The sequence below is a fragment of the Theropithecus gelada genome, chromosome 15 (genome assembly GCF_003255815.1).
Source record: "Theropithecus gelada isolate Dixy chromosome 15, Tgel_1.0, whole genome shotgun sequence".
NCBI lineage: Eukaryota > Metazoa > Chordata > Mammalia > Primates > Cercopithecidae > Theropithecus > Theropithecus gelada.
Genome location: NC_037683.1, coordinates 4,743,718 through 4,882,561, shown reverse-complemented (window position 1 = coordinate 4,882,561; position 138,844 = coordinate 4,743,718). Strand labels below are relative to the sequence as shown.

General features: G+C 55.8%; 3 protein-coding genes across 5 annotated transcripts; 1 reads left to right on the top strand and 2 right to left on the bottom strand.

Moving 5' to 3' along the window:
* Nucleotides 1-21,402: 21,402 nt before the first annotated feature.
* Nucleotides 21,403-32,558, bottom strand: MYMK (myomaker, myoblast fusion factor). Its single transcript, XM_025360451.1, has 6 exons — nt 32,328-32,558; nt 27,857-27,971; nt 26,558-26,706; nt 23,213-23,329; nt 22,063-22,483; nt 21,403-21,730 (listed from the first exon to the last, which is right to left on the bottom strand). The coding sequence occupies exons 1-5, from the start codon at nt 32,460-32,462 to the stop codon at nt 22,334-22,336; spliced, it is 666 nt and encodes a 221-aa protein (XP_025216236.1). The 5' UTR covers nt 32,463-32,558; the 3' UTR covers nt 21,403-21,730; nt 22,063-22,333.
* A 7,288-nt stretch (nt 32,559-39,846) lies between these two features.
* On the top strand, nt 39,847-83,010 carry ADAMTSL2 (ADAMTS like 2). Of its 3 annotated transcripts, none has more exons than XM_025359865.1 (19): nt 39,847-40,242; nt 44,204-44,443; nt 45,056-45,198; nt 46,003-46,078; nt 47,411-47,513; nt 48,234-48,379; nt 48,514-48,637; nt 52,482-52,562; nt 55,127-55,302; nt 63,287-63,644; nt 64,499-64,871; nt 70,110-70,207; nt 74,348-74,474; nt 75,687-75,900; nt 76,014-76,169; nt 76,804-76,974; nt 77,724-77,900; nt 81,325-81,469; nt 82,238-83,010. In XM_025359865.1, the coding sequence occupies exons 2-19, from the start codon at nt 44,354-44,356 to the stop codon at nt 82,354-82,356; spliced, it is 2,877 nt and encodes a 958-aa protein (XP_025215650.1). In that variant the 5' UTR covers nt 39,847-40,242; nt 44,204-44,353; the 3' UTR covers nt 82,357-83,010. The 3 variants fall into 3 exon arrangements, with proteins under 3 accessions (XP_025215650.1, XP_025215649.1, XP_025215651.1); XM_025359864.1 differs by lacking the exon at nt 39,847-40,242 and adding an exon at nt 42,482-42,546; XM_025359866.1 differs by lacking the exon at nt 39,847-40,242 and adding an exon at nt 42,498-42,546 and having other exon boundaries at nt 44,353-44,443.
* Nucleotides 83,011-84,554: 1,544 nt separating this feature from the next.
* Nucleotides 84,555-119,470, bottom strand: FAM163B (family with sequence similarity 163 member B). The gene is made up of 3 exons (XM_025360078.1): nt 118,691-119,470; nt 87,637-87,752; nt 84,555-86,936 (listed from the first exon to the last, which is right to left on the bottom strand). Exons 2-3 carry the CDS (start codon nt 87,727-87,729, stop codon nt 86,529-86,531), a joined length of 501 nt encoding a protein of 166 aa, XP_025215863.1. The 5' UTR covers nt 87,730-87,752; nt 118,691-119,470; the 3' UTR covers nt 84,555-86,528.
* Between the last annotated feature and the right edge of the window lie 19,374 nt (nt 119,471-138,844).

Sequence of the window (138,844 nt, the reverse complement as noted above, 5' to 3'; positions counted from 1 at the left end):
GCCCTGCAGGTCATGGGTAAGGGGTGGTGCTGGAGTTTGTACCCTGGCACTTCCATTCCAGAGTCACTGCCAGGACCTTAAGCCATTCTGGAGCCCCCCAGGCTTCATGGCAGTGGCTTGCTACGCAGGCCGTGGCCAGGGTGAGGGGTGCCTGGGGCGAAGGGACATGTCACCTGGGGGCCTGGGTTGCCTGACCTGCTGGGGGCCCCTTGTTGCTCAGCTACTGTCTTGGGGTCACGGCTCCTGGCCACTCTGCTCGCTTGCAGTTCCTGGGAGCCTGCAGACGTCATGTTCTGGGGCCTGAAGGGCCAGCAAGGCCCTGGGTGAATGGGGCGGTCCAGGGCCAGGGCTTATGCTCACACGCCTGTGTGCATTCCCACACTTCAGCAAAGCAACGCCGCCTCCTATCCGACAGGCTCAGGGTGGCCCTTCCTGGGTATTGTCACCACGTCCACTTGTGCATCAAACATTTTTGAGGAAGCTCAGGCCCAGCTTCATACCAGGCACTGAGATGGGGGGCAACCCTGCCTTGAGGGAACCCCAGGTCCAGAAGGGAGACAAACTGAAAACCATCACATCTTCAACAGGCTGGGGCAGGGCAGAGGGGCACAGGCCCCCGGACACAGGAGAGCCCGGGCAGGGCAGAGGAGCACAGGTCCCCGGCCACAGGAGAGCCAGGGCAGGGCAGAGGGGCAGAGGCACCGAGACACACGAGAGCCGAGGCAGGGCAGAGGGACACAGGCACCCAGACACAGGAGAGCCGGGGCAGGGCAGAGGGGCAGAGGCACCGAGATACACGAGAGCCCAGGCAGGGCAGAGGGGCACAGGCCCCCGGACACAGGAGAGCCGGGGCAGGGCAGAGGGGCACAGGTCCCCGGACACAGGAGAGCCGGGGCAGGGCAGAGGGGCACAGGCCCCCGGACACAGGAGAGCCGGGGCAGGGCAGAGGGACACAGTCCCCCGGACACAGGAGAGCGGGGACAGGCTGCTTCCTGGAGGAGGTGACGCCTGAGCTCAGTGAAAACACAAGTGTGGGTCCAGCCAGGGGATTGGGTTATACAGGGCGAAGCTGCCCCAGGTACTTGGGAGGGAGGTGACCTTGGGTGGGTGTTGGGGCTGTTGGCGGCAGGTGCACCTGCCCTGGTGCCTGCCAAGGCAGAGCCCAGGCTGGGTGGCTCAGTGCTGGCCTGGGTGTGGACGATGCTTGCAGGGGCCGTGTGGGTGTCTGTGTGTGTGTGCCCACTGCGTGTCTCGTGTACCTGTGTCCACACGGCCAGGGTCCAGCTTCCAGCTGGTCCTGTCGCCCTAGTTGCCACATGTATTGTAATTACATCTGGGATTTCAGGGGAAGGAGGAGATGGGGTGCCTGCCTGCCTCCTAAAATGTTGGAAGGCTTCATCTTGGAAGAATGGGAATATCTGCCTGATCATATCAACACAGAAGCCCGGCTCCTCCTGCAGATAACGAGTGGGGTTTGCTTCTCGTGCCTGGAGGATGGGTACAGGGTTCTGCTGTCCTGAAAGGGACAGACCTGCAGGCTCAGTTGTAGAGCGGGGGCTGGAAAGCTTGCAGGGGTGTCCCACCCCCATGGCTGGGACACGAACTGACCTTGAACTCACCCAGCCCCGGCCTCCCCTGTGTCCCCCAGGCTGGCGGCCTCACGCTGTGGCTATGTGGCCTTTTCTCTTCCAGCTCCTGGCCCTGTTTTCCTGGGTCCTGTGTGGGCAGGGGCCTTATGAATGCACCATCCAAGTGGAAAAGATGGGCTCACCACACGAACGCAGCTTCCAGACACCTCCAGCTGTGTCTCCTCAGGACCCCTGCACAGAGGTCTGACAGCCCTGGCCTGGGCAGAACATGGCCTCAGTGTGCTCCTGTGGACCCTAGTGGGAGCCCCAGGAACCGTGGTGATGGGGTGAGTCGGGCGAAGTTCTTGGCTGTTGCTTGTGGCCCATCTATGCCTGCGGTTGGACGCCCTTCAGGGCCAGAGCAGGCGCCTCAGTGTGCAGACACTGCCTGGCTCTCTTTCTGTTTTCTTCATCTGGGTTCTGTTGGGACAACAATCAGGGGGGTCTCGTTCTGTCTGTGCAATGGGCCTCACCTAGCGAGAAGCCCCAAGGACCCCCAGGGGATGGTGAGCCTGTGTGTACAAGTGTGTGCACTCAAGTAAGCTCATGCGTGTGTGTGTGCTCGTGTGAGTGTGTGCTTGTGTGAGCTCATGTGTGTGTGCGCTTGTGTGTGTGTGCTTGAGCTTATGTGTGTGTGAGCTTATGTATGTGTGTGCATGTGCTCATGTATGTGCGTGAGCTTGTGTGTGTGTGTGTGTTAGCTTACGTGTCATGTGTGTGCTTATGTTGTGTGTGTGTGCATGAGCTTATGTGTGCGTGTATGTGTGTGAGCTTAGGTGTCGTGTGTGCTTGTGTTGTGTGCTGTGTGTGTGAGCTTTGTGTGTGTGAGCTTGTGTGTGTGTGAGCTGTGTGTGTGTGAGCTTTGTGTGTGTGTGCATGAGCTTGTGTGTGTGCGTGTGCTCGTGTGTGTGTGTGAGCTTGTGTGTCGTGTGCACATATGCTTATGTGTCGTGTGTGTGCTTGTGTCGTGTGTTGTGTGTGTGAGCTTGTGTGTGTGTGTGTGCTTGTGTGTGTGACCTTATGTGTTGTGTGTCATGTGTGCTTATGTGTCATGTGTCGTGTGTGTGTGCCTGAGCTTTGTGTGTGCATGAGCTTTGTGTGTGAGCTGTGTGTGTGTGTGTGTGAGCTTTGTGTGTATGATGAGCTTGTGTGTGTGAGAGCTTGTGTTTTGGGTGGGCTTATGTGTCACGTGTCGTGTGTGTGTGCATGAGCTTTGTGTGTGTGTGCGTGAGCTTGTGTGTGTGACCTTGTGTGTGTGCATGAGCTTGTGTGTGTGAGCTTGTGTGTGTGTGTGAGAGCTTGTGTGTGTGCATGAGCTTGTGTCATGTGTGCGTGAGCTTTGTGTGTGTGGTGTGTGTGAGCTTGTGTGTGTGTGTGAGCTTGTGTGTGTGTGTGAGCTTTGTGTTTGTGTGAACTTGTATGTGTGTGAGCTTGTGTGTGTGTGTGGGCTTGTGTGTTTGTGAGCTTGTGTGTGTGTGTGAGAGCTTGTGTGTTTGTGAGCTTGTGTGTGTGCGTGTGTGCATACGCGTGTGTGCATGTGCACAGCCCCAGAGCCCCACTGCTGGGCACCATCCCCAGTGAGTACCCCAGTGAGCCGGGTTCCGCATTCCATCTGTGGGTGAGGCTAGAGCCATGGTGCTTGTGTTTCATGTGGCCCATCAGGGATGCTGTTGCCTCCACCACTTTGGAGCCCCCAGGGCTCAACCCTCCTGTTGCCTCTTCTCTTTCCACAGATTCCTTCCTATCAGAACAGAAGGCGAGTGCCCGTCGGGCCCCTCTGTTCTTCCTGAGGAATGGAAGTTGTCCCCAGACTGCCTCCCTCCTTCTTTTTGAAAGTCCGGACACGATGTGTCTAAATCAGGCATGCCACGCCTGGGGGTCTGGCCCTGAAATGGCCAGGCAGGTGGTCTTTGGGTCAGTGACACTCTGGCTTTGAAATCTCCCCCAGATGCACTTGGAGCAAGGGGCTCATGGGAAGACCCCTCAGATCTGGGTGGAGCCAGCTCCACACCTCTCTCTGGGTGGCTGATATTTCAAAACTTGTAGCTCTCCAGACGGTGGCTGGGGAGCCTCTCCGCGGCGGGGGCGCGCACCCTCCCTTGGCAGCTTTGCCTGAGCTAGGGAGGTTCCCTGGTGTCTGAGGCTCTGAGAGCCGGGTCCACTGTTGAAGTCAATGCTTTCTCCCGTCTGTCCCGTGTCCATGCACACGTCCATGCACTTACGGTGGTCCTTAGGGTGAGGCAGGAGGAGGCTTCATGGGATTAGACATTTCCACAGTGTCTGCATAAGTTGAGGGTGGCGCTCTCGCTGTTTGGGGCCTCCCGACTCTCCCCCTGAAGCCGGTTGGCCTGAAATGCAGACTCGATGACCTGCAGCCGGCCCCTGGCCTCTGAGAAGCTGAGCTGCTGCTGTGTTGGCCTTTCCTCCATCGGGAGCTGAAATCCACGACTCTCGCCAGCCAGCTGGGGGCTGGGAGTGAAGCAGCGTCCAGGTGTCTGGGAAGGACTCTAGGGCTCTGACTGATGGACTGAGGGTACAGCCCTCCCAGGAGTTCCTGTCCACCCTGTCTCAGCGTGGGCTGACCCGGAGGTCTGGGACGTGACAGGCTTGAAAAATGATGTGGTGATCCTGCCTGGAGGGTGTTCATGAGAGACACATGCTAAGACGTGGCGGGTGGGGGGTTACTTACAGAAGACAGTGCTGTATGATCCTAATTATGCACAAGACAGGGCACAGCGGTCAAGACTGTGGGCACTGGAGCCTGCTGCCAGGGTTCAAGTCCAGCTCTGTCACTTTCCAGATGACCTTGACCTTGGACATGCTGCCAAACAGCCCTGCACTTCAGTGCCTTCAGCTGCCAAATGGGATGATGCTCACACCTGTCACTCAGGGGTATTGCCCAGATTAAATGAGTCAATACGTGGAACAGACTTAGATCACCAGCCCTACGTAAGTGACCACAGAGACAAATGTCTACAGTTTCCGATGATTTTAATGGTCTTCATTTTGTTTATCTGCATGTTTGAATGTTTCTACAACATATACGAATGACTGGAGTAATTTTGAAAAAGGTAGACGGTTGCTTTGAACAAACTTAGAATCATCATTGACCCACGTGTTGCTTGTGGGGTAAAAAAAAAAAGTAAAAATAAAAATAAGAAACATCTGAAAGCTTTCAACCCAACACACGCTGGCGGGGTAGCAGCTGATTGCAGCGCTGAGGTGCTGGAGGGGAGACGGAGTCAGTGGGGCTGGTCCATGGCTCCCTAGGGCTCTGTCAGGTGGGGGAGACACACCTGTAGAGGTGGGATGCTCCCCAAGGTGAGGGCTGAGTGGAGGGAGGGCTCAGAGGAGGGCAACTTGAAGGGGCTAGTGAGGGGCTGTAGAGGAGGTGGACTTTGAGCCAGGTCTTAGAGGACGGGTAAGATTTCGACAGGCAGGGAGCAGAGGCGCACACAAAGGTGTCCAGGTGCAGGGAACAGTGCATATGTGTGTGCGTGTGTGCATTTGTGTGTGCATGCATTTATGTATGTGTGTGCATTCATGTGTGCACGTGCATACAGGAGTGCATGCAGTTGTGTGTGTACATTCATGTGTGTGCTTGCATATGTGTGTGCATTTGTGTGTGTGTGCATACATTATATATACGTGCATTCTTGTGTGCATGCATTCACATGTGCGTGCATGCATTTGTGTGTGTGCATTCATATGCGTGCTTGCATTCGCGTGTGCATGCACACGTGTGTGCATTCAAGTGTGTGCTTGCATTTGTGTGTGTGCACTCATGTCTGTGCTTGCATACAAGTGTGTGAGTGGATTCATGTGTATGCATGAAAATGTGTGTGTTTGTGTGTGTGTGTGCACACGGAAGGAAGAGGTGCATGCTGGGGCTGGAGTTGAGACCTGATGAAAGACAAGGTGGGAGGAGGGCAGGGAGGCCAGCCTGCTGGAAGGTGCCCAGGCTCGGCACAGTGGTGGCAGGAGGGGATGCCTGGTGCTGTAAGAGGTTCTGGAGCTGGGGCTGCAGGTTGAGGCAAATGGAGCCCTGCTGTGCGCAGGGCAGGAGAGCAGTCTCCTTGAATAGCTCTCCCTAACCAGAAGGGAGCCTCGGCTCACGCTGGCATGTGTGGGTCCCGGGACACCCCTCACTGGGTCCCCAGATTCCCCCAAGTGGCTCCGAAGCAGGTTGGTGAGAGCCACAGTGCAGGTTCCAGAAGCTGCAAAGCCCAGCCAGCTGGACCCCTGCCACTCTGGGAGAACACCAGCACCCTGTCCCTGCTGGACAGACAGCACCCAGCTTGGGAAGACCTAAGAGAAAAAGCTTAATGTTCCTCTGGCTGGGCCTGGAGTCGGGGGAGGCTGCTTTGTTAGGCTAGGACGGGGCCAGCTGAGCCCCAGGACACGCTGTCCCCTGGTCTGGCCTCTGGTGTCCGTGCTGGGAATGGCATCTGACCCTGTGTTCCCAGCGGGGCTGGGGCAGTATCTTCAGGACACAGCTGTGCCCAGCTGTTCCCCAAACGACACAGTGCCGAAAGCCTGCCCCCTCCTCTGCCGCTCTGCCGACCATCCGTCACCTTGTGGGGGCCTTTTTGGCGACCCATGACCCTTAGGGTAACAGGACAGAGGCCAAGACCTGCTTGGCTTGCAGAGTTTGGGGAAATGTGGTGACTTCTTAAAGGCCTCGGGGGATATCAGTAGGTAAGAAGGTTTGTCTACAGCCCAGCTCCACGAGATGCCCTACGTTCAGGCTTATGGAGTTAGGGAGGGGCCTGGCTTCCAATGAGACAGATTGTGACTTCCTCATCCAGGGTTACTGGCAGAGAGAAGCCACTGTTACCTTTGCCCTCCCTAACTCCAGGGGTATTTGGCCCAGAAGCTCCTCCCTGAGTCCCTTTTGGAGCATTTGTCTTCAAAGGGAGGAGGAGAACCTGTCAGTTTGTGTTCAAATGTCGGCCAGGCCACAGACTTTGGGAAAGTTGCAAACCTTTGTGCCTCCGGGTTCACGTGGGTTCTGTGAGCTCATTCCTGTGGCTGCCTCCCAGGGGCATATGGGATCTGTCTTGGGGACTTAGTGGAGGGGTCGTGACCTGGAGACCCAGCCTGAATGGCAGTTGTGTGTTCCCTTGGCTGCTGCCTCTGACCCTGACTGCAGGTTCCTCCCAGTGCCTCTGCACACTCCGAGGGGCTCCGAGGCTGGTGCCTCTGCACACTCCGAGGGACTCCGAGGCTGGTGCCTCTGCACACTCCAAGGGGCTCCGAGGCTGGTGCCTCTGCACACTCTGAGGGGCTCCGAGGCATCCTCCACGCGCTCCTGTGCCGGCTCCCCCTGAAATGTACACAGTCTGAAGGCAGGAATGCAGCCCTTCTCATTTGGTGCTGTCTGTGTGATACGGTTTGGATCTGTGTCCCCACCCAAATCTCATCTTGAATTGTAATCCCTGTGTGTCCAGGGAGGGAAAAGATTGGATTGTGGAGGTGGTTTCCCCGACACTGTTCTCCTGATAGTGGGTGAGTCTGATGAGATCTGATGGTTTTAAAAGGGGCAGTTTTTCCTCTGCTCATGCTCACTCTCTCTCCTGCTGCCTTGTGAAGAAGGTGCATGTTTCCCCTCCTACCATGATTGTCAGTTTCCTGAGACCTCCCCAGCCCTGTGGAACTGAGAGTCAATGAAACTTTCTTTGTTTATAAATTACCCAGTCTCAGGTAGTATTTATTTATTTATTTATTTTTAGATAGAGTCTCACTCTGTCACCAGGTGACGTGCAGTGGTGCGATCTTGGCTTACTGCAACCTCCGCCTCCTGGGTTCAAGCGATTCTCCTGCCTCAGCCTCCTGAGTAGCTGGGACTACAGGAGTGTACCACCACACCCAGCAAAGTTTTGTATTTTTTGTAGAGACAGGGTTTCACCATGTTGGCCAGGATGGTCTCGATCTCTTGACCTTGTGATCCGCCCGCCTCAGCCTCCCAAAGTGCTGGGATTACAGGTATGAGCCACTGTACCCGGCCTTAGGTAGTATCTTTATAGCAGTGTGAAAATGGACTAATACAATGTGCAAGGCCTCTAGCTGTGGCTGGCTGGTAGAAGAAGCTCAATAAATGGTGGATGGATGGATGGATGAATTCACTAATTACTGACTCACTTGTTGGGTGTGGTAGAGCATCAGGTCACAGACCTGAGAGCCTGACTTCCAAAGTTTGAATCTGTGATATACTGGTTCCATAATTCTAAGTGATTTGTGTAATGTTTCTATGCCTCAGTTTTCTCATCTGTAAAATAAAGTCAAAAGATTTCTGTTCTTATCAATATGGCCAATTAAGAACCTGTACAAACCCTCCCACTAACAGCAGCTAGAGATTTTGGATAGAATGAAAAATGCCTATCTTGTTGATTATTATCTTGAGCTGACTAGGAAGTGTGGAGTATTCAGGCCAGGATGGAGAAAAGATGGGATCCAGAGAGGAAGGTGGACACTGAAGCTGGCTTTGCTGGGAGGTATGGAAAGATGTGGCCACTGCTCCATCTCTGAAACAAAAAGCTGAACTTATTGCTTGTTAAGCATGGGAGAGCTATAATTGTAAGGCTCAGACTCCCCAAACAAAGTAAACTGCTGGCCTTCATAACATTTCAGGAAGAGTGGAGTTCAGGCATAGGAGGCTTTCAGAAGTGGGAGAGCTTAGGGATTGATTGATCTTTAACAGAGGGAGACTAGTTATTGGAGAGGGGTTATTGCTGGTTGCTTGATCAAAGAAAGTGGTCACTACTAGATTGAGATGGACTTACTGCTGGTGTTTGCTTGTTGCTGTGGCCAGAAAACAGCCTGTCTTTTCTTTTTGAAGTTGGAGAATTGAAATTTTTTATTATCATAGGCAAACCTAAGCATCATTTTTTGACTACTTTTGTGGCTAGAGGTCAAAAGACAAAGCACAGAGCCTGGCCATGCAGGAGAGTCTAGTGGAAGACCATTCCTTCATTATGGGACTGCATGGGCTCCACCTCACTGTCATGGGAAACTAGAAAATCTATTTCCCCATTGGATACGACATCAACACTGCCTGTAGCACACTTTGGTGCCAAGTGGAGGAGGAAAAGCATTCTCTAAGAATTAATAACTATAACCTGACCTTCATGTGTGTGTATGTAGCCTGAATCCACACTTCCTCAATTATCCAAAATAAGGGATTTTAGTTTAAAGGAGTCTCAGATTGGAAGTGCCTCATTTGTTTGACAGCAGTAAATACAATTACTTTCTAAAGGACTCTGCCTTTACCTCAGGCCTCAGAAAATTTCCATAAAGTTCCACAGCAAATGAGCAGTTCAGAGTAAAAAAAAAAATCACTAAATATACAAGAAAGCAAGACACCATGACAGAAAGTCAACAGAAATAACAAGCAGTAGAATCAGATCAGCCAAATATTTAGATACTAAAAATATCAGGACTGGAAAATAAATGTGTTATGGGAGAAATAAAAGAGGATTGAATATATCAATAAAGGACAAGCATACTTGAAAAAGAACCAAGCATATTCTTAGAAATAAAAACATGACAATCAAAATGAAAAACTCAAAAGACAGTTTAACTACAGTTTAGACACAACCAAAGAAGGAACTGATGAACTGAAGGATAAGGCAAAAGAAATTAGGCAAGTTGCACTCCTGAAAGATAAAGAACTGGGAAATACAACCAGGCGCGGTGGCTCAAGCCTGTAATCCCAGCACTTTGGGAGGCCGAGACAGGTGGATCACGAGGTCAGGAGATTGAGACCATCCTGGTTAACACGGTGAAACCCCATCTCTACTAAAAAATACAAAAAACTAGCTGGGCGAGGTGGCGGGCACCTGTAGTCCCAGCTACTCAAGAGGCTGAGGCAGGAGAATGGCGTAAACCCGGGAGGCAGAGCTTGCAGAGAGCTGAGATCCGGCCACTGCACTCCAGCCCGGGCAACAGAGTGAGACTCCATCTCAAAAAAAAAAAAAAAAAAAAAAAAAAGAACATGAGGACTAGCATGCAAATGTAAGCATATTGCTAATTGGACTTCCAGAAAATGGAGAGAGATAGAATAGGGTTAGGGGCAATATTTGAAGAGGATTATGGCTGAAACTATTTCAGATATAATGAAAGATAGCAACCCACAAATTTAAGAAGCCCAATGACTCTCAAGCAAGCCAAAGAAAAAGGATTCCACACCAGTCACATAAGAATAAAAATACAGAACACTGAAGACCAAAAGAAGTCTTATAAAAAGAGCACAAGAGAAAATATAGATTATCTTCAAAGGCAGTTACACTGAGAACTTACTATTCAGGAGCAACAATGGGAGTTAGGAAATAGAGAAATGATGTCTTCAAAATGCTCAGAGCAAACGATTACCAACCTAGAATTCCATATCCAGTGAAAAAATTAAAGTCACAAAAGATTACCCACCTAGAATTCAATAGTCAGTGAAAAAAATAAAGACAACCATAGGCAAATAAAAATCAAGAAGGTGTCCCACAAACAACCCTTGCTTGAGGAAGGTTTTTGTAAAATTAATTTTATTTTTTAAGACAGAATCTCACTCTGTTGCCCAGATGGGAGTGCAGTGGTGCAATCATGGCTCACTGTGGCCTTGAACTCTCAGACTTGGGTGATCCTCCCACATCAGCCTTCTGAGTAGCTGGGATTGCAGGTGTGCACCACCATGCCCAGCTAATTTTTGTATTTTTTGTAGAGATGGGGGTCTCCATATGTTGCCTGGGCTGGTCTCGAACCCCTGGGCTCAGGCAATTCACCCACCTTGGCCTCCCAAAGTGCTGGAATTACAGGTGTGAGCTCACCATGCCCGGCTGCTTGAGGAAGTTTTAAAAGATACGGGCCGGGCACGGTGGCTCACGATTGTAATCCAGCACTTTGGGAGGCCGAGGCGGGCAGATCACGAGGATAGGAGATTGAGACCATCCTGGCTAACATGGTGAAACACAGTCTCTACTACATATACGAAAAATTAGCCGGGCGAGGTGGCGGGCGCCTGTAGTCCCAGCTACTTGGGAGGCTGAGGCAGGAGAATGGTGTGAACCCAGGAGGCAGAGCTTGCAGTGAGCTGAGATCATGCCACTGTGCTTCAGCCTGGGTGACAGAGCAAGACTCCATCTAAAAAAAAAAAAAAAAAAGATATGTTTGAGCCAGAAGGAAAATAACCTCAGATGGAAAAATTGGGGTATAAGAAGAGATGAAAGTCGAACAGATTGTCATATGGGGGCAAATCTAAACAATTATTGGTGGTAAAAATGTCATGTGGTGTCTAAATGAAGATAAAAGAAAAACACAAGGTAATAATGATCTTAAAGTTAGGAGGGAAATAATTGGAATTAAAAGGTTATGTGGTCCTGTGATGTTCAAGGGGAGAGTAAAGATATTAATTTATTACAGACTTTGATGAACTACCACTAAAAGAATGGAATGAGCGTATACATTCTAACCCTTTAAAGGGTTATTATGTATGTTTCCTCCCAGTCTGCTTCTTCATGATGTCTTTTGAAGGGTTAATGTTATAATTTTGATGGTCTAGTTGGTTTTTTCTTTGATGGATCACACTTTTGGTGTCATATTTAAGAAATCTTTGCCTAATCCAAGGCCACAAAGATTTTCTCTTATGTTTTCTGCTAGAAGTTTTTTAGTTTTTGTAGTTAATTTTGGGGTGGGGTGTGAAGAAAAGGTTGAGGTTCACTTTGTTGCCTCGGGACATTCATTTGTTCCAGCATTATTTGTGTTAAAGGCTGTCCTTTGCAGAGTGGGGCATTTCTCTTTTCCTTTCCTTTCTGTTCTTTTCTTTTTTTTCTATTTCCTTCTCCTTCTCCTTCTCCTTCTTCTTCTTCAACTGGATCTTGCTCTGTCACCCAGGCTGGAGTGCTCACTGCACCCTCGACCTCCTGGGCTCAAGCAATCCTTCTGCTTCAGTTTCCTGAGTAGCTGACTCTACAGGTGTGCGCCACCACACCCGGCTAATTTTTCAAATTTATTTTGTAGAGATGGGGTCTCACTATGTTGCCCAGATTGGTCTTAAACTCATGAGCTTAAGCAATCCTCCTACCTCAGCTTCCCAAAGTGCTGAGATTACAGGTGTAAGCCACTGCACTCAGCCTGAGTGGGAGATTTTTACACCTCTCTCTCAGGAGTTGACAGCAAGTAGGCAAATACTTGGTAATGACAGATTTAAGCAGCACCGTCAAGAAGCTTGACTTGACGGACTCACACAGAAGGCCAAGGGCAGGACTACATGGGGCCGTTATGGAAGATGACCACATGCTGGGCCATAGAGGGAGACAGCTGCTGTGAAGGCTTGCCCTCTCGGAGACTGTGCTTTCTGACCGACCTCAGTACTGGTTAGAACAATAATGATGATGGCGATAAAACAGTTTGAAATCCCCCTTATCTGCAAATTAAGGAAGAAGACATCATCATGAATATTAGGAGGGCAGTCATGGTACCTGCCTCACAGGGCAGTTGAGAGACCTAACAGCCGCTATCCAGAAAACACTTCTTAATTTTTAAAATTAATTAATTTATTTATTTATTTTTGAGACGGAGTTTTGCTCTTGTTGCCCAGGTTGGAGTGCAGTGGCGTGATCTCAGCTCACTGCAACCTCCACCTTCCAGATACAAGCGATTCTCCTGCCTCAGCCTCCTTAGTAGCTGGGACTACAGGTGTGCGCCACCACACTCCGCTAATTTTTGTATTTTTAGTAGAGATGGGGTTTCACCTGTTGGCCAGGCTGTTCTTGAACTACTGATCTCGGGTGGTCCACCTGCCTCAGCCTCCCAATGTGCTGGGATTACAGGCGTGAGCCACTGCACGTGGCCCGTATTTTAAAATCATTATTATTTTTGTAGAGACAGGGTATCCTTAGATTACCCAGGCTGGTCTCGAACTCCTGGACTCAAGCACATAAAGCATTTCTAACAGTGTCTGGCAGGCACTGCGAGAGCCAGTGACGGGCGACTCAACCTCCTCTCCCTCCTTCGTGACTCGTTTTCTGATTCATGTACTTGTTACTTGCTGGGTGCTATCTGTGGGATCAGTCAGGCACTTGGCTGCCCAGAATTCTGTCCCAACGCACTGTGATGAGCCCAACAGCCAAGATCCCTGCGTGCTCACAGCTCAGGAGGCAGTGCCTAGGGGCTTGGATGGTCCACAGTGAAGACCTCCACTGGGCCACCCAGTGGCAGAACAGGGCAGGACAAAGGAGGCCGTGAGTGCAGTGGACAGCACATAGGACTCAGAGACCCCAAACCTGGGGCTGCGTCCTGGCTCTGTCAGTGCGGGTTCTCACCTGTGCGGACACTCCGTGGATCCTTGGTTTTCCAGCTGGTGAAATGGGGAAGCCAAGATGACTAAGATGCATGGTGATGAGGAAGTGGTCCCAGGTACGAGAGCCTGGTCCAGGCCCAAAGACCGTGATGGGAGTGATCATGACAGTTGGCAGGACGAAGGCACCACGGGACCCAGCATAGAAGAGCAGGTGTCTGCAGGAGGGACAAGTGGAGCTCTGGGGCCTCTGAGGCTGCCTTCTGTGCTGACATCCTTTGGTTCTGCCATTGTGGTTTCTGGAATGGGCTGGCAGGCCAAGGGCCAGAGAACGCCCCAGTTTCCTCTGCCCCTCCTCTCCCACCTCTGGAAGGCTCAGGCAGCCAGGGCCGGTGGTCTGAGGCTGCAGCTTCCCGGAGCTCCAAGCCAGCAGCAGACGCTTATCAGCCTGCTGTGGTGGGGGCGGGGGGGTGGCGAACTCTGCCCAAACGTCTTCCAGATGTGGCCGCAGCTACTCGATAGCCTGGCTCCAGCCGGGGCTCTAGGCCAGCAGGCTCCTGTTAGCCGAGCTGTTAGGAAAACAAAACCCAACGAAGGCCCAAGGGGCCCAGCTTCTCGGAAGGGAAGGGAGTGATCGGGCAGAAGCCCTGGCCAGGCCCGGCCACTGGCCCTGAGCTTGGGGTGGTCACGGCCGTCTGCTGGCTCCTCGGGGCTCCTCCTGGGGTGAAACTGGGCCCCCTGGGCTAAAGGGGTATCCCTGTGAGCAGGATGCAGCTTTTGTCTCTTTTGCTTCTCCACAGTGTGTGCGGGTGGGGTTGTGGGGGCCATGCCCCTATCACCCTAGACAGGATGGCAGCTTAACAACGTGGTACAGTTTGCTGATGAGACTGAGGGGCCCGTGCACCTCTGCTGCCTTCCTGGCCCCAGGCGGGACTGAACCCAGGCCAGGTTCTCAGTGGCGGGGTGGGTGGGGCTGGTCCTTTCGCTTGTGTTGTTCCCTTGGATGGCCCTGGCAGGATAAGCAGGTGTCACTGCTAGAAGTTTTGGGGGGGTGAAGGGCCTTGCCCAAGGTCACACAGCCCCAGGGTGGGTACTCCAGAGCCAGTTCCTTTCCGGCTCATGGCCTGCTCCCGCCTGCGGCCGGTGCGCAGGTCAGCGGGGTCAAGGCCGTCTTCTGTGGTCACTGACTAACTGTTTTTGCATGTGGACTCGTCAGGGAGGCATAAACCTGCCCTTGCCAAGACAGATATGGAAAAATCCACTCATCCATTCATTTGACAAATATTTGTTAAGTGCCTGCCTACGGCCCGCCAGGCGGAGCGCGGGAACGCGATGCTGATCGAGACACTCCCAGCCTGGGCCGAGCTTCCAGGCTTCATGGGAGCACATCCGCCCCTGGCCTGCTGGGCATGGTCTTGGCCTGTGCAATGTAGGCTGGGCCCTGAGCGACGGCTCTCCCGCCACCCCCGTCGTGCAAAGGCTGCAGGGGAATGAATGACTAGGCAAGTGGGGGTGACCTTGACTCTGTGTGGCTTTAACAAGCAAGCCGGCTGTCCAAAAGCTTTGAGCTATGATTGCTGGCAACAGTTTGCCTCAATATCCCTCCCACACCAGGGCAGCTCCCTCAGGCTGGGGGCCATGGCTGAGAACTGCAGGAGGGACACATGTCCCAGGCACCACCAGTGACCGGTGACTGGACTTTGCACCACGGGAAAACCAGCTGGGGGACTGGTGGGCCCCCAGCGAGCTGCTGATGCCACCTTCGCTCTCCCAGCGCCTCCCTCCTCCCCACACTCCTGCCTGGTGGGCTTGGCTCCCTCCCAGTGGGCAGCAGCCTTCCGGGTCTCTTTCTGCCACTGCCCACCTCTTCATGGAAGCCAGACCCCACTGTCAGGCTCCCCCATCTAAAACCCTCACATCCTCAGGACCTGCCCACGGACGCCCACCTTTGCAGTTCCCAGGCAAACCCCATTAGATCTTTCTCCCTCTCCCTGGTCCATTGGCCCCTTCTCCTTCGGGTCTCCCAGCAGCACCCGCACTGGGCAGCCTTTCTGACCAGCACCTCACTCCCCCGACCCCCTGCAATGGCTCAGTTCTGGGTCTGCCTTCCCCATCAGTCTGTGCGTCATCGGAAGGCAGAGCCCGGGTCTGCTGGACTCGTGTGATTCCTTGGGGTTGGGAAAGCTGTGCGGTACATGGAGACACTCAGGAAGGGGTGACGTTTAAGCTGGACCCTGGGTCCGAGCCCCCTGTTTCCTGCTGTTTCAGGTCAGGTGTTGGGGTGCCACAGAAAGCCCAGGACAGAGCTGGTGATGTGACACAGGGCACGATTCACCTGAGATGGTTGGAGGGGAAGGGTCGCCTGTCAGTACTTCACACGCAAGGCCACACCACGAGGCCAGCCTGCGTCTGCCTCCCAAGTCCTGCTCATGGGCTCAGTTGGCCACAAATCCTCCCCCTTGAGGGAGGGCAGGAGAAAAGCCCAGCAAAGTCACCTTTTTCCTCCGCCTTTGGCCACAGGTGACCATGAACACAGGACAGACACACCCCAGACTCAGTCCATCTCCCTGTCCTGGGACAGAAGCCAGCAACGGACACACGGTCTCCTGCTGGCACCGTTCTCTCCACGTGGGCAGTGGTGGCGTTCTTGCTGCCCCGATGGGAAGGGGACAGCAGATCTGGGGAGGTTCAGGGCACAGGGCCATGGCTAGACTCAGAACCATGGAATGAAGAAGCCATCATAGACATGGCCCGAGAGTTGGGCATCTGCAGGCTCACACGGTTCAGTCCACTTTGCTTTTCTAGTTTCAGTCTCCAACTTCCAACCTTCCTCTTCCAGGCAGCCTTCCTCCCTTACTTTCTCAATCCATAATTAATTCCTGGGCACTTGGTATGAAGCAATTTGTTTCCTTGGCAAATGTGGGTATTTGGTTCCTTAACTGCAGTGAATACTCCCTGATGGTAAGGACAGATACCCCTGTTAAAGTCTAGAGATTTGACTGGGCACGGTGGCTCATGCCTGTAATCCCAGCACTTTGGGAGGCTGAGGCTGGCGGATCATGAGGTCAGGAGTTCGAGACCAGCCAACATAGTGAAACCCCGTCTTTACTAAAAATACAAAAATTAGCCATGCATGGTGGCACACGCCTGTGGTCCCAGCTACTTGGGAGGCTGAGGCAGGAGAATCGCTTGAACCCGGGAGGCAGAGGTTGTGGTGAGCCAAGATTGCGCCACTGCACTCCAGCCTGGGCAACAGAGTGAGACTCAGTCTCAAAAAAAAAAAAAAAAAAAAAATATATATATATATATATACACACACACACACACACATATATGTATATATATATTCATTTTTTTTGCCCTTGACCAATAATAATGAAAATAATAATGATTGCCATAAAAAAAAGTCTTTTAAAAAATACTGTGCTGGATGCTTTGTAGTAAATGTGTCATTTAATCTTAACAGCATCCATACGAGGCAGGCACTATTACAAAAGGGGAAACCAAGGCCAAGAGAATGCAGGGAACTTGCCTGAGCTCATAGAAGGAGAGCTGGGGTCCTGACCCCCACCTGCCCCATCTGCCTCCTGCCTCTTCTGCCCTTTAAACTCCCTTGACACCTTTCCAGCCAGCCAGCCACTGACTTAATTTACTCAAAGGGACCTGCATGGTCGGCAGGGTGGCGGGGCTGAGGCTGCTGTTCCCATTCACAGGTGGGGAATCCGGATGCAGAGCTCGGCAGAAATAGCCCCAAGGTCATCTAGACATGGAGAGGTGGCCTGGCAGGGGGCCCCAGGGCTGCACGCACTCTGCTGCCTCTCACCACCTTAGGCTGCTAGCTTTGGTAACCAGCTCACCGGCAAAGGAGATTTACACCCCGGGGCTTCCTGCCGACTCTGCAGAAACATCCCTTGCCCCCCTCCTCCTCCTCCTCCATGTCCTCCCAGCCAAGCCCCTGCGGCTGAGACCAGGGTGAATTCCTTTCCCGGAGTCCAGTGTGTGCTTGCCCTAACTACAATCCCAGCCCCGACAGCAGGACAGTCTATGAAGTAGATGGGGAGCTGTAAAGCCTTTTTAAAAGGGGCAATAAAAGTTTTGGGTTTCAGATCGTCTTACTGGAGAAGAGAATAACAGAGACAGGAAATTTCAGTAGCAGACACGACAAAGGCCACAGCACGTAGACTGCCCTCAGACAAAAAAACGCCTCCGCTTGTGCAAACAGAGGACGGCCTGGCGGGGGGCCCAAGCACTGCCCCGTGCCGTGCCAGCCTCACACCAGCTGCGGGGAGGTGAAGGTGCCTGTTCTGTTTATGTTGCTGTTAAGTGTTTAGAATCGGTCTCCGCGTTGGTGCTGCCCGAGGTGTGCCGCACTCTCCCCTGAGCTGGGCTCTTGCTATGTGTGCCAGGAGGGGGCACAGGCGTGGGCAGGCCGGGGCCAGGGCATGGGGCTGGGGTGTGGCTGACCCTGGCACTGTGATGGGTGAGGCCCAGACTGCTTCTGCTCCTAGGTTCAGGGAGGCTGTTGCCGGGTGTGTGCCCACCCATCCCCCCAGAGTGGGAAATGATCCAGCCAGGGAAGCACATGGCCATTCAGTCACCAAGAGTCCTCAGAGCTGTCCCATCCCTTTTGTTTCCAGCAGATGCACCGTCCTGTGAAGTAACCACCAGCCACATGGACAGGGCTGCCTGATCAAACAAAAAACTCTGGGTTAAACTCGATTTCAGATACGTGATGAATCATTTTTTGGTGTAGGTGTGTCTCATGCAAGTCTCTCTCCAGTAGCTCACCGGGTTTATGCTATGTGAGCATCTGCTATAGATCTGGAATTGAAACGCAACTGGGCGTCCTGGATTTCATCTGCAATGCCACCCATGTGACTTTTTTATTTTTTTATTTTTTTTTATTTTTAGTAGAGACGGGGTTTCACCGTGTTAGCCAGGATGGTCTTGATCTCCTGACCTCGTGATCTGCCCACCTCGGCCTCCCAAAGTTCGGGGATTACAGGCGTGAGCCACCGTGCCTGGCCAGATCCATGTGACTATTTAAATTTAAACTATTTAAAATGAGCTGACCCGGCGCGGTGGCTCAAGCTTGTAATCCCAGCACTTTGGGAGGCCGAGACAGGCGGATCACAAGGTCAGGAGATCGAGACCATCCTGGCTAACACGGTGAAACCCCGTCTCCACTAAAAAAAAAATACAAAAAACTAGCCAGGCGAAGTGGCGGGCGCCTGTAGTCCCAGCTACTCGGGAGGCTGAGGCAGGAGAATGGCATGAACCCGGGAGGCGGAGCTTGCCGTGAGCCGAGATCCCGCCACTGCACTCCAGCCTGGGCGACAGAGCGAGACTCCGTCTCAAAAAAAATAAATAAAATAAAAATGAGCTAACATTTAAAGATTCAGGTTCTTGGTTGTACCAACCACTTTGCAAATGCCCAGGCACTAGGCGTGTCAGGCAGCCCAGAGCTTCCCCACCACTAAAGCAAGTCCTCTTGGCCAGTGCTATCTGGGGACTCCTAGTGACATCTAGAACTACTTTTCCAAGCACTGGACTCACAGTCTCCGGGTCTCCCGATCAGGGCCGGGGAGAGGGAGTTCTGGCTGGGGCGGCCTTGGAGGCCCTTTCTCAGATTCCAGGGACACGACACCCTTGGGGCTGGTAGACACAGGGATTCAGAGGTGTTTGTATCGGCAGGCCACGATGTTTCTTTCTTGTCATCTTGCAGCATTGGGGTGACCATTCTTGGTGTCAAGGGAGCAGGGTGGCCCCCTCCTGGGTACTCCCTACCTGGCTCCCTGGTCAAAGCCCCCAAGATGTCAAAGTAGGCCATGGTGCCCGAGGCCACGGGAGGGAGACACAGCTGGGGGGACTGGCAAGATCCTGGCACCGTCTCCCACCCAGCAGCCACCATCCCAAGCTGTCTGACATCCCTGGCCCTCGGTGTCCTTATTAGCAAATTGGGCTCAGGACTGTGGCCTGGGGCCCCCGAGGGGTTGCCTGTGTAGAGGAGGGGGCTGCCCCTGTCGGGAGGGGCGAGGCTGGGCCTGGAGCCCGGGAGCCTGCAGCGGTGGGCAGGGACTGAGGGCTGGAGCGCGCCTCCTAATTGTCCGTGACTTACAGACTTGGCCAGGCTCCGGACGGCCTTCGTAAATCGCTGCAGCGAGGAGCCTGCCAGTGTGACCCTTCGTGCTTGGCAGGGCCCTCGCCGCCGCCCTGCTCGGAGTGGCCTGCCGCCTCCAACTTTCCATGTGCTGCTGCTGCGGGGCGGGAAGGGGGGGTGCTGGCTGCTAGCTGTGGCGGGGAGGGAGGTGGGGTGGCCACCGTGCAGGTGCCTGCTTCTGCAGGGATGTCCAGGGCTCTCCAGCTGCGGGGCCCCCAGAGCCTGTCCCCTACAATACCTGGTGTGAGGCTCATGTGGTCTCCACACGGGGCCAGAGGGGAAGACACCGGCTCAAGGACGCCCTGTCTTTTCTCTGTGTATGCAGCGTGTGTGGGTGTATGGAGTGTGTACATGTGTGCACGTGCATGTGTATGTGTGGTGTATGGAGTGTGTACGTGTGTGCACGTGCGTGTGTGTATGTGTGTTGTGTGTGGTGTATGGAGTGTGTACATGTGTGCAGGTGCGTGTGTGTGTGTGGTGTATGGAGTGTGTACATGTGTGCACGTGTGTGTATGTGTGTGGTGTATGGAGTATGTACGTGTGTGCAGGTGCATGTATGTGTGTGGTGTATGGAGTGTGTACGTATGTGCATGTGCGTGTGTATGTATGTGTGGTGTATGGAGTGTGTACATGTGTGCACGTGTGTGTATGTGTGTGGTGTATGTAGTGTGTACGTGTGTGCAGGTGTTTGTGTGTGTGTGTGGTGTATGGAGTGTGTACATGTGTACACGTGTATGTGTGGTGTATACAGTGTGTACATGTGTGCACGTGTGTATGTGTGGTGTGTGTGGTGTATGGAGTGTGTACATGTGTGCATGTGCGTGTATGTGTGGTGTGTGTGGTGTATGGAGTGTGTACATGTGTGCAGGTGTGTGTATATGTGGTGTGTGTGGTGTATGGAGTGTGTACATGTGTGCACGTGCATGTGTGTATGTGTGGTTTATGGAGCGTGTACCTGTGTGCATGTGCGTGTATGTGTGGTGTGTATGTGTGGTGTGTGTGGTGTATGGAGTGTGTACATGTGTGCTCGTGTGTGTGTGGTGTGTATGTGTGGTTTATGGAGTCTGTATATGTGTGCATGCGCATGTATGTGTGGTCTGTGGTGTATGGAGTGTGTACATGTGTGCATGTGTGTGTATCTGTGGTGTGTGTGGTGTATGGAGTGTGTACATGTGTGCACATGAGTGTGTGGTGTATGGAGTGTGTACATGTGTGCATGTGTGTGTATGTCTGGTTTATGGAGTGTGTACATGTGTGCACGTGCATATCTGTGGTGTATGGAGTGTGTACATGTGTGCACGTGCGTGTGTGTATGTGTGGTGTCCTCAGGCGGACTGGAAGCCCACAGAGGCAGCGCCATGACTGCCCCCCAACCCCAGGTCAGGGCACAGAAGTTGGGTGTCTTTGGCCCTATAATGGGGACACACAGGACATGTCCCTGCCCCCCTGTTGGGTGGATGGGCTTGGAGCCCTGGATGCCGGAGCCTCAGCTTGCTCATACCCTGAGGGCTGGGGAGAGAGCACCAGCCGTGGGCTGCCCTGTATTCAAAGAGTCCAGGGCCAGGAAAGGGCTGAGCTTGGCTGTCCTCTGTGCCTGCCCTTCGAGGCCAGGAGGGACGCCGGGTGAGGAAGGGGCAGGCCAGGGACCCCTGAGACTTGGGGGATGCCAGGCTGTCAGGCAGGGCAGCAGATGGGGTCACCAGGCCAGGGAGTCAGAGCAACCGTATGGGGGAGGAGCCTAGAGGGTGGCCCTGTCCCCAGCCCAGGAGTTGAGCCAGCTCTCTCCCAGCCCTGGAGGCGAGCAGGGGGTGACTCTGGGACAAATCACCGCCCTCTTTCCATGGGCAGTGGACCTGGGCAACCACTCCCAAGCCGGTGGCACCGTCTGGAAACACAAACAGGCCCCAGACAGGTGTAGGTAACTTCCTGCCTGACAGATGGGCCTGGAATCGCTGGGTGCCGGGGGACGCAGGTTGTGAGGTGATGTCTGGGACCTGCTGCCACCACCCCCGCAGTCCTTCACAGACAGGACCGCCCACCGCACAGCAGGGAGGCCCAGCCGAGGGAGCCCAGCATTTGGGCCCTGCAGCTTCTGCTCACGGGCACCGCACCCAAACCCATCACCTTTCCACGCTGGGGACGGCGTGCAGGGCTAAAAGCCAGCATGTGGGTGCTGAGGACCAGAAGCGGTGCTCACACCTCCCACACCACCCACTCTAGAGAGGCAGCCCCCGTTCCGGGCCCTGAACAAGCTTTTGGTGGGGGTAGGATGACGCTTGGCTGAGTCTTGTTTTAAGGGTTAGGATGTATATAAAGTGTCTGGGACGCAGTGAGGTTGATACATTGAGGCACTTCTTATTGGTTATAATTATGAAAACGGCTTGATTCAGGGATCCAGCAGAAGGGGTGGGGCCAGACTGGCCTGGGCCAGGGATCCAGCTGGCCCCGCTGGCCCCAGCTTCCTAAATGGGGTTGCTCGGAGCCTGAGGACACAGGACAGAGATGGTGATAGCAGTTCCCAGGAGAAAACTGAAGACATGGGAGCCCCCCCGTCATGGCTGGCACCCAGCTGGGACTCCTGGGCCGCTGGCCAGCAGTGGGGTGGGCTGACGCCAGACCTAGGGCTCCACCAGACACGCCAATGGGTCGTGACAAGACCTGGGAGGAGGCCGGGCGCGGTGGCTCAAGCCTGTAATCCCAGCACTTTGGGAGGCCGAGACGGGCGGATCACAAGGTCAGGAGATCGAGACCATCCTGGCTAACACGGCGAAACCCCGTCTCTACTAAAAACACAAAAAATTAGCCGGGCGAGGTGGCGGCGCCTGTGGTCCCAGCTACTTGGGAGGCTGAGGCAGGAGAATGGCGGGAACCCGGGAGGCGGAGCTTGCAGTGAGCTGAGATCTGGCCACTGCACTCCAGCCTGGGGGACAGAGCGAGACTCCGTCTCAAAAAAAAAAAAAAAAAAAAAAAAAAAAAAAAAAAAAAAAGACCTGGGAGGAGAACATTCTTATCTGTCCAGCTTGGTCCTGCTGCTGTGCACCCCGTCACAACGGAAGAAGCGGGTTCTTAAGAAGCATTTAGTGCAGTGTGATGGGCCCTTCACAGACCCCCGGGGGCCTCTCAGGGTATGCAAGAGATGTTTCTCCTGGATGCTCTGGGGCAGGGAAGGACAGCAGGAGCTGCAGGAGGAGAAACTGTCTGGGACTCTGGCCAAGCGTGAGCTGGGGAGGGCAGGGGCTCAGAGCCGGGCTGGGCGCAGCATCAGACACAAGCACAGCACAGGGTGGAGCAGTCCAGCTTGGCCGGGGCCCCCGGGGCTCCAGCCTTCTTGTTGACCTTGGGCAGCAGCAGAACAAAGGACATGGCCAGGGCACAGTGGTAGAAGCTGTGGACATAGGTGTAGTCCCAGTCCTGCGGGGGGCAGGCGATCAGTCTGGGGCCTCAGCCCCTCCCCAAGGCTCCTCCCTCTGCAAGACCCAGCCGAGCCCCTCAAGGCCCGCGCCTCTTCCTGGGCACTGGGACACCTGCAGGAATCCTCCCCCACGGTCGCGCTCACGGTGGCCTTTCTCTCCACCTAACCCCAGAGCAGTGAAGGCCTGTACCATTCTCCAGGCTGCACTCCTTCCTTCCTCCCCATCCCTTCTCTCTGCTGTCCTTCTCTTCCTCCATCCTTCTCTCCTTCCTACCCTCCCTCCCTTCCTCCATCTCCCCTCTTTTCTCTCCTTATCCCTCTTCCCCTGCTCCTCCCTCCCTTCTCCACTTTCTCCCTCCTTCCTTCCCTGTCTCCTCCCCTCCCTCCCTCCCTCCTCCAGGTGTCGGACACCTGCCCTAGGCATTGGGCACCTGCCCCAGGCCTCTCTCAGGCTGTGCTGCCATCTGAGATGCCAGCTTTCTGTAGGCGGCCAGCTTTGGTCTCTGTGTGGCCTCCAGGTCCACACAGGCCATGGTGCTGGCGGTGCCGGGGACGGCAGTGCCCCCAACATAGCTCTGGGAGGGGTTAGTGAGCAGGGACTAATGCCTGACTTCGGCCTGGGGCTGTCAGAGTCCCCCCAACGTGGGCACAGCCCTGGTTTCCCAGCTGAGCAGAGCCACGCCAAGTGGGCTCTGGGGCACAGGACACCTCCCCGCTGGGCTTGGTACCTCAAAGAAGAAGCGTAGCATCAGGGCCAGCGCCCCGAAGCAGAGGCCGGGGCCTATCTGCTGGGTGTAGACGCTCTTGTCTGGGTACAGGCCCTTCTTCTCCTTCATCTTCTGCAGCTGCGGGGACAGGAGGCCACAGCAAAGCTTTCAGGTCACAGCACTCGGGAACGCCCCTTCCCAAACCAGCCCGAGAGCCGGCCCTGCACAGGCTCACCCCAGCCCTCTCCCGGCAGGAGAGGAGGCTCAGGAGCCTCCTGCCGCACCCAGCCTCAGATGGCTTCTGCTGGACAGGGCCCTTCACGGTGGGACCCACCAGAGACCCCACACTGGATGGCTGGGAAGGGAGCCTCCGGGCCATGTGCCCCGTGAGGACCCCGCTGCCCTCCCGCCTCTTTGGGATGTGACAACGCCACCCTTGCATGTCTCCTCTCTGCCGGAGGGGAGCCCCAGAGGGACTAGACTCCATAATTGCTTACCAAGGAAGGTACTGGACCTGCCAGCCCAGTGTGGCCCATGGGAGTGGCACTTGTGGTGGTCCCTGAGCCACGGACAAGCATCGTTTGCTTTCCTAGTTAAAGGACCTATCTCAGTCCTCATTAGACACACTTGGCCAGCACCGCTTCTCAGGTCCCAGTGCTTAGGAAGGCTCACGTGGCCGTTTCCGCTTAGAGAGGGGTTTGCATTCCGAGGAAGATGCGGGAAGGGTGGGGCCACATCCCTGGGACCCGCCTTGTGTTTTCTAGGCCACTTCACGTGGAGTCTATTTGGGATTTGCAAGGGCAGTTTTTTCCTGGAATGAGGGCGGATTTTTCTCCCTGAGCCTGGTCCCCTCTTGGGAGGGGCTGGGGAACGACAGCCTTGTGGAGGAGGAAGGAGGGAGGGTTGGGTGTTGGCGGCCTCAGAGTGGGGCCAGGCCCATGGGGTACACTCAGGAGGCTTTAGATTTCAGTGGGATAAACTGTCAGACACACAGCGTGTGGCACAAGCGCCTGGGGGTGGGGGCAGCACCCCCTAACTGCACCCATTGCTGAGTGGCCTATGCAAAGAGCACGAAGAGCCTTATGCTGGGTCAGGTCAGGTTTCGCCACCCAGTGAATGATGAATTGATGCCTGGCTTTCCGTTTTCTGGAATTCCACTGCCAACAAGGAATTGGGCACCTGCAGTCGCGCAGTAGCGTGAAGACAGCTGGACCGTGTGACCCTGGCTGCAGTGACCACGGCTGCCAGCCCACCTCGGGCCGGTCCTGCAGTGGTAACACCAGGGAGAAGGGAGGTGCCTGCCCCAGGTCACGCAGCGGGCCTGGCACTATTGAAAGGGCGCCATCACCCAACCCTCCCTCCCTCTTTCTCCAGGACTGTCATTGCTCTACCCCTCCCAAGAGGGGACGAGGCTCAGGGAGAAAAATCCACCCTCATTCCAGGAAACAATTGCCCTTGAAAATCTAAAATAAACTCCACAATAAATGGTCTAGAAAACAACAATTTGAGTCCCAGATGCGGGGAGGTGGGTGGCCCATCTTGGGCTCCTGTGGCCGGATCTGCAGTCTGAGGGCCTTGGCAGTCTCGTGGCTCTTGGTGGGAAACCCACCAGTGAATTCTCTTCTGGCCAATCACAATGCAGCCCAGTTCAGACCTGGCCAAGACCAGCGGGAGGAGCAACCTTCGGGGGCAGAAGGAAGGGAGAGGTGGGTGGCCAGGGCCCAGGGCCCCAGCACGCTCCTTGCCGCCACCCACCTTGGTCCAGGCCACTGATGCCCAGCGCTCCCTCTCTCCCTGCCAGGCAACTCCCAGGGGCCTTCTGGGTCAGCCCAGGGTTAGCTCTGCTTCCTCAAGTTGGAGACAGAAAGCAGATCCTCTGTCTCCTGCTCAAAAAGTCAAGTCCAGCCAGGCACGGTGGCTCACACCTGTAATTCCAGCACTTTGGGAGGCCAAGGCAGGCAGATCACCTGAGGTCAGGAGTTCAGGACCAGCTGGGTCAACATGGTGAAACCTCATCTCTATTAAAAATATAAAACTTAGCTGGGCATGATGGCGGGCGCCTGTAATCCCAGCTACTCAGGAGGCTGATAATCACTTGAACCTGGGAGGCGGAGTTGGCTCCATTGCACTCCAGCCTGGGTGACAAGACAGAAACTCCGTCTCAAAAAAAAAAAAAAAAAAAAGTCAGGTCCTGGCCCAGCCACTGCCCTACCATAATGTTCTGTTAAGTTGCTGAGGCCTCCATGCCTTAGTTTCTTCATAGGCCAAATGGCAAATCAGTTCTGTGCTCCTTGGCTGTGGGGAGGATTGGGACACGTTTTGCAAGCTGCCTGCCAGAACTCGATTGCTCTCCTCACAGCCGTGGGCCCTCCTGCACTGACAGCTGCTCTCTGGCTTGCTGGGTACCCTGTGGTCCTGACTGGGGCTGGCAGTGTGGCTGGGGTGGACCAGGCCAGGTCCTCTCATAGCACTTGAAGCTGGGACCCTGAGACTTCAGGTGGCATCCAAAGAGGTGAAATGTAGCAGACGGATGTTCAGGTAGTGCCTCGGTTGCTGCAGGCCTAGAGGGCAGGCTCAGGCTGAAGCCTGCTGGCCCCCCAGGTCTGCGAGACCCCTGCAAAGGTGAGCTCCCTCCTGTTCTGGGGTCCCAGGAGATGCCCTGGGTCTATTCTGCCCTAGGATCCCTCTTTAGCTTGGGCGAGTTTGAGTGGGGTTTGGTCCTGAGCCAGGAGGGCCTTGATAGGACGGAGGGAGCAGGGAGCACTGAGGACTGTGTGAGGGCCTCATGGGTGCCAGAGCCTCGCTGCTCTGCAAGAGGCTGTCTGTGCTAGAAGCTCTGGCCCAGGCTTCCTCACTGTCATACCACACTCTCCCTCCTGGCTAGAGCCAAGTCAAGGCTCACCCCCTCCAGGAAGTCTTCCCAGATTACCCCAGGCCATTTTCCAAGTTAATGTCGCATCTCTAAAGCAGCTGTAGTAAGAGTGATGATGAGAGTGATAATAAATAGCTCCTATGTGTGGAGCACATTGGAAGCCAGGCTGCATGCCAGAACTTCAGGTGCCTGAACCACCCCATGAGACAGGCAGGGGGCTGTAATGACAACACCTGCTTTACAGGTACGGGCATGGAGGTGAGAGGTTGGGTAACTGGGGCTCAGTCTGGAGCTGGTGAGTACAGACAAGAGTCACCCACTGCACAGCCGGAGCACCTGATGGCCATTTTCTATGTGTTTTCACTGAATTCCTGCATCTACCCATTTGCCTGTGAGGCAGGAGGTAAACGAAGATCCAAGGCAGGAGGAGTCAGACAGGGGAGAGGTGACGGGCCTCCTGGGTCCCCGTTCATGGAGGCTCACACAGTACGCACCCACTTTGCCGCAATGATGAGGATGGCTGTGCCGATGGGGCCTGAGTATACCCCGTAGCCCCAGCGGTCGTGGTAGATCCTCACAGCAATGGTCAGGACGCCGAACATCACAAATGTTGACCTCTTGGGCTCATCGAAGTCGGCCAGTGCTGGAGGGGCCAGGGAGACACTGGGGGAGGTGAGTGGTCCCTCTCGCTCCTCCTGGCTGCCCCCCACCCCGCAGCCCCCAGGAGGCAAACTGTAGGTACCCTCTCTTGGCATTCCCTCAGCCAGCGAGACCCTGAGGCCCAGCCTGGTCATTGAGGAGGTCTGAATTCCAGCCAATTTGAGAGGACAGGCAGCCTGCTGCTTCCCCCATGGACACAGCAGCTTGGATGGTGCTCCCAGCACCTTGTTTTAATAAATAGACCACAGCTAGTTGTGGTGGTTCAGGTCTACAATCTCAGTAGTGCTTTGGGAGGCTGAGACGGGAGGATCGTCTGAGACCAGGAGTTCGAGACCAGCCTGGGCAACATAGCGGGAACCCCATCTCCACAAAAAATTCGGTGGGTGTCGTGGTGCATGCGTGTCATCCCAACTACTTGTGAGGCTGAGGTGGGGGGATGGCTTGAAGCTGTGAGTTCGAGGCTGCAGGGAGCTGTGTTCATGCCACTGCACTCCAGCCCGAGTGGCAGAGTGAGACTCTGTGACTAAAAATCCATAATCACTATGCAAAGTGAATGGGATCGAATCTATCCCATAGGATCGCAGGACAAAGACACTAAGATTCACGGGAAGCAGCGAAGCCCCTCCCAGGCCTGGCTGGATGGCAGGGAGCCTTCAGGTCATGGGGACCTTGCCACAGACAACAGTAAGTGGAAAAAAAACATGGTGGGACAGGGGGCTTATGAACGGTCCTGCCTCCCAGGCTGGATATCACCCGCATGTGCGGATGTCTGTATGAAAGTCTAGGAAGCCAATTCCCTGAGCAGTGAACAGCGGTCCTCCCAGGGACGGAGCGACAGGAGGGAACACTTTCAGTTTTTCCTTTGTCTGCCTCTGCTGCTGAAATGTGTCACAACAAGCTTTTACTAAATGAGTCATTTCAAATGGATATGAAAAATCGGCATCAAGGCATTTAAGAGGTGTATATTCTTTTTCATAGTCACAACCGTGAAACCCCGACAAGGGAAGAGGTTTCTGGGGATGGGAGTGAGTGGGGCTGGAGGGCTGGGACGTGGCTGGTTTGAGGGTGGGCGTGTGGACACTGGGGAGCCGGTCCTCGTCCGCAAGGCTTGGCTGCAGGGGGTGGCCACTCACCCATCAGCGAGACCCACATGCTCAGGGCTGTTCCATAGACGCTGAAGTATTCCAGGATGTCGTGTCGCATGAAGCACAGCACAGACAAGCCGGGTCCGTTGCAGGCATGGTGGAGCTGCCGGAAAACCCACAGGCGGTCACAGCACAAAGAGGCCGGGGCTGGTCCCCGAGCCACGGCCCCCAGAGCGCCAGACCACGTGCTGGCTGCGAGAAGTCACTTCGGGGTGTCACTTAATGACTATGTGCCTCAGTCTCCCCATCTGAAAAATGGGGGTACTGCCGAGCACTCCCGCAGAGGGTGCTGTGGGGATTAATTGGCTCATGCCAGTGAGGTGTTCAGGGGCTGGGGTGTGCCAAGGGTTCACTGAATGTCACCTCAGCAGAATTCGCTCATCTGCACTGGCAGGACTGGGTGGAGACTGAGTGATCACTCAGGTGAAGCCCGCTTAGGTGGGGCGGTCTCCGGGGGAACCCTACATGGCTCTCCCTGGACCTTCAGCATCTGCGTTTCCTAGAAGCACAAAGCAGCGAGTTCATTCGCCAATCTTTGGATGTGAGGCCAGAGCCTCTCTGGGGGCTCCTTTGCTCTTCGGGGGCTCCTGGGACCTTTTCTTGCACACATTACCCCTCTGATGACTGGTCTACACTGCAGCAGCGTTTGCAGGCTCGAGTGGGCATCGGAACACCTGAGGCCTGATTTAGACACAGGTTCTGAGCCCTGCCTGAGAGTTGCTGATTCGGGAGGGCTGGGTTGAACAGAAAAACGTGCATTTTGAACAGATTCCCCGTGGCGCTGCTGCGGCTGGCAGGGCCCACGTTGAAAGCCAGGCTGCAGCTCCTGGTTTCTGTTGTCCTAATGTGGATGAAGATCTCGGAGACCCCCTCGCAGAAGCTGAACACAGCCCCCGAGGCTCGTCCATCCCTGCCCTACACTCTCGTAGTCGCCTCCCCAACACCCACTTTCATGGCAATTTTTAAAGCAAAACGCTTATAAGGGAGTGTTTTCCAAGCAGTCAACTACTTTTCTATGGAAAACAACTCTCTCTCCTTTTGCATTCGCATTTCATCATTTTAGGTAATATTTAATTACATGACATAATTATTTTGACAGGTTCAACTGGCACAAACAAGCCTGGGAACCAGCACGGGGGACTCTTGGTCAGCCCAGCTCAGCAGGAGGAGCAGGCGTGCTGGAAAGCAGCCCGTGTCTGGAGGCGACAGGGACACCACAGACGGAGCGGGGGCCCTGGGTGATCTGGGGAGCGGGCAAGTCGGGGTCAAAGTGGAGTGCTCTTACCAATGGCAATTGTACATGGCCTAAAGGGAAGGTGCACCTAGGAGGCATTAATAGAGATCCAGCATCTAAAACAAGGGAGGAGGCAGTCCTGCTTCTCTCTGTTCTTGTCAGGTTCATCCAGAAGACTATGCTGAGCTGTGTGTGGCGCACCTTTCTTGAAGTGAGACTGGCAAAGACGCGGCTAGAGGAGAGTGACCAGCAGTGGACATGACTGTTTACCTTGGGGACAGGGAAGCTTCAGGAGGGGCCTGATCAAGGTGCTTACACTTCTGTGGGAGACAGGAGTGAGGAGGACTCCGGCCCTAGGCTGTTCTCCTCTTCTCCTGGCTCCCTCCCATCCCCGACCCCAGCCCCATCACCTGCTGTCTGTGCACCTCCCTGGAGCACAGATCGTCAGGTGTGATTAAGGCATTCACTGTGAGATTCCCTTGCCCTGTCAGGAGCAGGAATGGCTCTGTCTGGTCCCAGCTGCATGGACGGCTCCCAGCATAGAGTGTTTGCTGCGTGTGTTCAGGGATGGGGAGGCCAGGCTCTGAGCAGTCTGAAGGAGAGCTGGCTCACCCAGTCTGAAGGAGAGCCTCTGCCACTAGGTCCTTGGCTCCTCCCGATGGTGGGAACTTAGCTCTGTTTGACAGGTGGGGAAAGTGAACTTCAGAGCAGCACTGACTTCCCAAAGAGGTGAAACACAGCAGTGCTTGGCACCCTGCCATCCTGCAGTGCAGGGGCAGACCTGGCCCAGCTGGGGCACTGGCGGGGTGGGTGTGGCTGGGGGCCCGGTGGGTCGGAGCTCAGTCTGACTTCACAGATGCTCCCAGTGGGAGCTCAAGTGAGTAGCTGGCAGGGGGAGCCTCCTCTGTTGTATGGGGATGAGCACACTGTCTCCGTGGGGTTTGCACCCACAGCAAGGCGTCTGGCACAGACATGGAGATTGTCATGGGAGGGGCCTGATGGGAAGGAAAGGGACGCCATGCGGACGGCAGAGCTTTGAGAGGGACTGAGTGTGGCTTTGAGGCCGGAGGACATTTGTCACGAGAGACAGCTGCCCCTGCCACTCTGGATGGGGTAGGGTGGGGCCCTTGAGACCAGTGCAGAGGCAGCTGTGGGGCCAGCCGAGGCCCAGGCAGGGAGGGGTGGCCTGGTGGGTGCTTGTGGTTTGCTGGGCTAGGTCTAACAGGAGTCTTGAGAATAAGACTCCAGCTTTTCTCCCTGTGCTAAGGCCCTGGGACCTGCAGAGAAATCCTGGCTCTGCTCTGGGCCTCGGTCTCTCATCTGTCCAAGAGGCTTCCTAGCCCTAGCCCAGGCTGGAGTCCCAGAGGAGCGAATGCAGTGGCATTTGGGTGAGTCGGGAGCTCTGAAGAGTTTGATCTCACAGTGGCACAAGTGACTCTGCCTCTCTGGGATTCGGTTTCTTCATCTGCCAAACGGGAATCAAGATCCTGGGCTTGCGGGGGAGGTGAATCAGATGCTGTGCACAGAGCCCCGCCCAGTCCCCTACCCTGGGCGCTGGATCTCGAGGTGGAGTCAGAAGCTCCAGGGCATCTGGTTCAACAACGGACCCAGCCTGCCCCAGGCCACTGTCACCCTTAGGAGCGGCACACACTGGAGGGGATGCCTTGCTCCCAGCCCACGCGCACACACTCAACTTCTGCCATTGCAGGCAAAATTGGACTTGACTAATTCAGGATGCAGGCATAACATGTGAATACACACTTGCAAACACATGTGTGAGCTCACGGGCCTCACTCGCTCAGGACTGCCTGTGTGCACTCACATGCACTTGGCATTCTTGCCTATAGAGGCCCTGCTGCTGCAGAAGGAGGCTGTCTGGGGAGAGGAGGTGGAGTTTTCACAGGTTGGGCCCAGCACTGCCCCAAGAAGGAGGCTAGTGGGATGCTTGCCTCCCCGGAGCAGGTGTTGTGCTGGGGATTGGGCTGTCATTGAAGGAGGGGTCTGATGGAAGGTGAGCAACGAAGGTTTCGGGAGAGCAAGAGGTGGGGCACCACTTGTAGGAGTCCAGCAGTGAGGGCATGTTAGCGGAATCAGAAAGACCCAGAGGCAGGAAGGCAGGGGGTACCGAGACACATAAATGATGGCTGAATGGAGAGATGGTAATAGATGAATAGCTCACAGGTAGATGAATGGGTAGATATAGAGATAGATGGAGAGATATACATAGAGAGAAGTTGGAGAGGTGGATAGACACCAGAGAGACACACAGAGAGTCAAGGGACTACAACCAGTGAGGGTGGGATCAAGAGCTTGAGAGAGAGTGAATTCCATGGGAATCGAGTTCCACAAATCAAAAGAGAACCACACAGACAGAGAAAGGAAAAAAAGAGAAACAGAGAAAACTAGACATAGAAAACCAATACGAGAAACACAGAGTGAAAGAGACCCAGAGAGAGAAGACAGGGGACACAGGGGTCCCAGAAACAGGGACCTCAGAAACAAAGACAGATGGGGTTCCAGGTGCTCCACTGAAAGACGGATAAAATCACCCAATGACAGGTACCAGGAAACAGAGAGCAGGAGAGAGCCAGAGAGAGAGAGAGAGAGAGAGAGAGAGACAGCGGAGACAGTCAGCCAGCCAGACATATAAATAGAAAGAGAAAGACGGACCCACAGAGAGAGAAGTAGGCCCCAGAAGAGGGAGAGACCAGCAGGCCCTCCTGAGCCAGGGAAGCTCCAGGATTCTGGAAATCAGACTCACTCACCCCAGCCTTCATACTCCCTAAACCCCACAGACCCTTTCCCAGGCCTGGCTTTCTCCATCCACCTCTGCTCCATCGTGGCCTGTGGGTAGAGCTGGAAGAGAGGTAGGGGGCGGAGGTGGCCCATGGGCAGCCGTGGGGGCATTGATTAGCAGCTGAGAAAAGGGGCACCCTGGAAGGGCTTACTCTCAACTCAATGGCCCTGCTCCACCCCGGGCTTGGTCTCACACAGGCAGTGATCCCAGAGCAACTTCCTGGCACAGATGGGAAAACTGAGGTCCAGAGAGGGGAAGGGACTCCCCCAGTCCTCTCTCTTCAGTCTCCAGACCCCACCTGGGCTTGCTCTTTCATTTTCAAATCACTTCTGCCCATCACTCAATACAAGAACGCTGTGGACAGACAGCCTCTCCTCTATCTCCAAGATGGGGCACGTGCGGGTCTTCCTCCCGGCCCCCAGACTCACCGCCACGAAGAACAGGGTGAAGAGGTAGACCATGGCCTCCATGTGGAACCGCCTCTTGGCCGCGATGCTGACAGTGGGGAGGAAGGCCAGGCTGCTGAGGGTGGGCAGGAGTAGCTTGGCCACCAGCGTCCCCATAGGCCTGGAGGGAAGCACTGGCTGGGGCGGGGTGGGTGCTGGCGCCCTGGGTCCCCAGCACAGGAGCACGAAGGGGGAAGGCCAGCTCCCTTTGGGCAGGGCTCTGATGGCAGCTGCGGGGAGCGCCCACGAGAGGGTTTAAATGCCCTGGACGGAGGCGGGGATGTGCGTGCACATGTCAAGCAACACATGGGGAGGGCTGACAGCTGACGCGCCACGTGACCAGCACTTGTCTCTGATTTTCTCTTTTCTTTTTTTGAGACGGAGTCTCGCCCTGTGGCCCAGGTTGGAGTGCAGTGGTGTGATCTCGGCTCACTGCAACCTCCGCCTCCCGGGTTCATGCCATTCTCCTGCCTCAGCCTCTGGAGTAGCTGGGATGACAAGTGCCCGCCACCACACCCAGCTAATTTTTGTATTTTTAGTAGAGACGGGGTTTCACCGCGTTGGCCAGGCTGGTCTCAAACTCCTGACCTCAGGTGATCCGCCCACCTTGGCCTCTCAAAATGTTGGGATTGCAGGTGTGAGCCACTGCATTTGACCTTCTCTTTCTTTCTCTCTCTCCTTCCTTCCTTCCTTCCTTCTTTCGTTCGTTCGTTCTTCCTTCCTTCCTTCCTGAGGCCAGAGGAGTTAATTCAAGGATTCAAGGAGACTATATTTCTTTTATCTGAGGCAACAACCTTGGGGAAAAGTCCCCAATAGGACAATCCCTGCCTTCCAGACATTTTCCATCCTGGTTCTCCCCCCAGAATGAGAAGCCTGGTGGATGCTGCTGCTTGGGTCACATGTCCATGGGTGGCCTGAGGTGAGAGAACCCAAGATTTCGCCAATTCGAATCATTAAACGGACCTTGTAGATAAATTTCCCACCTTACCAGCCCACATATACTTCTTACTCATCAGCTCTTGCCCCACACAGGTTTCCGTGGTGGCTAGACTAATGAAACTAACATTCTTTTCTACTTGGTTACACTGTTTCACATTATAAGTAAACAACCGAGGACCATCTCTTTCAGTGTTCCAAGCACCAGGCCGGTGCTTGCCCTCTTGGTGTTTTTTCCGTCTTCCATTGACAACAGCTCTTTGGCTGGCCTTCTGGAAATTACCTTCCCTCGTTGTAAGAGGTCTTGGGGGAGCTGTCTGGCAGGGTGCCCCCTATCCCCTGGCCAAGGAATGATGGGTGTGTGTGGTCTGAGCTACCCAGGCAGACTCTCTTTCCCTGGATTGATTAATTGATTTGTTGTTCGCAAAAGAACAGCTTTTACTTCCATTCTCTTTTTTCACTGTGATGTAATTCACATAGGACAAAATGCACAGATTTTACATGTATAGTTTGATGAAAATGCACCTTTGTAACCACCACAGTGTCCATCCTCCCCACCCAGGATATTCTCCTGAGCCCTTTCCAGTGAGCCCCCTGCCGAGGCAGCCACTGATGTGATTTCTGCCCCCATACCTGACTGCCTGTTACAAATAGACCATGGACTCTTTTGGAGCTGGCTTCTTTTGCTCACAATGTAATGTCTATGCGATTTGTCCCTGTCCTACTGGTGGCCAGTCCCTTTGGTTGCTGGTGAGTGGCATCCAGTGTAGTATTCCCGCACCTTTGTTCTCCTGGAAATTAGAATCTGAGGACAGCAAGACCGAGGACTGTCTCAGCACTGGCCACTCCAAGAGAGGCTGCTGGGCCAGTCCTGCCTTGTGAGGCTCGGCTGTTCCACCTTTCCCTCCATGTGGGAGCTCCCACAGACCTTTCCAGAAATCTCTCTTGTCTTAAGTTGGCTGGAGCCCATTTCTGCTGTTTGCAATGAAACGTCTGACTTGATATGTCTCATTCTCCTGCTTAAGACTCTTCTGAGGCCCCCACAGCCCGAAGGGTGAAGTCCAAGTGCTCACAGAGAGCACCAGGCCATCTACGGCCCAGACCCATCCCCCCAGCCCCCATGCACACTCTCAGACGCTGCCTCCTCTCCTCCCAGCCTCCCACCTCCCCTGCAGGGAGGCACTTCCTGCCCCGCCTGTTCTGGTTAATGCCTTGCTCCCTCTGCCTGCAGCCTAGACAGCCAGTCTGTGGGGAAGGCTTCTGTGACGAACAGCACCCGCCCCCCACCGCCCCCAGGGAAAGCTGAGGGGCTCCATGCGGTGCCCTGTATGCCACGTCGTTCCTGACCTAGCACCAGCCACCTCAGCCGAGATGTTGGTGTTGGGTTGTCTGGACTGTGGCCCCCTTGGACTGCAGGATCCAGGGCCCGGGGTTCTGGCTGGCTGGCTCCCTGCCCCGCCCCCGACGCCCAAGCCTGGCACATGGTGGTGTTCAGCACACACTGGCTGAATGAATGACTTTGTTAAAAGAATGAATGAAAGTCCAAGGAGGCGGGGCTGCCGCACACTTCAGTCTGGCCTCTGAGGAGCCCAGTTCCCTCTCCAAATGGGAAAACCAGACCTGCTGTGTGTGCGGCTCTGGTAGGAGGCGCACGATCCCCTGTGGGCCTATCACGGCGGGGGCCCTGATCCTCCTTGATCCTCACCTCTCGGCCCCTCTGCTCCGGCTCGTACTGGGCCCTAGTCCCCAGCCCCTAGCCCAGCTTTCAGTAAGAGTGGAGAAGAGTGCTGAGGAAATACAATTCGATGTCAGGTGCTATGAGAGGCGGTGGAGGAGAGAGCTCTCTGGAGCCATAAACCCCGCTCGAAAGCAGGAAAACATTCCACAGTTGGTTTTGTGCATGAGTGTGTGTGTGTGTTTTTTTGCAGCTGTAAACTCCAGGGCCAGGGCTGTAAGCTTGGGGAAGGGAAAAAGCAAAGGGGGAGGAGGTGGAGAGGGAAGCGGAGCCACACATGTGTTGCAGCGATTAAGGAGAGTGGGGGCCGGGAGGGACAGTCCCAAAGGGGGGAGACAGGTGGCTGGGCCTGGGGCAGCCCGAGGAGCCCCTGCAGAAAGGCTGGAACGTGAGCTGCCCTCTGAGGGAGGTGGTGGAGTGCAGAACGGAGGTGAAGGGGGGGCGGGCTGTGTGTGGCTCCCGTCCGAGCCCTGGCCGCCTGGACGCAGACCAGCTGGCTCTGGGGAAGGCGTCCAGCTCTGAACAGGACTGAAATGACCCTCGGCTCTCCCTGGAGCAGGGGAAGCGATTGGCCTGGGGAGCTGGGAGAGGGGAAGGCAGAGTGGAAAAGCCAGACCGGCTGCTGTGGGGGGTGTCGCCGCCCCAGGAGACACAGGGTGGGGGGCGCAGGATTGGGCCAGGCCAGGAGCTGCTTGACCTGGACAGGCTCTGAGCTAGCACAGACGTGAGCTGGCATCCCTGGTCCTTCCCACCCCGAAACCTCCCATGGCCCCTGCCTGCCAGCCCACCATTCAGGAGTCCCTGGCATCCACCCCACGCTTCACCTGCTCCAGACTTCAGCCAAACCAGATCCCCACAGCCACATGCCCTCCAGGCTCTGGGCCTCTGCATGGCCTTCTGCCAGGAGATCCTCCCCTGGTTCCCTGTGTAGCCTCAGCTTCTCCTGACCCCCCAGAGGGGTGTGGGCTCTCTGTGCTCAGAACCCCCATGGCACTGAATGTGTCTTGAAAACCAATCATGTCCATGGACAGACGGTTGGTTGGCGCTGGCCATGTACCAAGGACTCTTCATACCTTTCTCGTTGGGCCCTTCCAGCAGCCGGGAGGTGGGGTGGAGGCCTCTGTTCTCCCCATTTTACAGAGGAGGAGACTGAGGCCCAGGGAGCAGCAGCAGCCCTCCTGTGCCCAGCAGATGGCAGGCCCCAGTGGGCTCCAACGGGCTGGTCCTGTGCCACGCTGGTGAGTGGGGCCGCCCCGCACTCCCCTTCCCTAGCCCCCACAGCCGCAGGAGCGCCCCTGCTTTATAGAGGCCCTGAAATGCCTGGAATGTCAGGCAGCTCCCGCCTCCCAACAGCTGTCTGTCTGCCCGGCCCAGGAGGACTGGCTGGCAGCTGCATTTGCGTCCTCTACATTTTGAACACCTGACCTACAGCACTAGGTCACCCCAGCGCACAGCAATCCTTGTGCCTGGGCTCTCCGTGGGGCCCACAGAGGCTCCCCCACAATTGTTGGGAGGAGCACAGGCTTTGCTGCCTTCTGCCTGCTCCTCGGGGTCCCCATGCCTGCCTGGACTGCCACTCAGGGTCCTCCCCCGCGCAGGACATGGCTCTGCGTGTGCCTCTTTGGCCAGGGCTGCGATGAGCAATCCAACATCGTCCTCAGCTGCAGGCTGAAGATGAGCAGCACACCACCCCCAGCTTCTGAACACCTGCCAAGTGAGCCAGGTGGGGGGCTCGGCCCATCCTAGCTCTAGGACCTCTGTGTGCCCTTGGCCCTGGGAGCCTCAGTGTCCTCGTCCGCAGAATGGAGCTTGAGGGATGCCTGCCTTTCAGGGTTGCTGCAGGGGCTGAAGAATGCACAGATGTGAACAGCTCAGCTGCCAGCCCGGCCTCTGGCAAGGGCTAATGTCTGTTGTGTGAACCAGGGACTCCTCACCCTCTGAAGCGGGGAGACCCATCTTCCATTTACAGAGACCCAGGAGCTGGGAAAGGGGTTGGGGCTCGAACCTGGGCTTGCCCAAACTGCACATCTGTTACCTGCTCCCCTCTGCAGGGCTGTGGGATGGTGCCTGGCAAATGCCACTCACTGAGTATGACTGAGAGGGCACAGCCACACCTGGGTCAGCAGCAGCCCCAGCACACAGTTTCTTCTGGGGACCTGAACATTCAGCTCCTGGGACCCAGCCTGCCCTTGGGGACAGGACTTGTGGCAGGGTTGCAGCTGGTGGGGATACTGTCGGGGAGCCCTTGTGGACAGGAGACTCTTCTGCAGGCTTGCTGGGAAGCCTTTCACCTTTGCTGTGGTTCCTCCCAGAGCTGTCTCCCAGACAGCAGGGCTCTGCCCGACTCCAGCCCAAGGCCACACCAGGGCTGCTCAGGTCCCTATCTGCTCCAGATCTGGAGACAGAGGAGCCTCTTTCTCCTAGAGTCTCAGACCAGGAATGGCCTAAGCAATCTCTGCTAGTCACAGGCCTGAGCTCCCCCAACTCGAGCTTTCAGCATTGGCCTAACAGAAAACGCCTCCTCAGGGGGAGGAAGAGGAGGAGGAGAAACAAAGTTCTGTGGTCTGGCACCAGCTGGTTACCCCGGGGACTGCAGTCACCTCCTCAGGGCAGGCTCTGATTGGGGGTATAGAGGTACCACCCAGGGTTGTCCATTCACCACCTGTGGGCTGAGCCACGGCAGGGTTGATGTTGGCAGGGAGCACTCCCAGAGGGGAATCGGAGCCCTGTGTGTGTGCTGGGAGGACAGAGAGCAGGCCAGCCCAGACCTGCACCTCTCAGTGAACCAAAGGCTGCTCCTGCCCTCTTTGCAGGCCCTACATCTCTGTTGGTCCCAGCCTGTTGTCTGCCCCAGCTTGCCTCTCTACATGGAAACTTGCCCCTCCTGGGCACTACATCCCTGGGTTTGGCTCTCTTGCCCCTTGCAGGGAAAGGAGAAGCTGAGTCAGGGCTCACAAGGCTCTGGGCTACAGGAACAGCAGTGGAGGCTATTGGGGAGTGTCCCGCTGCTGGTCCTGGTGGGCAGGCTGAGCACGTCCTGCTGCTCTGGGCTCTCCTGGGACCCAGATGCATCCCATCCTGGACCAATGGCAGGCACCCCATCCTAGCCCCAGACATCTCACAGGCACACTCAAGAGACCATCTGAGAAAGTTGGCCAGGCTGAGATGGACCAGGCTGAGAAAGTCCACTCTGGCCTCAGACAGGCGGGGTCCAAGCCTTGGCCTCAGCTTCCTTCTCTGTCTGGGCGTGACAGTGTTACCTGATGTGGCATTGGCAGGATGGAGTATGACAGCAGAGTAGACACAGGCCCTGGGCTACCTGTTGAGCTCAGAGCAAAGCACGTGCAGAGCCCTTCCCTTCTCCACCACCATCCCAGGCCCTTCTCCCGTATGGACTCATTTCAACCTCACGGGAGTCCAGCATAGGGAGTGCCTTCTCACCCCCACTTCACAGGTGAGGAAGCGGAGGCACAGAGAAGTGTCTGCCCTCACCCAAAGTCACCCAGCTGGAGAGAGACAGAGTCAGGATTTGAACCCAAGGAGTCTGGCTCCAGGCACTCCCACGTGACGCCGCCGTTGCCGTGCTATCGGAAGAGCTGCTGCTTCCTATGCTGAGCCTGCACGCTGAGCCTCTAAGACAGGGCCCTTCTCAGTGTCGGGATCCAAGGTCCTGGGTTTCCTGATTCCCCGGCTGTGACACCAGTGGCTGCCCATCCCTGGTCACTGTGGGTGACATGGGAGAAAGAGTTCACTGGCTGGGTGACATCCTCCTGTCCCCAGCAGATGTCCCTGATATGGGGCATCTCTGGAGGTCATGGCCGCGTGCGAGCAGAGCCCCCGAGGGGCTGCCGGGGACTGGGGTTCTTCCAGTTGACCAGCTTTCAGGTGACGCCTCCAGGAGTCCTGGTGCCCAGAAGGGGCCTCAGGGCTGCTGAGGAGAAGAGGGGAGGCAGGAGCCCCCACCTCTGCTTTTGTCTCACTTGTCTCTTGAGTGTGCCTGTAAGATGTCTGGGGCTAAAAAAGGACCTTGACCTTGTGCAACAGACCAGGAAACCAGGCCTGTCAGGGACAAGTGGCCCGAAGTGACCTGGCCAGCCAGTGGTCGTGCATGGACCTGGGACTAGCCAGGGAAGGCGGGGGAGGCTCTTCCCGTATGTCCAGCCCTGGGGGGCCTCAGGGACAGCTGGCTTCTATCCTGGGCCAGGAAGGAAGCTCGGGGAGAGGGATGGCCCTTGGGGTTGCCGAGGCCCCCTCACTCTTCCCCTGGGGCTGCCTTCTGAGTCCTGCTCCTCTTCCTGGCCTGCCAGCCACCTCCCAGCTGGCCACATGGTCCCTTGGTGGCCCCGTCCCAGTTGGGTGTGAGAACTCTGGCAGGGTGTGCCCAGGAGGCTCCTAGGATGTTCTGGGTCCTGGGCTGGCAACAGAGAAGAACCGCAGGATACCAGGGAAGCTGGTATTGGTGGGCCTCTCTCAAGGCCGTGGCCGGCCAGCCCTATCAGTCAGGTGAACCACACTATACACATAAGTTTGCTAGGCCTGCTAGGCCTCTGGGTGCCAGACAGGGGACCCACCTCCCACAGCTTGGGCCACGTCCTTAAACTCCTGAACCTGCCGTGGCCACTTTGTTGTGAGGACAGGCCCTGCTCCCACTGCGGCCGCCTAACATCATCCCAGGGAACCTCCAAAGTGGTCGACCACGGCTCACCGGCCCCTCTGCCCCAAGCCTGCTTCTCCATCCCTCTCTTGTTTTCCCTCGAACCCCACCCTCCCGGGCATGCCCTCCACATATTCCTGCTGTCCTGTTTCTAAGCTCCTCAGATATCTGGAAAACACAAGTGGAGACAATCCCCTTCTTTTTTTTTTTCTTTTTGAGCTGGAGTCTCACTCTTTCGCCCAGGCTGGAGTGCAGTGGTGAGATCTCGGCTCACTGCAACCTCTGCCTCCCAGGTTCAAGCGATTATCCTGCCTCAGCCTTCTGAGTAGCTAGGATTACAGGTGCCCACCACCACACCCAGCTAATGTTTGTATTTTTAGTAGAGACGGGGTTTCACCATGTTGGCCAGGCTGGTCTCGAACTCCTGACCTCCAGTTATCCACCTGCCTCAGCCTTCCAAAGTGCTGGGATTACAGGCATGAGCCACTACGCCTGGCCAACAATCCCCTTCTAAAGGCAGGTGGTGTCTCCAGCACCAGGGCCACACGGCTGCAACAGCCCTGCAAGCGCTGGTGGGTGTGTGCTGAGAGCATCCTACATGAGGGAGGCCATGGGAGGCCAGGAATTTGCAGGCCAAAGAGGGAGCCTGGAGAGTGGAGGACTCACCTCAACAACATTCCTTAAGGGGCAAGGAGTCCCTGGCATCAGGAGCTGCCACAGCACCTGCTACGTGACAGTCATGGCTCCCTCCGGGCCTCAAGTCTGGGGGCTCTGGGGTAAGGGGTGGGGGTGGTGTGGAAGCGTGGCTGGCCAGGGGAGCTGGGGCCTGGAGGGTCACACGCCTGCAGTAGGTCACAGAGCCAGGGGATGGCTGGCCCCACAGACCCGTCTCCCAGGTGGCCAGCCTGCAGCCTGTGCCGTCTTGCTGAGCCAAGAGAAGACACTGGGAGTGTTTGTGTTGGTAGGCTGTGGGGTGCCTCCCAAGGGAAACCATTAGTCACCCTGGCGCTGGCTGGATGTGAGGCCACAAACGCCAGCAGAGCTCAAGGACTGTGCCAAGGGGTGCAAGGCCTGGCGGTCACCAGAAGAGAGAGGAACGGGATGGTAGAGGCTCCCAGAGTGAGTGTGATCCAGTCATGTGAGAGGGACTGTGTGTGTGTGTGCCTGTGTGTGTGTGTGTGTGCTGGGTGACAGGTGCCACCATGTCTGTGCTTCAGCATAGCGACCCCAGGGGGCAGTGTGGGCCTGGGTTAGGGTTAGGGTTAGTCCTGGTTCTGTGACTAGGAGCAGCCACCATGTACCCCAGTGGCCCCAGAGGGGGAACGAGATAAGACGTGCCTGCCCGAGGGTGCCAGGGAGAGGAACTTAAAGAGCCCAGCAGAGGACAGGACCCGACTCCTAGGAGCACTGGCATCCCAGCCTTGCCTGCTGGAGAGGTGACTCGGCCCCCGAACCTCAGTTCCTCCACCTGTGAAATGCAGATCATAAAGGTGGATGCTCACAGCTCTGGGCCTATAGGACAAGCCGGACAGAGGGCAGAGGGTATCATCGCTTTCACTACATTACTGGTGGCTTTCCTTCCCAGCCTTTCTGGTGGCTGGTCAGACACAGGGCAGAACTTTCTCAAGAAGGCAGCTGAAGGAACTCACAAGGTTATTCCAGTGGGGAGGACAGAGGGAAGGAGAAGGGTCTTCCAGGCACCGCTGTGGGCCCAGGACATCTGCTGCATGGAGGCAGGGGCATGGATGAAAAAACACAGATGACCTGATGGAACGGTGCCCCAGCTTCCTCCTCCTCCTCGTTTTGGAGGTGCCTCTGTTTGCCGATGATGGGCTCTAGAGAAGCTGGTGTGCAAAGGCTAGGTGCCCAGCCTTGCTTTAGGAAAACCTCACAAAGTCTGGGGCCTGCCCGGGTTTCCCAGGGGGGCTCTACCGCTCCACCCACTCTGGCTCTGCTCTGTGCCCTGGCTCAGCCGGAACAGGGGCTCGAGCTCCAGGCCTGGCCTGCCAGGGGCTGCCAAGTTGGTGTTGGACATCTGCAGAATCCCTGCGCCTCTCTGCCCTGGCCCTGGCTGCTCTAGCCATCTGGTCAGCAGGCCATGGGCACATCTGTCTCCTCCCTGGAGCCCTTGGTTCACTCTTGCTGGGTCTCTCCCTCAGTCCCTCCACCTGCTTAGGCCCCTGCATCTCAGGAGCTTTCTGAGGCTGGTGACCCGGGCCATGGTGGTCCCGGAAGTTCAGCCTTTCCCTCCGTACAACAGAGCAGTCAGACGGGACGCCTCATACATCCCAGACCCCATTCTCAGGAGCCCCAGGGACAGGGCCCGCTCTGGAGGCAGAAGTCGGACAGGCGGGGCTGGGGCTTTGCCATTGCCAGCCTCCCCGGTAACCTCCGGCCAGCGGCTGCTCCGTCTGGACACCCGACATGTGGTCCCCAGTTCTAGACCCGGGAAGAAGGCCTCCCTGCTCGCCGCTCCTGGGCCGCCGCCGCCGGCAGCAGCCAACAGGCAGCTGGGCCGGTCTGGCCGGGCTCCAGAGGCGCAGAGCGGGTTAAAGTGTGCGCCAGGCCGGCCGGCGCGGGCGGGGGAGCGGCCTGGTGGGAAGTGTGAGTTCCTCCCCGTCTGCCTGACAGCTATAAAGGCGGCCGCCGGCGCAGAGCCGCCACTGGGCTGCGCCCCTCCCGGGAACCCCCTCTCTTGGATGCTCTTTGAAGTGGGAGAGGGAGGCGGCGCGGGGGAGGAGGGGAAGGGGAGAGGGAGGCCGGGCCGCAGCCTCTGCACTCACGCCGCCCCCGCACGCACAGCGCACCTGGCGCCGTCTGCCCTCCGCAGCGCTCGCCCCTTTCTCTGGGAGGACAACCTGCTGACCCGAAGCCAGGTAGGCCACCTCGTCCCATTCCCCCTCACGTTGCAGCGTCCACCAGGCCAGCCCACTGCTCAAAGTGGGTTTGGGGGTAGGACCACCCCGCGCCCTCTGGAGCCGTTACATAACGTGGGGAGGCTTGTGGGGAGGGGTCGGGCCGCAGAGCACGGGGCAGGGTGGCCTCTCAGCACCTAGCCTTGTGCGCCCGAAGCTCTGTGTGCACGGCAGACCTATCTGCTGCCGCCAGCCGCTGCTTTTGGACCCCAGGGAGGGAGGGATCCCTGTGAGCGAGGCCTGGCCAGAAGCCAGCGGTGTCTGGAAGCCTTAATGAAAAGCAAGTGTGAGGCCGGCTGGCACCTGTCTTCAGCCGGCAGGCAGAGGCTGGGGCACCCGTTAGCCAATGGCACAGTGGAGGGGGCTCCTGTGGGTGTGAGGCTGGGAGTACAGGTGGAGGTCTGCAGGGGAGGGAGGTGGGGGGCAGGCGGCGGGGGCAGGGGAGGTCAAGGACTCAGGCTCCCCACTCCAGGGTGCACTGCCGCATCGTCCGGGCTGCAGCGGTGTCCTTGGAGTAGTCCCTGAAAATCTGCAGGTGTCTGGCCTGCAAGGAAACTCTTCAAGTTGGATAGAGGCTGCTGAAGAGGGAGGGGCAGAGCCAGAGTTGGCCTCTGGGCTGGCAGGGGTGAGGGATGACCTCCATTGTTTCTGCCCCTGGAATTGGCCAGGCATGGGGGTCGAGTCCCTGGGTTTGCTGGTGTCCTGCCTTGCTGTGTGGCTTTGAGCAAGTTGGCTCCCGTCTCTGGGCTCCAGGTTATGAGTGCAGGCTGCATGGTTTCTGAAATCCCTTCTCTAACTTGTTGGCCAGTGACACTCAGCACCTGAGCAAGGCCTGGACAGAGGCCATGGCAGATCTCTGTTCTTCCCTTCCACAGGGCAGGGTCCGTGCTGAGGAGGGGGTGGGGAGGGCTGAGGGCCCAGAGGCTGGACAGTCCCTTCCAATGGGCTTGCTTTGACCTCTGGCAGGTGTTTTGAGCCAGGGTACTGGCTGCTGGGAGGAAGTCAGCTGTGTGGCCCTGGACTGCTGACATACTGGCACAAACTATACCTCCTCCTGCCTCGCCCCTCCCGCAATTCCATGTCTCCGGGGATGGGGAGGCGGCATAGGTACCTGGGTTCTGCCTCACCTGAGTGCCGTCTGTTGCTGGATGCTGACTGTGGAGCTGCTCGTCTAGGGCGAGGCTGCATGTTCACCTGGGACCTGGCCAAGCCCATCTCCATGCACTGACCCTCAGCAGCCAGTGGCAGAGGCCATTCTCCTATGAGGCCAGCAAGAGCTGAGCCAGTCGAAATCCCAAGGTGCTCCTGCCAAGGTGCTCCTGCCAAGGGGCTGGACTGAGCCCAGGCCCATCCCTTTGAGCCACAGCCTTTCCCCTCTCCTGGGTCCCCAGACCCCTCAGCCGAGGCTGTCTGTCTCCATAGCAGTTATCTAGGGGGCTCGAGGACTTGGAGGCAAAGCGTGGCATGCTTCCCTGCATGCCCTTGGATCAAGGGTGGCGCAGGCTTAGCACGCACACCACCGCTGGGTGTCTTGCCTGCAGCAGGCATTACTAATCATTCTCCAAGCTCCTTCTTGCTAAGCCTAGACTGGGGTGGGGGGGTTCATCCTTCCCAACAGGGTCTGCCAGGCAACCACGACCAACTAGTCCCAGATAACCTTGAGGCCTGGGCACTGGCTGGGCCCTGAGGGCTCTTCCCAAAGCGTACCCTGGTCATCTGGAAGAGGAGCGGAGCTTGCCTGGTGGTGACAGTGGCCTTGCTTCCTAGGATGGACGGCAGATGGCAATGTTCCTGCTGGACCTGGTCCCTGCTGGTTCTGGCGGTTGTGGCTGGGGACACAGTGTCAACCGGGTCCACGGTGAGTGTGGTGTTGTGGTCTGAGGGCCCATGCCAGTCCCCTCCCCAAGTGCTGTGATCGCTCCCAGATGGACTGGCTTGGAGGGGGCTGTGTGAGCACGTGCCCCAGGTCCCAGAACCCCTCTTGGCTCCTAGAAACTTCTTCCCAGAGCCAGTCAGATCTTTCTCTGAACAGGGCCCCTGGCTACTGTGGAGCCCCTGGTGACTTGGGCAGGAGAGGGCTGAGGGGGCTGAGTACTTCCCTTCCAAGTGAAGGCCCCAGCATGGCCAGTGTGGGCTGTGTCCTGCAGAACACAGATGGGCCCTGAGCTGCTCCAGGGAAAGTGAGGACAGTTAGGTGCAGCCCCAGGAGCTTGCCAAGCCCCCAGGCCATCCTAGACCTCAAGGTCAAAGAGGCCCTCTTTGACCTGTGGTCTACAGTTCCTTGGGGGTTCCCCTCAATGCCACCCAGAAGATCTGAACCCAAGCTGCTGAGTGACCCTGCAGGGGGGTCCAGCCAGGGGGCTGTGTCTTCTAGTCCCGCTGATGGTGATGCCCTCGGGTATGGGGTGGGAGCAGGCTGGTCCTGCTGGGCACTCAAGCCCTCTACCATCTGGGGGTCCCTCTCATCCAGGACAATAGCCCGACATCCAATAGCCTGGAGGCGGGCACGGACGCCACGGCCTTCTGGTGGGGGGAATGGACCAAGTGGACGGCGTGCTCCCGAAGTTGCGGAGGTGGGGTGACATCCCAGGAGCGGCACTGCCTGAAGCAGAGGTGCGAGGTGGGGCACATGGCCCTGAGGGCTGGCATGAGGGCAGGGCAGCGGGCAGGAGAGGGCAGTTGGCCCTTCAGCCTGGTGGCTTCTCCCCCTGGGAGGGTTCTCAGGTTGGGGGCAGCACAGGCTGAGTCCGCCCATCAGCCTCTGCTGGATGCAGCTATGGATGGGCCCCGGCACTGGTGCGCTGGGGTCCTTCATGCTTCAGGGCACCAGGGAAGCCCTTTCATGAGAGGGCAGGAGCCATTTCTAGAGGTCTGTCCTGGAGGCGGAGAAACACTCTGCCTTCTCTTCTGAAGACCTGAGTGAGGGTCTTTAGAGAATGCCAGGGAGCCTCGGGAGAAGCAGAGGACTGGCAGTGAAAGCCTCCACTGCCAGATGGACCCGGCTCCTATCTGACCTGTGCTACTCCCTTGCTGTGTGACCTTGGGCAAGTCACTTAACCTCTCTGGGCATCAGTTTTCTCATCCATGGCATGGAGAGTGTGCTGATCCCACCTCATGCTTCTGAGAACACACGTGTGTGTGCACCTGGGCACAGGCCTGGCACGCAACTCACGTGGTGGTTTCAGTTCTGTGTACGGAGCCCCTGTGCTATGTGCCGCTGATGTAGAAGTGAATCAAATCTCATTCTCCCTCGGCTCTGGTGTGTGGATGGGGTGGGAGCTGAGTAGAGAGGAAGGGAGCCCTCTGGGTCATGGGAATCAGGGGAGATTCTGGACCCCAGTGGCCGTGGGGCCAGCCCAGGCGACATCCCTGAAACTCCTCTGCAGCTCTCACTCCGAGCCTGCATCTTTCTGCCAGGAGGAAGTCCGCCCCAGGCCCCGGGAACAGGACCTGCACGGGCACGTCTAAGCGGTACCAGCTCTGCAGAGTGCAGGTGAGGCCTGGCTTGGGCAGGGGCACCATGGCCTGCTCTCCCCGTCATCATGCAGTTTTCAGGGGGTCTTCCCGGTGGCTCCTGGGCTTCCTGGGCATTCTGTTCTGGGCCTGCACTTCAAGGAGAGCCCAGGAGCAGAGTTGAAGAGAAGGTTGCGGGGGGCCCTGGGCTGGGACGGAGCCATCCACTGTCCAGACCGCTGTCTGTGTGCCCACAAGTGCTCAGCGATGCTGGGACGGGCGGACTCACTGTGCTCCTGGAGCTTCAAGTGCAGCCTCAAGGTTTGGGGTCTCTGGTCGCGGCTCCACTTTACTTATAACATTCCTGCACCTGCTGCTCACAGAGACCCAGCAGTTGCCAGGCTTCCCCGTCCCATGAGACAGTACCCCCCACCCCATAAAGCAGTTCCCTGGGCTGCTCTCGGAGCCCTTCTGCTCCAGCCCCCATCAGCTTCCTTGGGTAGCCGAGGCTGGAGAGGAGGTGTTGACTCTGACCAGGCAGCTCCCAGTGGGGCGTTGGGCAGTTGGAACCTGAACACCTTTCCAAGGACCGTTGGGCGTGAGGCTGGGGCATGTCGAGCTGGGATCTGGGCCTCCCAGAGTGGCTCATGTGGCTTGCCTGGTCAGGGAAGGTGGAGCGGCTGGAGGTTTTTGTGTCTGTGTGTCTCAGGGGGCGTGTGCTCCCGTGCAGGGAGCGAGGGGCTGGAGGGAGGCAGGTAGCCACAGCTTCTGTGTTGGTGACACCTGGTCAGCTGCCCTCCTAGGATGGCGCAACCAGGGGTTGGGGGAAGGGCATTTATGAGCTCCAGCATGAGAGGGACCCAGGTTTGAGCTCTGGCCCCAGCACGACTAAGCTGGGTCCCCCCGAGGACGAGTCTCTTGTCTGCAAGCTGGGTTCCTCTTTATGGAGTCAGGACCACGATCTTCCTGATTCAGGCGGTGCGTGTGGCCACAGACCATGTGCCAGGCACTGTTCCGGCGCCGTGGGCACACAGTCAGGGCCTGCTGAGGATGGGGGCAAGGGGAGCACCCTTGCCAGCCATAGTAGGGTCATGTTCCCTCCGCCGCAAGACTGGGAGAAGGTGTGGTGGGGAATGGGAGGGTTGCGTCTAGAGTAGGCAGAGGGCTGGCGTGGAGGGCGGAGCTGCCCTTCCCTGTGTCCTTGCTCCCTCCGGAGAGTGTGTGGGAGCGAACAGGAGCCTGAGAGGCCACCCCATGGGCCGTGGCCCCCGCACGGCTGTCCCGGCTGCAGCCACTTCCTGCGTAGCCTGGACAAAAATGCCTTTGTCGGGCCGAGTTCCTCCTGGAGCCTCCTTGTCCCCTCACTTCCCAGGAGTGTCCGCCGGACGGGAGGAGCTTCCGCGAGGAGCAGTGCGTCTCCTTCAACTCCCACGTGTACAACGGGCGGACGCACCAGTGGAAGCCTCTGTACCCGGGTACCTGCCGCCCTGGGGACCCACCTTGCAGGGAGCTGACTGAGCTTTGGGGGTGGCCCTTCTGGCACCTGGGACCAAACTCGACGGGTGGGCAGGTGGGGAAATGGAGGTGGTCAGACAAGGAGCCAGGAATGAACCTGGGTCTCCTGAGCCCTGGCCCAGGGGTCTGTCCCCTCCCCGATGACCCATGACATCAACGCAGGACAGATTACAGGGCTGAGTTCCCTGCAGGCCTGACCTCTGAGGGCAATGGTGACTCTCCCACTTACTGGCTCCTGGGCACAGTCAGGAACCAGCCGAGAGGATCCCAAATGGAGATCGCCCACGCGGTCCCATGGAAAGCAAGTAGTTCAGGCAACAGCTTAAATGCTTCATCCTTCTCCTGCTCACCCGCGAGGGCCAGGGCTGGGGTGCCCAGGGCCAGCAGCACAGGGGTGTCGAGTTGGCTCAGACCTCCTGCAGAGGGGGAACCCCAGTGTGGGTCTCAGGCGCTGCTCTCCACTCACAAGAAGGTAGAAGCCGGAACTCACGGGGTGTGGGCTGAGCCAGACAACCCATCAGTTTCTGCCACTGAGACCTGGACAGGTCCCTTCTGTTCTCCAGGCCTGAGTTTCCCCATCTATGCAATGAAAGCTGTCTCAGAGGGAGGAAAAGGGAAGTCCCCTGAATCCGGCATTTCCTGTCCCGCTGAGACCTTCTGTCTTTGTCTCCCTCCACCAGATGACTATGTCCACATCTCCAGCAAACCATGTGACCTGCACTGCACCACCGTGGACGGCCAGCGGCAGCTCATGGTCCCCGCCCGCGACGGCACATCCTGCAAGCTCACCGACCTGCGAGGGGTTTGCGTGTCTGGAAAATGTGAGGTTGTTAAACGTTGTAGCAAAAGTACCGCCGGTCTCACTGTGCTGACTGCCTGCCCGCCTGTGGGAGGCAGTGGCGGCCCCGAGGCCTGGCCACAGCGCCCTCCCAGCAGCCCTCTCCCTCTCCCTTCCTACAGCCCATCGGCTGTGACGGGGTGCTTTTCTCCACCCACACACTGGACAAGTGCGGCGTCTGCCAGGGGGACGGTAGCAGCTGCACCCACGTGACGGGCAACTATCGCAAAGGGAACACCCACCTGGGTAAGGCAGCAGCGTGCCCTGAAGTCCAAGGAGAGCTGAGTCTGGAAATCGGGGGTCCTGAGTGTGCTCCTGTCTGCAGCCTTCTGGGTACCACTGGGCAAGTCTTTCCCCTCTAGAGGCACCGGATTCTGCATGCAGGCCCAGGCGAGCTGGCCCGGTGATGGTAGGCCTCTGTTGGTTTGCAAAAATGGGCAACCCTTTGTTGAGGACCTACTGGGTACCAGTGGACACTTGGCTTGGGGGTCATATTTGCCCTTTGAGACAGCCTGTAGGGAGGTGTTAACGACGCACTTTCTTTTTATTTTTAATTTAATTTTTTTCAGACAGAGTCTTGCTCTGTTGCCCAGGCTGGAGTGCCGTGGCTCGATCTGGGCTCACTGCAGCCTCTACCTCTGCCTCCCAGGTTCGAGCGATTCTCGTTCCTCAGCCTCCCGAGTAGCTGGGACTACAGGCACATGCCACCACACCTGGCTAATTTTTGTATTTTTAGTGGAGACGGGATTTCACCACGTTGGCCAGTCTGGTCTCGAACTCCTGACCTCAAGTGATCCACCCACCTCCGTCTCCCAAAGTGTTGGGGTATAGGCATGAGCCACCATACCCGGCTAACACCACACTTTAAAAAGGGAGAAACTGAGGCCTGAGACGCATTTTCTCTGCAGATATGAGATTTGACTCTGGCATACTGGATTCTGGGGCCTGAGTTTCAGAGGCTCCCTGTCAGCTCCAGGCTGACCCAGCCCAGACCCCCTCCTTCCCTTGGGCAGCACCTGTCCCCTTCCTAAGCTACGGGCATTCAGCCCGATGTTTGTGTCCAGCTCTGTCCCAACCCTCGTGGGGGCGTGGGCGTCTGTGCATGGGACAGCACTTTCTACTTTTGGAGGGATGTCACTTGTAATGCTTGGCATTAGATTGAACACACTTTTGGGTCTGAAGAAAAGCTTGAGGAATGGAACTGGGTTATTGCAACCTCCAGACTGGTGAAGGCAGGGCAGCTTCAGACCCACTTAGTAGACAGGGAAACTGAGGCCCAGAGTGGGAATAATCTATCAAGGTCCCAGCGAGACCAGTCAAGTCTGGATTAGAGCCAGGCCTGTTAGGGCCATGGAGGACCCGGCCGTGTTTTACAGGTTGAGAGAATGACCTTCGCCTGCCACTGAGGGCTAACTGTGGCGTGAGTGTCAGCTCCAGGAGCTGCCAGTGGGAGAGCACTGGAGAGGATGGGGCTTGGACATGGGACCTAGGGACGGGCATGCCGGACTGACAAGGGACAGGGTTGGGGCAGAGCCACCAGGCAGGGGTGTGAGTAATGCGGGCTGGGTGTCCAGCAGGGTGAGGTGGGCAGAGGCCATTTCTTTGGTGGCTTCACTATAGGAGGCGCTAAGGTGTCTGATTTTCCTCCCTTCCTCCCACAAACCTGCTTACACGGCCTCCTGCTGGACCCAGGGCATGCAGAGGGAGTGTGGGCACTGGGGCAGCATGTGTCTTATAGGGCATCTAGTATGTGCCAGGCACTGTGCACACAGTGAGGCCTGAGAGATAGGGCTCACATTCTCGTGGAACTCAGCCTGGGCCCAGGGACTGACGTGCAAACAACGTCCCTCATTCTGCATGCTCACAAGGTAACTCATTCATGCCTGGCAACAGCTCTGCAAGGCTGCCACATTACTGTTGCTGAAATATACAGAAACAGGCAAAGAGAGGCTAAATAACTCATCCAAGGTCACACATCCACAAGAGGCAGAACGGGGCCTGAACCCGGGCAGTCTGCTCCTGGCCTGTAGTCCTCCCAGCTGAGCCACACGCCTTCCCCGGACAAGCTGTGCTTGGTAACCATGCTGGGGGCCGTGGGATGGGCTGGGGTATTAAATGCTCAAGAATCTTGTGAGCTAATCTTGCTAATTTGAAAATTAAAGTACAACAGCCTATATTTAACTACATTATATTTAAAACAAAGTCACCACTTTCTAATCCTTTGACGTCTAGAACTAATTTTTTTTTTTAAGACGGAGTTTTGTTCTTGTTGCCCAGGCTGGAATGCAATGATGTGATCTCGGCTTTCTGCAACCTCTGCCTTCTGGGTTCCAGCGATTCTCCTGCCTCAGCCTCCCAAGTAGCGGGGATTACAGGCTCCCACCATCATGCTCAGCTAATTTTTTTTTTTTTTTTTTTTTTTTCATTTTTAGTAGAAACAGTGTTTCACCATGTTGGCCAGGCTGGTCTCGAACTCCTGACCTCAGGTGATCCACCCGCCTCAGCCTCCCAAAGTGTGTAACTATTTTATCTGTGTGGCAAAAACACCCTATATGGGTGTGCTGCAGCCTCTCTTCCCAATGCCACGCCCAGTGACGTCACGTTGGTGGTGTAAACAAACATAGCTTCAGTCGCTTGCTTCAAGTTTATGTGTTGAAACCCAAAGAAGGGAAAAAAAAGTTTTAAAATGAATTTTGAAGTTAAGCTGCCCAGCCCAGTTATAGTAGCGTGAAACTGGCCACAGCAGGGGTGTTTACACCACGGAAACTGGCCAATGCTACAAGTCACGGCTCCTGTTTCCCCATGTCTCCAAAGAGCCTACTGTTAAACATTTTCCAGAGCACTGCTGTCCGGGAGGGACAGGTCAGGATCTCTGGAGACCTGTAGGTGTGATGGCGTTGGGGGAGGAATGGCAGGCAGGTGCTGGCCTGCGGGAGACACTAACCCCGGCAGGGAGGCCCACGTGGAGTCCTCCACTCCTGGAGGAATCAGGTGAAACAAGCGTCAAACCCCAGGAAACGTCCGACCTGGAGAGCCCCTTCTTTCCTGTCCCGGGGCGTATTAAAATCTCTCCTTCTCCCTAGGCTCCTCCCTCGGCTGCCTGCCAGTAACACCTCTCCTTCTCTCGGCACTTCCCCTCCAGACCCTTGGTTTCTTTCTAGCTGGGAGGACTGCATGGCTGCCTCCCCACGGGCCTGGGGGCCTTGAAGACAGGCTCTGAGCCGGCTGGTATTGTCCGATCTGGACCTCAGCCTGGGGCCTGGCGCTTAGGAAGGGCGTAGGCAGAGCTGGAGATTCTATTTGCAGCTCTCCTTGTCCTTTCTCACCCACGTCTTTGAGTGTAGTGAGCCTTGAAAGTCAACGTGGTGTTGTGACAAGACAGGATTTTAAAATGGCAGTGATAGGCCGGGCGCGGTGGCTCAAGCCTGTAATCCCAGCACTTTGGGAGGCCGAGGCGGGTGGATCACGAGGTCAGGAGATCGAGACCATCCTGGCTAACACCGTGAAACCCCGTCTCTACTAAAAATACAAAAAAACTAGCCGGGCGCGGTGGCGGGCGCCTGTAGTCCCAGCTACTCGGAGGCTGAGGCAGGAGAATGGTGTAAACCCGGGAGGCGGAGCTTGCAGTGAGCCGAGATCGCGCCACTGCACTCCAGCCTGGGTGACACAGCGAGACTCTGTCTCAAAAAAAAAAAAAAAAAAAAAAAAATGGCAGTGATAACGCACGCAGGGAGCTGGGGCTCCATCGGCTGCCCAGGGTCTCCTGGGTGACACATGGCAGAGTGGGACTGAACTCCCAGTGTGCTCCACATCGCTGTGGCCCTCGCTGTCCCTTAGGAGGGGTTGGGGCAAGCACGGGCAAGCCCTCCCGTGGCCTTGGTAGGAAGGGGTGAGCCTGGGCAGGTGCCCAGCTTGGTTGGTCAACCTCTGCAACAGGATGGGTCTGAGCTGAGCTACCCAAGTGGGCGTGGGGGGTGGGTTAGCCTTTAGACAGCCACCACTCACCCTCCAAAAGCTGTGGAGTGGGCGAGCACCATCCAAGGGTGCCTTTCCAATCCAGAGGGGCTCACTGTCATCCATTTGCCTCCAGGTTACTCTCTGGTGACCCACATCCCGGCTGGCGCCCGAGACATCCAGATTGTGGAGAGGAAGAAGTCTGCTGACGTGCTAGGTAGGTGCGCAGCGTCTGAGCTTTTGGTTGTGGGGTATTGTGCATGGCGGAGAAGGGGCGCTTGACCCTGGACCCCTTCCTCCAGGACAGGAATGGGCCAGTGCCGTAGGCATGGCTGCAGGAGCCAGAACTTGAGCCAGCTATGTGGGTGTGGCTGAGGGGCTTACAGGGGAACCAGCTTTACCTCTGTGCGTGGAAGGACCTTGAACTCGGAGCTGCTGGACAATGGGAGGGTGGTGATGTTGGGTAGGGAGCTCCCTGGCACTCAAGAGCCTGGCACAGGCAGAAGCTGGGGGCCGCTGCAGATGAGATCCCTGTGGGGTTCGAGGAGTGAGTCTCAGGAGGTAACGAGGTCAAGGTAGCACTGAGAGGAAGTTGGTGCAGAGGTAGGATTCCGACTCAGGTCTGGGGGCCTCATGCTGATGTTCTTGCCATTAGTCAGTCTCCACTGGGAGGCTGGGCCATGGGAGGGGAGTCCTCTAACCTGAGGATTATGGAGTTATTTCCATGATGGATGGAGTGGTGAGACCCCATTTTGGTGGCAAATTTTGAGTGTAGTGAGCCTTGGTGGCAAATTTTGGAAGGGCCCTCTGTGAAGCTGGATCATTGGCCCAGCAATGTGCCATGTCTGCACCCTTTGGGCCACGGTGGGCAGGTGCTGACGCCTGTGAGCTGCTCTGTGCTCGACCCTGCCCTTCACGGGGCGGGCTGGTGACCCAGGCTATAAGGGGATGTTGTTTTTGGACACAGGTGTAGCCCCAAACCTGATACTACCTGGGCTTACTCCCCCCACTGCCTCCCACTCCTCCTGAGAGCCAGAACTGGTGGGGTGAAGCCGATCTCCTAAGTGGGTGCTGGAAGAGAGGCTTTGCCGAAGGTCTTCAGGCTGGGACCCACTTCGGGTTCTCCTATCCCCTCTCCAGAGCCCAAGGGCCAGCCCTCCGTATGTGCCCTGGGGTCTGAGTGCCCCCACCCCCGCAGGTCTGTGCTGCAGACGCTGGCTCCACCACCCAGCGCCCTGGGGGCTGCTCCCTGGCCTGAACGGGGAGCTGGGCCTCTCGCCAGGCCGGTTGCTTCGTCGCTTGCTTGCTGGGAGAGTGGAGAGGCCAGGAAACTCCACGTTTTCTGAGCTGGCTGCAGAGCTCTCGCTCTTGAAACAGACGCGTGGAAATACCAAGGGTGGCCTCGGAGCACTGGGAAAGCCGTAGGAAGGAAGGTCATTACTGTCAGGAAACAGGTTTTGGACGAGAGCCTCGGATTTAACCCTGCGCATACACCTGGAAACGGGGCCGAGACAGCCAGGCCCCAGCACACTCCCCTCGCAGAACTTGGACTCTAATGTGTGTTATCTTCTGACTTTTCTACGTTAAGGGGGTTTTTCAAGCAGACATGTCCTGCTTGTTGCGTCTGTCTGATAATAAATTAATTGCCCCGGCTCCTCTGTTCATATTGCATCAGGAATTTGGAAGTCGAACTCCTCTTCTCCCGCGGGCCAGTTCCTGGAACTGGCTTTAAGGACACCCTTTGGAAGACAGAGTGTCCCGAGCGCGGAGTCAGCCTCCTCCCCGCGTCCCCAGCCCTGGAGGCCCCCTGCCTCTTCTCACTCTTCATGGCCCCAGGGAGAATCAGTTCCCCCTGAAACCCCACCAACTCTGGGCATTTGTTCCAGTCTGCAGGGGTCACCGGCTTTCATGGGCCATTTGTTTCCATCCTGAGCGTCCATCAGGCTGGAGTCAGGCCCTGGGAGTGCCCACCCACCCGGCCCCAGGAAGAGGGCAGCTGAGATTGTGCCAGGCCATCCTGGCCTGATTGAGCACCTCGGCCAGGTCCGGGTGCACGGGTCAGCATGGCCCTGCCTGCAAGGGCAGCAGGGAGTCTCTGCTCCTATGAAGAGGATGGAGCTGGCCAGCCCAGGGCGATCCCCAGGAAGGGCCTGGTGGTCACCACCCCCCATGCCGGCCAGGCCAGGGCTGCAGCGTCACTCTGTGTGGACGACGGGAGGGGCACCCAGGACTCCTGCTGGTGAAATCGTTCATTCATCCATCTTTTCACTGTGGCTAGCTTCCCTGGTGGACCAGCGGGGGTTCTGTGCTGGCCCATTTCCTGCCCTTTGGGAAGTCCACAGGGAGCTCGGGGCACTAAGGACGAGGCTGGGCCCCTCCCCACCCAACGGTGGAGGGGTTTATGCCCCTATCTAGCTTCATGTGTGCCTTCCACAGGCCACAGGCTGTCCTGCTCCAGACCGCGTCCCTTGGTCGTGGTGCGACCTCATTACTTTGCAGCGCCTCAGCTTCTTCAAAGGCAGCTGTAAATGGGTCCCTAGCCAGCCGTGTTCAGCATCTAGACAAGTCCTTCATTGCTGATTTTAGGCTGAGAGGAATGTGCGTTTGCGCCTCCTCTGCATTCACTGGCCAGACTCTCCATGATGGGAGTTTCCTGTTTCGGGGGCATCTGGGCCGGGGTTCTGGAGGGCAGGGCTGGTGGTGGTGGTTCCCTGAGCCGGTGACACTACCTCCTCCCCCAGCCAGTTTAGCCCTTTGTGACCGGCGGTTTTGCCCTTCCAGCTCTTGCAGACGAAGCTGGCTACTACTTCTTCAACGGCAACTACAAGGTGGACAGCCCCAAGAACTTCAACATCGCAGGCACCGTGGTCAAGTACCGGCGGCCCATGGATGTCTATGAGACCGGAATCGAGTACATCGTGGCACAGGGACCCACCAACCAGGGCCTGAACGTCATGGTGCGTGTGCCGCAGGCCTTGGGGGCCCCTGAGGCCCCGGGCACTGCTTCCCCAGAATCTGGCCACAGGTGGGGGCTTCCAGCCTGTGACACCCCCAGGGCCACTGTGCATGTGCACCTAGCAGCCTCACCACTCTGGGTTGGGCTTCACATTCAATCACTGTTACTCATTCACTTGTTCTTTCACTAACTGCCTCCCCCGTTCATTCATTCACTCAGATTTTGGTTCATTCACAGTCTCCCATTCACTCATCAGTTCATTAATTCATTTACCCGTTCACTTCTCACTCAACCACCCACTCTCTCACCCACTTCTTGAAATCATTCATTCATCCATCCATTCACTGTGGCTAGCTTCCCTGGTGGACCAGCGGGGTCCAGCGGTGGACCAGCGGGGGTTCCGTGCTGCCCATTTCCTGCCCTTTGGGAAGTCCACAGGGAGCTCGGGGCACTAAGGACGACGCTGGACCCCTCCCCACTCTATGGTGGAGGGGTTTATGCCCCTATCTAGCTTCATGCTCCACCCCCCTGGGCACTATGGTGTTTGTGCTGGGTCCTTAGTGCCAGGGCCCAAGGTAGTTCCTGTGGCCCCTGCCCCTCCCCTGACATGGCCTCCCCGGGGCACTCAGGGGTTCTGGGGTGGGGCTCAGGGCCCGAGCAGTGGGCAGGAGAGAATGTGGGCCTGTTATGCCCGGTTTGCCACGAGTTCTCCTATGGCTAGCATCTGGAAATGGAGCCCCTGGTGGATTGGTGCCTCAGCACCGAAAATATGTAAAGGACTTGTCATGTCACCAAAGTCAGGTGACATTGAGATGGGCAGTTGTGGTGGCCATCAAGGCCTACTGGCTTTCCTGGAGGCCGAGGGAATACAGCAGGGATGGAGCCGCGCCCCCTCCCTACCTGAGCTGTTTTGGTTTCCAGATATCACTGTAGTGGGTTTCATTGCCTCACGTTGCAGGTAATGAAATGTAGGCATACAGAGGTGAGTGACTTGAGCAGTCATGGAATTGTAAGTGGCACGACTGGGCTTTGAACCCAGGCCTGCCTGGTGCCAGAGCCTGTTCTTTGTTTAGCTGCTGTGCAGGAGGGGTCTCTAACTGGGGGTGCTTGTCCGTCTCTCCACACTGCTTTTTGGCTGAAGAGCTTTCCTGGTGACCCCGGAATCAAATGCGGGCCACACATCTCTGTGTCTATGCTTACCTGGCCCTGCCTGGAGCTGTGTCTGGAGGTGGACTGGCCACCTGGCTTCGCCTCCTGGCTGTAGGGGCTGTTTTTAGGTCAGGGTCCCCAGAAAATAGACTCTGAGGTGGGGGTTTGCGTGCAAGAGGGCTTGGGGGAAGTGTCAGGAGCGGTCTTGGGAACACTGGTTGGTATGGGCAGGAGGGCATGGGACTAGACAGAGGGGGCAGCTGAGCTGTGATGCAGTTTCAACGGGCTTCGGCCAGTCCCCCGGGGATCGCATTATCTCCAGCTGGGGCAGGAGAGCATCACGTATTGCCAGGTGTAGTTGCCTCTTGTTGAGGGCATGACCTGGGGAGAGACAGCTCCCTCTGGCTGAGGGAAATGCCTGGAGCGGGGCACAGCTGTGAACTGTCGCATGCCCACCCCAGGCAGTTCACCGAAGGGTGAGGTCCGTGGTCCACCCCCGGCACGGCTTGGACCCATGCGCTTTGCATGAGTCTGCCTTGGCAGGGAACAGCTCCTCTAGAATTGCGTTGGTTTCTTTCTTGGGGAGCCTTACAGGAGGAAGTTTGGTGGGCTGAACTGCAGCTGGTGTAGGGGCTGCAACTGACACTCAGTTTCCTCCTTCTGTGACACACTGTATTTCCCCTTAGCCTGAGCTAGCACCTCAGCGGGGCCAGGTGGCTACCTGGTGAGGTGACCCTGGTCTCCATGGCCTTCTCAACCTGAGGCTGCTGGCTTTGTCCAGTTATCATCACAAGGGGCAGGGGGATACCAAGAGATGCCCAGGGTATCAACAGGTGTCACATAGATTCTTTGGCCCCAAGGTCAAACAACGCCTTTCCTACTTTTTTTTTTTTTTTTTTTAATAGAGAGAGGGTCTTTTTTTTTTTTTTTTTTTTTTTTTTGAGATGGAGTCTCGCTCTGTTGCCCAGGCTGGAGTGCAGTGGTGCGATCTCGGCTCACTGCAAGCTCCGCCTCCCGGGTTCACGCCATTCTCCTGCCTCAGCCTCCTGAGTAGCTGGGACTACAGGCGCCCGCCACCACGCCCGGCTAATTTTTTGTATCTTTAGTAGAGATGGGGTTTCACTGTGGTCTCGATCTCCTGACCTTGTGATCCGCCTGCCTCGGCCTCCCAAAGTGCTGGGATTACAGGCGTGAGCCACCGCGCCCGGCATAAGAGAGAGGGTCTTGCTATGTTGTCCAGGCTGGTCTTGAACTCTGAGCCTCAAGTGACCCTCCTGCCTCGGCCTCTCAAAATGCTTGGATTATAGGCGTGAGCCACCTCCCCTGACCTCTCTGCTGTTGATCATCAAGGTCGATCACCCCGCCAGGATGGCCACTTGTTTCCACGCTGCTGGTCTCTTGGTACAAAATGCCCAAACGGACCATGTGTGGCCACAGCCTAGGGCGTAATGAAACTGTTGCTGCATCTTTGGATGGAAACGTTCCCCCTGTGCAAACCAAGGCCTCTAGACCACAGACCCCAGAGCTGCAGGGATGGGGAACACACAGTCCCCAAGTGGTGGCTGGGAATGATCGCTACTGCTACTACCTCTCCTTCGTCCCAGACCCATGTTGTCTACGTACTGGGCACATAGCACCAGGACGACGCACAGGGCCAGAGGGTACAAGAGAGCTGTGTCAGCAAAGGACGCAAGCTCTCCCATCCAAGACCCTTGTCCCCACATCCCCTTTCTAGCTCACAGCTATGGCTGTGTGTGGGGGGCCCTCACGATGAAGTAAAAGCAGAGAAAAATGGCCAAACTCTTTTCAGAGGTGGGTCGGCTTGCCCTGAGGGTGCAAGCTGGAAATGGGCTCTACTTCACTAAAGCCCTATGCAGGGCTGGCCTGGAAAAACAGCAGTGAAGGAAAATCCTTTGATTTATGTGGGTGGTACCTCATGGGGGGATGCTCCACCCTCACAGGTGTGTGGCCTCTCAGCTGGCACCGTGGCTCTCCCTCCATTGCTCCATCAGGCTGGCGTTTCTGGGTGTTGTAGGATACGGCAGGCCCAGTGGATCTCACAGTCGTGTGCCCGTTGTGTCACGTCCTCTGATATAAAGGGGGTCCCTTTGTCCAGTGCCATGTTATTGGTATCCTGCCTCGGTTAATCAGATGCTCTGTGAGCCCTTGGGTGTTAGGGCTGGCTGAGGTTCTGTGGGCAGGAAACGCAACTTTTATTTAGGACCAGATTCGGTGTTTCCCCTTCCAGGATGGAAGCGGTCTGTTGTGATCAGGTTGTCACCCAGTAGCTGAGTGGCCTCCTTGAGAGGCGGTGCTGTTTAGAGGCTTAGTGTTGAGGCCAGAGACTGGACGTTCAGGAATGGAAGGAGCTATGGTGGCTGTGGTGAGTGAGAAGCCGTGATCCTCCACGCTGATTCATTGTGCCTGCAGTGGGGTGACCGATGCCAGCGACTAGCCTGTGTCCAGTGGCAAGGCCATTCTGTCTTCTACTGGGGTGTTTAGTGCCTCTCGCATGGTGATGCTTCCTGGTACAAATTAACAAGTGAAATGAAGACCTCCATTATGCCCACTCCCTAGATCCAGCCACAGGGGCCTCCTCCAGACCTCATGGTCTCCAGCCTTCGGATCTTTCCCATCCAGGCTCCTGACCTGACCAGCCAGCCGAGCCACTTGCCACCGCCCGTGATTCAGTTCATATTCTCATCTCGGGCCACCCTGCCTCCCATCACACCGACGCTCACATCACGTGCGCTGCCTGAAGCCTGTAGAGAAGATTTTCCTTCACTGCCATTTTTCCAGGCCAGCCCTGGATGGGGCTTCAGTGAAGTAGAGCCCATTTCCAGCTTGCACCCTCAGGGCAAGCGGACCCATCTCTGAATCAAGTTTGGCCATTTTTCTCTGCTCTCTCTTCATCACAAGCCCCCGCTCTGCTGCCCACCACCCGCCAGCCGTAGCTGTGAGCTAGAAAGGGGATGTGGGTGCAAGGGTCTTGGATGGGGGAGTTTGGGTCCCTTGCTGACACAGCGCTCTCGTACCCTCTGGCCCTGCCTGTGCCTAACCCTGGTGTAAGACTTCCACCTTATGATGGATTGCTGCTGGCAGAGCTGATAGGACTCATGTTGGAGGCGGCTCTGGCTGCGTGGGTCGCCTGATGTCCCGCAGCCCAAGCGTTCCATCTCTAGTAGGGCCTCACAGCGTGCCAGAAGTTTTTTGCAACTGATGTATATTTATTTGCTGCAGATGGCCTTGCTCCAGAACCACAGGGTTCTATGTTATGCTTTCCCTAAAGGCTTTCCAGAAATTCCGTCTGACATCTTTCCCTACCACAGATATCTCTATTCCTATAGGATCTGCCAGGTCATACTTTCCATGTGGCAGGCTGCTTGCCTCACAGCCTGGACGTGCTGCGGGGCCCCTTCCACTCAGGATTCCACCCAAAGCAGCACCTGTTTTTTTGTTTTGTTTTGTTTTGTTTTTTTGAGATGGAGTCTCACCCTGTTGCCCAGGCTACAGTGCAATGGTGCAATCTCAGCTCCCTGCAACCTCCACCTCCTGGGTTCAAATGATTCTCCTGCCTCAGCCTCCAGAGTAGCTGGGACTACAGGCGTGCACCACCACGCCCAGCTAATTTTAGCATTTTTAGTAGAGACGGGGTTTCGCCATGTTGGCCAGGCTGGTCTCAAACTACTGACCTCATGATCTGTCTGCCTCGGCCTCCCAAAGTGCTGGGATTACAGGCATGAGCCACTGCACCTGTCCAGCAGCAGCTTTTAATGTCACCCAGCAGATGAATTGAACATTCTTGGATGTAGAATATGCTGGCTCCAGAATTATTCTTCGTGGTGGAGGGGATGAGATGACATCAATTTCCCCTTCCTCTCAAAGAGATGTCTGGCGTACCCCAACCCACTGAACCCTGACATTTCCACTAATGTAGGGGGCCGCTGAATGTTCACGGGGTTGAATCTCTGCTCCTCTGAAAGACAGGTGCTTTACCAAGACCTCTAGCGCCAGTGCCTGCTCCTCTGAGCCGCTAAGTATCAGTGCAGAGGACAAAGGTCAAGTTCTTGGAGTGGTCCAGATGCCTTTACAGTGTATTGTAATTGGGAGCGGAAACGTAAGCGTTGCCCTGGGTCAAGACTGTAAACGTGTACAGTTGTCCGCCCCAGGGGAAGGAAATCATTTCTGGTCCACCTTCTTGGCAGGGATAGAAAAGAACATATTTTCCAGATCAGTGGCCACCTAGGATCAACATGAGGCCATGCTCATCCGCTCTAGGAGAGAGAACACAGTGGTCACGCCCTGGCAGTGGAGGGTGCCCGCTTGGTGGAGGATGCAGTACCCATGTAGACTCAGATGGCAGATCCTGCGGGGTCTGTCTGGTTATTGTGGAGGCTAAACTATTGAGTTAAAGGCAGAATGTGGGCCAGGCGCGGTGGCTCATGCCTGTAATCCCACCACTTTAGGAGGCCGAGGCGGGTGGATCATGAAGTCAGGAAATTGAAACCATCCTGTCTAACACATTGAAACCCCATCTCTACTAAAAATACAAAAACAAAATTAGCGGGGCGTGGTGGCGGGCGCCTGTAGTCCCAGCTACTCGGGAGGCTGAGGCAGGAGAATGGCGTGAACCCGGGAGGCGGAGCTTGCAGTGAGCCGATATCATGCCACAGCACTCCAGCCTGGGGGATAGAGCGAGACTCCGTCTCAAAAAAAAAAAAATGCGGAATATGATGGGCTGGCTATGTCTGCCTCATGTAGGTCAGCCCCTGCCTTCTCTGTGCTTCTTTTTTTTTTTTTTGAAACGGAGTCTCGCTCTGTCACCCAGGCTGGAGCGCAGTGGCCGGATCTCGGCTCTCCTGCCTCAGCCTCCCGAGTAGCTAGGACTACAGGTGCCCGCTACCATGCCCGGCTAGTTTCTTGTATTTTTTAGTAGAGACAGGGTTTCACCGTGTTAGCCAGGATGGTCTCGATTTCTTAACCTCATGATCCACCCGTCTCGGCCTCCCAAAGTGCTGGGATTACAGGCTTGAGCCACCATGCCCATCTCTGCTCTCCATGCTTCTAAGTACCATCCTAGTAGCCTGGTAGCATTTCTCCCCACGTTCTCACCAATGTGCTAAATTCTTTGTCATGAGAGGATGCACCCAGCAGTTCCTGAGGGCTGGTCCTGACGTTCTGTTGGTGTATAGTCCCTTCTCCCAGGACTCCCCGGACCGGGTGAGAATGTGACTTAATCCAAGCTATTGCTCTGGTGGCCGGGAGAGAAGGGCAGGCCAAGTCCTGTGGGAGGTCCACGTGGCCGTGAAGGCAGAGGTCTCTGTGTCATCTTCAGGCCGGAGTAGTGCTGGCTTTAACAGGGAGGAATGAGACAGACCCATTTTTTAGGCTCCGAAGGCTTGGGACGTTTGAGATTTGAAGTTTTTCAAGCGTGTTGACTCAGATCCCCACACCCTGAGTCTCAAGGTCCCCCTCTTCTGGTTGGACTCTGTCCTGGGCATAGCAGGCCCAGCAGAGTTGGGAGGAGCACACGCTCTGCTCCTTGGAGGCACCTCTGCCTCTCCCACCTTCCAGTTGCTTGACACGAGGGTGTCTTTCTCTGCTACTGCGCAGACCCTCACCTTTCCGGGCCGTCCTTTCATTCTTGGGGTCCTTTACTTCCACGGTCCTTTACAAATTTTTTTTTTTTTTTTTTTTTTTGAGACAGAGTCTCGCTCTGTCGCCCAGGCTGGAGTGCCGTGGCCATATCTCAGCTCACTGCAAGCTCCGCCTCTCGGGTTCACGCCATTCTCCTGCCTCAGCCTCCCGAGTAGCTGGGACTACAGGCGCCCGCCACCTCGCCCGGCTAGTTTTTTGTATTTTTTAGTAGAGAGGAGGTTTCACCGTGTTAGCCAGGATGGTCTCGATCTCCTGACCTCGTGATCCACCCGTCTCGGCCTCCCAAAGTGCTGGGATTACAGGCTTGAGCCACCGCGCCCGGCCCCTTTACAAGTTTTTAATCCCTACCCCTGCCCCAGCCAACTCTCAAACACTTGAGCTATTACACCAATAGTGCCTTTCCTTTCACTGGCATTCCCTCTCAGTTCCCTAGCGGTGAACCTTTTCACAACAGCATTGTCTTCCGGGGGTCTTCGTGCTCCAGCCACTCCCAGATGGACCCTCATTGCCTCTGCCAGCAGGTGATCCTCTCCAACACCTTATTTTAGAGTCTGCTTCCTAGGCCTCCCTGCTCCTGACACCAGCTGGTTTTGGTTGGAATCTCTGGAAAGAGCAACTCCTAGAGAGAGGGGCAGCAGGGGTCTGCAGAGGGAGAAGCCGGGCTGCCCCGGGATCTTGACAGCGGCCTCAGCCCATCCCACAGGGAGCCCTGGAGCGGGGATGAGCCTTCATTGTTGTCTCGAATTGAGGCAGAGCCTGGGTCTTTGTACTCCCACGCTGGCCCGCGCGGCGGGGCTCTGGGTTGGAGGTTGATGGGAGAAGGACACTAATTACTTAGGATTTCTAGCACGTGGTGAGGAGAAAATGCAAGCCAGGTTTTAGTTGACTTCATTACTTAAATTCTCCACATACAGCCTGCCTCTTGCTACCTGTACCCAGGGCGGGCCATTCCCCCGACCACCCTGCTCCAGCGCCCGCCCTGTTCTCAGGCTTTGACTTGGATGCCCCTGGGGCAGGGATGCTGTGTTGGGCTGGGCCCGCAGTGTCATTCCTGGGGGGACTCAGCTGTGAGTCACACACAGCAGGCAATCCTCCCAGCAGCTCTGTGGGAAGCGGATGGGTGGGGAAGGGGCTGGACAGAGTCAGGAGGGGCTGGGGCCGCACTTCTCTTTCCCTAGGTGTGGAACCAGAATGGCAAAAGCCCCTCCATTACCTTTGAGTACACGCTGCTGCAGCCACCGCACGAGCCGCACGAGCACCGCCCCCAGCCGGTCTACTATGGCTTCTCCGAGCCCGCCTCCGAGAGCGCTGAGAGCCAGGGCCTGGATGGGGCCGGGTTGATGGGCTTCGTCCCACACAACGGCTCCCTCTACGGCCAAGCCTCCTCAGAGCGGCTGGGCCTGGACAACCGGCTGTTCAGCCACCCGGGCCTGGACATGGAGCTGGGCCCGAGTCAGGGCCAGGAGACCAACGAGGTGTGCGAGCAGGCCGGCGGCGGGGCCTGCGAGGGGCCCCCCAGGGGCAAGGGCTTCCGAGGTAACCAGGAGGAGGGAGGCATGGGGGTGGGGCCCGGGAGGCAGCCCAGGGAAGGAGATCTTGGGGAAGGGGTCTCAGGCCCTTTGCAAACCTACAGAGGAGATTCGTAAGAGCTGCCAAGTACCTGCAGATGTCCTCTGGGCAAGCGCAGGTTAAGTACTTGGGATAGGTCCTTCTGTCCATGCATTCTTTGAGGTAGATGTGGTGATCCCCATTTGATGGATGAGGAGACTGAGGCTTAGAAAGAGGAAGTGGCTTGGCCAAGTCGCACAGTCCACCATGGAGGAGCTGGGAGTCAAACCCGGGATGCTCTGATCTCTCGCCCATCCCATCGCTCATACAGCGAGCACCTGCTCTCGCCTCAGCTGAGACACCACAGGGAGCAAAAGCTTCGGGGGCCCCAGGTGCCTCTTGGTTGTGACCGTGTCACTCTGGCCTCTGCCTTTTTCCTCACGGGCCTCCTCCTCTGTGACGGTGTCTCTGTGTGTCCCTTTCTGATAAGGATATTTCTCAGTCCACGATCATTTCATCTCAAGATTCTTAACTCATTATATCTACAATGACCCTATTTCCAAATAAGATCACACTCTGAGGTTGCGGGGGCGGGTTATGAATTTTAGGGGGATGCTAGTCAATCCACTGCAGAAGTCCGTCAGCGAGAGATGGTCCAGGTGCGCTTCGTGCCTCCGTCTTGGCCGAATTTTATCCTCTAGTTGGGCAGAAGCCTGCCTTCTGGAAGCTTCTTGGTTCAGCTCGGTGTTTCCATCGCCCCTCTTCCAGGTCCCCTCCCCAGGGCAGCCCTTGCCCCCAGGGCTGGGGTGCACTCATGATTGAGCCACCTGTCTCCTCTCTAGATCTCAACGTCACAGGGACTCCTCTCGCCGGGGACAAGGATGACCAAGAGGTTGACACCCACTTCGCCTCCCAGGAGTTCTTCTCAGCTAATGCCATCTCCGACCAGCTGCTGGGCACAGGCTCTGACTTGAAGGACTTCACCCTCAATGAGACTGTGAACAGCATCTTTGCACAGGGCGCTCCGAGGAGCTCCCTGGCCGAGAGCTTCTTCGTGGACTATGAGGAGAATGAGGGGGCTGGCGCTTACCTGCTCAACGGGTCCTACCTGGAGCTGAGCAGCGACAGGGTTGCCAACAGCTCCGCCGAGGCCCCATTCCCCAATGTCAGCACCAGCCTGCCCACCTCGGCCGGGAACAGGACTCACAAGGCCAGGTAGGAAGCACTTTCCTGAGCCCTGACCAGGGCCCTCGGGGGCAGGATGGGGCCGAGGCCAGGTAGAAAGTGAGGCCCCACTGTGGGGGGTCTGGCCAGAAGGGCTGGGGTCCTAGAGATAGAGGAGAGAGGGCTCCTTCTTCCTGGGGTTCTCCACTCACTGCCCTGTGGATCTGAGCAGAAAGTCAGAGGCCTGGACTGGAGTGAGTTTTCCCCAAAAGTTACGTCCGTGGATTAGGATCCAGGGCTGAGCCCCTATGTGTGCAGCTGATGCGGGGAAGGGAGGCTGGAAGATAACAGCTTTGAGCACTGCTTGTGAGCCAGGGACAGAGCTCAGCGTTTTATATGCACGGACACATGCCGTTGTCACAACTGCCCTTAGCGGTGGGGTGGCTACTGTGGGCTCAGAGAGGGCTAGCGGTGTATTCGAGGTCCCAGAGCCCGAGGACCTGGGATCCCTGAGTTCTAAGTCTGGACAGTCATGGCATACATGCCTTTAGGAGGAGGCAGAGCTCCAGGCAGCTTCCCAAGTGCAGAGTACCTCAGCCCCAGGCCTCAGCAAGGGCTGGAGAGGATCTGGTGGGTTCCTCCACGACCCTGAAATCAGGGATGAAGAACAAGGTTGGCATTGCAGCTGGCGAGGGCCATGAGAGAGTCCACCCGGGGCCAGGCGTCCAGAGCCAAGGCCGCAGCTGGGGCTACATGGGCAGCCATGTCTGGGGGCACCTGGGCAGTCACAGCCAGGGATGTCTGGACAGTCACAGCTGGGGATGCCTGGGCAGTCACAGCTAGACCTGGGGGAGCCTGAGGTTGGGAGCGTCCCTGGGTCAGGGGCCAGCTGTGAGCAGGGTGACCCCAGACCTGCCATGTCCCTACTGGAGCACAGTCCCTGGTGATAAGCTCCTCCCACCCCCAGACAGAGGGTGGGCCCCCCTTGAAGGTCCCCACACTTTCTCCCAGCAACTCACGTGCACCTGGGAGCTATTTTAAACCGGCGTTGAGTGGGGGTTGGAGGCAGGCATGGGCCCACTGGTATTTGGGTTTATTTTCTGAGGTGCAGCCCAAGCCCCTTGACTTTAGATGCAAGCATGGACTGAACCCGGCCTGGGCCGGGAGTGCTGAGTGGGTCTTCTTGGGACTCAGGGACTGAATTTGATGGGAGATTCAGGGTTCACTCTCGAGGTGATGTGGTTTGGGGCCACCCTTCCACCCATCCAGCCCTGGGACCACAGCAACGAAGCCAGCCTCCCTGGTGAGCCAGGAGTCCCCAGGGGATGCCTGCCCCTTTGCTCAAACCGTTTTCTGAGGCCCCTGAGGTGCCTGGGGCTGCGGGGCACAGGGAGGATGTCCTGGACACTTCTGGCAGGCTCTGGGCAGAACCCTACTTTGCAGATGTGGACAGAGTGGGGCCCGGAGCCTCCTCCAGCTACCCCTCTTCCCGCAGGGGTGGCACAGGGCTGTCTGCTCACCCTTTACCCTGACACGCTCAAAGCCTTGGGTAGGTGGGACCTCTGACTGGTTCTCAGGACTCAGGTGGGGAGTCTGGGCCTTGCTTTGGGTACAATGTCTGAGTCTGATAGGGGACCCTGGGCAAAGGACGGGAGGGACGGACCCAGACAGTGCCTGCCCGTGGGAATGGCACTGCTCAAGGCTACCAGTCTGTCTGCGTCTTCAGCGTGGGCCCTCCTCACCTCCCAGGGCGGTCCAGGGCATTACCTGGTATTCCGTGTGTGGGGCACACGGTAAGGCCTCCCGTAACCAGAAGCTATTAGTAGAAAACTGAGCCTCCAAGTGGCAGCAGTTGGGGGGGGCACCTTTCAGGACCCATTGCCTGGGTCAGGGAGGCCAGCTCTCTGCCAGTCAGAGCCCTCTGAAAAGGTTTATCAGGGTGGCTCCAAGACCTCACTGTGGAATTTGGCTTAAGGCATGGACACCATGTGAGTCGAGCGTCTCTGTCTTCCTCTGGGCCTCAGTTTCCCCATCTCTCATTGAGGGGCTTGTCAGGGGGTGCCCTTAGGGCCCACCAGGTCAAATATTCAGTGATCCTTAGGCCAGGGTCATGGCACAAGCTTTCTGATCGTCAAGCCGCTTTGTAAAGAGTCTCTCCCGCCCCATCTTGGTTGACTCTTACCCTCCCCTCCTAGCCCCCGCCCCAGGATATATTGAATTTCCAGCGCCTGTCAGGGGCCTCAAGGATTGATCAACTAGGTTGTCAGCCCTCAGAAAGTTCCCGAGTGCCGAGATGCCGCTGCCTCCCCGACCGGCCTGCCATCAAAGGATGCTGCCGCCCAGGGACCAAAGGTGGCCTGGGGAGATAAAGGGCAGAGGGATGCAGCAGGGGAAACCACCAGGGCCAAAATAGCCACGTCTCGGCCGCGTTGTCCAAACACAGGAAGTCGTGTCTGCTCAGAGAAGGCAAAATCAAAGGGGCAGCCCAGAAAGGAAAGGCTATTTTCATCTTTCCAGAAAAGCTTCAAACAATCAAGGGAGGGGCCCCTGTCACCAGACTCCGACTTTGGGAACAAGCGTCTGAGACACAGAGACGCGGAGTCCTTCTCCGAAGCCTTAGGGGGAGAGAAGAAGAGAGCATTTTCTGGCTTGCATATAAACAAACACGGTGGCTTCAGAGCTTCTCCTGCCTGGGGAGCCCGTGAGCCTGTGTCTGCCCAGGCAGCTGGGCGAAGGACCCCGAGGAGTGACAGGCGGTCTGGTGGTGACTCCACGGGCGTCACCAGCCCCAGTCTAGCAGCTCTGACTTTCACAGCTGAGAGGGGCAGTGTCTTCCTTCCAGATGGAGGAGAGCGATGGGTTGGTGCTTCAGCGATTTCCTGGGTGTTCCATTTTCTTGTGCTACTTCCAAGAACGGAACCTGCTAGGCGTTGCATTGTTGTGCAAATATATGCAGGGTTATGTTCGAGAGTTGCATCTGCTATGCCCCACACGTGCTGCTGCGAAGAGTGTGTGGGCAGCCCCTCCAGAAATACCTTTGGTGCTTAAAATCCAAAGGGTTATTTTGAACCAGGCCCGCTCTCTCTTGAGTCAGGCATGAGTCATGCTGCCTGCTGGCTCAGAGCGTGTAATTAGATAAAGATGGCGGATCGCCTCCATGGGTGGGGTGGAGAGGCATGGGTTGGATCTTTTCGTTTCTTTTTGTTCTCGGGGAGAATTTAAAGCTGTTGAAAGTAGGTAGGGACCTGGTCAGCACAGTTTAGTGTTTTCTGAATCAAACATTAAGGGTTGGTCTTCCAGGTTCTCCCTTCCCTAAAAGGACTTACTCATCCCGATCTGGGTGCTCTGAGTGGCCCCCATTGGGACAGGTTTCCAGATTTCCAGGAAACTTTTGTTCTGATATGACAGGGTCTTGGAAAATCCCCCACCCACCCCCATATTTTTTTTTTTTTTTGAGACGGAGTCTCGCTCTGTTGCCCAGACTGGAGTGCAGTGGCGCCATCTCGGCTCACTGCAAGCTCCACCTCCCGGGTTCAAGTCATTCTCCTGCCTCAGCCTCCTGAGTAGCTGGGACTACAGGCGTCCGCCACCACGCCCGGTGAATTTTTTTTGTATTTTTAGTAGAGATGGGGTTTCACCGTGTTAGTCAGGATGGTCTTGATCTCCTGACCTCGTGATCCACCCGCCTCGGCCTCCCAAAGTGCCGGGATTACAGGCGTGAGTCACCGTGCCTGGCCCCCACCCCCGTTTTTAAAGCTTTAAGTTTTAAAGAGGGAGGAGAAGGCACTACTCTCCTTCCCCTCGAGCCCCAGGATGGGCTGGGACAGACTCTCCTGGCTTGAAGCTCCCAGGTGAGGGAGGCTTTGAAGAGACAAGTGGATCAGCCCCCAGCCTGCTGCCTTTCCTGGGCTTTGGTCCTCATCCCTTCTCCCTTCACTCGTCTTCTTCCTCCCTGAGTTTAGGGAACCACACCGGTGAACTCACTGCTGAAGCTCCTGTGGGTAGATCATTCCTGGGGCCTCAGATGTGTGGTCAAGGCAACGTTCATCCCCAAAAGTTCTGCCTGGCTTTGGGATCCTCCCATTCCAGTCCAAGCAAAACAGAAGAGCAATCCTCACCCACTTGCCTAACACATTGTAAACTCCCCGTTCAATCCAAACACACGTCTCTATCACGGAGTCAATCCGAAAGTCTTTCTGAATATAATGCTCTAAGCCTGACCACCCCCAGGTGACGGAAGGTCCCAAAGAAGGACCTGTGACCTGGCCCACATTTCAGCCCAATGACGTATGGCAGCTCGGGGTCATCTCTAGCCAGTCCCTCTGGGCCCAGAGGAAAGTGGAGCCAGTTGGGCAGGGCCACCTGCTGCACTGTCCTGTTTAAAAAGTCGAAGCTCGAAGGACCTGCTGTCCACCGTGCTGGCTTGCCCTCGCCCCTTTTCTGGCTCGGAGGCGGCGGGACTCCATGGCAGTGTCCCAGAGCAGATGCCCGGGCTGTGGAGCTGCCTCTGCCTCTGCTTCCCTCCTCCCCTGCCGAGTCCAGAATCAGCCTGCACATTGGATGTGGAGCTTGGGCCCAGGCACACCTACTGGTTCAAAGAAGCAAACAGTCCTAACAATAGTTGGCTTTGGCTGCGTAGGCTCCAGCCAAGAATCATAGCTGGTGACTGGCTGGGACCCAGCGTGCCTCCCCCAACCCCAGCAGGTCTGTGCAGCCATGGCCAACCCGAATTGCACTGTAGGCTGTGGCCACACCTCTGCCAGCAGCCAAGCTTTTTAATTTTGATAATTGGAAGCTGGATGCCTAGTGTCCCCCATTCCATCAGAGTCCCAGCTGGAGGAACGGGTGGGAGAGAATTCTGGAACATTCTTAACACATAAGACACCTTCTGAGATCCCCTGCCCGGTGGGAAGAAGGAACCCACTAGCTGATGTGAGAAGGTGATATCGAGAAGCCTGCGTGTGTGCAGGAGCAACTACAGTGCTGGGGGCCCCAAATTCTCAGGCCACCCTGGCCCCCAGAAGGAGCTTGGGCAGCTCCCATGCAGTTATTGAGATGGAAAACAATGTCTGTTCAATCCTAAAATGTGCCTCTCCGGGGGCGCCTCATCCGTTCCACTTCAGACAGTGGGAACTCTGACTGTAGCGGGTGGAGAGTCGGCCTGGGGCCGACAGGTGTGTGCTTCAGGTGAACATACTCTCCAAAGAAAACACACTCACCTGAAAAGCCAGAGCCCGCCGGTGAGGCGTGGAGCTTCTCATCGCCTTCTCTGCTTGATCTCGCTTTCAGGACCAGGCCCAAGGCGCGCAAGCAAGGCGTGAGTCCCGCGGACATGTACCGGTGGAAGCTCTCATCCCATGAGCCCTGCAGTGCCACCTGCACCACAGGTACTGGTCACGGGTGCCATGGGTGCCAAGGGGCAGCAACTGCCCTGAATCCATTTCCACAGATGCAGGCTGGGGCTGTCGGGCCTACCCACTAGCTTACAACCCCAAACTGCCCTCAGGGTGCTTGTCTGGTGGCCTCCTGACTTGGGGGCGGTGTGGCGTGATAGGAGTTTGGGTGTCTGGTGAGGCCACCCTCGTTCTCACAGTGTGCTAGACCGTGGTCGGGTCCAGGCCCCCAGGGGGTCACCCAGTCCACCACCAATGATCCCTTGTCTGTTGCCAGTGATACCATGTTTTGTTAGGGTTAAAAGTTTTTACTTTGGGTTAAAAGTAAGAAATCTTAGGTAGCAGAGATTTTACTTTTGCTTCCAGCAAACATAGTAAGGGAGTCACAGGCCCCTGTGATCTATGATGAAGGGAAGTAGGCAATTTCTTGGACCTCATCAGCAGGGGAGGAGTTAGGAGGGGAAAAAGACCATCTGCAGTGGTTCCTGGACAGACAGATGTGTGTGGTTAGTAAGAGCTGAGCTGGGATTTGAACCCACAGCTGTCTGGCTGCACAGCCACCATCGCCCTGAGACACTGGCCACAGCTGCTGGGAGCTGGAGCTGCCTCTGCTGCCTACTCTGGTACCCTCCCCTGGGGGTGCCACAAGGTCGGATGTCAAACCCGGGACCAGGATACAGGGGCGTTGACAGGGGAGAAAATGTGGTAGGGAGACCCCAGTGCTGGCTCTGAGGTCACATTTTATCTATTCTTGGGGCTTCATGTTTGGATGTAGAGGACACCCAGCTGCCCCTCAAAAGGTTTGATGCTCCTGGCCCCGCCCCAGTGCCCCCTATTTGCCAGGGCATTTGATGCCCTTACAGTCTCTGGCCAGTGAGGATTCCATGCAGCTGGGCAGTCTGAGCTTGGCCGCCCCCTCTGCAGCCCTGCTGGCATCTCAGGAGATGGGTCCGAGGGGGGGAGGGGCTGGGGCGACCACGCAGGCTCTGCTCACACTGGCCTTGCCTCTCTGGGGCTGAAGAAAGGGCTCCGTCTCCTGTTATACGAGCCCCCAAGCAGGGCATAGCCACAGGGCGTGCTGTGTTTGCCCCTGCGCCTGGCGTTCTGGAGGGAAAACAAGTGTTGTGGGCGGTGTGGTGAGCACCCGGCTTGGCCAGGCTTGCACCGCCTGGTTGACCACACCACGGGCCCTGGGCAAATTGCCAAATCCTTCTGAGCCCCCATTTTCCACAGGTGAACGGGGACACATATTTATGTCAAAGGTGGGTTGTGGGGATCCACATGAAACAAGAAATAGCCTCTCCTGGTCAGAGGTCAGTGGATGCTGCTGTGCTGAGGGTGGCTGCCACCACCTGACGCAGGGTGTGGCTTCCAGCATGCACAGGAGCGGCTGGCCTCGGAAGTGAGCCGTGTGACCTGCCTTCCGGGCAGGCCCCGAGGGTAGCTGAGCTTGGTGGTGGGGTGTCAGCAGGGGGGGTCTGCTTTGCCAAGTCCTTTGCGGACCTGCCCTGAGTTCCTCCACACTTCCCGGCCAGGGGACTCCAAGCGTGTGGGCGTTGTCAGTAAGTGTCTGCAAACATCTGTGATTCCTCCCAGACACATCGCTGGCTGGGGAGGGGATGTCGCTCGAGACGTCTGCAGGGTGAGGCAGCCTCGGTGGCGAGGGGCCTGATGGGCAGCCCTTTGTGGAAGACGTCCCCAGGAAGGACACAGCACCGTCTCCCAACACCCAGAGAATGGCAGAGAGGGGGCTGGACTGGGTCTGTGCAGCGTGGCCCAAGGTGCAGAGGGGCAGAGGACAACAGGAAATCAGAAAGACAGGTTTTGGCTTTGGAAGAAGGAAGGCTGCTTTAGAGGAGGCTGTTCAGAAATGGAAATGAGCCACCCAGAGAGACAGAGAGAGAGAGAAAGAGAGAGAGAGAGACAGAGAGAGAGAGAGAGAAAGAGAGAGAGGGAGGGCAGGAGGGAGGGAGAGTTCCCTGTCACTGTGGGAGGTACTGAATGGCACTGGGCAGAAATAACAGAGTCAGGGTCCACCCTTTTCATAGGTTGTGTCCGTGTGGATGTCTCATGGATGGTCATTGGCGTACCCTCCATCCTGTGTTTCGCAAGAACCCAGGCACAGGGCAGTGCCATCAGTGGGGCGGGTCAGCCTGCCCTGAGCTTTGGCCACGGTGGGGAGGCTTGCTATTAGATTTTTCTTTGAAGACACTCTTTTGGAGCCACAGCAACAGAGGGGCGTGAGTTTGGCCTCAGCTTGGGTCACAGGCGGAAGTGTCTGCTGCCCTTCGGTGTTCCAGGGCACTGTGGTGAGGACAGTGGATCCCGCAGCCCCCAGGCTTCATCGTCCCCTTTCTTTTGTTTCAGGGAGGGGCTCTGTGGCTCAGGGGGTTTGAAAAGCACCCTTTTCGAGATGGGTGTCATGAAGAGGGTGCCCAGAAAAAGCATCCTGGCACTGGATTCTCACAGGCTCTCTGGAAGGTTCTCATTTTGGGAAGGAGCATGCTGAGGCCTGGAGTCTGGTCACAGTCACGTCACCCCAGGGAGGCACTGAGCTGGGACTTGGATTCCAGTCTCTCTTGACCAAGGCCTGCCGCGTTTCCACTCCATGACGAGGAGCGAATGAATAACCAGGCACTTGGCGATGGTCTGCAAGTCCCCAGCCCCGCACCTCCCTGGGCCCCAGAGCGGGTGTCTCTGAGGCCTGGAACATTCCGAGCAGACCTGGCCGGGAAGCCTGCCTCCCCCTCAGAGAAGGCTAAAGGCTGCACGGCCCAGCTCTGGCGGGAGAGGAACCGTGATTGCAGCCTGGCTCGTCCTTGACGGAAAAAAGAAAAAATCCCCTCGTCGGCTGCTTCCCAGGCTGTTTCGTTCCATCCAGGGCTGGGGCTTGGAGAGGCAGGAGCCGCTGGCCTGCAGACACGCGCCGCTGGGTGGCTGGGCTCTCTGGGTATGGGGAAACCGATTTCCTTCTGGGGGAACTGGCAGCTGCAGCCAAGACCGTTCCATGATGCCCGTCATCCCGGAAGGCTGGGTCTGTCTCCGGTGGCCACACACACACACACACACACACACACGCACAGCAGAAGCAGCAAACCCTAACCCCAGCCCAAGGCCATTCCCACTGCTGCCGGCTCTCCCAGCATCATCCTGCTCCTGGGCAGGGAGCTGGGCCTGTGTGGCAGTTCGGTACCAGGTGAGGGTGTCAGGGCGAGGACAAAAGAAGCAAAAGGTGGAGATGTGGTCAAGGAAGTGGCACTGCTAGGTGAGGGCTGCCTGTCACCCACTGTCCCCCGATGGGATTACAGAGTACGGGGCACCAGCAAAGACAGGCACACAGTGATGATTGAAGAAAGTTCAGGCCTGGCATGGTGGCTTACGCCTGTCATCCCAGCACTGTGGGAGGCCGAGGCGGGCAGATCACCTGAGGTTAGGAGTTCAAGACCAGCCTGACCAACATGGTGAAACCCTGTCTCTATGAAAATACACAAATTAGCCGGGCGTGATGACAGGTCCCTGTAATCCCAGCTACGCAGGAGGCTGAGGCAGGAGAATTGCTTGAACCCAGGAGGGGGAGGTTGCAGTGAGCTGAGATTGCACCATTGCACTCCAGCCTGGGCCACGGAGTGAGGCTCCATCTCAAAAAAATAAAGTTCAAGATGATGCTTGCTAAGTCTGGGGCATGCCATAGAGGGCAGGGCGCACCCAAGCCCCCACCATGACCTCTGAGGGGGCTGACAGGGCTGGAGCGGTCAGGTTTCACTCCCACCTGCCCGTCCACCCAGCGATGGGTGGTTGCTGAACGCCTGGCGATGGGGGACACCTGACTGTGTTTGCCTCTGCACCTCCACGGGGGCCAGCTGGAGTGGACTCAAAGCCCGGACTCCGTGACGTGGGAACTGGGAGCCCAGCCGGGATGGGTGGGGTGGGGTCGGGGGGCAAAGAGAAGAGCTCGGACCCGCACAGCTTAGACCCACAGTGCTGCTCTAATGCTGCAGTTCCACAAGCTGTGACTGATCCCCAAGCCAGAAAGCTGAGCTGGAGGTCAGGTGACTTGCCCTAAGTCCTGAGGCCTGTCTCCTGGGCTCCGAGGTGCTGGCATGGCTTACAGGCCCTCCCCTGTCCCGAACCCAGGGGTCATGTCTACGTACGCCATGTGTGTCCGCTACGATGGGGTCGAGGTGGATGACAGCTACTGTGATGCCCTGACTCGTCCCGAGCCTGTCCACGAGTTCTGCGCTGGGAGGGAGTGCCAGCCCAGGTACCTGCCACCGGGGGCCCTGGGCAGGGGGTTGGAAGGGGGTGTGCAGGGCTCTGCCCAGAGAAGCAGTCAGACTTACCCCACTGCCCCGTAGAGGTGCTTCGTGTGCAGGACCGTGGGGGTGCTTTGAGGAGGGGCATAGAGACCTCACCTCTCAGAGATCTGTGTCTTCCCAGGAGTTGCAGTTTAATCTGTCACTGTGCCTCGTATACAGTAGGTGCTCAATAAATGCTTGCCACCATAGATTTAGAAACCATTCTCAACATTACTCCATATTACAGAGATATCTTTGCCCCACCAGGTCTGCTTGGCACATCTAGGATTTTTAGAAACCTAAAGGGATTATTTCCACGATTCCATGCCTATTGACTGTCCCTTGGATGTGGGTGGAGGCCTATTTTCTTGAGCCGTGGGCCTCGTCTCCTGCCTTGTGGACGCAGTCAGACTGAGCTGAGTGCATCCTACCCCTAGTGACAAGTGGGGTCCCCAGATGAGCCTGAGGGTGCCGGCCTCCACCGACGAGGATCCCACGCTCCTTGGAGGCTGAGGTCTCCTGCTCCCTGCGCACAGCCACACTGCCTCTTCTTTTCTGGGCTGCTCCATCCAGGGTCTCCCGCATCCTGCACGTTTGCTCCTTTCTGGGAAGGGCAGAACGCCCAGGGTCTCCAGGATGCTGCTAAGCCTGGCCCCGGGGGTGGGGTCCAGCAGGCCCTGTCGTTCTGCTCAGAGCCCATCAGCTTTGGACCTCTTATTCCAAGTCTATCTGCCTGGAAGACTTCCAAGTCTTGTTCATAACCCCTCCCAGCTCAGGCTGAGGGGAACGAGGTCTTTCCCCAGCACGCTGGCCAGGCCCCCTTTCTGGACACAGATCCAGAAATGTGCCTTCTGCTCACTTCCACCCTCGTCAGAGTCCCATGGGGGCACAGCCACCTGTGTGACACAGCAGGGCACAAAGGGGCAGGAATGCCGAGCCCACACTCAGGGCACCCGCCAACCACCTTGCTAAGGTGCTCCCTGAAGACCTCCGGGGCCGTCATGGCCCAGCCTGCACCCTTGGGCCTCGACACCCTCCTGTCCAGCTTAGCTTGTGGCGTGTGGTTTTGGACCACATAGGGGAGGGAGGGAGGAACCGTGTTGTCTCTAGGGGTGTGGGTTGCATGGGGTCCCGGTCGCCACAGGGGGATCGTTGAAGGCCATCTGCTTCCGGGGCAGGTGGGAGACGAGCAGCTGGAGCGAGTGTTCGCGCACCTGCGGAGAGGGCTACCAGTTCCGCGTCGTGCGCTGCTGGAAGATGCTGTCGCCCGGCTTCGACAGCTCCGTGTACAGCGACCTGTGCGAGGCAGCCGAGGCCGTGCGGCCTGAGGAACGAAAGACCTGCCGGAACCCCGCCTGTGGGCCCCAGTGGGAGATGTCAGAGTGGTCCGAGGTGAGTGCCTGCGGGAGCAAGCCAGGGGTCAGGAAGAGCTGGGGAGCTGAGCTTGGGAGATGGAGGTGGCTACACCTTCACCATCCCCCCACCCCCTCCCCCTGCTGCCACAGTGCACTGCCAAGTGTGGGGAGCGCAGTGTGGTGACCAGGGACATCCGCTGCTCAGAGGATGAGAAGCTGTGTGACCCCAACACCAGGCCTGTAGGGGAGAAGAACTGCACGGGCCCGCCCTGTGACCGGCAGTGGACTGTCTCCGACTGGGGACCGGTGAGGCCTGCACTGAGGGGTGGCTGGGCGTGTGGCTGGTGAGGGGTCCCAGAGCTTTGCCTTGATGTGCCTCCGTTTCCATTTTTTCCGAGGCAAGGGTGTGAGGTGAAGAATGTCCAACCAGCCTTCTCCCGTGTTACCATAGGAATCAAAACTGCTCTCCAAACACGTGACCAGCATCACCTTCCCTCTATCACCTGTTTATCTCTCTGTGTCTCTCTGTCGTTATCTCCCTGTCTGTGTCTGTCTCTGTTCCTCTGTCTGTCTCTGTCTCCCTGTCTCTGTTTGTCTCTGAGTCTCTCTGTCTCCCCTATCTCTGTCTCTCTGTGTCTGTCTCTGTCTCTTTCCCTGTCTCTGTCTCTCTCATCGAGAGAGATACTCAGATGCTAGCTGGGGTCGCCTCTGGGTGGTGGGTGCACAGATCTTTTTAAGTGTGCTTTTCTCTCTGTGCTTTTCATCAAGCATGCATTATTTCTGTAATTAGAACAGAAAATGTTATTTAAAAAGTGGTTACCATGGCAACCGCTTCGACACTGCCTGGGAGCCACTCCTCTCCCTTGGGACTGACATCCAGGGCCCCTCCTGGCGTGGCTGCCTCTCACTCGATGTCCCCTGCCTGTCCTCTCCCCTGCAGTGCAGTGGAAGCTGCGGGCAAGGCCGCACCATCAGGCACGTGTACTGCAAGACCAGCGACGGACGAGTGGTACCTGAGTCCCAGTGCCAGATGGAGACCAAGCCTCTGGCCATCCACCCCTGTGGGGACAAAAACTGTCCCGCCCACTGGCTGGCCCAGGACTGGGAGCGGGTGAGTGCCCCAGAGCCCACTGAAGGGCCTCCCGGTGTCTGGAGAACATTTGGCCGGAGAGGAGAGCCAGGTGGCTGGGACCACAGATGGGTGGAAAAGAGGAATTCATTGCAAATTATGAGGGACCATTCCCTAAAAATTAGTTTCGAATACAAAAGGCTTAAAAGGTAGGAAAACACCTTTCAAGTCCCCAGATCCCAATTTTGCATGGCTCAGTGGTGTGTGCAGAATTGGCATTGTCCCCAGCCTGGGCCCCCAAGTCCCTGGGATGCAGAAAGCTAAGGACGGGGGTTGTTCCGGCTGCCTGCTCCTGGCCCAGGGGCCTGTGCAACCTTTGATCATGACCAGTGTGTCTTCCCCGCCCACCTGTTGTCGTCATCAACTTGCCATTTCAGACGAGTTGCTCTCCACAAATTGCTTTCAACCAGCAGCTCCAGGCAGATCACTAAACCAGATAATCTCGGGCCAAATTGTTTTCTGCTAAATTGATTTTGGCCAAATCATCATTGGCCAAATTGTCATTAGCCAATTTGTTTCAAAACAGATGGTTTTGTGCTAAATTGCTTTTGATCAAATCCATTTGGGGCCAAATGGTTATCGAACAAAGAGTTCTCAGCCAGTTTGTGATGCATTGGAGCATTCTCACCCAATTGCTATTGACCAGACCGTTGTCACCAGAGTCGCCGTGGGCCCTGTATAGGGTCCTGCTGGGCCCTGGCGCTGACCCGCTCCCTCTGCCCCGGCCTCAGTGCAACACCACCTGTGGGCGCGGGGTCAAGAAGCGGCTGGTGCTCTGCATGGAGCTGGCCAACGGGAAGCCGCAGACGCGCAGCGGCCCCGAGTGTGGGCTCGCCAAGAAGCCTCCCGAGGAGAGCACGTGTTTCGAGAGGCCCTGCTTCAAGTGGTACACCAGCCCGTGGTCAGAGGTGAGCTCCCAGCCGGCCCCTCTGAGGCTGCCTGAGGCCAGACCTGAATTTTGATCCCGCCCCTCCTGCCTCAAGCCTCCTTAAGTGCTTCCCGCTCCTCCCTCCCGGACAGCCTCTGTGAGGGCCTTCCTTCCCAGGAAGGCTGCTCAACTCCACCACGTCAGCTGGTGCCAGAGCCAGCACCTCCGGGAAGCCTTCTCTGATCTTGTCCCTGGGATCCCTGTGGCACTCATCCTGCGCCTGGCAGCCCATGTGCCTGACACCACGGGACAGACAGGCCCCAGGTGGGCGGGAGGAGCAGATTGGGCTGAGGCACACACAGGGTTGGCCCTCCGGGAGCCACAGCCAAGGCAGGAGCTTGGGATTAAGGGAGACAGTAATACACACGCATCCCAGGTCAGGACACTGGCGGGGCCAGAGAAAAGGGCAGTAAGTTTCCTGCACAGGCCTGGCCCCTCCGAGATTCTTTGACTCTTGGGCCCCCAGAATGCCCCAGCGTCAGGATGTCAGGCAGGACAGAGCTGAGATCTTGGCTGTCTTTGTAGAGGAGAGGAGAGCCCTCCCATCCTGGGGCCTTGAGGCGTGTGTGGCCACCCTGGCCCAGCTCTTTGCTGGAAGGGTCTCCTCTCTCCCAGTAGTGCCATGAGGAGGGGTCCTTTTCCCCATTCCTCAGAGGAAGAAACTGAAGTTCAGAGAACTCTCTGGCCCACTCAGGGTCCCACAGTTACTGGGGGCTGTAGCAGACATTGGAGGCCAGGCCTGTCCATGGCCCTAGAGTGAAACCTAGGTGGGGTGTGGCATCTGCAAGGGAAGGGGGACCTGGACCAGCTCATCCTGAGGGGCCCTGGGCAGGGAGCCCCGAGGTGGGTGGGCAGCCCTGGTTTCACAGAGGGGGTGGCAAACTGGGCGCCCCCTCACCCCCAGTTGTCTTGCAGAGCAAACAGGTTACTTTCACCTCCCCTGCTGTTTTCCCCTTCTGTGCCACTTCCTGTGGGGCCTCCAGGAGACTCCAGAGCCCTGCCCTGTGCCAGTGGGTGCCCCTCCGCCTTCTGGGCCCCACGGAGGCAGTCCCGTTTAGACTCCAGCTTGAATAACTCACATCGGCTGTGACGCGTCAGCCCTCCATGCCCCTTTCACAGCAGTGCCAGCCCTGGCGCCAGTCCCAGCCCCTCCCACCTGGCGATGCCATGAGCTTCTGAGAGGGGGACCTGGGAGTGTCCAGAGGGTATCTGGGAATCACTGGGCAGGGGCTGCCATAGCCAGGCTGTTTACCTGGGGTCTCCAGCTACCTGTAGCCTCAGTTTCCTCATGGGCCAACTCTGAATACCCAGGCGACAAAATAGGGGTGTCAGATGGGACTCGGGGCCTGGAACGTTCATGGTGAAGTGCCCCACTGTGTCTCAGGCCCTGGTACCCGAGGGCTCTATGTCTTGGTCACTGTGGCGGGTGGGTGCCAAATCCTAAACCTTATGAGTTCAAGGCAGAGAGTCCAAGAGTCTGTGAGGAGTGAGCGGGGACCCCAGTGTGGCCCTGCTCAGAGATTGGGGTCCAGGTCCTGGGCCCTCGCCAGGCCCCAGGCTCTCCGTGCACGCTGGGTGGTGTCTGGCCTCCACCCTGATCCCCCAGGGCCTCTGCCTGCCCTATTGCACACATGCTTATTCAGGAGGGAGAACACCCACTCACTCATTCCCTGTTGCCCACCAAAGGACACCCAAGTGAGGAGGGGAAAGGCTAAGCGTGGGCCTGGGGCTTCCCGGGGGAGGCCTGGGCAGAGCCAGGACCTGAAGGGTGAGCCGGCTTTTGCTGGGAGTCAGCTGGAGAGACCACAGTGTGCTGGGTCATGAAGGCTCCTTCTGGAAAGGCTAAGCCCGGTGGGAGGGGAGAGTGGGAAGGGGCAGGGGGGCTGACTGGGGTTCCAGGGCCCCAGGGAGTCAGCCCAGGTCTGTAGTTTGGGAAGAGCACTAGCTTCAGATGGGGGGGCCACTGTGGGGCCAGGAAACTGGGACCCACTCGGTGCAGGTACCTTGCTGGGTGATGAGCCATGGCATGGGGGGCCATGAAGCCATGAAGGGGGGACCCCAGAGGGTGATGAGCCATGGCACGGGGAGACCATGAAGCCATGAAGGGGGGACCCCAGAGGGTGATGAGCCATGGCACGGGGAGACCATGAAGCCATGAAGGGGGGACCCCAGAGGGTGATGAGCCATGGCACGGGGAGACCATGAAGGGGGGACCCCAGAAGGACAGCCTGGGATGCTGGGGAGGTGCATCCTCCTAGCCCTGATGAGGAGGTGGCAGGGCTGGATGAGGCGTGGCTGGCACAGACGGCTGGTGGGCACGTGGACTCCTCCTTCCTGGCGGCTGCCCCCCCGATGCCGGTGCACGGCGGCGGCTCAGTCAGTGTTTGTTCCCGAAGCTGCCCAATCCCATCCACTCCCCAGGGGCAGAGGAGCTGGCACCAGGGCTGGCCGGGAATGTGCTGCTCTCCAGAGGCACGTCCAGAGGCTCCTCAGGGCCCTGCCAAAGGCTGATTGTCCTCACGCCGTCAGCGCCAAGCCGGCCTCTCCTCGCCTGCAGATGGTGCCAGCCCCCACCCCCTGGCTCGGAGCAGGCAGGCAGGCGGCAGTCTTTCTGCCAAGTCTTAATCGGTCCTCCTGCTCCTTTGCAAACAGAAGTGGAGAGTGGGCCCCAGGGCCAGGGCCTCCCACCCTGCCCACCTCAGAGAACCGAGGGCTCAGGTCCCAGACGTGCCTGGGTGACGTGGGGTCACCCATGTGGGGGGGAGTGTGAAGGAGCCACCGCCTGTGGGATCTTGGCAGGAGGGCAGCAGGGTGACTGGGGCCAGCAGATGTCTCTGGTGTTCTGGGGAGCTCAGCGGGGTTTTCCAAGGGGAACATCTGGACAGGGAGCCACTGGAGGGAGTGGTGGCTTCGCGAGATGCATTTGATCGGCCCACAACAAACAGTCTGCACCACAGACCCAGGAAAGCTGGGTCCAGAGGACCCTCGGGGAGATGGGAGAGGAGGGACCACCCCTCACTGTGCATCTGGGGAGACTGAGGCAGCACTGCGTGGGGAGAGAATCAGAGCCTCCTGACTGCCAGCCAGTGCCCGGAACCCCTGGGAGATGAGAGAGGAAGGACCACCCCTCACTGTGCATCTGGGGAGACTGAGGCAGCCCTCGGTGGGAGACAATCAGAGCCTCCCGACTGCCAGCCAATGCCCTTTTGTCGGCACCTCCACTCAGCCCTGGAGCTGCAGGTCGGGTTTCAAATTGGCTTCCACGGGTCCTGTGTCAGCTGGGACTCACAGCCACCTGGGAAGGGTGGGGTGGGGAAGGGGGAATGCGCAGGCTCCCCGCCTCCTGCCAAGGCCCCTGCTGCATCAGGAGGCTTTCCCCAGGCCCTCTGTCTCTCCCACACTAGTGCACCAAGACCTGCGGGGTGGGCGTGAGGATGCGAGACGTCAAGTGCTACCAGGGGACCGACATTGTCCGTGGTTGCGATCCACTGGTGAAACCTGTTGGCAGACAGGCCTGTGATCTGCAGCCCTGCCCCACGGAGCCCCCAGGTGAGGAGCGGGGAAGCTGAGAGTGGGTCTGGGGCCTCCCGGGGGAGGTGAGGACAGAATCAGGGCCTGAAGGGTGAGCAGGCATTGTTCATGTTGATGGCGAACCTGGGAACCAGCTTGAGAGACCAAGGTGTGCTGGGAGTGGACGCTCCCTCCCAGCATGGCTGAGCCCCACTGGGAGGGGAGAGTGGGAAGGGGAATGGAGGAGGCCTGACTGGGGTTCCGTGGCCCCAGGGAGCCATGCTGAGACCTGTACTTTGGGAAAAGTGTCAGCTTCAGATGGCGGGGCCCCTGAATCCAGGATGACTCAGCTGGAATGGCCAGGGGCTGGCACACAGGGGGCAGGGAGGGGAACAGCTGAAGCAGGGCCTGGGCACCTGGAGGAGGGACAGGGGACAGGCTCCATGGGGGTGCCCGGTGCAGGGCACGTGATGAGTTCTGTTTTGGATACATTGAGTGGTGGACGTGGACGGCCCTTGTGGACCCCTTGGGGATGCTTAGGCCTCCAGGTGTGGCATCTGTAGCTCCTCTAGGCATCACTCCTCTTGGGACACAGATCAGATCACCTTGTGTGATCTGGGACAGCGACATCTTGGGGACGGAGATGGGCCAGGAAAGAGGTGGCAGAGAGCTAGAGATGGAGACCCACCATGGGGTGGGAGGCCCACGGCACCTGCCCCTGGAAAACTGCACGTAGGGGTCCTTGGGGTTTTCACCCCTTGGGCACCTCCTGAAACTGCCCCGCTTCGCCCTGTGTTCCTTCTCCAGATGACAGCTGCCAGGACCAGCCAGGTACCAACTGTGCCCTGGCCATCAAGGTGAACCTCTGCGGGCACTGGTACTACAGCAAGGCGTGCTGCCGCTCCTGCAGGCCCCCCCACTCCTAGGCCCGGCAGCTGCAGCCCCTTCCAGACGAAGACCCAGCGCCCCTCCTGGGGCTGCTGCAGCTTCTGGGGCCTCCACAGACCCCCCTCCTGCAGGGCATGCTGGCCTGAGACGTGGCACTGAGTCTCGGCTGTCAAGAGGGGACTTCCCACGGCCCATGGACTTTTGTGCTCCTGGGGCAGAGACTCCGGCACCCACTGGCCTCCCCCAGACAGGGCCACCCGTGCCGTGGGAACCTGTCTGTGTTCCTGCGTGGATCCTGTGTGTGTGGCTCCCACTCCCCAGCCCCCAGCAGCCCCCAGCCGAGGGGCCCGAGGCCCACAGCCAGCAGTGGAGGTGTCTTGCCCCGGGCCGGCAGCCCACGCCCTCTCTAGGTGGCAGGGCCTTCTCAAGGAAACTTGCAGGCGAGCCCAATGTGGGGGGGGCCTCCCTCCCTCGGAGACCACAGGGTGAGAGGGACACAGGCAGCCAAGGAGGCCCAGGCGTGCTCCCTCCTATAGAGCCCCTCCCGTGGAGCTCTCTTCCCGCCGCACTTTCTACCCCGGGCAGAGGCGATTGCCCACGGGACGTTTGGGGATGGACCGCGGGCCCCGCCCCTGCAGTCAGCATCAGTGCTCATCTATGTTAATAAAGTGGTCCTATTTATGGTGGCATCATGGGGTCTTGGTTGCTTCTGGCTGGAGGAGTGGGTTGCCTGGGGGCTTGGTGGGCCCGGGCCTGGCTCTGTGGGGTCTCTCCAGCTTGCTGAGGCCTGGAGTGCAAGGGTGGGCCGGCGGGGGCCACAGCACCTGCTCCGAGGAGAAAGACAGGTGCAGATAAAAGGCAACGAGAGGCGTGGGAAGCGTACAGGGAGGGCGTTTGGGGACACTGGGACTCAGGCACCGGAGGAGGAGTGGAGTTGACATCCGAGCCCATCAGCAACTGGTACAGGACCTGTGGGGGCAGGGGTCAGAGACCTTGGCTAAGGTGTAGGGCACCCACCTCCAAGCACGTGGGCAAGAACAGAGGAGATGAGGCAGGTATTGGGGGCCCGGGGCTGGACCCACCTCAAGCTCTAGGAAGCAGCACCGTCACTGCCATTCCTGGAGCTCATGGAGGACTTCCTGACCTGGACTCATGGCTGCAGGAACACAGGGGCTTCTGGGGAGGGGCTGCTTCGTGGACCCAGCAGCAGGAGTGGCTTCTCCAGACGAGAGGGTGGGAAGGAGCACTTGGGAGAGGAAAGCGACACAGCTGGAGGATGCCGCATGGGAGGAAGGACGGGGCTGTACTGCCTGGAGAGGGCCCCAGGAGGTGTTTCCGTGCACACAGGCGGCCGGGAGGTGAGTGGTTGCCAGGCTGCTTCCTCAGTGTGAGGCCAGGTTGTCCTCAGACTGGGAGCCAGAGCAGGGTCCATCGCAGCTTTAGGGTGGCTTCTGAAGGACTTGGGACTCTGGGGAAACTGAGGCAGCACCCCCCCCCCGGGTTCTTGTCTCTGAGTGTGCCTGCATTGAGGGGCTGCAATCACTATGGTCCTTTCCATCCCTAAAGTCCAGGAGTTAGAGGCCCCTGGGATGGACTTGCTCAAGGTCCCCAGCCAAGTCGCTGAGCCAAGTCGCAGAGCCAAGTCGCTGAGACCTGGGGGTCTGAGGCCTCTCTGTCCACCTCACCCTGTGTCCCCCCTCACCTCGCTATTCTTCTCTCCTCCTCTCTCCCTCCACCCACATCTTCTTCCTGTCTTACTGTTTTCCTCCCAGCTGCTCCTTTCTGCCAGCACTTACTGTATACACTTACTGTATGCCAGGTTCTGTGCCCAGCACCTCCTCAGCTCTCCTGCCTGGGTTTATCTTCCAAAGGTCCCCACGATACAGGCATCGTGATTACCCCATTGTGCGGAGGCTAAAACTGAGGTCCAGAGATGCTCAGTCACTTGTCCCAGGGGACCCAGCCTGTCCCCCAACAACCCTCTGTCCAGGGGCTCAGAGTCCATCCTGGTAGTTCTCAATGCTGGAGGATGGATAGCCACCCGGGAAACTCAAAATCAAACGTGGCCCACTGCTGTGCCCCCCAGCCAGAGAGCAGCTCTTGGCCCCGCCGGGTAGAGCCCTGGCCCGACTGGCCGCATCCTGAGGGAGAAGCTGACTCTGCCTCCTAGAAGTTGGAAAAGCGTGGGTGTGGACGGCCTGGACACCCGGGAGGACTGAAGACGCTGCACGGGGACGTGGGAGATGTTTTATTGGCCTTCACTTTCCTCAGGGAGCCAGCGGCTCCCCCAGCAGGTCCCCACGGTGGAGAAGAGTGAGCTGGGAGGGATGGGTGTTTACTTCGTTTCAAAGAGATCTACATATCTACAGAGAGAATGGAGACCAGAAAGGAAGTGGGAAATTGAATCAGAACAGCCACAGCACGGGCCAGCTCGGGGCCCTCACCCCCACCCCACCCAGCCCACCCCCCACGCTGACGCATCAGAAACACACTTCACAGGACGCACAGGGGAAGCCAGAGGTGTGGGCGGGCCCCGGGGGCCAGGGCTGCGAGGGACCTCAAGGGTGAATGCCACTGGCCTATCCAAACCAGGCAGGGGAGAAAGTAAGAAGAGGTAAACAACTGAAAACATAACAATTATGTCTTCGCCAGCCTCTGGAAACTGGTGATTTCGTTTTTGAGTAAGGGCAAGAAGTGTCCTGCGCAGGCCACCCCTCAGCTCAGGGAAGGCCACTGCCCTGCAAAGCCTTGTCTTTGAGGACGGTGCCTTCCCTGGGCAGAGAGGGGCTGCCCCGGCCCTGGGGCTCCATGGCAGGGCCCAGAAGGAGAGGGAGAGCCCCAGAGAGGGAAGGGGGCTCCTGGAGCCAGGTTGCTGAGAGGAAATAGTTGCCTCTTTCTGGTTGAGGAAGGGCTGCCTCCCTGACAGCTAGTGTCCCGGGGTTTGGGGCATTTCTCTGGGGTAACCACTGACGTCATTTCCTTAGCAGCAGGAGAGCCGGTGAAAATTCCCAGGAGACCTCAGCCTGGGTGGGTGTGCTTGAGGGAGAGTGGGCTCAGATGAGGTCTTCAGATGGCAGCAGTAGGTTCCAGCTGCTTGGGGTCCACCAGGAGCTGGGACGGGCCTCCTAGGTCCTGCTGAGAAGCAGGTAGGGGAGGTGACCTGCAGCTCTGTCTCCCTTGGAGCTCTCAGTTCCTATTGAGACCCAGAGCCTGAAGACCTCTGTCCTCAGGGTCTCTCTGTGACCAGCCCCTCATCACACAAGATGGGGAGACTGAGGCCCAAGGGTGGGAAGGGTCAGCCAAGTCTCATGGGGAACTCGGGGGTTTTCAAGCCCTGGGCCACGGCTCTGCCCAACCTAACGAGCCTCGGGCTGCCTCCATGCACTGCCGCTTGCTGGCCCTGTTTCTGGCTGAGCACTGGGTCTATACGTTTCCGCGTTGCCTCTCCCACGGCAGGTGGGCTGCGACATGGCCTCTCCCTCTCCCCGTGCCTCCCTCTTCCCCTAAAAAGCCGGTCGGGGCTGAGCATCCCAAGGGCCCTGCTGCCCCTGAAAGTCTCCCTTCTAGGGGGCAACCTGTCCATCTGCAGGGGGCTCAGCACAATGTGTCTCAGCCTGGGCAGATATTTGGCACTTGAACCCTGGAGAGTGTGTGTATGAGAGGGACAGACGGGTAGGGGAGAGAGAGAGAGAGAGAGGGAAAAATAGAGGAAGAGAGAGAGGCCAGAGTTCAGGGTGGAGGGGCAGAATCCTTGGTCTGCAATTGCCAGGAAGGGCCTTGCTGCAGAGCCCTGGGCCTCACTGAGGTCATCCCTTCCTTGAGCAGGTGAGAAGGCTGAGACCCAGGGAGGGGGTGACACATGGAGACCTCCTGGGATGGCCAAGTTGTTGGGTCTGAGACAGAAGCATCAGGAGTATCGGTGGCCTCCGAGCCTGAGAGCCCTGGTGCACGCCCGGCTGGCTGTATGGTCACCTGGTCCTTCCAGCCCCAGGCCCCAGCTGTGCCTCCCCCCAGGACACGTTTGTGTTCAGTGAGCCTTATCCCTGCCGTGAGCCTGGGGGCTCCCCAAGCCTGGGCCTCCCCTGAGGACAGGGATTCGAGGAGGGCTCAGCCAAGCCCCACTTGGGGCCTGGGGCCAGGTGGGTGTGCCACAGGAATCCCCCCATGGTCTCAGGACCTTCCAGGCCAGGGTCCCGGGGGCTGGCCCGGGTCACACGTCGGTGCTGATGCTGCGGCTCCGGGCGAAGGCCTCCCGCATGGCCGAGAGGCGGTTGGGGTTGAGCGCCTGCAGGCCCCCGAAGCCCCCCGCGGGCAGCTCCACGTCCTCCTGGCTCACGCTCTTGTAGAGCACGCGCTCCCCGCCGTTCAGCACGTCCTCTTCCTCCTCCGGCGGCTCCTGCAGGAAGAAGGCGGGGGGCTCGCAGTGGGAGCAGCTGCGGCACAGGGTGCGGGCCTGCGGAGACTTCTGGCTGAAGGAGGTGGAGGCAGTGGGGTAGAGCGCCGGCCCGTTGGTCAGCACCAGGTTGCGGTTGGAGTGCAGTGGGGGCAGGTGCGAGTGAACGGCGAAGTCCGGCTCCTCCTCGTCCTCCTCCGACTCGTCCTTCTTGCAGCAGTAGTACTGCGGGCAGAGGGACGGTGACCGTGTGGCCGCCTGCTCCCACCCCAGAACCCACACGCGGGAAAGGCTACCCCTGACTGGGGAGGGCAGACAGGCACAGCGGGAGTCGGGTGGCCCAAGCCCAGGCCTGACACCTCAGCTGTTTAACCAGTGCTATGGGTCTGGCTCAGGCCAGGCACAGTGCTGAGCGCTTCACGACGATCCACTCATCTCTTCCGCCCAGCCACACGCAGGTGTGACTGTTATCTCATTTTGCAGGTGGGGAGACTGAGGCACGGAGGGGTTCGCAGCCCCACATCAGCAGAGCTGGGGGTCACAGGCACTGGCAGCTGTGTTGCCTCGCCCTGCCCCGATGGCTCCCCATTATCTCTCAGGGAGACATGGGGACCCTGGAGGGCCCTGGAGTGCAGGCGGGAAGGGAGTGCTTACTGCGGCACCCGCTCTGGGCAGCTGGTGCCCTTGGCTAAGTCCCTTCCTGTCTCTGAGCCTCATTAAAAGCTCTGGGTGAGGGGAGTCAGGCACGTCTTACTGAACCCCGTGGTGGGCTCCCGGCTGCCTTCTGCTGTGTGGCTTCTCTGCCACAGGGCTTTCCCACTTCCCGGGCCGTGACCCTTGTGGCCTTCACGCGGGGCTCCCTCCCGAGGTAGGGGCACCCTCCGGGCCTCCCCGCCCTGTCCCCTTCCCTGCCGCCCGGGAGTACCTGGAGCCGGCAGTAGCACAGAACAGCGATGATGCAGAGCAGAATCACAGTCGCCAAGATGCCCCCGGTGATGACCACGGTCCCGGCTGTCATCCGCCCCCTTCTCCATCAACAGCCTGCAACACACGCCGCCAGCTTTAGAGCATCACGCTTCCTCACCACAAAAGTCACCCGTGCTATTCTAGAGAACTGAGAAGACAAGCCTGAGGGGAAAAAAAGCACTCCAGGATGTGCCCGGGAGAAGCAGGGGCTCTGCCTGGGACGGGCTGCAGGAGCAGCCCCAGGCCCTGCTCTGCCTCAGCTGGCCTCTGTCCCTGCCCCTCTCCCAGACTCAGCTTCCACATCTGTAGAAGGTGGACGCTAATAGCCCAGGGTTTTGTGACGCTTTTACAAGCGTGTCTCTCCATGCTCAGCGTAGCATGCTCTCAATGAATGGCGTCCTTCCAGCCTGGCTCTACAAGCTCGCACGTTTTAAAATTTACCCAAATGCAGTCAAGCCGAACATATGGTTTTGTAACCTGCTTCCCTGCATTTTCATCTCACCATTATTCTGTCATATCCTTACATTTTCTTCTGCAACATAATCTCTAGCCCGATTCCATTGTTTCATGTAACCGACCCCTTTTCTTTAAAATGCTTAATTGTGGTAAAGCACACATAAAATGTACCATCTTCTCCATTTGTAAATGTGCAGCTCAGTAGCATGAGGTATATTTCACACTGTTGGGCAACTAATCTCCAGAATTTTTCATCTTGCGAAACTGAAAACCAGTTCCTGCCTGACGTTTGGGTTTCTTACATTAAAGAAATATTTCTAGCAATGTTTTAATAAGCGTCTTTGTAGCTAAGTAATGGGAACCACTGGAACCTGCTTCAGTGGCTTTCAGGATACATTCTTAGAAGTGGGATTTCCAGGCCTAGGGACATGCCCTTTGCAAACTCCTTCTTACGGAGAACATCCACCAAACACGAGGCAGGGAGGCTGGAGTGATGCTGTCAGTGGCTGCTGCATTCAGCTCATCCCTGTCCTGGGGTGTGCTGATAAACCAGCTCTCAAAGCTCCCGGCTGGGAGCATTTGCTGATTTTTGTGGTGTAGATTTTCTTACCATGGCCAGTTGCAGTTCAAGCAAGGTTTGACAAGCAGCTTACAGCATTCCTGAATGCTTCACAATCACCTCTCACAAAACAGTGGGAGCTGGCGCCACTTCCCTTCCTCAATTTCCCAAGCCTCATTTTTTTTTTTTTTCTTGCTGGGGGATGGGGTGGAGGAAGAGATTGGAGTATTTTAAAGGAAATCACAGAGCATATCACTTTACCCATAAATACTTCAGTGCAGAATCTGACGGAGGAGGATTTTTAAAAAATTACCCAGCCTACGTTTAGCTTTCTCCTGTCATCTTGGAAATGCCTTTTTTACAGTTGGTTAGTTCAAATCAGGATGTAGTTGCGTTTGGCTCCTTTTGCTCTAGAACGGCTCGAAACCCATTCACGCCCCGCACCCCCACGTTGTTGATTAGAGAAACTGGGTTGTTTATCTGACGGAATTTTCCATGCACTGGAACTGGCCGCAATTCCTTGCATGGCATTGAACATGCTCCTTTATCAGTGTTTCTCCTCTAAACTGGCTTCCTGTTGCATCATTTCCAGGGGCCTGATGTCTGCTGTCCCTCTCATCTTGACATCACAATCAGCTAATGGGCGCAGCTGCTCTCGGCCCGTTCTCCCGTCGCCAGGTTCCCGTGGGTCTCCCGGACCATTGCTGTAGCCTCCTGTGCATGACCTGGATCTGTTACTTCACTGGGAGTTACAAAGTAGTAACTTTCCATATGGTGTCCTTCCTTCCGCGTTTATGAGCTCCAGTTCTTCTTGAAAAAGCTCGAAAGCACATTCCCTTATCATCTGTGTGGCTACCCTAGCATGTGGCCTGCAGAGGGAAGTCTTAGAGGTTCCGTTCCTCTCTTTATCAGGGATCAGAATGAGCTGGTGCCCTGAGGTTTGTAGCTGTGTGTGTGCCGGGAGGATGGAGAACAGGCCAGCCCAGACCCGCACCTCTCAGTGAACCAAAGGCTGCCCCTGTCCCGTTTGCAGGCCCCACGTCCCTGTTGGTCCCAGCCTGTTGTCTGCCCCAGCTTGCCTTTCTGTGTGGAAACTCGCCAGTGCAATCTCACTGATTTTTGAAAATATATTTGATGTGTTTCAATCCACTGCAGTCATGATTCTTTTTGATATTCAAATGATCCCACTAGGGAGCAAACTGAGGCCTGGAGAGAAGTGACCTGCCCAGGCCCCAGCACCAGTAAGATGAGGGATCTGGGTCAGGTCAGGGCTGGATCCGCTGCTACCATCCACCTTGGGGCCCCTGCCGCCCTACCCCGACTGCTAAACCCCATATCTCCTCCATATGAATGTCCTGAATACCACAGCACCTTTGGGGAAGCACATGCTGTGCTGATATCAGGTTTGGGGGTGCTGGCCTAGCCATGGCCCTCTTCTTTGTGCTCTGAGCCAAGAGGCTGGTGGCCACATCTGAGCCCTCTGCTGCTGCCCTTTGGGCCAGTTTACTGGGTTCAGGATGGACGTGCACCCCACACTGGGTCAGCTGGCCTCTCTCCTGGGAAATGGAATTAAAACCTGAGACACTGGCCGGTCCCTGCTGGTCGCTTGACCTTGGGTAGAGACATGAGTGCTCAGGCTGTGGCCAGGCTGTAGCCACGGGTGGAGTTTTCAGCCACATGTTGGAGAGGCAGAAGGCGCTGGTCCCCGGAGGGGGCGAGGAAGGCCAGCCACAGCTGCGGGAGAGATTGCCGTTGTGGTCCTGACTCTGGTGCCGATCCCTCCCTGACACCTGCAGAGTGACTCCTGCTGTGTGCCTGTCACCTGGAGTGCATTTTTGCTATTTGCACCCAGGTAATTATGGCCCCACTTCACCAATGAGGGCACTCGCACAGCTTGGGAGGGGTTGAGGGAGGTTGAGGCTCATGCCCGAGTGTTGTCTGTGATCATGCAGGGATTAAAATTCAGCACCACCCTCCACTAGGGGCCATGGCTGGGGGCCCACGGCTGGGGCTTACTGATAGCAGTGGGGGCCACGGCTTTCCCATAGGGAGCATGTCCCTGGGTGGAGGGGCTCCCACTGCTGTCAGGCTGAGACTGCAGGGACGATGGAGACTGCAGGTGGCCGTGGCTGGGCTGAGGGGCTCCCTCAGGGACAGGTACTGCGGAGCCATACAGGACACTCAGGCTGGGCCCTCAAGTGCCAGCCTGGCTCTGCCTCGGGTTAGCTGCAAGAATGGGCCTTCAACGCCTCCATTCCTCTGCCTCAGTTCCCTCCTCTATAAAACGGGAGACCCCCAGGGGTTGTGTGGGACAGCAGCTGCACCGTGCTCAGTGCTGTGCTGATGTGCTTAGGATCGCATCCCTCCCCGGGTCTGAGTCCTTCTTCGGGTCCCTGAGGGAGCTGGCCCCGCTCGCTGCAAAGCTCTCTCTCAGGTCTGAGATGCAGCTGGTCCCTGGCTCCGCCCGGCTGCAGCTCCTCTGGGTCCAGGTCTCCTCCAGCAGCGAGCGGCCTGGCAGTGTGACGGGAAGGGTGCCGGCTCAGGCCAGGTGCCCAGGGCTGTCAGCAGCCACCCTCCAACACCCGGGCTGGTCCAGCTGGAGCCTCTCAGCCTCGCTCGGCAGATACACGCCCGCCTGCCGAGGAGCAGCAACGCCCGAGACGGCGCCAGGTCCCAGGGCCAGGCATGGCCGACAGACACACACTCCACTGGCAGCTCCACCAGCGCCCGGCCTGACATCAGCCCACAGTTCACTCCGAGCAGCTCCCAGCAACACGGCCTCCCTGGGCCCCCACCCTCCTGCCTCCCCTCTGCTCTTGCTGTGCTGCACCCTCTGGGATGCCTATCCCCCCGGGCCTACCACACCATCAAAGCCCAGCACGCGCCCTCCTCCTCCAGGAAGCCTTCCTGAACTTTAACGCACACCACAGAACTTCAAAACTTCAAACGCCAGAGCTGAGAAGGACCACATCCCACCCCTTCATTTAATGGGGGAAGAATACGGACCGCCTGCTGCCCTCCCTGAGTGCTCACCTTCAGCCTCCTCCCTGGGGACTCCAGGACTCTACTCAGCTGTGGCCCAGGTGACACGCGCCTGAGGGGCCTCCGTCCTGCTCTACTCTTGCTGGTGACCTTGGGTCAGAGGCCTCTCCCTGGGTTCAGTTTCCTTATCTGTAAGATGGGTGTGGCAGGGTTTAGACACTGATTCCTCCCCACTCTGGGGGACGTGGAGTTTTAATCGGCCCTGCCAGGAATCCAGATGATTTAGACACCCAACAAAGTCAGGATTATGAAAATGTAAACAAGCATCAAGTGATAAAGCAATAAAGCCAGATGACACCCTCCAAGGGTAGGCAGAGAAGGGAAAGGGCTACAGACACTTTGGCTCCCAAGGATACTTGTGCGCTGAGAAAGCTGAGTGCCTGAGAGAACAGGGGAGGACTTGGGTGCTCAGGGTGGTAATGGATAGGGGAGGAACCAAAGGAGACTTCCTGGAGGAGGAAGTTTCTGAGCCGGGCCGTGAAGGATGGGCTGGGAGACGGAGAGGGTCTGTTGGTGCTGGGAACAGCCCAGACCAAGCCTTGGAGGCAGAGCCATGCGGGTCAGGCCTAGTGACAGCCTGGCGGAGGCCACTCTGCCGCCTGGTTGTGACTCGGGCCACCCCCCTTTTCCAGCTCCCTTGAAGCCTCCGCACTGCCAGCCAAGGCAATTTGGCGAGAATAGCGCTGAATTGTTTATCTGCCCCCTGGGACCATAATTGGTTTTAAAGCTTTATAAATGGCTTTGCTTCCCTGTTCCCACCCCGGGTTTTTACAGGGACAGGTTGTGAGACGGGGCTCCCCTGTGCGTCCCCCACCCCTGTCCACAGAGTCTGTGGCGAGGGGGCCTGGGCGGGCAACAGTCCCCTTCTGAGGGCCCTGTCTAGTCTCTGCAGCCGGCAGGGAGAGCCAGCTGCGTTTACAAGCTTCAGTTGTCTCCTGCGGCACCGGCACCGAGGAATGAATGGCGTGGAGCTGGGGGTGGGGCAGGAAACACCTGGCAGCAAAGCCAGACACCAGCCTTCACCTGCCTCCCCCGGGAGCCCTCTCCCCACACCCGCCTTTCCCTGGCAGGAGACCCCCTGCTCACCGCCATCTGGGCCACACATCCTGTGCTGAATTTCAGACTCTGCTAGTTTTCTGTCCCTCTTGCCACGTCTCCCTCACTTGCCTTAAAGCCCACAGGAACGGACCCCCAGAGCCTATTTATTTTGTGCCCCAGCCCCAGCCCCTGCCACTGCCTTGCATGGTGCAGGGCCCAGGCGACGTTTAATGAAGGCTTCTGTCTGCCTTGTTCACCTGAGATGCCCAGCGCTCGTGGTAGGAGCCAGGGAGAAGCCAAGGCCTGCATCCTCGGCACTGGCTGTGCCCTCTGGCTCATCCAGCCCCGCGCCTTCCAAACCAACCGGGCCCCAGGACAGGAGAGCCTGGTCAACACACAGACGCCCCGACGGCAGTGCAGTTGCACGGGCCCTGCAATCTGACAGCTTCACAAGCGGCCCCTCTAACCAGGTGAGGCGGGTGCCCACCATTTCCAGATGGGGAAACCGAGGCCAGGGCAGAGAAGGCCAACCCTGGGGGCCCAGGGCAGAGCTGGACCTGGAACCCAGGCTTGTTGCCTCACGGTCAGACTCCTCCCCATGCTGGCGTCTCATCGAGGGCTTACGGAGACTCAGAGTGCCTTTTCCTCCACAAACACATCTGTCTGGTTACAAAGACGCTCCCACTACCTGGAAGCCCAAGGGCCCCGGCGTCCTCGATCGAAGGAGAGCAGCCCGCAGAGTTCCTGTCTAGACCTCCTGCACATTTGTTCCTAATTTCATGCTCCGCGGGCTCCCAGATGCCGGCGTTCAGTAATAAACAGACGAGGAAGTGCTCGGCTGCCCTGCGCTGCCGCGGTTGGTCTCTGAGACGTTATCCAGAGCCCGGCTGGGAGTGGGCTGGCAGGAGGGAGTCTGGGGGCCTGGAGGGCAGTTCCCCACAGCACCTGGAATGTCTGTCTTCCCAGCTGTATCCCCAGCTCAGCGGCGGGGGAAATGGGGGCAGTGAATCAGACCCCTGCCCACTATAGGTTCTGAGGGTCTTGCGGTCTGTCTAGGAGGCAGAAAATGCCCATAGCAGGGGGACTGGTGCTGCCAGGCTTGGCACGGAGTGGGGAGCTGGTGTTCGGAAAACTTGCCTGTGCCCAGGGTTTGCCCCCGTGGTTGCCTGGATTCCTTGGAGGGCCCCCAGAAAGAGCACAGGGACCACGGCACGGCATCTTGCTGGCCATTTCTGAGGTTTCACGGATTTCCAGAAGCTCCCCCCAGACCGCAGCTGGAGAGCCCCCTGGGGTCAGTACCATGGAGGGGCTCTAAGGGTCTGTGGTTCACTGCCTAGCAGGAGTGTGTTTGGCACAAAAATGCAAATGGTGATGCCTGGGGGTGTCTGTGCTCTTGAAGAATGGAAGCCATTTCCACGTTGGGCCAGCTGGAGCTGGGCAGTTGGGTGGGAGTGAGGCAGGGGTGGGATGTGATGGGGAGCAATGGGTCCCTGCCTTTCTCAGGACTGTCATTCAACCATGTCAGGGGTCGTAAGAACCAGCGTGACCTCAGCCAGGCTTCGCGGGACTCTGTACATTCATCTCATTTCACCCTGGGACCCCCCAGTGCGGGCGGCTTTCCCAGGTGGTGGCGTGAACTGAGGCAACAGTGGTTCAGCCACCGTCCAGAGCCCACTCCCGAGGCCATAGGGGAAGCAGGGGGTCTGACACATCTCTGCAAGGAGATGACCTGACCCATATTTTCTAGGGAGTAAACTGAGGCCAGAAGAGTGAGAAGATCCACTGAGCAACGGAAAACCCGACTGGACAGACGCCGGACCTTGCTCTTCAAGGAGTCTTGTTGAAGCTCAAAGCCCATCCCTGTCTGGAGTCCAAGCCACAGAGGCCAGTCTCAAGACCAGTTTCAGCTGACACGCGACCGGGGCGACCCAGGGCTGGAGCCCTGCCTGGCCCACCATGGGCATGGTGTGGAGCTGAGAAGGGGAGTCGAGGGGTGCTGTGGACCAGGAGGAGAGGAGCTGGAGCCAACGCCAAAGCTGTGGATGGCTGGGAAGCCCTGGAGCCATAATCAGGAAGCAAGAAACTGAAAGGAGTAGGTGATTGTCCCCCCTGACCTGGTCCCCAGGAAATCACTGTCTGCCAACCTCAGGAACCATAGGGCGGGACAGGGAGTGTCAGGATCAGGCCTCCTGGCCTCTGTCATGGGGCTGTGCCAAAGCCTCCTGGGGGCTTCCTGGTCCTCAGGGGTCACTGCTTCCTCTGACCCAGTGGGCAGGGTCTAACCTTCAGTACAGTTAGAGACTGAGTCAGGTGGAGCTGAGAGAGCTCCCGCCAGGAAGGTTTGGGAGGAGAGGGGGCCCTGGCTGAGGGCTGCCTGGCTGCTCCCTGGGTCTCCTGGAGATGAGTGGCTGGGACTCCTGGGCTGGAGCTTTGGGTGGTCTGAGGGAGGTGGGGCACTCAGACCATCACCCCAAGAGTCAGGCCTGCCTCAAACCTCAGCTTCTGCCCAGTCTAGCTGGCCCTACTTTCTCAGGCTAGAGTCCCTGAGGCTCTTTCCTGGGATCTCCCTGGGAGCCCCTGGAGCAGAGAGAGGGAAAGGAGACAGAAAAAAGAAAACGGTGATGGGGGAATGGGAGACGAGCCTGGGAGGGGAGGGGAAGGTGGGAGCCCAGTACTCGCCAGGACCTCACTGCTGCCATCTGCCCAGGAGGCCAGGAGTGGCCACGGAGGCAAAGGTGAGAGATCCCCACACCCTGAGCCGTGAGGTCGGGCAATGGGGAAGCTGGTGGCACTCCCTGCTTTGGCACCAGGGAATCGCAGACTCTGCTCAAACACCACTGGCCAGTCCCAGCCCCTTTCTGCTGAGACCGAGTCAGAGATGGTGGGAGATGGGGACACCACTGGCCCTGTCTGGGGCAGAGCAGCAGGCAGTGCCATGGAGGGCTCAGATAGATCATGCTGGCAGGAGGCCTGGCCTGTAGGGCCCTTCTGTCAGGCAGGCTACCACGCTGCTTAAGGACCTTGAACAGAAAGATCTGGGGAATAACTTGGAAAAATAAAGCTTGAGTTGTGGCCGCTGCTGTCAGGCCTGGAGTTGCCACCTCGGGCTCCAGGTTCTGCTTGCCCAGAGGAGGGAACACCTGGGCTGTCTGGCCCAAGGAGGTGGGATCCCAACTCTGGGGTGGGGGTGGGCTCAGTGGTACAGAAGAATCTAGCATGTTGAGGGATCTAGCATGCTGGGGGATCCAGCATGTGGAGGGATGTAGCACGTTGAGAGATCTAGTGTGCTGAGGGATCTAGAATGCTGAAGGATCTAGCTTATTAAGGGATCTAGCATGCTAAAGGATCTACCATGTCGAGGGATCTACCATGCTGAAGGGTCTAGCATGTTGAGGGATCTAGCATGTTGACAGATCTAGCCTGTTGAGGGATCTAGCATGCGGAGGGATCTAGCATGCTGAAGGATCTAGAATGTTGAGGGATCTAGCACGTTAAGGGATCTAGCATGTTGAGAGATCTAGTGTGTTAAGGGATCTAGCATGCTGAAGGATCTAGCATGTTGAGGGATCTAGCATGTTGATAGATCTAGCATGTTGAGGGATCTAGCATGCTGAAGGATCTAGCATGTTGAAGGATCTAGCCTGTTGAAGGATCTAACATGTTGAGGGTCTAGCAGGTTGAGAGATCTAGCATGTTGAGGGATCTAGCATGCTGAAGGATCTAGCATGTTGCGAGATCTAGCATGTTGAGGGATCTAGCATGATGAAGGATCCAGCATGTTGAGGGATCTAGCTTGTTGAGATATCTAGCATGTTGAAGGATCTAGTGTGCTGAAGGATCTAGCCTGTTAAAGTTCGAGTATGTTGAGGGATCTAGCACGCTGAAAGATCTAGCATGTTGAGAGATCTAGTGTGTTGAGGGATCTAGCATAATGAAAGATCTATCATGTTCAGGAATCTGGCATGTTAAGAGATCTAGCATGTTAAGGGGTCTAGCATGCTGAAGGATCTAGCATGTTCAGAGATCTAACATGTTGAGGGATCTAGCATGTTGAGAGATCTACTGTGCTGAGGGATCTAGCATGTTGAAGGATCTAATGTGTTAAGGGTCTAGCATGTTGAGGGATCTATCACACTGAGAGATCTAGCATGTTGAGAGATCTAGCATGCTGAAGGATCTAGCATGTTGAGGGATCTAGCATGTTGAGATATCTAATGTGTTGAGGGATTTAGCATGCTGAAGGATCTATCATGTTAAGGGATCTAGCATGTTGAGAGATCTAGCATGTTAAGGGATCTAGCATGCTGAAGGATCCAGCATGTTGAGAGATCTAACATGTTGAGGGATCTAGCATGCTGAGAGATCTAGCATGTTGAGAGATCTAGCATGCCAAAGGATCTAGCATGTTGAGGGATCTAGCATGTTGAGATATCTAGTGTGTTGAGGGATTTAGCATGCTGAAGGATCTAGCATGTTAAGCGATCTAGCATGTTAAGGGATCTAGCATATTGAGAGATCTAGCATGTTTAGGGATCTAGCATGTTGAAGGATCTAGCACTAGTATGTTGAAGGATCTAGCATGCTGAGGGATCTAGCATGTTGAACAACCTAGCATGTTGAAGGATCCAGCACTAGCATGTTGAAGGATCTATCATGTTGAGGGATCTAGCATGTTGTAGGATCTAGTGTGTTGAGGGATCTAGCATGTTGAAGGATCTATCATGTTGAGGGATCTAGCATGTTGAATGATCTAGTGTGTTGAGGAATCTAGCAGGTTGAAAGATCTAGTGTGTTGAGGGATCTAGTAGGTTGAAAGATCTAGCATGCTGAGGGATCTAGCATATTGAGGCATCTAGCATGCTGCTGACCCACTCATTGTGCAGTTGGGTGGCTGTGCTCACCAGAGAGGGGGCCTTGCCCAGGGTCACTGGGCACATCTGCTGCGGAGTGAGACACAGGCCAGTCACCCTGAATGGTCGTGGGCACTAAGTTGTTGGTAGAGGGAATGGGAGGAGGGCAAAGGACTGGATTTCTGGATGCTGAGCTCAGCAGTCTCTCCCAAAAGCCCCTCCTCTCCTGCTCTGACCACCTCGTGGTCTGAAATATTTATGCACATCCCTGAAGAAGCTCGTGGTTCAGGCCCATCTCTCTGTCAGGCCCTACAACTGTTGACATTGATGATTTCAACACAGCAGAGAAACCTGCTCTTCAACAAGCAGAATGCTCAGCAATACCCCTGGGACCTGGGAAATCCCGTGAGCTGGGGCTCCTGCCCATGCCATCCTGTGTTGCCCCACTGGGGTTCCCGAACTGTAGGTCTGAACAGGTTGCTACCTCGCTCAAACACCCTGCATGGCTCCCCATACCTCTTAGTAATAATAAGCACAGGATCCTGTGCCAAGCACCACTATCTCTGTGCCAGGAGGGCATGGCACCCTTCTCCAACGTCTCCTTTAATTGCTGGGACAGCCAAGGCAAGGATTATTATTATGCTCATTTTGCAAGCAAGGAAATAAGAGAGCCAAGGAGCCTAGTGTGGGGAGAGAAAAGCACAACGTCACATGGTGAAGGGTGAGGGCTCCAGGGGTGAACATGGTGTGCCACATCAAATCTGATGTCTCTCCTTTTCCTTCCATCCTCACCCTCAGCTTGCCTGTAGGGACGGGGTAAACTCGCCCACTTCCCTGCATCAAACCTAAGCCTCATGAAGGCAAGAACCTGGTTTCCCACTGCAGTCCTCTGGCCACCAGGGGGCGGCACAGTGCACGCACACAGTAGGGCAGCATTGGCGCTGATTCCAATGCGTGGAGGGCCGCTGGGCACACTTGCACTGCAGGCCCTGAGTGGGCTGGGCTCCTGCCCCCGTGACCCCCACCCTCACCTAGCTGATCCCCAGTGTTTCCCAGGGGGCGGTAACAGCAGCACAGAGCTGTAGGCCAGGCCAGGGCTCCAGGCCGCCAGGAGAAGGTAGATGAGATGCATCAAGAACTTTCTGGGCTGTGGTTTCCTGATCTCCCGGCCGTGGGTCAGGAAATGGGGGGCGGGACAGTGGGGCTTGAAAACTCCGGGCAAGTCCCAGCTCAGCTACCCACGGGGCAGGTTTTTTCTCTCCCTTAAAAATAACAACGTGCAGAAGTTGGGTTTGTAAAACCCTCTCTGCTGCTGGACTTAACTTTCCTTCCTTCCGTCCTTCCTTCCTTCCTTCCTTCCTCCCTCCCTCCCTCCCTCTCTCCCTCCCTTCCTTCCTCCCTCCCTCCCTCCCTTCCTTCCTCCCTCCTTCCCTCCCTCCCTCCCTTCCTTCCTCCCTCCCTCCCTCCTTCCCTCCCTCCCTTCCTTCCATCCTTCCTTCCTTCCGTCCTTCCTTCCTCCTTCCTTCCGTCCTTCCTTCCTTCCATCCTTCCTTCCTTCTGTCCTTCCTTCCTTCCTTCCTTCTTTCCTTCCTTCCTTCCGTCCTTCCTTCCGTCCTTCCTTCCTTCCTCCCTCCCTCTCTTCCTTCTTTCTTTCCTTTCTCCCTCTTTCTCTCTCTCTTTCCTTCCTTTTTTTCTTTCCCCTCCCCTCCCTTTTCTTTTCTCTTTTCTTTTCTTTCTTTTCTTTTCTTTTCTTTCTTTTCCTCTTCCTCAAACTGAGCCCAGATCCTAGTCCCAGTTCAGGACCTGGAAGGTGGACGGGAGGGAGGGCCAGGCCAGGACTTGCTGGAACTACCAGAGCTTTCGTTTATTAAACAAATAACTTAGCCCCGTGCTGGGCTGGGGACTCCCCGGTGCTTCAGTGAATCCCATAGGCACGGCTGGCATAGATACTTTGAGCATCCTCACGCAAAGACAAGGAAACGGAGGCACAAAGAAGGAGGAAGTGCAGGCTTTATACAATTCCAGGCCTTTACCCACCAAAATGGCCCAGCACGTTGAGATAATGTTCGATAAAACTCCTGCATGCTCAGTAAAGCCCTTTTTGACTCAGCCTTACGAATAGGAGCAGACGGAGTCTCTGCTCACCGGGGACATGCCTGGAGTCCCAGGAGAACCCTGAGAGCCAGTAGACACATGGAAGGCACCCCAGACCCCAGCCAGCAGCGTGGGCTGGAAACTCTGCCCCCAGCTAGGAATTCCAGCCCTTACCAAGCTCTTCTCTGCCTGAGGGGCCGCTGGGTGTCAAGGGGCCAACAGAACAGCATTCTCGGCCAGGACATGGGACACATGGGGCCAGGTTGAGAAAGAACCCTGGATACTCCCATTGCCTTTTGTGAAGGAAGCTTCCGGGGATCCTGAGAGAGGCACCAGCCCTGAAGCTGCTGGCCCTGCCCCCTGCGTTGGCAGAAAGCCTCTCTCCTTGGGTCCCTCAGCAGGCAGGCAGGCTCTGGACAGGGCAGGGCCCAGCTACTGGGGTATCCTGGTCTGTCTTCCAAGGCCCAAGCCCAGCCCACCCCACTCACAAGCAGCTGCCTCCCTTCTGGGTCTACCTTGCACTGCCATGACCACCTCCTGCCAAGCAGCCAGCCTCCCGGGGCCAGGGCAGCCTCTTCCGCAGTGGCAGGCGCCTGCTATGCTCTGGCACTGGACCCCTGCCTCCCAACCTTCTCCATCCTGGGTCCACCACGGTGGGCTTTGTATTTACCTAGGCCAGGAACCAGGTGCTGTTTCAGATGGGGGAGACATCAGGGCCCAGCCTCAGGGCACTGCCCACCTGGGTGTTTTGAGGGGGCAGTAACTGCGGCTGAAATGACACCCACATTGCTCCTGTTGGGGCCGTGCACAAAAAAAGCTCATCCTGCCCCTCCTCCTGGCTTGTCTCCCTGCAGGGGACCCTGCCTGGCCTTCTCCACAGCCAGTGTGAGCTCTCCATAGGAGAGGTTGTCCGGTCCTCCCTGGTGCCCCCATAGCGGCCTGTCCCTCACACTGGGATTGCACCAGCATCCCCCGAATGCACTGAAACCTGACTGCAGGCTCTACCCTGCAGCTTCAGGCTCTACCCTGCAGCTTCGGACTCAGGTGGGCCGGGAACATGCCTTTCTCCCAAGTGCCCAGGGGATGCTGATGCTGTGGGTGTGGGGAGCACACTGGGAGAACCACTGCCCCGAAGGATGGCCCCCAAAGCAGGCCCGGCCCGGCAGGGGCTCCTCTGAGTGAATCCTCACTCCTTGGGACCAACCTGGCCCTCACCCTAAGCCTGTCTGTGTGGCCTCTGCCTCAGGACAGGGACCGCTCTGGGGATGCACCTGCTGGCCTCAGGGGCTGTCCCTTGGCCTGGGAGACCCCTGGCACCCCCACTGCCCTCTCCCTTCGAGGGGACTGACTCCTTCTGGCCCTTTAAGATGATGCTGGGCCTCGCCTTCTCCAGGAAGCTTGCGTGGCCTCCCCCACTGCTTCCTGCCTGGCCCACCCTGTTCGTTTTCCTTGTTTTTCTGGAGCTACTCCCTTGGCCAGCCTCCCGAGGACACTATGACCTCGTGTCCAGCTCCACAAGGGTGGGCCCCCAGTCTCACCTTGATACACAGGCCTGGTAAACAGTGGGTGCTCCATAGATGCCTGTGGGCTGAATCACTGGCCGAGGCAGAGCCCCTGGGAGCCAAGCACCCTGGGAGGGCTGAGGTGGTGCCATGCCCCTGTGGGATTTCTTGTGTAAGAGAATCGCGACTGCAACTCCAGGGAGCAGAGATGCACCCCCCTCTGCCATCGGGGAAGTTTTGGAAAAGTCAACCTGAGCTCAGAATTGAGCTCACTCCTGGGCGACCTGAGAGGGAGGCCGAGGGTGTGTCCAGCAGCCACTAATGTCCACCCCACTGGTCAGGTAGACTGGGAGCCTGGAGCCATAGATGAGCGCCTTCCCTCTTCCGCGAAGATGCCCACACTGGTTGTGCCGAGGGGCTCATACAAGAAGGGCAAAGGGGTGGGGAGGCTGAGCCCGTGAACATTTCCCTCTCCAGCCAAGGGCTTGCCGACTGCTGACTCGCAGCCACCCTCCTTGCCTTTCAGCCACCACCCTGGTCCTGCAGCCTTGCAGATAACTATCAGTCTGTGCCTCCCCCAGGCCTGTGACTTCTTTACTTAAAGCACCATCAGCATCAACTGGGAGCTTATTAAAATGCAGAGTTCCAAGTCCCACCCAGGCCCATGGGGTCAGAAACTCTGGGGGTGAGGCCCAGCAAGCCCCCGAGAGGATTCTGACCGATGCTCCTGGAGAGCAACAGGCTGATCCTGGGCTGCACATTCGAATCACCTCAGGCAGTTACATCTGCCCCAGACCTGGCAGCATCCCAGGCCACTGACAGGACAAGCTCCAGGGGTGGGCCCAGGAACCAATACGTGCATAGCTTTGCTGGTGGCGCCAATGTGCAGGCCAGGCCGAGGCCCTCTGAGTTAGGAACATGGAACGTGTGTGAGTGCAGTGTGCGCCTGTGCGGTGCGGGTCAGCAGGAAGCAGAGCGCCCCCTCATCAGTCTTTACAGGGACCTGGGTCATGTTGATGAAGGTTTTCCCCCTGTATTGCTGTGCCCATTCTGCAGATGAGCACACAGCAGGGAAGTGATTTGCCAAGGAAATGCAGCCAGCAGGAGGCAGACTCCCCCGTCTCAGCATTTCTTCTTGCTCAGCCAACCAAGCAAAGTGACGCCTGGAGTCGGCTGTTTCCTCCTGTATCTCATCTCCAGCAAATCCTGCCCATTTAATTTCCTGAGTAGCTCCAGAGTCCAGCATCTGTCCACTGCCATCCATGCCCTCTGCCAGCCCCAGCCCAGGCCACCTCTACTGCCTCCTCTGCCAGCCTAGGTCATGCACCTGCTCCCAGGCCCTCACCTCCATGCCCCCTGCTCCAGGCAGCCTGTGCTCATGCCTGTTGATACCACCTCTCCCTCCCAGGCCTGGATGCCTCTGAGGCTGTGTCCACATCTGCCTGGGAGTCAGAAAGAGTTGGGCAGGAATCCAGACTCTCCCCATTAGCATCGGGGCGACCATGGCCTCAGTCTTGTCTCTAAAACAGGAAAATTATGACAATCTCCAGCTTTCCTCCCTCCTCTCCATGGCATCTGCTGAGAGCCAGCTGCGTGCCAAGCACAGTCCGGTGCTGGGGTCAGGGTCCCTACCTCATCCTGGCTGAGGGAGACGGGCTGTTGGCAGGCTAGATTTGCACCCCAGCCCTGAACCTCAGACACTGCCCAGGGGCTAGTGGTGCCAGTGGCTTCGATGGCGCCTCACTGGCCTCTCGTTGGAATTTCCCTTGCTAAGTCTGGGCTGGAAGCTCCAGGGCAGGCCCGTCTCAGCCACATCTACTCCCCCTCTGCCACCCCCAGATCCATGGGGCAGGCTCTCAGTGATGACGGGGTGGCCAGTGTGGAGCAGGCTCTGGGGCTGCGGGGACATTTCTGTGACTGTGCCAACTGGTAGGACTTCAATTACGTTTTAACAAGACAAGATCAGCTTGTGTAGACCACGCTGCGGTTTGGTTTCCTGTCCCAGTGGCTACGTCCAGAGCTGTGCTCTCGGAATAGTGCCAAGGTTTCCTTTGCAGCACATTTGTTTCCCGTAAGGCGTCCCCATCAGTCCATCCAAGGAATCTCTCTCAAACACAGCTCCTGACCTAGGCCCCAAACATCTGATGTCCTGGGTCCTCCAATGTTGCTCCTGATTTACATTTCTGGCCTCACCTGCACTGCCCCAATGCCCTTTAGACTTGTCTGGGTAAGAGGTTGTTCCTCTGGCCTCCCAGCCACCAACTTTGCATTTTCTTGCTTCTGGGCCTTTGCTAGTGCCATTCCCAGGACCTTGAACTCCCCTTCAGCTCTGCATACTGAGATTCCTGGCCATCTGTCTCCATGCTCCTTGAGCAAGCCTTTCCTGATTCCCACCCTTGAAGATGGCTCCCTCTTCTGGGCTCTAGTAGCACCCACCGTCTGCACCACATGTTTGGCATTTATAGGTATCAATAATTCAGCAGCAAATATTCCTTGAGCTCTTACTGCATCCTGGCCTAGCTTTGGGTCCCTGCTTTTGTGGAGTTTTCAGTCTTGTGGGGGGACATGAATGTGCACTGTGATTTGGGGAGTGCAGAGAGGGAGAATGGGGAGTGTTAACAGGGGTGGCAGCCAGGAGAGATGGCCCTGAGTGAGGGGCCCAGATGCTGAAACCTGAGGATGAGTAGCGAGAAGATGGGAAAGAGCACCCTGGGCAGGAAACGGCATGTGCAAAGGCACAGAGGTGGGCAGGACAAGGCAGGACCTGGAGAAGCTCATCCTGCTTGGAGCATAAGAGCAGGAGGGGGACAAGACAAGAGGGGTGAGGTCAACAGAGACCTGGCAGGCAGCAGGGCGTTGGTGCCTAAGCCAGCCTTCCTGGAGCCCTGTCCCTGCCTTCCCTGTTACAGCTTGGTGCTCCTTACTCTCCAAAACACTTTCCGGGTCAGTCTTCCTCACATTTTACATGCATCGAGTTGCCTGGGGAGCAGGGCTGCAGGCCTGTGCATTTGTTTTTGTTTGTTATGTTTTTGAGATGGAATCTCCCTCTGTTGCCCAGGCTGGAGTGCAGTGGCATGATCTCGGCTCACTGCAACCTCTGCCTCCCGGGTTCAAGTGATTCTCCTGCCTCAGCCTCCCAAGTAGCTGGGACTACAGGTGTGTGCCAGCACACCTGGCTAATTTTTGTAGTTTGAGTAGAGACGGGGTTTTTGCCATGTTGGCCAGGCTGTCCTTCAACTCTTGACCTCAAGTGATCCTCCTGCCTTGGCCTCCCAAAGTGCTGGGATTACAGGCGTGGGCCACCGGGCCTGTGGGATCAAACTGCTTCCCAGTAACTGAGCTGCATCCCAGCCAGGACTGTGCATTTCTAACAAGCACCTGGTGTTGCTGGTGCGGCATCCTCGGACCACACTTTGAGGACAACGGGCTGCAGCCCTTGGCTTCTGGGACATTGCGCTCTCCCCGATTTCTCCCTCCCTCCTTGGCTGGCTTATCCTCCTCTCCTGACCTCTAAGCGTGAAGGGGCCCAGGGTCAGGCCTCAGGTTCCCTTTCCTTCCCCATATCCACCCGTCCCCATATCCACCCTTCCCACGGTGGCTTCCTGCTCTTTACAGCTGCCAAGCCATGTATCAAAAATATTGCCTGCTCCGTGGTTACTCTTCACCCACTTGACCTGCTTGGTTTGTACCTTCACCCCATACTTGGCATAGTATACCTTCATTTACTGTCTGTTTCTTCCCTCTGGAATTGGAGTTGCTGAGGATAGGAGCTCAGTCTCTTTATTCTGGTGCCTGGAATGGTGTCCTGGGCCCACGGTGGGCACCTGTTGACTCTCAGCTGAATGAGGACTGAATGCGTCCAGGGGAAGGGTCAGAAGGGGCTGGCCAGGAGAGTCACTGGACCGGTTCTGCTTTTGGGAGTGGCTCTGTGGCTGCGGGTGCAAGGCAGGCACGGTGGGGTGGGTGTGGAGGCAGAGTGGGAGGAAGTCGTTCAGAGGCTGTCATGGTCAACTGTAGGGAGGAGGTGGTGGGCTGGAGAGAAGGGGATGGGGGATGAGTGGGAGGGAGCACTAACAGGGCTCGGTGGTGGTTTGATGGGGAACAGGGAGGAGTCCTGGGAAACCAGAGGCTTCTGGCCTGGGCGGCTGTGAGCGGGGAGCCCCCGAGTTTGCCATGCTCCTGTCTGGGAGCACCAAGGTGGGTGCCACTTGAATCCGGGCTGTGCATCACCTTGGCTAAATTTCTTGGTTCCTCCATGTTTCAATTTGATAAAATGGAGATGACAGTAGAAGTCACCCCATAATCGGTGGGGGGGGCCTCACCCTTGTTGTGCAAAGCAGCATTAGCCAGAGTTTCAGCCAAGATGGGGTAATGGGGACCAGGCTTGCCCTCCTGCTTGAAGGTGACACCAGGTGACGAAGGGAAGCACTCCTCAAACCATGGGGGAGAGACAAGGAGGGTCCTGTGGTGGCCCCAGCTCCCTCCAGCTGGAATCCCAGGCTATGGTGCAGGGAGCTCAGGTGCAGCCCGCTGGTCTTCCTGAGTTGCGGAGAGAGATGATAGCCCAAGGAGACCAAAGTCGCTGGAGGTCACAGGACACAGAACTGGGGAGTAGCCTACTGCTCCGTGGGGAACTGTGGGGCCACAGGGCTCTGCAAAGGGTCCCCCATGAGTAGCTGGCTGAACAGTGACTCAAATGTGAACAAAACTACCTGAGGCAAGAGAAAGAACTAGTTGATAGGATTCCAGGGAACAATATTTGAAGCTCTCACAGGTCCAGAAATAGTTCCTCTTCCCACCAATCAGGGAAGGTTTCTAATTCATGAAGCACTGGGTACAGCACTCAGAAGGGTTTGGACTAACAGCTGCTCTAGTCTTGCCTAACAAAGCTTAAAAGCAAGGCCTGAAAGGATCGAACTGTTTCCCAGTAACTGAGCTGCATCCCACAACAGACCTCACAAATATGTATTGCAATGTAACTATGAAGTGGAATTCACAATGCCTGGCATCCAGTAAAAAATGTACCTGGCATGGAAAGAAGCAGAAAAATACAAACCACAATGAACAGAAAATCAATTCATTGGAACTAACCCAGAAGTGGCACAGATGATAGAATTAGGAGACAAGGGTATTAAAACAGTTATTAACTGTAGCTCATATGTTCAAAACACCAGAGGAAAACTTGAGTGTATTAAGTAGAGACACAGAAGATACGCAAAAGAACCCACCAAACTTCTAGAGATGAAAACGTGACAATGCCTAAGATGAAAAATACAGTGGATGGAATTAACCTCAGACTAGATATGGCAGAAGAAAAGATTAGTGAACTTGCAGAGAGCAGTAGAAATGATCCAAAATAAAATAGAGAGAAAAACATCAATAAATGAAAAACCAAACAGAACGTCAGTGAGGTGTGGAGAAGTTCAAGGGGTCTGATATATGTATAACTGGAATCTCCAAAGAAGTTGGGGCTGGTGCAAAAAACAATTAGAATAAATATTGGCTGAAAAATTTCCAAATTGGATAATATTATAAACCCACAGATCCAAAAAGCTCCACAAACCACAAACACAAGAAACAGGAAGAAAACAACACCAGGGAACATTATAATCAAATTGCTTAAAACCAGCAATGAAGAGAAAAATCTAAACACAGAGAGAAGGGCTGAATGACCTACAGGAGCCCGAAGGTAAGAATAACGGCAGACCCCTTGCTGGAGACAATGAGAGCCAGGAGACAGTGGAGTGGTGTCTCTTGAGTACTAAAAAAAGAAAGGCCATCAACCTGGAACGTCCAATCCAGAAAAAGAAAAAAAAAAAAAAACCCTTCCAAAATGAAGGGGAGATGAAGAGCAGCATTTACACTGTCTCCTTTTCTAGACTTGTCCAGGGGACAGGGCCCAAAACTCAGCTCCTTCTCAGACACACAGGTCTGGACCTACCACTGTGGATTCTGATTTTCTCACTGGGTTTGGGTCCTAACCTGAGCCATGGTGACAACATCTAAGCGGCCAGTCTGGGGGGCTCCCTGCTCAGCCTTCAATCTCACAAAACCCAGCTTCAAGGCGCCTCCCTGGGAGCCAGACAGCGGGAGGTGCTTTGCTCGTGGGGGACTGGGTAGAGTCAGGCTTGTCTTGTGAGAGGCAGGGTTGAGGAAGCAGCAGCTCCTCAGGGCCTCTCCCCCGGGGACCCCAGTCCCTTGGGCCCAGGCCCTTCAGAGGGAGCATGGGGTGGAACAAGGCACAGGGTGGGGTGCGAGGCACGTTCTGCACACCAACCCTGACCCTTATGCATCCTTACCCGTCACCACAAGAGTGTGAAAACAAAAGAGACGTGCAATTTTTTTTTAGAAAAAACAACAAGCCAAAAAATATATAATGTCTATTTTAGCTGTTCACAAGGTTACAGGCAGTTTCCATGGCTACAGCTGTGCACTGCATGTGCTAGGGTGAGGAGGTGGGGCTCTCCTTAACCCAACAGTTGGGACACTTGGACAATTTCGGCCCGGGAGCCAGGCACCTGCTGCTGGCAGGAGAGAATGGGGGAGGGAGGGAGGGAGGGAGAGAGAAAGGGAGGGAGAGAGAGAGGGACTGCTCTCCCAGGACTGTGATGTCGGTGGTGAATTAGAATAACACGCTCGTGCTCCTCGGCCCACTGTAGTTTTGGTTGAGTTCTTGGGTCTATATCTCCCCGGAGAGAGCAGCCTGAGAGTTAGGGACAGGAGTCCTTATCTTATTTCACAGGTGGGGCACTGGGGACAGGGACCTGAGGCACCAGCAAACAGGTGCCAAATGAACACCTGGGCTGCTGGTTCATGTGCCTGTCACTCAGGGCTCCTTTCAATGTCCCCTCTCAGGCTGCTCAGAGGTGCCCTGAGATCTCTACCCCCATGAGGGAGAGCCCAGGGCAGATGGAGGGGAAGGGTGCCAGCCTGCCCCTGCTGGATGCAGGCAGCACCCCCTCCCCCAGGGGCCTTCCCCCTTCCCTGTGAGTGACCCTCGAACCTGTGCCCTGGGGGCACCTTCCACCTGGTCTGAGCCCTGCAATTTCAGCTTTGTCTCCTACCCTCCTCCTGTCCTGCCTCTGGGCTGTAGCCATTCTGGCCTTTAAATGCCTCACCTGCACAGAGTTCGCCTCTGCCTCCTGGCCTTTGCACACACTGCTCCATCGACCCAGAACTTCCATCCACTCCTTGCATGGTCAGGTCAGGCTCCTGCTCAGCTCTCAGCTCAGACGTGACTTCGCGGAAGCTTTGCTGCCCTCCCAGGCCTCCTCTGGGTTCCCCTTCTCAGCACAGGGTACTGCATTGTGCCACAAAGGGAACCTGGGTCCTGGGACCCCACTGCAAGCCTGACAGCAGCTGAAGCCGGTGTCTGTGTGTTTGCCTGTGTGTGTGTCTGTGAATGTGTGTCTGTGTATCTGTGTCTGTGGGTGTCTGAGTCTATGTGTGTCAATGTGTAAAGGGTGTGTGTATGTGTGCATATGTGTATGTCTGTGTGCATGTGTTGAGTGTGTGCATGTGTGTTTCTCTGTATGCATGTATGTGTCTGTGTACATGTGTGAATATGTGTGCATGTATCTGCATGCATGTATGTGTGTGTGCCTGTGTGTGAGTTGTGTTTGTGTATATGTGTGCGTGTCAGTGTGCATGTGTATCTGTGCATGTGTTCATGTGTGTGAAAGCGTGTGCATGTGTAAGCATGCACATGTGTATGTGTGCATGTGTGTGGTCTGTATGCATGTACAAGTGTGTTTTTGTGCATGTGTGTGTGCATGTGGTCTGTGTGCATGTGTGTATATGTGCATGAATGTGTGTCTGTGTACGAGTGTGTGTGCATGTGTGTGCATGTGTGTGCTAGTGTCTGTGTGCATGTGTATGCATGTGCAAGTGTGGGTGTGGTCTGTGTGCATGTGTGTGTCTGTGAATGTATGTGTGAGTGTGGTCTGTGTGCATGTGTGTGTGTGTGTATGCATATGTGTGTGTGCATACGTGAGTGTGAGCGTGTGGCCTGTGTGCATGTGTGCATGCGTGTCTGTGTGCGTGTGTGTGTGTCTCTGCATATGTGTGTGTGTGGTCTGTGTGCATGTGCAAGTGTGAGTTTGTGTGTGCACGTGTGTGTGGGTCTGTGTGCATGTGAACTTTGTGCATGTGTGCGTGTGCATGTGTGGTGTATATGTGTGCATGTGTGTGAATGTGTGTGCATGAATATGAGTCTGTGTGCATGTGTGTGTGGGAATGTGGTCTGTGTGCATATGTGTATGTGTCCATGTGTGAGTGCGGTCTGTGTGCAGGTGTGTGAGTGCGGTCTGTGTGCGTATGTGTGTGTTTGAGTGTGTGTGTAGTGCTGAGGGTGGATGAAGAGCAGCATGCAGGGGCAAAGGTAGAGTCCAGCAGCCTGGCCCATCCCAAAGAGACTGGCTGGCCCACATGGCAGCCGGGGCAGGGGCATGTGCCATGGTACCCCTGTTTCCCTGTGGGGTCACCCACTCTCAGTTCAGTGGAGCCCAGGGCACCTGGCACTTACGAGGGAAGCCCCAGATGGCCCCTGCAGCTGGGCCTCTAGATTCCTGCAGTTCATTTGAAGCTGGGCCCAGCTTGTTCCCTGGAGTTGTAGATGGGGTCTGCAGTGGGATGGGGTGGGAGCAGGGGTGAAACCAGAGGGTAAAAGGATGGGTGGAAGCCCAGGGAGTGATGGGGCTTGAGGAGAGGTTGGTCTAAGCTCCTGGAGTCACAGCCTCCCACAATCTTAAAGCCACATTTGAGAGTCTTAGAAAATCAGAACATGCAACCAGTGGCGGCTCAGAATCTGAGACTCCTTTCCTCTTAGGTTCAGAAGGGACTTCGGAAGATAACTGGTGTCATCGCACGCTCAGTGAACAATCGCAGACGCCCCCTAACCCCCTCTTCCCCTCGCAAATAACAATTCATCCAAGGCCATTAACTCAACTCTCCCTTGGTAGGGGGTAGACGGGTGCTTCATTGCCTCGAGCTCCTCGCTGAACTCCAGACATTTTGTGTCTCCCTGAGGTCACCCCAAGTTCTCTCCCAAGTACCAGCCATGAGGACCCCTGGGAGGGCCCTACCCACCTGCAAGCTGTCTGAGAGCAGGGCCTCAGAGGGCAGCAGGGCCTGTGAGCTGACAACCCTTCATCCATTCCTCACTCTCATTCACTCCTCCTGGAGCCCTGACCACCCACTGCCCCGTACTAGGCACAGGGGTTACAAAGACCCACCGGGCCCCCTTCCTGAGCCTCTGAGCTCTCTGGGCAGGGCGCGCCTTTGGAGCCAACTCAGCCATTCTGTTATAACTTGTGCGGTAACTCCGCTGCCCTGAGCAGTCTTTGACCAAGGCTTCGGCAAAGACCCCGCCTGGAGCAATTTTTTAACATTAATTTTCCTTTTTAAAGAAATTGGGCTCAGCCATTTTTAAACGAGCGGAGGCGTGCTATTGAAAGGGTCTGCGTTGCAGATGAGAGGATTTTTAGAAACTGGTCGTGCTGTCAATACAAGTAGCAGCATTAACCTCAGGGGCCTGGCCAGGCGAGACCCACCCCCTCTGGAGTTCCCTTCCGATGACTGAAGCCCCCGTAACTGGAGAACCACGGGTGCCACACGGGTCAGACGCAGCGGCCCCCCGGATTGCTCCCACACGCCGGCTCGCCTCCCATTTCTGGAACACTGCAAGTCCCTTCTTCCCTGCGGACATTTTGCTGCTTTTGAACATTTGAGGGAAGACTTTGACGGGAAACCAGATGCCGTCTCTGTCCCTAACCATGGGGTGCCTTGGTCCGGGGGAGCCACAGCCACACAAAACACCCAGCCATCTGACCACCATGGCGTCAGGGCACGTCTCGGAAGGGCTGACTAAAGCTGGGACCTGGCACTGGCCAGGAGGTCCTTCAGGCAGAGAGGGGAGTAGGTGGGAGGAGCCTCAGGGAGGAAGGGACTCTGAGGGTTCCAGAAACAGGCAGTAGACAGCACACGGAGTACCGCAGGGGGGACCAGCAGGGAAGCTGGGGGCTGGCAGGGTCTGTCCTGTGTGGGGCTCCACGGGCTGCACCGGGGCTGGGTTCTATCCTCAGCTGGGAATGATTTTAAGCAGGGTTTGAACCCTGCCACACACACACACACACACACACACACACACACACACAGAGGGAGTTTTAGCACTGCCACAGGGCCACTTGGCAGGCCTTGCCTCCAGCCATGCCCAAGACCCCGCAATATAACAAGTTCCATCTGCCACACTTCTACCTGGGCCTGGGATCTCCCATGGATGACGATGGATGAGTCCTCATCACTCTGAAAGCAGGAAAGAGCCAGGCCCAGTTTCATAGACCAGGAAACTAGGGCACAGAGAGGTTCAGTAACATGCCTACGCTCACCAGCTGGAAGAGTTCGAATCCAGCTGGTGGGGTTGGGCTATGGGGTCCCACGCTTGCGACTGTTCAGAGCATCTGACTGGTTCTGTGGACGTGCCCTCCCTGCTCCTCCCTCCCCCTGCTTCCGTCCACCAGTGCTACCCCCTCCCCTTCTGGCGCCTGGGCAATGATAGGCGTTTTCCCAGGAAGAGAAGGGCCAGCAGTGAACAGGACGGCACAGCCCAGGGGTGACAAAAAAGACCACACGAGTGATTGTTCAAGACTCTGCGTTGGCCGGGCGCGGTGGCTCAAGCCTGTCATCCCAGCACTTTGGGAGGTCGAGACGGGCGGATCACGAGGTCAGGAGATCGAGACCATCCTGGCTAACACGGTGAAACCCCGTCTCTACTAAAAAAAATACAAAAAACTAGCCGGGCAAGGTGGCGGGCACCTGTAGTCCCAGCTACTCGGGAGGCTGAGGCAGGAGAATGGCGTAAACCCAGGAGGCGGAGCTTGCAGTGAGCTGAGATCCGGCCACTGCACTCCAGCCTGGGCCACAGAGCGAGACTCCGTCTCAAAAAAAAAAAAAAAACAAACAAAAAAACAAACAAACAAACAAACAAAAACAAAAAAAAAAGACTCTGTGTTGGAAAACAATTTTTTTTTTTTTTGAAATAGAGATCTGTTCAGTAATTAGAGGGAACTCTCATGTGGGAAGTTCCACGAAGGTAAAATTAAAGTTGACTACATTTTTAATTTTGTAAATGGGTTCATACAGAGGCAGGAGGTTTCTGCATAATAAGTGTTTAACCAAACAAACTCTAAACACAGGTAAATACCAGAAGCTCACAGTCGACAATGTTGCAGAGAAGCTGATATTTTTCTAGTAAAATATTGGACGCTCTTTTCTGCCTTCCTTTGAATCAGAATTGAATCATTATATCCCAGAATCAGCCCTCTTAAAGCAGTGGCTAGTTTTGAACCGTTTAGAGGGGAGACCTGAGATGGGATTCTGGCCCTAAATATGGGCTCTCCTTTCAGCGGAGTCTGCTGGGCTCCAGGGCAGAGGAGGGGCCAGCGCAAGACGTTGGCCCAGGGAGAAAGGGCACCTGGGGTGGGTGGGTGCTCGCCTTCGGATTGGGAAAATGAACATCTTTATTTTGCCTTAGTAAAGTTCCCTAATGAATCAAGTGAGACTGCATTTGCCAACGCCAACTGGAGGACTCGAAAACAGGATGTAAACATGACATTTCAAACACAAAGGTGAGGCCCTTGACAAATGCTATAGAGAAACCATTCCCAGACGCCTCCCCACCTGCTGCTGTGGGTCCAATGCATCCCCAGCGCGTCCCACCGCAGCGGGCCTTTTCCTCCAGAGCCTCAGATCACTCTTGGCAAAATAATCAGAGCTAACGCTAGGGGGATGCATTGGCAGGAACCGCAGAGGGTCTGCATGGCTGGTGAGCGGAGTGGAGACCAGGGATGAGAGTCGGGGGACAGCACGCGGGAAAAGCAACCCCAGCCACAATGCAGCTTGGAAAGCTAAAAGCCAATGAGATGACAGGGAAGTGGCCCAGCCTGTTCTCTCCCACCCTCAAAGGGAGTAGAGGAAATTCAGGGGCATCTTTAGCGGGGCCACCGCTCATTAGCCAAAGTCGACAGACTAGTCCTCCTGCCTCCTGGTGATGACAGGAGACCCCATGTCTATGCCACACCGACTCCTTCCTGCTCCATACTCGTCCTTCAGGGCTTAGCTTAAGCCCCACCTCCAGGAAGCCTTCCCTGCCTGCTCCAGCCCAGGGCATACGTTCCTTCGAATCTGGGTACCTGCTACCTTGCACCCATCTTCTAATCCATGGACAGCTGCTTTTGCATTGCTATTTCTTTTCTTTTCTTTGTTGGTTTTTTTTTTTTGTGTGTGTGGGGGGGACACAGAGTCTCACTCTGTCACCCAGACTGGAGTGCAGTGGTGTGATCTTGGCTCACTGTAACCTCCGCCTCGCAGGTTCAAGCAATTGCCATGCCTCAGCCTCCTGAGTACCTGGGATTACAGGCGCACGCCACCACACCTGGCTCTTTTTTTGTGTTTTTATTAGAGACGGGGTTTCACCATGTTGGCCAGGCTGGTCTCAAACTCCTGACTTCAAGTGATCCGCCTGCCTTGGCCTCCCAAAGTGCTGGGATTACAGGCGTGAGCCACTGCGCCCGGCCTATTTATTTCTATTCACACTGCACATCCCTCGTCCAACTACGAAATCCTTCCCTGCAGTGATTACTTGAGTGGACGAGTATATAAAATGAACACACACAAAACATAAAACCTGTGGATGGCCTACGTGACTGTTTACTGATAGGGGTCCAGGTCAATCAATGACAGACTAGGGTGTCGACACGCAGACACAACCAAGACCTGTGAAGTCAAAGGACAGGGAAGAACACACACAGACTGGTCCCTCGGTGGTGCCCGGTGTGGCTGACACCCACGTCACTGACACAGCCGAGCACTGGGGGGCAGGCCACACCCAGGAAACCGGGGGCTTCTACTTTGTGTAAAAACAACCAACCAACCAACCAACCAACGAACAAAAGCTGAATAGCTTGGCTTTTCTCTTACCGCAAGCATGTATTTCTTTTATTCAAACACCCTTTAATATATGACGTTAAATATATAAGGAACATGAAGGAGACAATCACCCTTGCTTTATGCAAATAGAACCTCTTTTCTGCTGTGGTGGGTGGTGAGTCTCAAACTCCACGGAACACAGGAATCACCTGGGGGCTGGTTACAACAGGTCTGGGGGCCTGGGAACCTGCATTTCTCAGCTGCTGCTGCTGGTCCTCAAACCCCATCTGGAGTAGCCCAATTTCAGATTGATGTCTATAAGGTAGTGCAGCCAAATACAGCAAATGCAAATGAGGATGATTACAAAAGAGAGAGGACGGTTCTCCAGGGACCCGGGACCTGCCAGCAGGCCCAGCTCCCAGACAGGGCCAGCCTGTTGCATGCAGAAACTGTGGACCTGCTCATGAGAAACAGAGATGGAGGTGGCGATGGTTATGCCTGTGTGTGAACACTGAGGTCAGGAGCCAAGGCCGCCCCACAGTGTGGGGTTGGCCTGTTTGCCGGGTGCAGTCCGAGGCCTGTGGGCCCTGAGGCCACCTCACAGCAGAGCCAGGAAGTGAGCACGGGTCAGGGTTGCGTGGGGTGCACCTGGCACCTGGCTCGGCCGGGCCTGGGCTCTTCTCCCGGTCTGCTGGCTGGGAGGTAAGCTGGCACATCTGAGGCGGATGTAATGATTGCCATTTTATGAATGAAGAACCTGGGGCCCAGAGAGGCTGAGTAACCTCATGAGGGACACACAGCTTGGATGGAAACACGGCGCTGCTTAGCTACAGAAGCTGTGCTCTTGTCCACTCAGCCACACTGCCACCCTCAGTAGCCAGGGAATGTGGTGGACGAGGTGGCAGCCCCGGGAGCCTGGCTTGTTTTGGGGCCTCTGTCCCAGTCCCTGCCCAGCCTCCACTGGAGCCTCCCAGCTGGTGCAGCCTTCTTCCACCTCTGCCACCTGGGAAAACTGAGCACAAAGGCAGAGGTGACTAGCTCAGTCCGGCAGGGACCCACTCCCACAGGCACGGTTCCCTGAGGGCTGGGAGCGCCCAGAGCACAGGCGGTAACATCCAGCCCAGTGGAATGACGGCTCTGACACTGAGCTGCTGCTGAGATAACAGTCCTCCCCCAGGTCCCTGGGGCCGCATCCTCACTGCCTACACGTGGCCCATCCCGAGTGTCCGGCACTGCCTGAGCCTGACTTAAGGGAGTAGTATAGGAGTGACATTTGGGCAGTCTTAGGCCATCTCCCATCACCCCAACACAAACATCCAGCCCCCCACATGCTTGTCACTTGCCCTCTTCTTACCACCCTGGTCCAGGCCCCCATTGTTTCCCTTCCTCCCCAGCTTCCTGCCTGCAGGGCTCCCTCTCCAAGTCATTCCCCATGGTGCAGCCAGAGAGGGTCCCTAAAGGTCAGAGGTGACCGTGTCCCTCGAGGCTCACAGGCCCTGGTTCCTGTGGACTTTGGCGGAAAGTCCAACCACTGAGCAGGGCTTACAAGCCTGGTGGAATTGGACCCCACCTGCCTCTCCGGCCTCCTCCTTCACTGATGAGGCCCCAGGGAAGGAGGAGGCACAATCTCCATTTTCCAGCCCAAGAGCTTCAGATCCAGGGTTCCACAGCCAGAAAGCAGCAAAGCCGGGCTTTGAACTCTACCTCCACCAGCCCACATCACCCCAGGGGCAACAGGATTCCTTCCTCCCTCAAGCAACCCCCAGCAAGCGGGGATTGGGCCAAGGCCTGCGGGAGGATTCGGCAGTGGAGGGAGGGAGCTGGCAAACACTGAGGCCTCAGAACTCATCAAATCCCCTCTAGAGCAAATCCAAAAGGACTGAGACACTGCAAGAAGGACCAGCGCCAAGTGTGGCAGCAGCTGGTAGAGAAGCCCCCCAGCCCCACCCTGGCCTCTGTAGGGTGGGCCCCGGGACCACATGCTCTCGGTGTCCAAAAGCCTTTCGGCCGGGCTCACAGTTGCCCTGGTGTCCCATGTGCCAGCAGGGAAGGCAGGGGCACCCTCCTTTTTGCAGATGGGGATGTGGAGTGATGTGCCCGTGGTCTGGCCTGGAATCCACTCTCTCTGCCACACAAATTGCCATTTTACTGACACATAGATCAGGACTTGCTACTCTGAAGAGGGAAGTGGCAGTGGGGCCAGGAGCTGAGTGGAGGACAGAACAAGGGCCCGGCTGCTACTCTGCCTCCCCTCCTGCTCCGAGAGTTTAGAGTCAGAGGTAATTGACTGAGATGAAATAAATCTCTCCCCTCCAGAGTGCTGTAATTATTCTTCGCTGGAACCGGCTGCCATGAGGCTGCAGAGGCAGGCCCACGTGGCAGGAGCCAGAGGTCTCACTGCAGGAGTGGGTCCCGGTGCTGTGAAGCCTCAGCCAGAACCAGCACCAGAAAAGTCAGGAATATAGAGCCAGCCCCTAAATATACAAAACAGGGGTGATCACATGAGTAGGGAGTAGGGTTGGCAGGGATTGGGGGCTTGGACTCCGGTCAGTACGAAGATTTCAAAACCGCTCTGCACCCCCTCAATACCATGGCAAAAAGGGAGGAACTGCACTCCTCTCAGCTTCCATACTCCATCCAGGGCTTAGACGAACACAACTGCAATGGCTCAGAGGGGACATTAAATGATCCACCCCGTAATTTTGTCGATGGGAGACTGAGGTCTAGAGAGGAAAGTGACTTGCCCAAGGTCACCCAGAAAGGTGGACAGAACTCAGCAGATGAGTCCCGACTTCTCCACCTGTGCCTACCTTTCCCCAGGCGCCCTTGTTCATGTTTGCTGATAGTACCGGCATGACAGACGTGTGTTGGGGACTCCAGCCTCAAGGGTAGGAAGAGCTCTGTGGGGCTCCTTTACCTACTTGCTGGAGAGGGGAGGCTGGAGAAGCTGCAACACCTCTGTGTACCAGGATTCTGAGTGGTGTTGGCAGGTCCTGAGAGTCCAGCAGTGCACCCTGGAGCTCCCACTCCCTCCCCCTGCAACTGGGGCACTGAGGCTGGGAGCCTGTGGATCCTTCCCAGACCCCCAAATCCTTCAGGAGCCATTTCCAAGCTTTCTGAGTAAGTCCACACAAGCCAGCCCCGTTGGAAACTCAGCTGATAGGGAACCCAAAACCCAGCTGGATCCAGGGTACACAGACTGCCCTGTCGGTCTTTTTCATCGTGTCGTGCAGATGCTCAACGAACTGCCAGCAAGTGCAAGACCAAATGAACAAAACCCCACATTTCCTGGGTCCCCAAGCCTTAGGGTGAGATTTCTTCACAAGCCGCCAGCACCTAAGCTGTTTAGGAAGCTTGCAGTCAGTGCACCAAGAGTTAAAACCAACCCTTGCCCAGCCCAGGAAGTGCTGGTTCTCACCTTTTCAGGTGGGTAGAGCCCTGGTCACCTCCACTCCACTCTATTCTATAAGAGGGAGAAGGTGGGAAGATGGGCAAAGGTGCTTTCCCAGCAACCCTGAACTTTTTTGGGGTTGGCAATTACTGCTCTCCCCAGAAGCCCTGAAGAGCCTGGGCTGGCAGGGGCTGAGGGAAATGCAGGGGAGAAGGCTGGCAGGGTGGCTCCCTGGCTCTCCTGAGCTCCCACTTCCTGGGGAAGGTGCCAGGATGAATGCTGAGGCTCAGGCCTCAAGGATACTCCCTTTACCCTGCAGGAGGTTTCATGAACTTGACCCTTGAGTTTCTTGTGTCAGAGCCACCGGGGCTGCTACAGGACACACACATTAGCAGGATCACTTGTGCCCAGGCAGTCCCTGGCCGTAGGAGGACAGGACATGAGTGGGGTAAGACAGTGGAGTCCGGAGGACCCATGTCGAATATCTCTTGGGTTTTTGATGTGTACAGTCTTTTCCTTTCTGGCCGAGGAAACCCAGTGTCAATCAGGCACCCCCCACCTGTCACTGAAGCAGAGATTCCTAACAGACAAAGGTGTGAGGTGGTGGTGAGAGAGGCTGGCATGTTTGAGGCCAGCTCCACTACTTCCCCACTCTGTGACCTTGGGTAAGAGACCAAACTTCTCTAAGAATCAGTTTCTGCATCTGTGAAGTGGGGCCAAGGCCCCTTTCTTGTGGGTGTTGGGTGAATGGGATGGGATGAAAATGCAGCACCAGCTCTGGCAGAAGGCAAAGCTTAACAAATAAGTCTTTGCTCTTGGCAGGAAAAGAAGGGGGCCAGGTTTCCAGTGGGCTCTTCTGGGAAACTTTCCCTCCCCACTGCCCCCTCGCCCCCAGGCCACTGTTCCGAGGGAAATGAAGCCTCCCTTCCTAAAGTGGGTCCCCCGCCTCTCCCTAGGCCCTCGTGCCCACCTGGGTCTCAGTCTCCTCCTCAGGGAGGAGGGTGGAAACCAGGGGATGGGTGACACCAGCTGGGTCAGGGGACCTGGTGCGAGGCAGCCGGGGCAGGCTGCAGTTGGCACTCTGGACGAGTGGGCACCCCGCTGGAGCTTTCCAGCCTGCATCTTCTGCCCCACACCCCGTGACCCGCGGCCCTTACCTTGAAGCAAGGGAACGGCGCTGCCCCGGCCGCGAGGACTTGGGCGCACGTGACGGGGCGGGCGGGCGTCCGTCCCGGGCAGGGCGCAGCTAGCGGCGGCCGCTCATGCCCAGGCCACGGCGGTGGCGCCTGGTGGGGCTGGGCGGGCGAGGCGAGCGCTGAGAGGCCCTGGAGGCCCCCGGGGAGGCGACTGCGTGCCCGGGGGGGCACCCCTGCCAGCTCCGCGCTGCGGCCGCGACTCCGGACGCCCGGGCTGGCTCCCTGCGAGCGGCACGCGCGGCTCCAGCCTGGTTCCGAGCGCAGGGCGCGCGCTGGCGGGGAGGGCGCGCGCCCGAGTCTGGCGGGGAGCGCGCGTCACCGGCCCGCGCGCGCAGTCGTCGGGGGATGCCGGGTGCGGCCCGGGGAGCTGTCCCTGGTGCTGACGGCTCGTCCGCTCTCGCCGGGGCCGCGCGACCTCCTGGAGGCCTGGGGGCGCCCCCAACCCGGCCCGCGCCCAAGCGGTGCTCCCTCTGCTCTCCGCCTGTTCTTGGGGCGTTCCGGCTTCCACAACGTTGGGATCTGGAGTCAGGCCGAAGCTGCTGCTTATCCACAGTGGGGCAAGTGCCTTACCCTGGTTGAGCGGCTGGTTCTTATCTTTAAAATGGGGAGTTAACACCAGCACCTTTAGGGCTGGTCTGAGAACGAAATCCGATGATGTTTCGAGGCCCGGCACACCATAAGTGCTTAATAAATGCTCGCCTTTGTTACTATTTATTTCCCTTCTCTGAGTTAGCAATCCTGGAGCAATTGAGAGGAGGGGCAGGGCTTAGTCTGCTCCCCGTGGGAGGGTGTTTGGGGCATGGCGGCTGCCTTTGGATCTCTCCCACATCCACGGGGGAGGGGAGCAGATCCTTTCTCCCTGACCCCAAAGCACAGAGCTAGGACCAACGGCTAGACGTTAAAGCAAGGCAAACTTGGGCTGGGTACGAGGGAGACCTTTCTGACCTAAGGCTCCTACTCCTGAGAGGAGTACCCCAGGAGGCATTACCCCGTTTCTGCAGGTCCTCGAACTGAGGCTGCAGTCATAGGGACCCTGAACGGAGAGAAATCTGGTGTTAAAAATGTCAGGAAGGCTTTTGTGTTAGAACATGTACAGCACTCAGAGCTGTGCCTGGTAGGAAAGCACCATATAAATATGTGATTTTTTTTTTTTGAGACATATCACTCTGTCACCTGGGCTAGCGTGCAGTGGCATGATCTCAGCTCACTGCAACCTCCACTTCGTAGGTTCAAGTGATTCTCCTGCCTCAGCCTCCTGAATAGCTGGGATTACAGGCGTGCATCACGACACCTGGGTTATTTTTTTGTTTTTTTTTTTTGTTTGTTTGTTTTTTTTTTGAGACAGAGTCTTGCTCTGTCACCCAGGCTGGAGCGCAGTGGCTGGACCTCAGCTCACTGCAAGCTCCGCCTCCCGGGTTTACGCCATTCTCCTGCCTCAGCCTCCCGAGTAGCTGGGACTATAGGTGTCCGCCACCTCGCCCGGCTAGTTTTTTGTATTTTTTAGTAGAGAGGAGGTTTCACCGTGTTAGCCAGGATGGTCTCGATCTCCTGACCTCGTAATCTGCCCGTCTCGGCCTCCCAAAGTGCTGGGATTACAGGCTTGAGCCACCGCGCCCGGCATTTTTTGTATTTTTAGTGCAGATGGGGTTTTGCCACGTTGGCCAGGCTGGTCTTGAACTCCTGACCTCAAGTGATCTGCCCGCCTCGGCCTCCCAAAGTGTTGGGATTACAGGCATGAGCCACCACGCCTGGCCTTAAATGTGTGCTTGCATTATGATCGACCTTTAAGTTCTCTATAAAAAACATCATGGTAGTAACCATAACCTTGCTTCACCCCCATTCTAGACATGAGAATGCTGAGGACAGACAGAAGAGTAAAGTGCTGGGAGTCCATTTCCCTTTTACAGATGGGCTGAGCACAGATGGGTGAGCAACTTGCCCCTGGGCAAGAGAGTGAGTGCTCACACCACACAGACATGCTCCAAATGTCCAGCCTGTTGCCTCCCCTGCTGGGGCCCCAGGCAAGGGCCCCTGCTGAGTTTCTCCAGGCTGGTCATGTCACTTTGACCATAGAGAGTTTTCTTATAGCAAACCAGGCTAGTCCTCCTTTCTCTTAACTAATGGGGAAAGCTGGTCCCCGCCCCCTGCGAGTATCTTGTTCTCTTCCAAGCAGGATAATTAAACATCACCTGCTTCATTTCCTAAGGGACCAGGGGCTGTGTTTGATTCATTAATTAACTGCAAGTAGTACCTGCTCCCACCAGGCACTTGTCTCATGATAAACATCACTCATTATGTGCTTAATGCGTGCCAGACACAAGGCTAAACACCACGCGAGCATTGCCTCATTTAGTCTTCTCAGCAATCCGATGAGATATGGATACTGTCATTACCCTGACTTTGCAGGTGAAAACTTTAGGCTCAACAGCAGCAGACCTGAGGTGGATCTGCCTGATTCCCAAGCCATTGCTCCTAATCCCCTTCTTCCAGTACTTCCACATCTCCCCAACCAGCCCCACCTAGAAAAAAGGATGGTAAACACGGATAGAAATTCCATATAAGGAGAGAGAAAGGCAGAAAGAGAGAGCCAGGAGGAAGAGGCAAACCAGTCAGCCAATCGATGTCCTAGGAGTTGACACAGGAATCCTTTAAATCATCATTTTTAGTCAAAATCCCCATTATGACAACTGAGCAACTTGTTTTTTATTTAAGAGTTGCAAATGTGTGCCAAGAATTTTAAAAGCAACACCACTACCAAGCCTTGTCTTTATCAACCAGCTCAATGCCCTTCCACTTCTCCCCATGCTGACTTTTTATTCAAACTCTGCAGAATCCTGCAGCTATGGATCTGAGCAGCTGGAAACCTCTGTGGAACCAGCTCAGACTCTGTAGCTCTCAGCCTCTTGACATACTGGTTTCTTTCCCGTGCTGTGCAGAGAGATGTGGTCCTGATGCCTGTGATGACGAAACCTTATTTAAAATGGAGCCCATTTTATTTGAAAGAGGTCTGAATATTACCCACAACATGTACAGTAGATGCCTGCATTACCCTCACTTTACGGAGGGTAACAAAGGGGTGAAGTGACTTGGCCAAGGTCACACAGCCAGCAAAGAGGTGACTACACTGAACAGATTCCATTTGGATCGCAATGCCAGATGGTCACCACCAAACTCGTTATTTATGTGCAAAAGCATGTCCTGATTTTAAGCAAAAACCAATTTCAGAAAATAAAAATGGGTGGGGGGAGAGAAAGACAAGAAAGAGTCTCTGGTCTGACTTTATAAAAACAATTCATCATCAGGATTCCCTAAATAGCAAGTTCTCCTGGTGCGTGCAAAAAAAAAAAAAAAAAAAAGGATCCTAGTTACACGCAGTTCTTTTAGGTGGCCAAAAACAGGTCTGGGGGTGGGAGGAGCGACATTCCGCCGCCGGACTGGTGCTCCATCCACTACAATAAGCTGTTTAGTCGTGTGTCAACCTCAGCCAACGGCAGCTACTCTGTCCCCACCACCAGCATCGTTCCACAACAGAGCTTCATGGATATAACTCAAATTCAACAGATGGCCAAGTTGGTTGAACACCTCCCAACACATTGGTTCATGGGTGGCAGTTTACAAAGGTTCATTTTCCACTTAGGGCAAATGGGGCTTGCGTAAGATCATCCTGACACTATACGAGCAGGACCTCTGTGCGCATCGGTTTCTTGGAGTCAAGTGTGGATAGCCTCATTGCTCAAAGACTTACAGCCTCCTGAAGAAGAGACATCAGCCTTTCTTTCTCTCTGGGGATCTGTACGTGCCCAAGAGGTGCTCATTGGCTGGATATAGAGGAAAAAACAAAACCAGCGGTGGCAGGGAAACCCTGACATTCCAATCATACCTGCACCCCATGCACAGTCCCCCGCACGCTCATATGGTGGGAACGACGTGCTTGGGAACAAAGGATGTGAGCAGCTGCTGTTGATGGCTGACTCTAATTCTACAGAGGCAGAAAGAACAAAGTGCTCGAGGAATAAAGTTTCTGCCAGGATGTGGAGAGTCACGAGAATGATGCCCAAGAGCTTCTCCCGTTCCCTTTCTGGGAACCCTCTGGAAGGGGCGAGCTCGTCATCTCCAGACATGTCTGGGCAGAGGCTGGCTGTCCACTTGCAGCACAGCTGACACCCAGGGACCCCTCGGCATTAGAAGTCTGTGAGATTCCAGAAGGGGCAGCTGCTCACTGGTCTGTGTGGGTGCCCCCCGGCCCCCAGCACCGACCTCCATTCAGCTGCTTGATGGATCTCAGGGCAATGAAAGGGAGTCCGTGTTGGGTTTACCAAGCTCTTCCTCATATTGGTGCCAGGCCAAACTATTGAAGTGGTTGCTGTTTCCACTGGCACGTACTTATGGAAATTACCTGGGCCTTGCGGCAGTTACTAGATTAACCTTTGTTTGGTCTTTGAATTGTTTCCTCCTCTTAGTCTGCAGCCATAAGACGTTCTGCAGTTGATTTGACTGGGCCCAGCGACAGCCCCTTTGATCCGTTTGTGTCACTGAACCTGTGTCCACTCAACTGCAGATGATCTGTGCAGGTCAAGGCCAAGCCCATTTAGAGAAGAGATGAATTTTTAAAAAACAAACTGTTGAGAGATGGGCAACTGCTAGTCACTGTGATTACTCTGTGATGCTGAATAGGCAGAGTGTGCCTCGCATCCCGGGGCTGTTAGATTGGACGTCTTTTAGATGGGACCAGGAGAATGACGAGGCACCAAAGTGTGCAAGAGAGGGTGAGAGGGTTGGGCAACAGAGGGTGCCAGTGGATAGAGTGGGAGGGTGTGTGCGGGCTCAGGTGTGCAACGTGTGGGATGTTTCCATTGCCCTGGTTTGAAAAGACAGCCTCATCTGTGTGAAAAGAAATTACTGGTGGTTTTTAATTACTGCAACATTTTAAAACGTTGTGACAGCAAGCTTGACGTGTTCGTTCTTTAAGAGTCATCGTGGATGATGGATGAGGAGGAGATGGTGCTGAGAGGCGCTCGGGGACCCGTCAAGGGGTCTCTCCCAGCTCCCTCTGTGTATCACGGATCAACCTGAGAAATCCTGCCACAGAGCAGAGGAGAAGCGAGACAGGAGTTATGGAGGATTTATTCTTTCAGAGCCTTCCTCCATTGCAGGGATTTTTTTTTACTCCAGAGAGGCATTAACAGAGAGTACTCCTAATCTGGGTTTTACTTTCTCAGCCAAAGCACTTCTTCACAGCTTTGAGCAAACGCAAGCCATGCCTACATTCGTTCATTCATTGCCTCACGTACTGTGGGCGCAGAGACAGAGGCAAGAGGCCTCGTCATCACGAGCTCAGAGGGAGGTGAGGGTTTCAAAGGTTGACGGGACAGGGCCTCCTGAGGCGGGCAGAGCGGGACGGGGACCACCTGGCTGATAGCTAGCATTTGTCTTGTGCTTATTACCGTTGAACTGTGTTGACAGCCCTGGGAGACAGGCACGATTCATTCATTTTGCCGAGTTTACAGTAAAGAACCTGAGACAGAGAAAGTGAATGACCTGCCCAAGGCTGCCCAAGGCCAGGACCCATCTGACTCCGAAGTCCACCCAGACCACGTCCTGTGCCTGCGGTGTGACCCTCAGTCTATTTCAGTAGAAAATAAGAAATGAAAATCGGAGATTGCCTATCTGGACTAGGGGAACCTAATATTGAAGCAATCTTCCCATAACCTTTCTGCTTCTATTAGCACAGGGTTGCAGAGGTCGCTGAATGCTGTTCATTTTAATAAAAGGATGAAAAGAGAACACCCACGATGACTGACACAGGCCAGCGTCAGGACATGACAATAAAATGTCATGCCAGGCTGACATGCCAGCCTTTCATTTGAGCCGTGCAGAGCGGGTTCTCCCCTCAGGACAGTCTCTGGAGCACCCGTGGGGCAGCTCTGCCACCGTAGGACTCACCTCACAGACACAGTCTCCTCTTGGGTGCAAAGAATAAAAACTTGGACTTACATCATTGCTCTCCTGTCAGACTCTATCCAAGCTACCAGCCCCAAAGCCTGCCTAACAATGGCAGATTTGGATGTGGGTGAGGAGGAGGAGGGCATGGGAGGAGAGAAAGGAGAACGGCAGGGGTAATCGTGGGGAAGCAGGTGGTTGTGGCAGAGCGAGGACATGAGGCCAGGGCTGGGACACCCAGGGGCGGTGGGAGTCACAGGAAGCCCTGGCCTGGATGCTGCCTCCATCCCCATCTGGCTGGCTTGGGGAGGCAGAAAGAGCATCAGCTATAGGTCTGTGCAGGAGCAGATGAGCTCTGCTGCCGGGCTAGTCTCACGCTGTGAAATGGGAGAGGGGCCTGGCCCTGTCACAATCTGCCACAGACCGTGGGAAGGAGACCGGGGCACTGTCTCGTCTGTTTGGTCACTCATTCCCTGCCTCTCTGCACTGGAATGGCACATCCACGAGGGCAGGGCCTTTGTGCCTCTTGTTCTCTACTGTCTCCCAGCACCAGCCACAGCAGCTGTTTGTTGAATGAATGAAAGACGTTCGTGTGAGAGAGTGTCTGCCTGCGGCTCTGTGGAGTCAGATGCAGTGTCCCCTGCAAACACAGCTGGTCCAAGATTGGCAGCCACCCAGATAAGAGGTGGCAGGCAGCAGAGCCTCCCCCTGCTCTGGAAACCCCACACTGAGACCACCGGCCATCGTGATTGGACCGAGGGGGAATCTGAGGCAGCCAGAGGCAAGCGACCGGCCAGGGGTGTAGAGAGCATGAATAGCTCAGTGGTGAGCGCTGGCCCAGAGCCTCCTTCCCTGCACCACTGACTCCCTAGAGAAGGGGCAGAGCCCTACTCAGCCAATCTGCCCTGAGGACGCTTGGACCATGGCACGAGGCCCTGGGCTGAAGAGGGCAGCCTCTAGCCTCCAGCCTCCCTCTCTGCACCCTCCCCATTCCCCGCCCCAGTGTGTCCACCCTTGTCTCGAGCGCCCTCAGCCAGGGCAGCCTTCCCCTGCACGAGCCCCTTGGCTGCTCCTCTTCACCCCCAGGATGACGTCCGCCCTGCAGCCAGCATTTGAGTCCCCACAACCGCCCCCAGGCTCGTGACTCCAGCTATACCCAGACTGGCTATTTCCAAATGCTCACGCCTCACTGCCTTTAGCGGGCTGGTCCCTCTGCCAGAGGTGCCCTTCCTACCTGCCTCCATCCCACAAACTCCTACACACCCTGCAAGGCACAGCTCAAATGTTGCAGCCTCCGGGAGACCGGGAAGGTCAAAGGCAGCATATAGTGCGGTGATCAAAGTTCTACTGCTAGTTTCTCTGCAACTGCTTGTTTAAATCTACTTGAACATGAGCCTTTTAAGCGTAGGGGCTGAGTCAGACTGACTCACACATTTATTGAGCACCTACTGTGTGCAGGCTCAGCACTGGGTGCTGGGATGCAGGAATGGACAGGACAGGAACTGTCTTGTCCTCTGAGGGTGAATGACCTAGTGGAGCTGCTGCCATCTCCTCCGGGTCAGGCCCACAATTGGGGGGTCCAGATTTGGGGCCTGGGGATGTAGATCTGGGGGTGCCCGTATAGCACAGCTCCTCTGCCACATGGCAGCACAGTGGGAACATATGGACTTGGAGTCCAGTAGAATGGGGCTCCATCCTGGCCCTCTGATTTCTAGGTAGATGAACACAGCCCTTCTCTCAGCCTCTTCGAGCCTCAGTTTCTCCATGTGTGGTGTGGAGCCGTGTAGGGTGGTGGTGAGGATGACCCTCTGGCCTCTTGACCTGGCACAATGCTCCACAGGCCAGAGCTGGAGGAAAAGGCTGTGCCTGTCCCAGCAGCAGTGGCTGGCCTCTGCCTTTCCCCTCCAAATCCCACACCCCTGCTTTTGTGCCACAAATCCCTCCTCTCCCTCCTGGTGCTCCCACCTCCTGCCACCAGGTGCTGGTCTCGGGAGTGCCCATCTTGCCAGCTTCATCCCAAAGAGCTCAGTGGTGGTTGGGTGGGTGGGGGACATAGGAGGGGCCTTGGCCAGACAGTCTCCATGGCCCTGATGGAGCCGGGAGGCTGAGCTGCCCACAGTGGTGCAGGTTGGCCTTCCACCCTCAGGCGCCTGCCGTGGTGCTCACCCCCTGATAGCCCTGTGGACTCTCTGGGGAGCCCCTCTGAGGATCCACTCTGCAGGCCATCCCTCCTTGCCTGGTTAGGAAGGGCTCTGCCTTCTTGGTCTTTCCCTTGGCAATGCTCTGGCTTGGGGGGCTGGGGGTGAGAGCAGTGGGTGGCTGAGGCTTTGGGGAGAACATCTGGAGGGAAATTAGCATGCGCAGGCCACAGGGAGGCCGCTTTGCTGGGTGGTTGAGTGCCTCCAAAGCAAGCCAGCTGATGCCGGTCCCTGCCACTGAGCTGCTCCCAGCATCGCAGCAAGCAGCATGGCAGGCACGGGGAGAGCCAGTTAGAACACATCCAACCCTCACCACGGAGCCTTCCAGCCCCTTCCCTCCACCGCCTTCCTTGGTCTCATCACTGACCACTGTCACCCTGAAATGAGGTCAGAGCTCAGCACATTACAGGAGGAGAGTGAAGGCTCTCTCTATTAGAGCTTCTAGTACCCCTCAAGGGCCCTGTTCTGAAAGCCTGGAGTGCAGCCTGCCTCTGCACGCGGAAATGGTGCTTGGACACCGTCCTCGTTAAGAAAGTCACAGTCACACATGAGGCACGGCCCCTCTCAGCTTGTGTTTGCTTTGTTTTGTTTTGATGGAAAGTTGGGGTAGGTATACCACCGCCAAACAAATAGCTCATGTCCCGTGTGCTCTGGAACCCTGTCACATTTGGGAGCTGTAGTTTTCCCCTTGGAGGAGCTAGGGAGGGCTCCCTGCTGCCCCATGCCCCTCCATTGGAGGTCCTCTGTCTGGAAAGCCTTGTGTCTGTGTGTGGTGGGCAGGGCTGGGTTTCAGGGGCTTGGGCCAGAGTGGGCTTTCCTGGGGTTGAATAGCCTCCCTATCCCGGAAATAGGCCCTGCCTCCCTTCTGTGTGATGGCTTGCAGCTCACCAGAGTGGGTGGAAAGCTATGGGAACGTGTCCGTGAGCCACGTAGGTAATAAATGAATGGTGGCTGGTTTTTGCCCAGGAATCTGTACGGATGTCACTGACCAACTCCTGGGACTTCCAGCCTCCTCCTGGACATGGCCAATGGGAGAGAGGGAGGAAGGGGTGGGGCTGTCTGCACCCCTGGTTCCCTCTTTGTGGGGCCAGCTCCTGGTACTTCCAGCTTCCTCCTGGGCGTGGCCAATGGGAGAGAGGGAGGAAGGGGTGGGTCTGTCTGCACTCCTGGCTCCCTATCTGTAGGGACATGTGTAGCAGGGTTGGATCTCTTGACCCAGGTCTCTCCTTCTGGGGTCAGAAACTTCTCCTCCCTCATCCCTTCAGACACAGGAGTGTGCTAACAACACCGGTTATCCACCTTCGCAGGTGCCTTTCCTTCCCTGGCCCCTCCTTGTAAACAGCCTCACTTATTATACCCTCTTGGGTGCCTTAGTTTGAATGACCCATCAGTTTCCTCCTGGGACCCTCCTCCCACCCACGTGGGACAGGGACCCTCTGCCCAAATCCTCACCATCCCAGATGTTACCAGTCTGTATGGTTCCTTCAAACCCACTGGGTAGAAAATGACCTCTCATGGGCAGACTTGGCGTTTGCTGCTGGCAGGTAAGAGTGCTTTCACATACCTCGATTTGCCCATTTTCCCCCATTCCTGTGTCTCTGAGTCTTCATGGTCATTGTAGATGCTCTGATTTTTTTTTTTTGAGATGAAGTTTTGCTCTTGTTGCCCAGGATGGAGTGCAATGGTACAGTCTCTGATCACTACAACCTCTGCCTCCCAGGTTCAATAGATTCTTCTGCCTCGGCCTCCCGAGTAGCTGGGATTGCAGGCATCTGCTACCACGCCCAGCTAATTTTTTGTATTTTTTTAAATAGCGACAGGGTTTCGCCATGTTGGCCAGGCTGGTCTCAAACTCCTGACCTCAGGTGATCCACACACCTTGGCCTCCCAAAGCGCTAGGATTTACAGGCGTGAGCCACTGTGCCCGGCCAATGCTCTGATTTTTATGTTTGGTTTTCAAACCATCTAGAATTTTTGTGGGTATGATGTGAGCTACAGGTTAACAGTTTTTGTCTTTTTTTTTTTTTTTTTTTTTTTGACACACGAATAACCCGTTGTCACTCCCTTCCCAATTGAGGTGCAACCTGCATTCAACCACACATCGCATTCCTCCCCACAGGCTCCGTGTCTGGCCCTGGCCACCCTACCCACCGACTCATCTGTCCCTTCAATGATGCATGACCAATGCAGCTACCACAGTTCTACGGAGCGCTTGTTATCTAGAAGGTCAAGATCCCAGTTCATGTTCTTTTACCTTTGGGGGCTTTAATTAAGACTGGGTTGAACGCTAGATGACTTTGAAGAAATTCAACCTTTCAGAGGTGGAGCGGAGTGGCAGAGGCTCTGGGACCAGACCACCTGGGTTTGAATCCCAGCTCTTCCAGTCTCTAGCTGTGTGATGTTGGACAAGTTGCTTGACTTTTCTGTCTCTCAGCTTCATTACCTGTAATATGGAGTAATAATAACACCGATGCTACTTGCAGGGTTGACAGAATGAATAAGCTAAGATATATAGAGTGCATATTAAATCAGACATCTTTTCTTTTAAGATAAATCATTATTGTATTTACTACTGGGAAGGAAAACAATGCTGCCAGTTAAGCTGAGAGATGCCCTTGATTGTAAAATGTATCTGTTTCAGGGATGTTTCAATGCACAAGGTGTATACCTTAGAATCCACACAGCGGGATCTTACTTTTACCACGTTACAAGGTCTTCCTATTAAGGATTGGGATTTTTATCTTTGTTTATTTAGAATTTCTATTTATCTTTATTTATTTAGAATTTCTATTTATCTTTATTTATTTAGAATTTCTATTTTTTTAACCCTCAGCAAAACTTTGTAGAGTTCTTCATATAAAGTTTTTAGTGTCTTTAATAATTTTTAGGAAGGCAAAAGAGTCCTAAAACCACAAAATGTGAGAACCACACGTCTATATTAACAGGGAGGTTGGGAAACTCCTAATCATCTTGACAGATGCTGAGAAAGCAGCCAGTCAAAGTCAGCACCATTGATGATTTAAAGACACGGGGGGAAACTCACTAGCCCGCTGACGGGAATTCAATAGCACCTACCGCAGGCATCCCACACTTGGGAAACTCCAGGAGCGTTTGCAGGAAGCAGTTGAGCCCTGCTTCCCAGCCACCGCATCAGCCACAGCAAGGGAGGGCTGGCGAACCCACGAGACGGAAACAGAAATGAAAGACATGAATATTGAACCAGAGGAGGCAGCTCTGTGACTGCTCGCCGACACTTGGAAAATTCCACTCGGTCAACTCAAGCAAACCCAATGAAGATTTATTAGCACAATTACAAGTTTAGCAAGTTGGCCAGATACACGATAAACATTTTTTTTTAAGTCAAAGTTTTGCTCCCATTACCATAACCCAATTAGACAGGTGATGAAAACATGGTTCCGCTGGAGAAGCACAGAAGGGGCTTAATGGAATCTGTGATTTAAAAATATTAAGCAAATACAGTAAATAAACCCATGGAAGATCTGGGAGCTGAGCAGATGAATATTGTTCATCATCATTCTCTATATTTTTCTTATGTTTGAAATATTTCGTAAAACAAAGAAGGCAGTAGAGTAATTTCTCCCTCCCCACTGGATGCCTGGAACGTTGAACAGGGCTAAGCCTTATAGATACTAAGCTTGGAGAATAATTTCTTCTTCCTTCACCTTTTTTTTTTTTTTTTTTTTGATGGAGTCTCGCTCTGTCACCCAGGCTGGAGTGCAGTCGTGTGATCTCGGCTCACTGCAACCTCTGCCTCCCTGGTTCAAGTGATTCTCCTGCCTCAGCCTTCTGAGTAACTGGGGCTACAGGCACACACCACCACGCCCAGCTAATTTTTTGTATTTTTAATAGGGATGGAGTTTCACCATGTTGGCCAGGCTGATCTCAAACTCCTGGCCTCACGTGATCCACCCACCTCAGCCTCCCAAAGTGCTGGGATTGCAGGCATAAGCCACTGCACCCGGCACTCCTTCACTATTTCATAGCTAACAGCTATGTTCTTACTGTACATCTTAGTAACCTCAGCATATGATTATTTTCTTTCCTTATTAAAAACTTTCACCTTTTCATGCAAAGACAGCACTTTATGGCTTCTTTTTGGCATCCAGATTGCCAGCCTCACTGCTCTTGTCCATTAGGACCATTACTGCATAAAATAAAGGTTATATGAGCATGAGCACTGCACTGTGGGCAGTTGTTCTCAACACCAAGACGGCTACTAACCAACTAACAGACCAGCAGCACAGACAGCATGGAGACGCTGGGTATGTCCAGGATGTGATAGAGAGGGAACAGTGCAAGGTTTCATCGCGCCACTCAGAACGGCACACAGTCTAAAACTTATGAATTGTTTATTTCTAGAAATTTTTTTTTTGAGATGGAGTCTTGCTCTGTTGCCCAGGCTGGAGTGCAGTGGTCAGATCTCAGCTCTCTGCAAGCTCTGCCTCCTGGGTTTACGCCATTCTCCTGCCTCAGCCTCCCGAGTAGCTGGGACTACAGGAACCCGCCACCTCGTCCGGCTAGATTTTTATATTTTTTAGTAGATACAGGGTTTCACCGTGTTAGCCAGGATGGTCTTGATCTCCTGACCTTGTGATCTGCCCGTCTCGGCCTCCCAAAGTGCTGGGATTACAGGCTTGAGCCACCGCGCCCAGCCTAGAATTTTCCATGTAATATTTTTAGACCCCTGTTGACCTCAGGTAACTGAAACCTCAGAAAGTAAAACTGTGGGTAAGGGAGTCTACTATGATAGTGACACAATTCTTTAGACTCAGCTCTATGTTTTAAAGGTTTGTGTTAACCTCTCCCTTATTTCCTCTGTCCCTGGGCTTCCTCTTCCTTGGGTTAAGATTTTTGTTTTTTTAGAATATACCCTTGAGTAATTCTTTCAGAAAGGAAGATTGCATGCTTGAACGTTTCCTTTTGCTCTCAAACTAGAATGCTGGGTTTGGAACGGCAGATTCCACAACGTTTCCTCTCACAACTTTGCAGGAGAGATCCGTGGTTTCCTGTCACCCAATGCTGCTGCTATGAAGGGTGACGTGAGTCTAGTTCCTCTTCCTCCATGGAGACCCTCTCTGCTCACCCTCATTCACATTCCCACTTTGGCCCTCAGGCTCTTGCTGTCCTCTCTCTCTGGAAGCATCAGAGGCCTTGCTCTGTTTTTGGTTAATGGGAAAGAGCCACACTATGTCTATTGTGGGCCTGTTTGCATTTGCTCTGTGCAGCACCTGGCGGGTTCATTGACTCTGAAGACCGACATCCTTCTGTGGTTCTGAGATGTCTGGGCACTTTCTTTCTTCCCTCTTGGTGACTCCATATTTTGGAGATGTCCACTCCCCAGGCTGGGAGACCTGAAGCTCCCCCAGATCTCCTACCTTTCCCCTCTCATTTCCTCCACTTTGCCCTTTAAGTTGAGTTCCTCGAGCAGTGCCCACCCGATCTTCCTGCTTACTAATTTGCTCCTCAGCTGTCTCTTTCTGCTTTTCAGCCCGTCTATTTTAAAATTTCTGTGATCTCTAATTAGTTCTTTTATATAAAAGCCCATTCTTGCTTCATGAATAGATAACCTCTCTTATCTCTCTAAGGATAGTAATTATATTTATTTTTAAAAGTCTTCTTCTGTTGACTCAATCCACGCAGCTTCTTCCCTGGCCATTGGAGTTTCTGTTTCTGAGATGATGTCTCTCTTTTGTGGGGTTGTTTTCCTACACGCTTGGTCCTGCAGGCAGTGTGCCTGTGTCTTCCTGCACTTAAGAGTCCCTGTTCATCTGCCACTGCTGTGTCTGCGCCTGTTCCTCTGATGGAAGATGGGGAGGAATATGCGACCAGCTGAGTGGCAGGGAGTCACTCTCCTTGGGTTGGGAGTTCCTGTCTTTCATTGAGGTCAGTAACTCTCTGGCCACTGCCCTGCTACGGTGACTACGCTGCTTGGGTTAAGGGCTTGGAGGCACCCTGCTGCCCACCATGGCAGGGAGGAGCAGATGTTCAAGTTGCTGGCCCCAACGCAACAACTCAACTCATCACCCTGACTGTCATCCACCCACCCTGGCCATGACTGTGGAGCCGCAGGCTACCTCTGCTGCCATCTTAGAACACCTTCTGGGGTGCAGTTTCCTCCAACATTGTTTCTTTGCATCTTTCTGTGATTTGTACGTAAGTCTGATCCACTACAAAGACTTTTAGTGGATCTTCTTTTTTTATAATCAATCTTTGAATAATTTTTTTCTTATAAAATATTTTTCTGAAACTGTGGAAATTTGATGGAGATTGGGGATATACTTAGTTTGTCATTTGACTGAAGGCCAAGAATATCATTGAACACACTCCAAAGGGCATGTTCACCCGGATGCCCAAGGAACCCTTCTTCAGGACAGGTGAGGCACTGGCAGGTCCTCTGGATGGAGCACCCACCACCAAGAGGTAGCATTCTTTCATTTGAATGTTGCTTTCAGGTTGAGACTAAAACTTGGATCTGCTTGACATTCTGAGACCACGCAACAGAAGATAATCAGGATGCTTGATATGGTTTGGCTCTGTGGCCCCACCCAAATCTCATTTCAAATTGTAATCTCCATAATCCCCGTGTGTCAAGGGTGGGACTTGTTGGGAGGTGACTGGATCATGGCGGTAGGTACCCCATACTGTTCTTGTGATAGTGAGTGAGTTCTCACAAGATCTTATGGCTTTATAAAGGGCTCTTCCCCCTTCACTTGTTCACTGTCTCTCACCTGCTGACATGTAAGACATGCCTTTGCTTTAGTCTCACCGTCCACCATGATTGTAAGTTTCCTGAGCCCTCTCCAGCCGTGTGGAACTGTGAATCAATTAAACCTCTTTTATTTTATAAATTATCCAGTCTCAGGTATGTCTTTATAGCAGTATGAGAACACACTAATACAATGCTTAGGCCACAAACATAATGGACAATTCCAGTGCCTTTCTCTGAGCTGGGGATGTGACATCCTCTCTCTGACTGGAGCCTCCAGTTCACCTGGAGCTCCCCTTTGCCCCTCAAGATGCTGGCCTTGTAGCTCCTGTCTGTACAAATGTGGGAAAGGCTGGTTGATATTTTGGTTAGGCTGGGCATGGTGGCTCACACCTGCCATCCCAGTGCTTTGGGAGGCTGAGGTGGGAGGATTGCTTGAAGCCAGGAGTTTGAGATCAGCCTGAGCAATATAGTGAGACCCTATCCCTACAAAAAAAATTTGGAAAATTAGCCAGCCACAGTGGCTTACACCTGTCATCCCAGCTACTTGGGAGGCTGAGGCAGGAGGATTGCTTGAGCCCAGGAGGTTGAGGTTGCAGTGAGCTTTGATCACACCATTGTAACCCAGCCCAGACAATAGAGAAAGACTTTGTTTCAATCAATCAGTCAATAGACTCCCTCCTATTCCATATTGACGTACTGTTAATGGCAACAGATGATTTCTGCCAAAGGGGTGACAACACCAACCATACTAGACAAAAAGATTGGCACTAGAAATTCCACAAGAGGTGATCATTTACAAGAACCTGGAATGGACCAAGAACTCTTAGCAATGACCACACAGTGACTGTATTAGTCTGTTCTCCCACTGATATAAAGAATTACCTGGAACTGGATAGTTTATAAAGAATAGAGGTTTAATTGACTCACAGTTCCACAGGCTGTACAGGAGGAATGGCTGGGGAGGCCTCAGGAAACTTACAATCATGGTGGAAGATGAAGGGGAAGCAAGAACATCTTCATATGGCAACAGGAGAGAGAGAGTGAAGGGGATTAGTGCTACACACTTTAAAACAACCAGATCTCATGAGAACTCACTATCATGAGAACAGCAAGGGGAAATCCACCCCCATGATCCAATCACCTCCCACCAGGTCCCCTCCCCCAACACTGAGGATTATAATTCAACGTGAGGTTTGGGTAGGGGCACAGAGCCAAATCATATAATTCCACCCCTGGGCCCTCCAAAGTCTCATGTCTTTCTCACATTTCAAAACCAATCATGCCTTCCTAACAGTCCCCCAAAGTCTTAACTCATTCCAGCATTAACTCTAAAGTTCAAGTCAAAAGTCTCATCTGAGACAAGTCAAGTCCCTCTGCCTATGAGCCTGTAAAATAAAAATCAAGCTAGTAGCTACTTCCGTGATACAATGGGGGTATAGGCATTGGGTAAATGCTCCTATTCCAAAAGGGAGAAATTGACCAAAACAAGGGATAATAGGCCCCATGCAAGTCCAAAACCCAGCATAGCAGTCATTAAATCTAAAAGATCCAAAATAATCTCTGTTCACTCCACATCCCACATCCACGTAACACTGATGCAAGGAGTGTACTCCCAAGGCTTTGGACTGTTTCAATCAATCAAACAGTCAATAGATTCCCTCCTAATCCATATTGACATTCTGTTAATGGCAACAGATTATTTCTGCCAAAGGGGTGACATCATCAACCAGACTAGACAAAGAGATTGGCACTAGGAATTCCACAAGAGGTGACCATTTACAAGAACCTGGAATGGACCTCCATCCCTGTGATTCTGCAGGGCAAAGCCCCTGCAGCTGCTTTCACAGGATGGCGTTGAGTGCCTGCAGCTTTTCCAGGTGCATGGTGCAGGTTGTCAGTGGATCTACCATTCTGGGGTCTGGAGGATGGCAGCCCCCTTCTCACAGCTCCAGTAGGCAGTGCCCCAGTGGAGGCTCTGTGTGGGGGCTCCAACCCCACAATTCCCCTCTGTACTGCCCTAGTAGAGGGTCTCCATGAGGGCTCTGCTTTTGCAGCAGACTTCTGCCGGGATTTCCAGATATTTCCATACCTCCTCTGAAATCTAGGTAAAGGTTCCTAAGCCTCAACTCCTATCTTCTTTGCACCCACAGGCCCAACACCACATGGAAGCCACCAAGGCCTGGGGCTTGCACCCTCTGAAGCAATGGCCAAGTTGTACCTCAGTCCCTTTTAGCCATAGCTGGAGCTGGAGCAGTGAGGATGCAGGGCACCATGTCCAGAGGCTGCACAGAGCAGCAGGGCCCTGGGCCTGGCCCACTAAATTGTGTTTCCCTCCTAGGCCTCCAGGCCTGTGATGGGAGGGGCTGCCTCAAAGGTTTCTGAAATGCCCTGGAGGCATTTTCCCCATTTGGCTATTAACATTTGCCTCCTCTTTACTTATGCAAATTTCTGCAAATTTGAATTCTTCCCCAGAAAATGAGTTTTTCTTTTCTAACACATGGTTAGGCTGCAAATTTCCCAAACTTTTATGCTGTGCTTCCCTTTTAAATATAAGTTCCAATTTCAGACCATCTCTTTGTGAACACAGTTGAGTATATGCTGTTAGAAGCAGCCAGGTTATATCTTGGATGCTTTGCTGCTTAGAGATTTCTTCCAGCATATACACTAAATAATCTCTCTTAAGTTTAAAGTTCAACAGATCTCTAGAGCAGGGGCACAATGCCTCCAGTCTCTTTGCTAAAGCAGAGTGAGGGTGACCTTTACTCTAGTTCCCAGTAAGTTCGTCATCTCCATCTGAGACCTCATCAGCCTGGCCATCTCTGTCCACGTCACTATCAGTATTTTGGTCAAAACCATTCAACAAGTCTCTAGAAAGTTCCAAACCTTCCCTCATCTTCCTGCCTTCTTCTGAGCCCTCCAAGCTGTTCCCAACTCTTGCCCATTACCCAGTTCCAAAGTAACTTCCACATTTTTAGATATCTTTATGGCAATACCCCACTTCTTTGGTAGGAATATTTTGTATTAGTTCATTCTCACACTGCTATAAAGAACTACCTGATACTGGGTAATGTATAAAGAAAAGAGGTTTAATTGACTCACAGTTCTGTAGGCTATAATGAAAGTGTGGTTGGGAAGGCCTCAAGAAGATTACAATCTTGGTGGAAGGTAAAGGGGAGGCAAGCATATCTTCACATGGTGGCAGGAGAGAGAGAGAGGAGGGAAGTGCTACACACTTTTGAACAACCAGATCTTATGAGAACTCACTCACTATCATGAGGACAGTGTATTAGTCTGTTCTCATGCTGCTAATAAAGACATACCTGAGACTGGGTAGTTTAAAAAAAAAAAAAGGTTTAATGGATTCACAGTTCCACATGGCTGGGGAGGCCTCAGAATCATGGCAGAAGGCAAAGGAGCAGCAAAGTCACGTCTTACATGGCGGCAGGCAAGACAGCATGTGCAGGAGAACGCCCTTTTATAAAACCATCAGATCTCGTGAGATCTATTCATCATCACGAGAACAGCATAGGAAAGACCTGCCCCCATGATTCAATTACCTTCCACCAGTCTCTCCCCCAACATTGAGAATTCTAATTCAACATGAGATTTGGGCAGGAACACAGAGCCAAACCATTTCAGTGGCCTTGGCCATCCCACCATGCTGAGACACTTCAAACCCAGACCTGTTCTCCTGGGACCAAACAGGTCTTTGGCAATGCCAGCCCTTCCAAGACATCCTGTCACTCCAGATATTGACCAGCACCACCCAGAAAGATATCCTCGTCAGCACGGTAGCTCATGCTACCTCCTCACCTCCTACGTGACACAGACCATCTCTGTCCTGGTCATTTTAATTCGCCCTTTCCCCAGGGCCTTATGGGGCCAAGTCTTTTCATAACTTGATCAGCAGAGGGGAAATTGGATCAGGGTGTGCAGATCTCTGCCCACTTCTTACTTTGTGAATGTCAGAGGCCCCCAGGCATAGAGACCTGCTCATTTCAAAGTCTCATCTTTGAAAAGCAGATGGCGAGGCTTAGGCTTGATTGAATTTGTGTTTATGTATGTGATGCATTTGATTGTAGCTGGAGGGAGGCTGCCTGATCCAATAGCTAATTTGGCCCATCAACAGGGTTTGAACCTACTTACCTGTTAGAAACTATTTGTTCCACAGAGGCAGTTGTGCCTTTGGTTGGTGGCATAACAGCCAGTGTCTGAGCGTCCCCCTTGACCAAAGCCTTTTGAACCTGGGGGTTGATTTCAATTAGGGAGCCCAATGTCCTTGGCTTCACAGCTCCTGCTCTAGGGACTGATGTTAAAGAACCGTGGGTACAAGTGCATGAGGGTTGGCAGACAAGAGCAAGAGTTGCACCACTGTCACTCATAGTTTAAGAAACAAACAACCCACATATTTATCAACAGGGAGCTGGCTAAATCAATCAGAGACCATGCATACAGTGGGATACTTGAGAGCTGTCAAATGAGGAGGCAGCACTGAGCGTGCATACTCGATATATATCCAACATGCACGTGGAAAACACCAGTGGCAGGACAGTGTGTACAGCAGGCCATTTAACAAACAGTGATGGCTCCTCAAAAATTAAAAGCAGAATTCTCACAGGATGCATCAATGCCATTTCTGGGTACACACTCCAAGGAATTCACAGCAAGGATTCAAAGAGGTATTTGCACACCAGCAGCATGATTCACAACAGCTAAAAGATGGAAGCAACCCAACTGTCCGTCTACTGATGATGGACACATCTAGTGCGATCATTCACACAGTGGACTCTTCTCCAGCCTTCAAAGGCCAGGAAGCTCTGACACATGCTACAACCTGGATTAACCTTGAGAATAGTATGCTCAGTGAAATAGACCAGACACAAAGGATAAATCCTGTATGGCTCTATGTCTGTGTGGTCTCAGAGTCATCACAATCATGGAGACAGAAAGCAGCATGGTCGGTGCCCAGGGCTGGGGGAGGGGGAATAGGGAGCTGTTGTTTCACGGGGACAGAACTTCAGTTTTGCAAGAGGAAGTGTTCTGAAGACAGAGAGGGTGGTGATGGTTGCACAGCAATAGGAATATGCACGGAAAGCCATTGAACTTTGCATTTACAGTGGTTAAGGCGGGACATTTTACACAATGTGATAAATCAGTAATAAACAATTTAAAAAATTTCAGAGAATGAAAAACTGTTCTGAAAGATGACCTATTGAGCTGTTAATGGTAGTCATACTTGAGGGAGCC

What these genes read in the sequence shown, in the direction of transcription:
- MYMK (XM_025360451.1), bottom strand. Translation starts at nt 32,462, where the DNA reads ATGGGGACGCTGGTGGCCAAGCTACTCCTGCCCACCCTCAGCAGCCTG. An exon ending in TCACCCTGTTCTTCGTGGCG is followed by an intron (nt 27,972 to 32,327) that starts GTGAGTCTGGGG and finishes GTTTTCCGGCAG; the next exon opens with CTCCACCATGCCTGCAACGG. An exon ending in CATGTGGGTCTCGCTGATGG is followed by an intron (nt 26,707 to 27,856) that starts GTGAGTGGCCAC and finishes TGGCCCCTCCAG; the next exon opens with CACTGGCCGACTTCGATGAG.
- ADAMTSL2 (XM_025359865.1), top strand. Translation starts at nt 44,354, where the DNA reads ATGGACGGCAGATGGCAATGTTCCTGCTGGACCTGGTCCCTGCTGGTT. An exon ending in GCGTGTCTGGAAAATGTGAG is followed by an intron (nt 48,380 to 48,513) that starts GTTGTTAAACGT and finishes CCCTTCCTACAG; the next exon opens with CCCATCGGCTGTGACGGGGT. An exon ending in TGGCCCAGGACTGGGAGCGG is followed by an intron (nt 76,975 to 77,723) that starts GTGAGTGCCCCA and finishes CCCCGGCCTCAG; the next exon opens with TGCAACACCACCTGTGGGCG.
- FAM163B (XM_025360078.1), bottom strand. Translation starts at nt 87,729, where the DNA reads ATGACAGCCGGGACCGTGGTCATCACCGGGGGCATCTTGGCGACTGTG. An exon ending in TGTGCTACTGCCGGCTCCAG is followed by an intron (nt 86,937 to 87,636) that starts GTACTCCCGGGC and finishes CTCTGCCCGCAG; the next exon opens with TACTACTGCTGCAAGAAGGA.